The sequence below is a fragment of a genome, unplaced genomic scaffold, assembly GCF_019419815.1.
Source record: "Pyrus x bretschneideri cultivar Hongxiangsu unplaced genomic scaffold, Pyrus_bretschneideri_v1 Contig47, whole genome shotgun sequence".
In the NCBI taxonomy this organism is placed as follows: domain Eukaryota; kingdom Viridiplantae; phylum Streptophyta; class Magnoliopsida; order Rosales; family Rosaceae; genus Pyrus; species Pyrus x bretschneideri.
Genome location: NW_025999784.1, coordinates 584,306 through 718,158, shown reverse-complemented (window position 1 = coordinate 718,158; position 133,853 = coordinate 584,306). Strand labels below are relative to the sequence as shown.

The 133,853-nt window shown below is 35.0% G+C and overlaps 9 protein-coding genes, 1 long non-coding RNA gene, 2 other non-coding genes and 2 pseudogenes across 18 annotated transcripts; 8 read left to right on the top strand and 6 right to left on the bottom strand.

Moving 5' to 3' along the window:
• Nucleotides 1–7,647: 7,647 nt before the first annotated feature.
• LOC125469936 lies at nucleotides 7,648–7,750 on the bottom strand. Its single transcript, XR_007252275.1, has one exon. It is a non-coding gene; the product is annotated as a small nucleolar RNA Z266 (small nucleolar RNA).
• Nucleotides 7,751–7,993: 243 nt separating this feature from the next.
• Nucleotides 7,994–8,098, bottom strand: LOC125469935. The gene has a single exon (XR_007252274.1). It is a non-coding gene; the product is annotated as a small nucleolar RNA Z266 (small nucleolar RNA).
• Nucleotides 8,099–21,685: 13,587 nt separating this feature from the next.
• Nucleotides 21,686–23,980, top strand: LOC103961673 (annotated as a pseudogene).
• A 24,802-nt stretch (nucleotides 23,981–48,782) lies between these two features.
• On the top strand, nucleotides 48,783–51,431 carry LOC125469873 (NAC domain-containing protein 90-like). Its single transcript, XM_048567924.1, has 3 exons — nucleotides 48,783–49,076; nucleotides 49,601–49,941; nucleotides 50,780–51,431. The coding sequence occupies exons 1-3, from the start codon at nucleotides 48,911–48,913 to the stop codon at nucleotides 51,116–51,118; spliced, it is 846 nt and encodes a 281-aa protein (XP_048423881.1). The 5' UTR covers nucleotides 48,783–48,910; the 3' UTR covers nucleotides 51,119–51,431.
• Nucleotides 51,432–66,576: 15,145 nt separating this feature from the next.
• LOC103961675 (vacuolar protein sorting-associated protein 55 homolog) lies at nucleotides 66,577–69,881 on the bottom strand. 4 transcript variants are annotated; one of them, XM_048568176.1, is made up of 6 exons: nucleotides 69,763–69,881; nucleotides 69,694–69,709; nucleotides 68,892–68,943; nucleotides 67,997–68,036; nucleotides 67,818–67,902; nucleotides 66,577–66,975 (listed from the first exon to the last, which is right to left on the bottom strand). In XM_048568176.1, exons 3-6 carry the CDS (start codon nucleotides 68,922–68,924, stop codon nucleotides 66,792–66,794), a joined length of 342 nt encoding a protein of 113 aa, XP_048424133.1. In that variant the 5' UTR covers nucleotides 68,925–68,943; nucleotides 69,694–69,709; nucleotides 69,763–69,881; the 3' UTR covers nucleotides 66,577–66,791. The 4 variants fall into 4 exon arrangements, with proteins under 4 accessions (XP_048424133.1, XP_048424134.1, XP_009372527.2 ...); XM_048568177.1 differs by adding an exon at nucleotides 69,028–69,121 and having other exon boundaries at nucleotides 69,694–69,832; XM_009374252.3 differs by having other exon boundaries at nucleotides 69,694–69,833.
• A 4,519-nt stretch (nucleotides 69,882–74,400) lies between these two features.
• Nucleotides 74,401–77,675, bottom strand: LOC103961674 (WD repeat-containing protein LWD2-like). Its single transcript, XM_048568085.1, has 3 exons — nucleotides 77,571–77,675; nucleotides 75,249–75,879; nucleotides 74,401–74,987 (listed from the first exon to the last, which is right to left on the bottom strand). The coding sequence occupies exons 2-3, from the start codon at nucleotides 75,842–75,844 to the stop codon at nucleotides 74,573–74,575; spliced, it is 1,011 nt and encodes a 336-aa protein (XP_048424042.1). The 5' UTR covers nucleotides 75,845–75,879; nucleotides 77,571–77,675; the 3' UTR covers nucleotides 74,401–74,572.
• Nucleotides 77,676–84,557: 6,882 nt separating this feature from the next.
• LOC108866308 lies at nucleotides 84,558–89,186 on the top strand. 4 transcript variants are annotated; one of them, XR_007252220.1, is made up of 9 exons: nucleotides 84,558–84,976; nucleotides 85,054–85,104; nucleotides 85,199–85,615; nucleotides 85,685–85,982; nucleotides 86,224–86,383; nucleotides 86,526–86,588; nucleotides 86,702–86,780; nucleotides 87,776–88,275; nucleotides 89,071–89,186. It is a non-coding gene; the product is annotated as an uncharacterized LOC108866308 (long non-coding RNA). The 4 variants fall into 4 exon arrangements; XR_007252218.1 differs by having other exon boundaries at nucleotides 86,224–86,588; XR_007252221.1 differs by having other exon boundaries at nucleotides 85,685–86,104; nucleotides 86,224–86,588.
• A 2,049-nt stretch (nucleotides 89,187–91,235) lies between these two features.
• LOC103961676 (probable UDP-N-acetylglucosamine--peptide N-acetylglucosaminyltransferase SPINDLY) lies at nucleotides 91,236–101,013 on the top strand. Its single transcript, XM_009374254.3, has 18 exons — nucleotides 91,236–91,488; nucleotides 91,949–92,403; nucleotides 92,563–92,724; nucleotides 92,819–92,994; nucleotides 93,138–93,213; nucleotides 94,227–94,355; nucleotides 94,456–94,575; nucleotides 94,675–94,743; nucleotides 94,828–94,909; nucleotides 95,312–95,406; nucleotides 96,049–96,113; nucleotides 96,473–96,671; nucleotides 97,145–97,339; nucleotides 97,750–97,844; nucleotides 97,969–98,104; nucleotides 98,267–98,484; nucleotides 98,979–99,106; nucleotides 100,072–101,013. Exons 2-18 carry the CDS (start codon nucleotides 91,993–91,995, stop codon nucleotides 100,464–100,466), a joined length of 2,751 nt encoding a protein of 916 aa, XP_009372529.2. The 5' UTR covers nucleotides 91,236–91,488; nucleotides 91,949–91,992; the 3' UTR covers nucleotides 100,467–101,013.
• A 390-nt stretch (nucleotides 101,014–101,403) lies between these two features.
• Nucleotides 101,404–104,240, bottom strand: LOC103961677 (peptidyl-prolyl cis-trans isomerase CYP18-2). The gene is made up of 6 exons (XM_009374255.3): nucleotides 104,079–104,240; nucleotides 103,853–103,948; nucleotides 103,719–103,780; nucleotides 103,436–103,569; nucleotides 102,691–102,775; nucleotides 101,404–101,772 (listed from the first exon to the last, which is right to left on the bottom strand). The coding sequence occupies exons 1-6, from the start codon at nucleotides 104,148–104,150 to the stop codon at nucleotides 101,727–101,729; spliced, it is 495 nt and encodes a 164-aa protein (XP_009372530.1). The 5' UTR covers nucleotides 104,151–104,240; the 3' UTR covers nucleotides 101,404–101,726.
• A 479-nt stretch (nucleotides 104,241–104,719) lies between these two features.
• LOC103961720 lies at nucleotides 104,720–106,410 on the top strand (annotated as a pseudogene).
• Nucleotides 106,411–107,656: 1,246 nt separating this feature from the next.
• Nucleotides 107,657–108,698, top strand: LOC103961678 (casparian strip membrane protein 1-like). Its single transcript, XM_009374256.2, has 3 exons — nucleotides 107,657–107,925; nucleotides 108,245–108,368; nucleotides 108,480–108,698. The coding sequence occupies exons 1-3, from the start codon at nucleotides 107,657–107,659 to the stop codon at nucleotides 108,696–108,698; spliced, it is 612 nt and encodes a 203-aa protein (XP_009372531.2).
• A 4,572-nt stretch (nucleotides 108,699–113,270) lies between these two features.
• LOC103961679 (casparian strip membrane protein 2-like) lies at nucleotides 113,271–114,352 on the top strand. The gene is made up of 3 exons (XM_009374257.2): nucleotides 113,271–113,545; nucleotides 113,822–113,945; nucleotides 114,134–114,352. Exons 1-3 carry the CDS (start codon nucleotides 113,271–113,273, stop codon nucleotides 114,350–114,352), a joined length of 618 nt encoding a protein of 205 aa, XP_009372532.2.
• Nucleotides 114,353–115,873: 1,521 nt separating this feature from the next.
• LOC103961681 (mRNA-decapping enzyme-like protein) lies at nucleotides 115,874–120,723 on the top strand. Its single transcript, XM_009374258.3, is given in 10 exon segments — nucleotides 115,874–116,183; nucleotides 116,316–116,356; nucleotides 116,444–116,493; nucleotides 117,288–117,394; nucleotides 117,396–117,433; nucleotides 117,900–117,956; nucleotides 118,347–118,374; nucleotides 118,376–118,468; nucleotides 119,376–119,858; nucleotides 120,242–120,723. Coding segments are annotated over 10 exon segments (1,113 nt in total). The 5' UTR covers nucleotides 115,874–116,024; the 3' UTR covers nucleotides 120,299–120,723.
• Nucleotides 120,724–126,722: 5,999 nt separating this feature from the next.
• LOC103961682 (probable F-box protein At2g36090) lies at nucleotides 126,723–128,129 on the bottom strand. The gene has a single exon (XM_009374259.3). It carries the CDS (start codon nucleotides 127,973–127,975, stop codon nucleotides 126,914–126,916), a length of 1,062 nt encoding a protein of 353 aa, XP_009372534.2. The 5' UTR covers nucleotides 127,976–128,129; the 3' UTR covers nucleotides 126,723–126,913.
• Between the last annotated feature and the right edge of the window lie 5,724 nt (nucleotides 128,130–133,853).

Here is a 133,853-nt window from a genome sequence, read left to right as displayed (position 1 = left end):
AATAGGTAGTTTTTGAAATGATTTGTAGCAAAAATGATTTTACATTGAAACTATTTTAGATATCGAAGATAGGTTCTCGTACGTAAAAATAATTACCCACATACAAACATGTATACATATAACAATTTTTTTTTAAATACGGGGTATTACAATGTATCATATGCTAATAAATTAGATATGTGGACAAGTTTAGGTAATAAAGAACATAAGAAATTTGACTGGAAAAATCGACCTCAGGGTTAAAAAATTGGGGACTCCATGAAGTCTAATCCACTGGTGCAAATAAGATTCATACAAGGTACCACATCAAGTAGCTCATTTCCTAGATCTAATCTACAAAGTGGCTTTACCTTTGTGCAACCTTACTCTGCATGAGATGGAGATATCATCAGTCTTCACAAGAAGGCATCTTCATCCCTTGAGCTCATCTTCCTATGGCGCACATTCTATGCATAATGGTGTAATAATGAAAATGATATGTAATATGGATTCAAATGACAAGTCAGTTTCTCCAATCAAATGATTGAAGAAAGAAACTAACATAATAAAAAAAAAACTAGGCTAAATGAAGATTTGAAACCTGAAGCTAGACCATGAAAACAATACAAACCTATTTCTCAATGATCGGGAGCTTAATACATGAAGAAAGGTTTGGCAACTAGGGTTTCATAAATGAGGAAGAGAGGAAGCTCACGGCTTTGAGTGCACTCTAACTCTTAAGTTTTTCCAAACTAAATAACCAGAGAACAAATGAGACATAACTAGGGTTTTAACAAAAAAAAAAAAAAAAAACACTTGTTTGTTTTCAGCTAGCAAGGACAAGGACACTTGTCAAGCCAAAAAACGATATGAGCAAATCAAGGGCTAAAAGCTGGCTCTTGCAAAAATGTGTCAGTCAGCACATAATTCACCCTTATAAATAGAAGAGGTTCTGTAACATTGAAAAAACATTCAACTTAAAACACAAAAATGTTATGCGCAAATCTCGCTCTATGCGAACCTCTCATACTCTGAGAAAAGACTAACTTCCATTACTTCATCAACACATCTTTAGTTTGGATTAAGAACATTGTGTTGACAACTGATGACATCTTCAGTTTGGATTAACAACACTGGAGCCGTAGAAACAGGCGACCGATAAGCATCTTCAGTTTGGAGTAATAACGCTGCTTCAAGTTCGGCTGATTACCTATCCAAGTCTCTGTCAGTGAGGAGTCTTTAGTCTTCTTCTTGAAAAAGGTCATCTTATTAGCCTTCTTGGCAAAGTGAGGTGTTACTAGGTTAATCAATGTTCAACACATTGAAAGTATTATTTGAACTTTGAAGTGACTAGTAAACTTGTCTTCAAGCTCTAGAACCCAAAGGTTGAGGTGTCTTTCTTTCTCAGCCATGATCGCTTGCACACAAAAGTCAGCAGCATGTTCGAGACGATTGCCACATCCATCTTACTTAAACCGAGCTAGGTGGAAAGTTGGCACGCCCGCATTCACCAGAAGAATGTAGTTAGCTCATTAGTGACTCGGTCTCCACGCCATATAGGCTGAGTAGTTTTTAGGGTCAACAATATGTTCTTTCAGTATTAGATAGGTCAGTGTGTGAGATGAAAAATATAATTGTTTTTCTTATTTTTAAACGATTAGAGAGTTGTTATTAGCACTCTAAAATAGCGTTTTTGCCCTTGTTAAATTGCAACTTCTTATAAGTTTAGAATATTTTTTTTAAATGCTATTAAAAAGTTTCTTCTACGTATTGTCCCTAAAAGAGATTATGCATGTGAAGTTTTTGTATGTTGAGGATGTTAACTGCAATTTTTAAATGTGAACATGGCGTTGATTGTTGATACCTATAATTTATTTTCGTTGATATGTAGTCGATATTTGAGATTATGCATGTTCAGTTTTTGTATGTTGAGGAGGTTAAGTGCGATTTTTAAATGTGAACGTGTCGTTGATTGTTGATACCTATAATCTATTTTTGTCAATATGTAGTCGATATTTTATTTAAAAGTAAAACCCTAATATAGAATGAATGTATGCATGTTTATCAATTATAAGATTAGTTAAGGATAATGCTTGTGTTCCTCTCTTTGTGATTGAAGGGAAATTTTTCAATGTAAGTAAATAATTGGTTGCATTTTGACATTAGCCACAAACTTTAACAACTGTGTTCCTCTCTTTGTGATTGAAGGGAAATTTTTCAATGTGATCGGGACACGAATGATACATTACGTATTTTGATATAAATGGTAAAAAATGTTAATATTTAAGTTATTAATTTTTTAATACACATATCCCACCATTTATATAATAACACATAATGTACCATCCTGTATTCCGGTCACATTAAAAAATATCTCCTGATTGAAGTAGCAATCTGACAATAATCATGAGCCCTCCTAGGACAAATTGATCGAAATCCAACACTCTACAAACAACAGATGAAAATTCAACAACTGCACGAATCGAGGAACACAGAAAATGGTTGTTCCCACTTCAAAGTTTAAGCCAAAAGAAACAATGACACACTCCGACCCAGAAAGTCCACTTAGACCCTGAATCGAGTTGTGCTGGCTGACACCTGGAAGCTGACGAAGCCATAAAATGTGATAGAGTGTAGAAAAATGTGAATAATTTGAACCTAAAAATTTTTAATACCAGAGTGCGTTGCGAGTAGGAGCGAACCCATTTCACGCACGATGTCAGAGCATAAGTAAGGTACAGAGGTGTGGGTAAGAATCATATCCTTAAAAGTAGCCACCAAAACTAAGATTAGTTATATATATCCTCGTCGATACGAACTCATCAGTTAAAACTTGAAGGGGTACAAAACAGAAAGTGTGAGTAAGCTGTAAAACAAAGTTTCCCAAAACTATTACCTTTCAAACAGTAATAACCCCTCACTGTAATTCCCTTATCGTTTTCTATAGGACAATACAACATATATACATATATCCAAACCATACTCAGAAATGACCAAAACCACGGCTTACCATCAACTCCACCATGCATTAATAAGTAGGCCAAATGAACTTAATCAATACAAAATGATATGTCGGTCGAAGTCATCTAAAATGACATGTACAACTTATCCATATCTCATCAATCATGACTAGCATATAAGTCAGAGTCACCTATAGTGACCTGTACGACTTATCCATATCTCATCATATAAGTCGAAGTCACCTAGAGTGACCTATACAACTTATCCATATCTCGTCAATCATGACTAACATATAAGTCAGAGTCACCTATAGTGACATGTACGACTTATCCATATCTCATCATATAAGTCGAAGTCACCTAGAGTGACCTATACAACTTATCCATATCTCGTCAATCATGGCTAACATATAAGTCAGAGTCACCTATAGTGACCTGTACGACTTATCCATATCTCATCAATCATGGCTAGCATATAAGTCGGAGTCACCTATAGTGACCTGTACGACTTATCCATATCTCATCAATCATGGCTAACCAATAGCTCAATAAGTATACCTGCACACGAATCGGAACCCCCTAAAGTGGTTTGTACGACAGGACTGGGTGTAAATAAATACGCTCAAGTGCTACGATCACGTGAAGACTGTGCGAATAATCGCGGGTCACCTACGAGTCAGAACCACCTAAAGTGGTCTGTATAACAGGACTGTGCACCTACCTTTAATCCAAGGTAAGCGTAAGGTGCGGGAAGTGAACATCACGTGAAGGATTGTGCCCTGGCCACGGGCGGGAGCACTAACACCGAGATGCAGGTTTATGAGCTATACTATATCTCAACACAATCGTACTCACTTCTATCATTAACATCAACATGTACTCACCTGAAGCTTACCTGGGTATCCTGCATTCACCTTTGCACTTGAAAGTATTCCCAATAATTATATGCAAGTAATATATATATGGATATACCATGATGCAATCTAATACTCAGCCATGTTGTAGCATTTTCAATTATAGATAATACGATGTGAAATGTACAATCCATAACGCACTACTCCCGAACTACTTATTTTCAGGGATAATTATCCATGACAACCCAATTAACACTAATTAACTAACTAATTTACAAAACTAAACTTGCCTTTACTAATTTCCTTCGCATTACTCAATTTCCCAAATAAGGCTTTTGTCTCAAATATATTATGGCTGCATCTAACGTCTCGTTAGACTGCCTACGTACCCTAAACAAGGATCAAGCCATTCGTAGTTCATATAGTACTTCAAGCATTCACAATAATTATATATGAAAGTAATATACTTAATCAATTTAAAAGTGTTGATAGAACTCTCAATAATATGTATGATAAAAAGGAAAAGATGCACTCACTTGGAGTTCACGCTATGATTCTCTAGCGCACGCATCGAGGCGTCCTGAATGATTGGTCACTGTGACCAATTATCAAATTACATCTCAGAATTCTTATCCGTAGAATGCGTAATTCACATAAAACACAACCTCAAGAGCATTCTAAAATAGTTTGAGATCCATTGACCACATGTCAACAGTCGATCAAAGATCGACGGTAGGGTCTACAACCTTGTATAACTCGACCCAGAAAATCCGCATATCAGATTTCCAATCCATATCTCCCAACGATCCACAATATGTTTCTAGAACAACATATTACAATTTCATTACGATCCAACGGTTGGATCTCCACCATTTGTCCAAAACCAAGTGGACGTGAACATTTATTTTTCTAACTTACAAATTCAATTCAGGAAGATCCGTACATCGGATTCCCGATCCATAAATTCCTATGATCTTTAAATATTACGTATTATAATGTATCCAAGTTTGGCAACGATCCAACGGTCGGATCGTCGATTCACATTTTCATCAAGCAATGTATCGTAACGAATTTAGGTTCCAACGATCAACCTATGTCATTCAAATAACAAAACTGAATTCAAAACATTCGACATAGCCTAAAAATAGCATTGGGCTCACTGGCCATACACCGCCGCACGCGCCGCCCCGACTTGTCGGAAAATCCAACTATTTCCAAAAATTCTCAAACTTCACAGAAATGAAGATCTCAGTGAGTGGAGGAATTTTCATACCTGCCACGAAGTCTAAAAGTGGACGGAAGATGGTCAATTTTGCCACAAAGCCGGCGGGTGCCTAAAACTTCTCGACGTCGATTCGTCGTCTACGGTGGTCCAACGGGGACAAAGTTAGTTGGGTTTTTCTCCTGGGATGATGGGCTACAAAGCCCAAGTGATGGCATCGGCCATCGCTTTGCCGATTTGCCGGAAAATCGAAAAGGGTGGCTGGAGTACCATTGATTTTCGTGAACTTTCGTGGCCTCAAACCTCCACATCCCATGGTTAATCAAGGTGGTTTTTGGGTGGGTTTTGTAGAGGGGAATGAGAGCTTCAAGATGGTGGCGGTGGCATCGAAAAACTCCACCGGAGTTGGCCGGAATCGGCCTTGAAAAATGGGTGGTCGCGAGTTGGAAAAACCCACGGGAAAGCTGGGATTTTTTTTTTTCTTCTTTCTATTTCTGATTGGGTCTCACCCTCTCCCTCTAATTTAATTGGTTCCTTCTTATTTGTGCCAAAAATCAGATTGGCCACTTTCCCACAAGGTGGGAGTTCAAATAATTTATAACTAAACTTTAAATAGCCATTTTCAAACGTCCATAACTATATCATTATAATCCGAACTCGCAAACGGCTTTCGCCTATGCGTTCACATCCACGAGTACTATGAGAATATGTTAAAAGAATAAGTCATACGTCTCTCTAGACGATGGTCAACATAAGTTAAAATCTTTGCCTCTATGGCATTTTCGTAAATTTACGCTTTTAAAATAAAATAAAAACGTAAAATTTGGAACGGGTTGTCACAAACAATTAATTTAGACAAACAATGCAAATTTTATAGGGGTGTATTTAATGAGGAATTTGAGATATTTTAATGAATTTATAAATCCATGAATTTTTATGGAATTTAATTGATTTGTAGAGATTCCATGTAAAATTTTTGTTCAATTTCCTTGAAATCTCATAGGAAGATGTGAGATTTGTGGATACTTAAAATACATTACGAAATCTCTCCATTTCCCTCTAATTCCTTAACTTTTCCAAATTCTTTAAATTAAAATTTGAATTGAATACACTTGGAATGTTATAAATTTCTTTAAAATTCTAATTGAATACACATGGATTTCTAAGGATTTTAATAAACTATCTTAAAATCCTGATGGCGTACAGATTGAATTTCAGATAATCACTTAAAATCCTGATTGAATACATATTGAATTTTAGAAAATCAGTTAAAATCCTGATTTAATACCTTTGAATACATTAAAAGAATTAAAATCTCTCAAAATCCCAATGAAATACACCCCTTTAGTGGAGAAAAACTTGTGCGAGGCTTTACTTGCCACTGGACTTTGTTGAGTGGTACTACAACACACTCAACACATGCCACATGGCCAATCTTATATATTTTTTTATATTTAAAACTCCCATGATTATTTTTTTTTACTAATTATTATACACTATAAGATTAATCTAATAGTTAATTTTTTTCCCCTCTTAGATATGCATTTGAGTGTTTAAATTGGAATGCCTTTTAACGCTCTGCTAAGTAACTGACTTTTTGTCATAATTCAAGTATCTTTTGGAGCAATCAATTATGAAGAAGCACCATAGTTAGGCAGTCTCCCACAACATCAAGAAGAGGCAAAATACTGTTTCCACGATTCTGGAGTTAAATTAGATGCTTGCTTTACAATGAAAAAAAAAACAAAATGGTTGGGAAACAATATTTTGTGTAAAATATGGATATGTAATCGTGTTTTTTTTTTTTTTTTTTTTTTTTTTGTAGCATCGATCATTTTTACCAAAGGGCTTTTCAACGAGACATTTGGAAATTGATAGCTCGTCTTCGTTATGTTCCTTAAATTAGCTACTGTCATAATACTTGATTCAAATATTGTTATTCAAGTATAAATGCTTTCGTAGTAAATCGAATTATTACATTTATAGCAAGAAATGAAATCCCACATCCGTTGTGCTATGATTCAAGCATAAACATCTGCCTCCATTTTGTTGCCCTTGTGACCATATTTTTACGAAGAAAGAAAAAACACAGAGTAGGAAAGAAGACGATAGAGAAAGTTTGGGAAGAAATTAAAAGGAGAGAGAGAAGAGGGAAAAAAAAATAAAATGAAACACTAATGGTGTATATTATTTGACCAAAAAAAAAATGGTGTATATTAATTAGTAGGAAAAATAATTACAACAGTTTTTAAATATAAAAGATTATATTTAAGATTTGTTATGTGACGAGTTTTGATTTGATTGTAATGTCACTTAGTAACGTCCAATGACAAGCAAAATCCCACACAAGTTTTTCTCAGTGAGGAACTAGATAGATAGTGATGCGAGGCTAGTCAGACAAATCCAATTGCCTCAAATAATTGAGTTCATAAAAAAAAAAAAAAAAAAAAAAAAAAGATTTATCCTCTTTTTTTTTAATTTTTTTAATTTAATTTTATTATTATTATTTTTTAATCCTCCTTTCACACATCAAATTGAATCATCACTCTCGCCAAACCCCACTTCCAAATTAAATTGTTAATTTGAAGGTTTAGTGAACTAATTACAGCAATAAACAAGATATATAAATGATGCAAAACAAGTCAGACAAATCCAAATGCCTCAAATAATTGAGTTCATGAAGAAAGATCTCTCCTTTATGCACACATCTAATTCAATCATCAGTCTTGCCAAATGCCACTTCCAAATTAAATTCCTTTTGTTAAAAACTAGTAAAAAAATACCCAACTGGGACTGAAGCCTCCTATCATTGCAACATTGTAAATTTAATTTATAAATTAAACTTCTTAATCCAACCATAGAAACCCTAAAAGCTCAAAATTGCAAACAATTAAGTAAAAGAACTCACAAACAAGTGGGTTATGCTAATTTGAAGGTTTGGTGAACTAATTTCAGCAACAAACGAGATATATAATGATGGAAAACAAGTCAGACAAATCCAAATGCCTCAAATAATTGAGTTCATGAAAAAAGATTTCTCCTTTTTTCACACATCTAATTGAATCATCACTCTTGCCAAATCCCACTTCAAACTCAAACAAATTCATCAAAAACGTTGCAAAAAAAAAGTCAAAAAGGATCCAAATTTAAAATGTTACCCACCCAAGATCGAGACATTTACAAATTAACAGTTTACCAAATGGGTCAGAAGCACCCCAATTGACTGAAACACCCAGAATCAAATTGCATGGAAACTGTCTGCCTTAGGGTTTGAAGAAAAATGGGGAAAAAGAGCTCCAAAATCCAAAAAGAAAACAGAGCAATGCCTCAGACAATCCAGGTGGGAGGAGAGGAGGGTTTCAGAAGGAAAACCCTAAAGAGACCATCCCCGATGGAGTTTTTCACTATTGCGTAGCTATGACTCAAAACGCTTCCATGGCTAAAAAGGAAGGCGATCTTAAGGGCCACGCTTAACAAGAACAAACAAATATTGCAGAACAAGCATTTAGATTAAAAGTTGCAGAATTTGAATGGAAGAAAACCAGAAAACCCAAATGCCCTAAGAGGCAGAGGAGGCGGATGAGGAGCAGAAGGTGGGAATATACAGGGGATGCGGCCTCTGCTCATTTTCTTGTGTGTTGGTTGGGCTTTTTGGTTGTGAGTAGCAGAAGACCCAAAGACTTGCAATTTGCGTGAGGCCCAAAATGTTATAATTTCAACTTTTGTTGGAATGAGATGTTAGTGATTTTGGGCCAAACAAGTTTAGCATTTCATTTGAAGACGGTGGTGACAGCCCAATTATCATCTATAGCTTAAAGAATAATATGAATGTTAGCACTTCAACGAGAAATTTATTAACGTGTCTGAAACATGACCTAGTACATCAAGTCTTAAAATAAGTGGTTGAATATTTGAAAAAAAAAATTCAACTGCTTGTACTATGACACTGTTGTACTGAACTGTGTTTCCGCCACACTGAAAAATCTTTCCACTTCAACATACTAAAGTATACGGCCAAGGAGATTGTCAATAACGGTTTCCTAATTTTATTTTAAGCAAAACTCTTAACAAAGTAAAGAATCCGCCACTTAGTAATACGGTCTAATGGTATTCCTCTTCACTTGTAAATGAGATGTCTTAGGTTCGATTCTCGCTAAAGGTAAAATTGAACCACATTATTGTTAGCACATTATGAGACTAAACTGATCACTTCTCTCTTAGTGCAAATAATATTGTTTGTAAAAAAATAAAATAAAATCAAGTTCTTTGACTAACGTAGCATTTTTTTTTTGTCTGATTAAATGCTAGCTAGTTTAAACTCGTAAATTTTTTTCCCGACAATAGCTTAGTTGTTTGGCTTGAAATTATCTGACTGAGATGTTCAATTCCGCACTTGTTTTACTAATTGTTATATATGACTAATTAACCTAATTAGAAATATTATTTTTGAGTTGATTAAGGATATGGGTGAATGTCCTCGAAATTTCACAAGTAATTAACAAATTAAAATAGAACGAATTAAATTAAGGTCAACATTCTGTTATGTAGAGGTCAGTCGTGCAATTGATTATTCATTTCCCGTGTCGTATAGGACCTAATGATGATAGTCCTCACATCAATTTAGTCAGAAGCAAACAATGACCAATTTTTTTAGCAGCAAAAACTGATCACAACGTCCTTTTCATTTTTTTTTTTTTTTTTTTTTTTTTTTTGGGAACAAGAAGACATAACTGATGACCAAGTCTTGAAAATAAAGAAAAAGAAAAAAAATTCGAAATAAAACAAAAGTGTATGTAGTATTACCAACATATTCATTTTAATTTTTTACGTATATTTTTAATTTTTAACCGTCAAATTAAATGAATTGAACAAGATTAATAATATAAAATAATAATAAAAACGTGTAGAAAGTAAAAATGAGTGTCAACACTATTTAAACAGAAATGCATGCGTGCATGCATTATCCTATATGAATTTTCCGGGTTGGGAATGTTGATATTTGACGTCAGGGCATTCACATAACTTGAATTTCTATATTTTCAAATATCAACATGTTCTTGACATGTTTGGATGACTGGGTCTTTTCACACATAAAATAAGCTAGTCCCTCAAGGGAGAGTATGTTATTCAAAACTGATAAATAATAATAAGTGAGGTTTATAATGTCATATATTGTGTGATACAGTAAAAATGCCACCCTAAATTATACAGTTGAAATCAAACCAATTTTATAACTTTATAGCTCGTTCGGAAATGTTTTTAAAACAAGTGAATAATCACTTTTAGAGAAAATGTTTTTAAGTTGGAAAAGCATTTAAATGCTTATTACATCACTAAAAACGTTTTGGTCATTTTAAAAGCATTTCCAAACGAGCCCTTAGACAATCTCCAACCCTTGGCCTAAAATTTAGGTTTTAACTCAGAAACAACTTTTCTGCTCCAACTCTTCTGGCCTAAAATTTTAGCCCCAGATTATTAAACAATGAATTTAGGCTAAATTTTTTTTATAAAAAAAAAAATTATGTAGACTATCCTAAATTAATTTTATGAACATTAACCTAAAAATATTTAAATTCCGATAAACATTGAAAAATTACTAAACCGACACATAAAACTCATGAAACACTATAAAAGAATATGAAACAGATGATAGAGATGTATAAACACAAGACACATGAGCAAACACATGGTTTTGGAAGATGGTAGAAAGAAAAATTGGAAGAATTGTAGGAGAAAAGTTAGTTTTGTGTGGATGTTTCAATAAATATATAGGTATTTATAGAGTTTTTGGGTGGATTTTGAGTTAAATAATTTTTTATAATTATTTTAACCGTTGAATTTAAATTTTGGGCCATTAGATTTTTTTTTTTTACCGTTAAATTTGATCATATTCAATCTCAATCGTGGATTCAATAAATTTATAAATATAAAACAAAAATATTAACTAAATTAAATGTGGACTGTTGTATAACCAACAACCTATTCAAATGTGAGTCGTTGATCAACCAGACAAGAGGAAGCCACATTCATGTGGGTGGGGGCTCCACCACTAATCATGGCCTAGATTTAGCTTTTTTTTCAATTTTTAAGTTGGGTTGGAATGGGTTTGGGTGGTTGGGGGGGAAGAAGGGGAAAAATAGGTTTTGACACTTGGGTTGGAGTTGGTCTTAGGGATGTTATTACTTAATAAATGTGTAGTTAAAAATATTATTCCTTGACCTATTTATCCATAAGAATATTGTTCCTAAATACGAAATATTTTATTTCTTGCATATTTTTGTACTCATTGAGAAATCATAAATATGTGGAGACGTATTTCTTTAAGATGAGATCAAGAAAAATTATAACTTATTACAATATGGAGTTTATTTCAATATATAACTGACCCCCGAGTTGAGACCGAAATTTTTTATTACATGGAAATTATTCCATTATACAGTAATACTTTAGAGACGTTTTACTATACAACTAATTAGTGAATTAATCATGCATGGCCTCGTGCTATTAGTAAAGAAATTATTTATTTTTAGGTAGTAATTTATTTTGTCAAATTCACGAAAGCTTTTAACATTCTTTAACAATTTACTAGTTCTTGCAATTCAAGGAAAATATGTAAATTTTGTCAAATTTTCAAGAAAACGAACACATTTGTAACATGTTGGGAAAATTACAAGAAAATTGTAATATTCTTCTAAGAAGTACGTAGACAATTAGGCTGAGGTGCAGGTATCTCGCTCTCTTTAAGGAGATTCAGGGCCACTGCAGTTTGACAAAAGTTCATAAACCGATGCAGCAGTATATCTCTTGACTTGTCCCATCCATAATACAACAGCCCAACTAAATTGTGTTTGACTTAAACCTTTCTGCACAAATAAAGAAGAATCCAAAGCTCCACCACAAGAACACCCTTCTTTGGCCAATAAGTAAAAGATAGAAAGTATGGAGGAATAAAGACTGTAGTTGTGAGTAGTGGCAGATGCAGGATTTCAACCTCAGGTGATCCTAGTATAAAAGATGTAAAGATTTTGTAAACAGAAATAGTGTGTAGAGGGTAAACTTTTTTCTCTATTTTTTAAATGAACACTGGTGCGAAATATATTAAGCACACAAATTAAACCCTCTTCTGACAATTGTAGCAAAGTATGTAAGTAGGGATCGTTCAAAACCGGGGATTAGGAGGGATTGCTAAACTCTTGAAAACTGACCTAAGAACTCCAAAACAAAGTTAAAAACACTAATTTGGACTCAAAGAATGAAAAACCAAAGTTAAAACACTAAAACAAAACAAAAACTCAAAACAGCAACTAGAAGACTCAAAACTGCCTAAAAACCACTTTCTGGCCAGTTTTGAGCACCTACACTAATTTGGACGAAATTGGTTGAAAACTTGACTCAAAACACTTAAAAACATGAACCAAAACAATTTCTAACTAAATTGAGACTTCAAAGTAAAGGGGGAGTTGATTTGGACGAAATTAAAGTTGAGAAAACAGATTGCAAAGTAAAACTGATTTTGAAACGTTTTTGGGGTTTTTAATGGATGATGGACTAGTTAGGGGTTCTTTCTCCACACATGACAAGTATGCAAATGACTCGATTTCCAGTTATTCCTTCATAGAATTATGAATGACAATGCCCCAAATTAACCGTGACATCACTAGTTAATTCTCAAGTTTTCCTTGTGTTATTGAATTGGATGACATCATACGACAACCCAAAGCATTCTTCAAAAGTTCCTTACATGACATCATAATAAAGATACAATCAAAGATCATTACGTTCAATGAAAACTATAAGCATTGACAAAGCACTTGTGACTATGACATCATGACATTTATGCTAGGAATTGAACTTAACGCGATTGTGACTAGCAACCTTCACTACTTGTGAATATAAGTGTGTGACAATTATGTGAAACAAACTTATATTCTAGCATCATATTCATGCAAGCCAATTAAGTGTCGACCCCTAATTAACAAACACAAATACGTTATTACTCGCACAGTTAAGCCAATTGCATTCACGATTCAAGAACTCATAACTGGAATTAATCAAATCAACTTGCACACATAGTTATGGCTTCGAAATCACCCCTAACCAATAGGGGTTTAGCCACTCATGTTCATAGCAAAATGAAAGGAAAATAAATTAAACATTGAAATCATAAAACGAATTACACCTAGAATGCACCAACGACGAAGCTTGAGCATCCAAGAGTCCTTCCTTCTTTCTCCTTGCTACGGCACAAAGGTGGATGGGATGGTTGGGATGTGTTTTAGGATCAGGGATTATGGAATTGGATGGAGGATAGGCACGGCAAGGTGTAGTGTTTGGCTGGAATTGTGTTTCTAGGATTTTAGGATGTGTAGAGTGGTGTGGCTAGATGAATGGACGAAAATTGGGTGAATGAGTGATCCCCCTAGTGCCTTGCTGCAAAGCCTTATTTATAGGGCTAGGAAAGGTTTAGAACTTAGTTGAAACCAAAAGGTTTTATACCAGAAATTCTATACATGAAACACTTAAAGGATATATGTGTGTAGCTTGGACAAGGTAGGAGACAAGATAGGACGGCTAGGAGACAAGATAGGACGGCTAGGAGACAAGCTAGGACGGCTAGTGACAAGCTAGGACGGCTAGTGACAAGCTAGGACGGCTTGTTCTTCCAATACAGAAATTAGGCACCATGTGTGAATAGATAAAGCCTTCTAGAAATAAGGTTTTTAGGCCCCCTTGCAGCTCCCTAACTGAATTCAAGCCTTCAAATTCGTCCATCCTCATGCCTCCATGCTTGCACTATCCAATCTTGGCCCAAAAATGCTCTAGAATGCTCCAAATTGCTTCTTTTTGCATACTTTGACACTAAAACCTGAAATTGCACGAAAATGACTTTAAACACTAAACTAACTAAGGAAAAACAACATAAATGCATGAGAACAAGCCAATAAAGTCGCATAAAAATGCTCCTATCAAACACTTCGTTGAGCACTTTGTGTATACATGGGCATCCCTATTTTGTCTTTTAAAGATTAAAAGCCTTACCGCAATATTTAGTGTCAATTTTCTTGAGAACTAGTAAATTGAATTTTTATTTTGAGAGATTATATTCACACACCCCAAATTACTTATCCCACACCCTTTTAATTTTTCAATATTTTCTACACACCACTAACACTTGATAGAAAAATATTAAAAAATTAAAAATGTGTGGGAGAAGTCATTTGGGGTGTGTAAATATAATCTCCTTTTATTTTTTTTTAATTTTAAGAATACTAGTAAATTAAAAGGTTTTCTTTCTTATGAGATATTAATAATTATTAGGTGAAGGCTATTAATTTAAAAGGTCAAAATTATGTTTAGCTTTCAATATATTGCAGGGATATAAAAAAGGGCCAAACGGCAAAATGGGATAAAAAAAAAATTATTTAGAGAGAAGATAGTGGGTCCAACTGGAAAAAAGAGATAAGAAGGGAAAAAAAAAAAAGAAGCAAAAACGGCACCATTTCCATACAAGACAGAAGTACGGACACAATCAATCCTCTTTATTCACTTTACCCAGCCGGTTCTGCAACTACATATTCAAACTCCGGCGAAGAAAACCCAGTTCAGTTGTGGATCTTATGCCTAATTTTTATTTTTTATAATGATTTATCCCATCCAGTCTTTCATAGAGCTCCATCTAAAGTTTAGGGTGGTCCTTCATGGTACTTCTCAAGCGTTTCTCCAGATCTTCAAAGGGTCTCGGGACCACCCCGGTCCTTATATAGATTCGCCCCTGGTTGTGAGGAAATTCGTAGTGGGATCATAAATAAAAAGATAATTGGAAAAATGCTAATAATTATATGTTTATAATTAATTTAACAAAGAAAAAAAGTTACAAGAGTTACAAAATATGAAAGGCTAAAGATTTCATCTTAATTTCCCACTAACCACAAATAATGACAAATAAACTTATTTTTCCACTAACAACCAAACAATGACAATTATAATTAATTTAATATTAAAAATGAACCAACATAATTCTTATAAAACATAAATCTAATTTATGCACACACACATCATCCATACGCTAATTTTCTCCGCAAATTAACGAAAGTAAGTCATTGTCCTTGAATTGCAGAAGTTCATAAAATAGCACATATCCAAAATCGAAAATTGAAACATATTGATATCAAGTCATGTGAAAGCTAAACAAAATCAATTTGCAGATTTACAGCATAATTGCATAACTCGCCTAAACGTGCAATCATATGGGGCCACGAGTGTTTAAAATTGGCATTTTCTTTAGTTCATGCGTGGCTTCTCTTAGAGATACTTTTTAGTGTGCCATCGGAACATGGGCACATAATTTATTATCGTTATACAAGTGGATGAAAATTTGAATAAAAGAATTTTTTTTCACTTGTAGAATGACGTATCACATTGTATACCGGACACAATGAAAATTCTCTCTTTCTCTTGCTTATAAATATAAAATGTCTCATTGAGAAGTCAAGAAAAAGAGAAGTTTGTACACATGCATATGTCAAAAACTAATTTGTATTACATATGTTTTATTGAGAGCAATAATAGAGTGATTTTATTGATAAAAATATAACAATACAAGAGGTGTCATTTTGAATACATATTCATATATTCTCTAGTGATCAAATCTTTGATATGGAGAAAAATTTGCACAACTAATTAGATAAACCCCCACATGGCTACTACCACCAACTACTAGAAACACAAACAACAAATAATACAAATTTGATGCAAAAACGATAGAAACGACAAATACAACACTGAATGCCCATACAAAGCTAGGCTTGAAACAGGTGAGGCCACATCAACTATTGCTAAAACAAGTCAACAACAATTTTCCGTAACAATCACAAGACAATAAAACTAACTAATCCGTGAATGAACCAGTAATTAGCTTGTCTTCATAGTGAGGGCTACATCGCTTACAACTGTTGGAGTTGTTTTTTTTTTTCTTCTTTTTCTTTTTATTTCATTTGCACAGAATGAGAGAGCACTATGTACAATATTCTACAATAAATATTGCAATGGTTTTTATGTTTGATGTCATTTTGAAGAAAAAATATTGATGAAAGTACCTTGAACTTCTACAAAGAGGTTGGATTTGACACCCTTAAGTCCCTACGATGTCGCAAAAATTTTGGATTTTTCCTTTGGATTGAAACTGTTGAAAGTTACATTTTTCTCCGCTACCTACAATCGCATCGAAGAATTTGACAGGTGTTGGTGAAGGTTGCATTCATGAGTAAGAAACGAATTAAGGGCTTGTTTGGAGCTGTTTTGTAAGAAGTACTATACTCATTACATGGAATAGCGTGGTCAATGGATTTCACAATCGAGTCAACCTTCTTTAATATGATAAAAGAACTTGAGGTTCTACTCCAAAACCAATTGGTAATACGAGAGTTGCTCAACTCCTTACAAACCTTCACAAGGTTCTTATTTTTTTATATGGGACATTTCTTCGCATCGTCACACATCCAATCCCCTATGGTTGTTAGCTTACACACGTAGGCCATACCATAATGAAAGAATTAAGTTGAGAGTCCACCCAAAGCTATTAACAATAAGAGGAGTGAGTAACCCAACCAACTCCTTATGGCCTTATTTGTTTGTCTTCACTAAGCTTTACTGGACTGGACTACACTAAGAGATAGTGTAGTCATGTGTTTGTTATCCGCGTGGACTAGCTTAATGAGATAACGAATGACTTGCCTAAACTAGCACCCTCGTTAAACGATTTTAGCGAGACCCCCCAAAAAGCAGAGGATTGCTAAGACTTGCTTCGCTTCATAAAATGAGAGCCCAATTCCATCAATCGCTGGAAATGGGTCCGATCCTCATGGAAAAAAAAGCTCGATGACTCAAACCTTTGACCTTCGTCGCCATTTGTTGCACATCCACCAAAAAGGCTTTGAATTCCACACTCTCTGTTACTGATTTGACCACGCTGTAGAGATCACTCACTTTCATAGCTGCCAACAAGATGAAAAAGGCATTGGATCTCAAATCGCCGAGCTCCGACCCAAGAAGAGTCTTGGGTCGGCCGGGTCCAATCTTCGGAAGCCCAAAGGGGCTATCATGATGGTGGGTGAGCTAATAAGGATCCAAATGGGGATTTCACTGGTCAGCTTAATTTCTTCACTTTTTTTTTCTCATTTGCAATTTTTGTTTATATGACTTAGAAGGGTTTAATTTTGTTTTGATTTATTTTTAGTAGGTAATGTTTGGTTTTTGATAATTCTAATGATATGATGAGATTGTTTAGCTCAAATCTGAGAGTGATTTGGTCATTTTGGTTCGCAAAATTGTTTCTTTGCTTAATGTAGTTTGATATGATGAAATTTTATGTGTTAATTAATCACAATCTTCGTTTCAAGCTCGTATGTTGCACTGACCAACAAGAATACGATCTTGCCATTGCACTCTCCCCTCTCCTTTTTCTCAATAGAAAAATATTATAATCGGTGACTTTAGTAGTCTGATACTGCAACAGCATTGCACCAAACACTTTATTATAAACCACTTTATGTGGCATGTCACGTTATCATTGCTGCACTTATCAATTCATGTGAGGTCGTTATATATTAAACTTAATCTGCCTAGCTAGCCACATTTTTAATATTAGGCAGAATTATACATCTTCACGTATTTGCATGTCATGACTAAAATTTGTTGCCCGATGTCGGCAGAGGAAGGAGTGGGGACCTGATGTCGCCACTTGCCACTGTAAGGAAAGCAGCCCTTAGTATCTTTTGCCAGTTCGAAGCTTCGTATCTTCCAAACATTTCTATATGCGCGTTTCTTTATTTTCTTCCGAGGTCAAATTTTGAAAAGCTTCTGCGTTGCTGCGGTTTTAATTTTTAATTTTTATGAGATTTCGATTGTTTGAATGACTGAAATACAATATTGGAGAAGCAAACTAACAAAGGGTTCAAGGAAAACATTTTTCTTCCTTTTCCCTCTTTTGGTAAAGGAGGAAAAAGGTTAGTTCGGTTGTTTAAACACAGAGGAATTAAAAATGTTGGGTTCCACATTGGATATATAACAAAGTAACATACAATTAATACATGAGATTTTACTCTTAATATCATCGAAACACTTTGTGATATAAATCCAACAACTGGTAATAAGTGGTTAAGTTGGAAAAATGCTGGTAATATTAGTGGTGGATCCTACTAGACCTAAAATGTTTATAAAGAAATTGGCAGAAGTTAGTGGGTGTTTTGTTTATCATTAACTTAATTATATAGAATTAGAATTACTTGGAGACTCGGAGACTAAGCTTCCCAATTTATGCCACTAAAGAACTGAACTAAGTAGCAAGTGGCTCTTTATTACAGTGGTGGAAAAGTGTTGAGCCCTTGCATGACGGCGTGGTTTCAAATCCGGATAGTGGCTAATCTAACATCTACTATGACAAAATCTATCTCTTGACAAAAAAAAAAAAGAAAAAAAAGAGCTGAACTAAGTAAGATATTACATAATAATCCTAAGAGGACAACCACTTGATTAATATTAATATTTGTAAAGGATCAAGGAAGAAGCTACAGTACTAGTTGTTATGTTTTGTTGGAATGTAAACAGAAGAAGATTTGCTCCATGCCATGCGTGAACCATTGGACACTTAAGTTTTGTCCATGTTCTGAAGACATTTCAGCGTGGACTTTGGAAAACAGTAAAGTTTTATCTCATTGCGCGTGAAATCGGGGAAGAGATCTTTTCAATCTCTTCTATCAAAATCATCGAATTAAGTGATTTGAATTTTTGAAATTTTTATATAATCTCTTTAACCTTCTTATCCTTCTTTTAAGATTGAAAATTCAAATTCAGACTCGGTCAAATATTCCTCTCACATTCTCTTATTTTGTCTTTCTTTTGTTATAAAAAATTAATATAAGATATTGACGTGGCTTAACCGTAACCATTGAAATAAAAGAGAGGAAAGATGAGGAAAAAAAAAAGTGGAGAGAATCCTACTTCAATTGGTATCATCTTAAGCATGCGCCTGAATCTTTACGGCAGATTTGTAATGTCGGTGAGGTAGCTGAATATCATTTTATTCATTATGTTTGTTTATTTGCCTTCAAATCAAGATACCATTAATGTTACCGAATAAAATATAAGGAATTTTAATGAAACATAAGAAATTTTAATGAAACATTTCCGGTACTGTTTATTTTTAATGAAAATGATATTTTAACTTCAAAAAAATCACTTATGGTACTATTCACTTACAACACATTTTTGTCCCTTTGATTAAAACTCAAAGTTTTCAAATAATTTTCATTAGTTTTCCTTAATAAAGAAGTTTACACTTCGTGTTGATTAAGTGGTAAAGGCTTCAGAGCTGGTATTGATCGATCGTTGATGTAGGATTAATTGTTTTCTTTCTTTTATACAGCACAAACCAAGAAACGGTCTCTCCAATGTAGAAATGGTTACTAGGGGTTAGGCGAAAATGATAATGGATCTCATTGTTTTGTACAAGAATTAGAGAGTTAAACGAAAATAGCACACATATGGTAAGATATAACTCGGTACGTAATTTCCACGACTTACCCAAGAGCTAGGCCATCCAGTGCCACTAGACCACCACCGCCAGGTCAAATTGCTGCTTGTTGCACCACCAGGGGCCATTGCGTTGGGTTCTTTGCATCGATCACACAACAAAAGACCTCTTTAGCAAGGAACGTGTTAGCAATAAAAGTAGGAAATTTGTTGAATAAGAATTTTGCCGACGAAATTCCTTTCTCGCTAGGTTGTTGATGACTCGATATATGACCAATGTGAAGTCTAGGCTGAGGTACTTTTTCACCAAAAATTCTACGCCGAAAAAAATATTTTTATCAGAAAGTAATCAGTAGTGACGAGACAAATATTTCTCGCGCGTAGTATTTTTTGTCAGATCTTTAGGAAATATGTTGTGTCTTGCATGACAAAATCGATATTAAGCATGGAAAATGACACTTGGAAAACAAATTCAAATTTGTGCTTTAGAATTTGGAAGACAACAAAAGTCGTATTCCTCTCACTTAATTACGTGAAATTTGTAGCAAGCAACTATAGATTTTTGAAGAAAAAAGAAAATTTATAATTTATAAGCTTCACACAGTCAGCTTTACACATTGTGCCTTCACATTTCAACTTTCCATCTCTCTACTCTCTCCATTCTTTTTCAGGTACCCTGGCGTTTATCAGTTGATTGGATAAATTGTTGTACTATCCTCTTTTCCATATATGTTCAGTTTTCTCACATTTATCACGAAAAAAACAGGCAACAAATTTTTTGGCAAACTATGATGTTGATCATATGTTGGGATTCATTGGTGGTATTCATGTCCCAGTTGTGGCTTTTGCTCATAATCTTTCGAAGCTCCCAAATTTTCATTTCTCTTAGAAGTTCTCTTAATTGAATTTTTTTTTGTTTTGGTAATAATTTTCTACTTCTAGTTAGGGTTTGACTTCATATCCCCTCTAACTTATTGTATCTTTACTTCTCTTTTTTTTCTTGAATATATATTTACAATAATGCATTTTTCTCTGATAGTAATGCTAAAATGAATGTGACATCATTGTTTTAATTATAAAAATAAAAAAATAAACTGGAGAAGATGTGAATTATTAGGAAGAGATGCTAGTCGAGTAAAAAGGTTGACTATCATATTCATGCATGTAAATTCTGCCAAACTCTGTTGCCCTAGACGAGTGATTGATTGGAACATTGGAAATTTCATACTTAGCCGTATTTGGGTAGATTTTCCCTCCCTCTCCAACCAATTAAATCTCTCCCAGCTCAACTAATCAAGAGGGCTCTTGAAATGTTGCTATAATTACTTTATATTAATATGCAGTAATTTTCTCGTACAATTAAACAGATAATTTAAAATGCAATGTTAAGTATTATGCAAATCCAAAAATACAATATTGTATTGATCCAATAGCTAAAAAGTTATACTATAGTTTTGATGAGTAAAACAAAAAGCATGCTCATCTTATCCTTTGTACGAGTAAATTTCTCTTTCGTATGTATGAGCCACATATATGTTATTTAATTCGATTTAAATGTGAGCTCATAATATATAAATTAAAACAGCATAATGTACAAGTGATGAATTGTCTCGTGGTTAGGTTCTTTTTCTTCAACTCACTGCATTTTGGGTTACACTATCCCTCTCCCATGTATAGACGGAATTCATAGCGGTTCAAATCAACTAAATTGTGATGGTACGAGAGCATCATGTTTTGACACCGTGTAAGTTTTCAACCCATCCTTTTCTCTGATGCTTTCTTCCATGCCTTATCCGAGTACACGATTTAAAAAATGGTCAAACGATTAATATATGCTAATCGTCTTGAGAAGAATTAAAAAGGATAAACGCAAATAGTATAACAGCGGCTGCAGTGTAAAAACCCCAAAGACAGTCGCACAGGGACATGCCATATACACGTATATTGACTGATTCCAAGAAGTGAAGATGAGGGACAAGGGTTTTCTTCGTCCACAAGCGCGTGGAAATTTCCAAGCAACTAAAAAATTTGTCTTTCCTTTCTCCTTTCACTCGGCCTCCTTTTTGCTCGATCATTTGGCTAACACAGGCCATTCCATAAATCATCTGCTATATATATATATATATAACGTTTGAAACCTACGTCACTGAAAAACATCAAATTAGTACCACATAGAAACTTGAACTGGCTAGTAGCTATTCCTATTTATTTGGTTAGCTGGTAGTAGCTAGTGTTATTAGGGTTAGAGGGAGGGAGATCGAGAGACAGATGCAATGGAGGATTTACCACCTGGATTTAGATTCTCTCCAACAGAGGAAGAGCTGATTTCGTTTTACCTGCAGAAAAAACTTGATGGAGGAGTGAGGACTTGAACCGAGTCGTGGATCGAATCATACCCGTTGTCTACATTTACGAGTTTAATCCATGGGAACTCCCACGTAATTCAACCTCTCTCTCTCTCTCTCTCTCTCTCTCTCTCTCTCTCTCTCTCCCCTTCCATCCCTACCTCCCTCCCTTTCCCTCCCTCCCTCCCTCACCCTCCCTCCCTCTTTAATTGTTGGATTTATGCTAGCTTCTGGCTTGCTTAACTCTAGGAAAATGTTGGTTTTAGTGTACTGAATATACATTTGATAACTTTAACATGAAAAATCCATATGATGCATACTTAACATTATGTGCCAATATGCAAGTCTCAATCAGCTTTTCCCTTATTTGGGACAATAGATAGACCAAGAAAAACGTGATATATGAAGCTAGCTAAGCTTAAGATGCAATTTTATGAAGGCACTTATTTATACACGCATATGCAGTGCTTCAACTATTATATTTTTAAGTTGGGAATATACTTTACATGTACTTTAATTAATTATGGTTACTAATTAAACAGAGGCTGCCGGAGAGGCGATCCATGGAGATCCAGAGCAGTGGTTCTTTTTCATCCCAAGACAAGAAAGTGAAGCTCGAGGAGGGAGACAGAGACGACTCACAACAACTGGGTATTGGAAAGCAACAGGATCTCCAAGCACTGTTTACTCTTCCAATTCCAATAATTATCGTGCCATCGGCCTCAAAAGAACCATGGTTTTCTATACTGGCAGAGCTCCCCATGGAAAGAAAACGGAGTGGAAGATGAATGAATACAAAGCCATTGAAATTCATGCAGATGACAATAATCAACCATCAATGGCCGCTTCCTCATCAAACCCTAGTACTCCTACTCCCTCGGTACGTACATACTAAATAATCTCTTAGCTCAAACTTAACAACGTTTTTTTTTAAATTCACAAATTCAATTATTTGCAACACAATGATCTAGGTTTTCTGACGACATAGTTTGACGAAGATCTCCATTTATTGTCTGACGTTTATGTGTTTGTGTATATGTATAATATTCGAGAGATTACAATTGAATGATTTTGTCCATCAGCTGCAAGTTGCACCGTATACATTCAAAATATGTATATGTTCTAGATTGGGCACACAAGAGGACATTTAGTTAGTTTGTAGAACGACACCAACAAGGACTGAGCATGTTAGTGGCACCACAAGGCCACACAGTTTTTAAGCGACTTCCTTGATGGCTTACGGCATTGAGTTTTCAGTGCTGTTAATTAGCATCTAAACCAATTTAATTAACAATACTTCATAATTCATGTTAATTATTATGTTGATATATGTTGGCATGTATGCATGCAGTTAAGGCAAGAATTCGGCTTATGCCGAGTATACAAGAAATCAAAATGCCTTAGGGCATTCGACAGGCGACCTCCAGGGATTGAGATCACAAGAAAACCTAACTTAAACATTCAAGCAGCTCCTGCTCAGGCTGCAGATCTTCTGGATCAGGGTTTGACAACGTCGAATAGGAACCCTCAGAATATGGAAGGGAGAACAAACTCAAGCTCATCGGAGAGTTCATCCTCAGGAGGCTATGGCTCCCAATCGTCTCAACCAGAACAAAGTTGGACACTGCCAAGGGCCGTTGATAATGAAGCTATTTGGGATTTGGATCAATTGATAAAATTTTTGCTTTAAGGGGTGGATAGGAAGAAATACCAAGTAGTACGGTATTACTACGTTATCCAAAATCCTTTAATAGAATGTCTAGCTACTAAGAAAATAAACTAGTGCGCGTGGAATCATAATCACTCATATGTACTTATGTAGGGTTTAATCGCTCTAAGGTAGGGTTTAATCGCTCTAAGGTAGAGTTAATTTTTACTAGAATTGGGGAAGAAAAGTCAAATTCAAAGGCTATTGTGCTAGACATGTCCTGATCACAAGCTTAACCTATCTTGATCCGTTTTGCTTCCTTTGTAACAAACAATTGGGTTCTTTATCTGTTGTTCTTTCATATGTATGTAAATTTCTTGGACTACTATTCTGTATAACCTTGAAAGTTTGCAGAAGTGATATTAGAATTGATCACTTGTTATTGTTATGTGTAGGTAATTACAATTTTGAGAATTGTTGTCATTGAAGGCCAATTGATGCAAGTAATTCACTATTAACTAATTTATATATCAACTGCACAAAACTGATATTTTTCAACTAAAAGTTTGGTTCAAATTTTTTTTGGTTCGATCATTTTTGCATTCCTCCATTTTTGCTAACCTTTTAATTGATTAATTTAAAAGTGATTCAAAGGACAAAAACAAGAGGCGAAGTGCAAAGAAAGAGAAAACGAGAGTGTAAAAATCACTACTTTTTTGTCTACTGAGCAATGTGTCAAACTCTTTCAAAATGGTACTAGGCGGAATATCCTGCGATTATAAATAAATGTATGCTAGATTGACTAGTCAAACTCACCAATCAACTAAGTACAGATTCATTAGTTAAGCAAACACAAATCTAGCAACCAAACTTAGTTTACTACAGGTTATCCTAGTCTGTAACTGCTCAGTTCGTTATTCATACTCATGTAGTGTAAACTTAAGCACAAACACACATCAAATAACAAGCCATAGAATGCATGTATCATTAGATATGTGGACAAGTTTTGGTAATAAAGAACATAAGAAATTTGACCAGAAAACCCACCTCTGGGTTAGAAAACTGGGGACTCCATGGAGTCTAATCTAATGGTGCAAACAAGATTCATACAAGGTACCATATCAAGCAGCTCATTTCCTAGATCTAATATACGAAGCGGTTTTACCTTTGTCCAACCTTACTCTGCATGAGATGGAGATATCATCAGTCTTCACAAGAAGGCAGCTTCATCCCTTGAGCTCATCTTTGTATGGCACACATTCTATGCATAATGGTGCAATGATGAATTGCACCATCTCGTGCAATGATGAATGGCACACATTTTGTTGACTAATTTGTGACTCCTGCATTGACTAATTGCAAATATAAAGAGTCTGTCGTTTCTCAAAAACCAAACTATGTATCTATCGCCTAAACATGCAATCATATGGGGCCATGAGTGTTTAAAATTGGCATTTTCTTCAGATCCCATGTTGCTACTCTTAGAGAGACGTTTTAGTGTGCCACAGAACATGGGCACGTAATTTATATATCGTTATAGAAGTGGATGAACACTCAAATAAAAGAATTTTTCTCCACTCGTATAATGAAGTATCACACTATGTACCAGACACAATGAAAAATCTCTTTTTCTCTTGCTTATAAATATAAAATGTCTCATTGAGAAGTCAAGTAATAGAAAAATTTGTACACATGCATATGTCAAAAATAATTTGTATTACATCTGTTTTATTGAGAGCAATAATAGGGTGATTTTATTGATAAAAACAAAACAATACAAGAGGTGTCATTCTGAATACATATATATTTAGATATTCTCTAGTGATCAAATCTTTGATCTAGAGAAAAATTTGCACAACTAATTAGATAAGCCCCCACATGGCTACTACCACCAACTACTGGAAACATGAACAACAAACAATACAAATTTGATGCAAAAACGATAGAAACGACAAATACATCAATGAATGCCCACATAAAGCGAGGCTGAAACAAGTGAGGCCACATCAACTATTGCTAAAACAGCAAGTCAACAACAATTTGCCGTAACAATCACAAGACAATAAAACTAACTAATCCGTGAATGAACCACCAATTAGCTTGTCTTCATAGTGAGGGTTACACCGCTTACAACTGTTAGAGTTCTTTTTTTTTCTTTTTCTTTTTTTTTTCTTTTGTACAAGATGAGGGAGCACTATGTACAATATTCTGCAATAAATATTGCAATAGTTTTTATGTTTGATGTCCTTTTGAAAAAAGAATATTGATGAAAGTACCCTGAACTTCCACAAAGAAGTTGGATTTGACACCTTTAAGTCCCTACGATATCGTAGAAATTTCGGATTTTTCCTTTGGATTAAAAATGTTGAAAGTTACGGTTTTATCCAGTACCTACAATCTCATCAAAGAATTTGACAAATGTTGATGAGGGTTGCATTCATAAGCAAGAAATGAATTAAGGGCTTGTTTGGAACTATTTTGTAAATAGTACTTATACTCATTACATGAAATAGTGTGGTCAATGGATTTCATAGTTAAGTCAACCGACTCTAATACGATAAAAGAACTTGAGATCTACTTCAAAATCAATTGGCAATACGGGAGTTGCCCAACTCCTAATAAATCCTTACACGGTTCTTTTTTTTTTTTTTATATGAGACATTTCTTTTCATCCTCACACATCAACTCCCCTGCGATTGTTGGCTTACACACGTAGGTCGTAACACAATGAAGGAATTAAGTTAAGAGTCCACCCAAAGCTATTAGCAATATGAGGAGTGAGTAACCCAACTCCTTATGGCCCCGTTTGTTTGTATTCACAAAGCTTCACTGGACTGGACTATAATAAGAGTTAGTGTAGGTTTGTATTTGTTATCTGCAAGGACTAGCTTAATAGAATTACGAGCGACTCACCTCGACTAGCACTCTCATTAAAAGATTTTAGTGAGACCCCCCGAAAAGCAACGGACTACTAAGACCTACTTCGCTTTGCCAAGCGAGAGCCCAATCTAGCAAACACTAGAAACGGGTCCAATCTTCCTAGAAAGGGAAGCTCGATGACTCGAAGCTCCGACTCACAAGTCAGCTCTATTTCCTCACTTTTTTTTTCTCGCTTGTGATTTTTTGTTGATCTAACTTAGAAGGGTTTAACTTTGTTTTGATTTATTTTTAGTGGGTAATGTTTGGTTTTTGATATTTCTAATGATAAGATGAGATTGTTTAGCTCAAAACTGATAGTGGTTTGGTCATTTTGGATTGCAAAAATTGTTTCTTGACTAAATGTAGTTTGATATGGTGAAATTTACAGTGTTAATTAATCAAAATCTTCGTTTCGAGCAAGTATGATGCACCGAATGCTTAGTTTATAGTCCATATTTTCAAGCTTTTGTTTAAAGGTGATTGCATTAGAGTTGCTTCAGTAGCTTAAGTCCTCAGCTTTCACTGACCAACAAGAATATGATCTTGCCGTCGCATACTCCCCACCCCTTTTTCTCAATAGAAAAATATTATAATCGGTGCCTTTAGTTGTTCAGCACTGCACCAAACACTTATTATTCTTATCTTGTTTAGTCCAAGCCAAGTCAGTCCAACTTAGTTCCTCACATCCTATAGGTCATTGTAGGGTTTCTCAATTTTTTGATATAGGACAATATTTCCTCACATCCTCACAACACTCCTCCCTTAAGGTTTTTATCTTATGCACTCCTCCCCTTATTTGCCTTCTCTATTAGTTTATCAATCTAAAGAAAACATGGGACAGAGAGAAAAGGAGATTGTGAAAATGACTTCATATTAATTAGGGTTGAGTTAATCAACGTTTTATGCTTCTAAGGATATGCAAACAAAGATCCTAACAGAAAAGAAGATGTTAATAAAGAGAAAGATTAGAAAGGGGTACTGACTTTAGTTGGAGATAAAATCTGTTTTTATTACTTTAGTTGTAGAGAATAATTGTTTTAGTTTACTTACACTAGAAAGTGGAAGACTATCAATTTATACTACTGAAATTTGAATTTATTTATTGATCAAGCTAAACCAAATTCCTTCTCTTTTACTTTATAGAAGGTCGCTAGTTAATTAGCATTGCCCATAGATATAACATGATAGAAGAACATCTTTAAAATACATATAGATGATTTATTCGTAATTTCCTACGTATATAATGGATATAAAATGCTGAAAATCATCTGTTTAAATCACAATTATACACCATTTTATGTGGCTTGTCACGTTATATATCATTGCTTCACTTATGAATTCATGTGAGGTCGTTATATATTAAACTTAATCTGCCTAGCTAGCCACATTTTTAATATTAGGCAGAAATATACATCTTCACGTATTTGCATGTCATGACTAAAACTTCTGTTGCCCAAGGCGGGTGAGGAAGGAGTGGGGACCTGATGTCGCCACTCGCCACTGTAGGGAAAGCAGCCCTTCATTTTTTTTGTCAGTTTGGTAGGGAAAGCGGGCAGCCCTACGTATCTCTTGCCAGTTCGAAGCTTCGTGTATTCCAAACATTTCTATATGCGCGTTTCTTTATTTTCTTCCGAGGTCAAATTTTGGAAAGCTTCTGCGTTGTTGCGGTTTTAATTTTTCTTTTTTATGAGATTTCGATGGTTTGAATGACTGAAAGACAATATTGGAGAAACATACTAACAAAGGGCTCATGGAAAATATTTTTCTTCCTTTTCCCTCATTTGGTAAAGGAGAAAAAAGGGTTAGTTCGGTTGTTTAACACAGAAGAATGAAAAATGTTGGATTCCACATTGGGTATATAACAAAGGTAACATACAATTAATACATGAAAGATCTTACTCCTAATATTATCAAGATATTTTGTGATATAAACCTAACATTTGGTAATAGGTGATTAAGTTTGAAAAATATCGATAATATTAGTAGTGGATCATGCTGGACCTAAAAAGTTTATCAAGAAATTGGAAGAAATGAGTGTGTATTTTCTTTCTCATTAACTGAATTATATAGAATTAGAGTTGCAGACTTGAAGACTAATATTTACAAATTAATGTAAAGAATCAAGGAAGAAGCTACAGTACTAGTAAAACCATGCCATGCATGGACTATTGGACTGTTAAGTTTTGTCCATGTTCTGAAGACATTTCAGCGTGGTCTCCAGGAAACAGTCAAGTTTTGTCTCATTGCGCGTGAAATCGTATGATTGTCCCTGTAGTCTGCAACCTAAACTGTTCTGACTAATTGACTTTAGTCTTTCTCAGAAACCAAACAGACTTTTATATAATCTCTCTAACCTTCTTTTGCGATTGAAATTTCACACTCAGATTCAATCAAATATTTGGGGGGCCATGAGTCAATTGGTATTATCTTAAGCATGCGCCCGAAAGATTTGTAATGTCGGTGTGGTAGTTGAATAGTGGTTTACTCATTATGTTTGTTTAATTTCCTTCAAATCAAAATACGTTTATGTCATCGAATAAAATAAAGTCATGTTGCTCTCATTAGAATGAGCGGTTTACTCATTATGTTTGTTTAATTATCTTCAAATTAAGATATGTATATGTCACCAAATAAAATATACTCATATTGCACGCATTGATCAATAAAATATATTTGTCACTTTTTGGTAAGAAAAAATTCCGCGTTGCTTTTGTTGCCTAAATAATTCACTTATTACAATTTACTTGTTACGAATTAATGAATGAGGATCCTATCCGGATTCTCTTTATGAGAATGTCGGTGAGGTTTTAATTGTGTCCGTTTATCGTATATAATGCAGTCTGAAATCATTTTAATTTTTTTTTATAAATTGAACATAAATAGTATTTGACAAAAATTGACCGCATAATAAACGATGAACGAATACAATTAAAAGATTTATAGGATCATCACAAAAAGGATCTAGAGAGAATCCTTATTCTTCTTGATATGCACTACTGTCAAGCAATTGATCAGCACAACTAGGCCTAGCTTTTTGAAGAAGTCCATATGTAACTTCCTTTACTTTATATGATAAATAATGCATGCAGATTGTAGATCGGGAATTTTTTTTTTCTTGTCAATGTTGTAGATCGGAAAATTGAAGTTTCATTAAAAAAATTATTTGGGTATAAAGAGAGTAATTTAACCCATTATTAGTTTTTATAAAATTTCTTAATTTTTTTTAAATGGGATAATTCTTTAAATCCTCACACACCGTCTTATATGTGATGACGCTCATGTTAAACTTGCATACAACATGTATTGGATAAAAATGAAGTGAAACACATGTGCTTATTGAACTTCACACGTGAACTAACATGTTATGTTGCCATCATTGATTTTATGTTACACAAACTAATTTGACAATGAAAAGGATAACTCAAATTCATGTTTCTTTTAACTTTTCAACGTGGCATCTTCTTCTTACAATGGTTGTGATCGCAAACATGTAATTAATTGCTTTAAGGTATTTGTATTACAGCTGTTAGAGTTGTTCAGTGGTTTGCTTTTGCTGTTTTGTTTTTGTTCCGAATGAACTATGAAGGAACACTGTGTCGAATATTCTTCAATAATGTGCCAATATATAATTTTTAGGTTTGGTGTACCTTTGGAATTTCGATGAAAGTCCCTGATCATCTACAAACATGTTGGATTTGACACATGATGAGCTGCAGACCACGATATTTATGTAGAGTTAATTTGTACTGGAATTGAGGAAGAAAAGCCAAAGTCGAAGGCTATTGTACTAGACATGTCCTGATCACAAGCTTAACCTATCTTGATCCGTTTTGCTTCCTTTGTAACAAACAATTGGGTTCTTTATCTGTTGTTCTTTCATATGTATGTGAATTTCTTGGACTACTATTCTGTATAACCTTGAAAGTTTGCAGAAGTGATATTAGAATTTATCACTTGTTATTGTTATGTGTAGGTAATTAAAATTTTGAGAATTGTTGTCATTGAAGGCCAATTGATACAAGTAATTCACTATTAACTAATTTATATATCAACTGCACAAAACTGATGTTTTTCAATTAAAAGTTTGGTTCAAATTTTTTTTTGTTCGATCATTTTTGCATTCCTCCATTTTTGCTAACCTTTTAATTGATTAATTTAAAAGAGATTTAAAGGACAAAAACAAGAGGTGAAGTGCAAAGAAAGAGAAAATGGGAGTGTAAAAATCACTACTTTTTTGTCTACTAAGCAATGTGTCAAACTCTTTCAAAATGATATCAGGTGGAATATCATGCGATTATAAGTAAATGTAATGTATGCTAGACTGACTAGTCAAACTCACCAGTCAACTAAATACATATTCGTTAGGTAAGCAAACACAAATCTAGCAACCAAACTTAGTTTACTACAGGTTATCCTAGTCAGTAACTGCTCAGTTCGTTATTCATATTCATGCAGTGTAAACTTAAGCACAGGCAAATCAAATAACAAGCCATAGAATGCATGTATCATATGCTAATAAATTAGATATGTGGACAATTTTAGGTAATAAAGAACATAAGATATTTAATCGAAAAACCCACTTTTGGGTTAAAAAACTGGCGACTCCACGGAGTCTAATCCAATGGTGCAAATAAGATTCATACAAGGTACCACATCAAGCAGCTCATTTGCTAGATCTAATCTATGAAGCGGTTTTACCTTTGTGCAACCTCACTCTACACGAGATGGAGGTATCATCAGTCTTCACAAGTGGGCATCTTCATCCCTTGAGCTCATCTTTGTATGGCACACATTCTATGCATAATGGTGTAATGATGAAGATGATATGTAATGTGGATTCAAATGACAAGTCAGTTTCTCCAATCAAATGATTGAAGGAAGAAACTAACGTAATAAAAAAAAAAACAAGGCTAAATGAAGATTTGAAACTTGAAGCTACACCATGAAAACAATACAAACATATTTCTCAAAGATTGGGTGTTTAATGCATGAAGAAAAGTTTGGCCGCTGGGGTTTCATAAATGAGGAAGGGGGGAAGCTCACAGCTTTGAGTGCACTCTAGCTCTTAACTTCTTACAAACTAAACAACCAATGAACAAATGAGACCTAGCTAGGGTTTTAACAAAAAAACACTTGTTTGCTTTCAGCTAGCAAGGACAAGGACACTTGTCGAGCCATAAAACGATATGAGCATATCAAGGGCTAAAAGCTGGCTCTCAGCAAAAAGGGTGTCAGTCAGCACGAAATTCACCTTTATAAATAGAAGTGGTTCTGCAATATTGAAAAGACTTTCAACTTAAAACACAAAAATGTTATGCACAAAACTTAACTGATGACCAAGACTTTTTTTTTTTTTGAACAAAAAACATAACTGATGACCAAGTCTTGAAAATAAAGAAAAAGAAAAAGATTCGAAATAAAACAAAAGTGTACGTAATATTATCGACACACTCATTTTTACTTTTCACGTAAATATTTAATTTTTGATCGTCAGATCGAATGAGTTGAAAAAGATTAATAACAAAAAATTAATAAGGACGTGTAGAAAGTAAAAATGAGTGTGAATGTAGCACTATTAACAAAGTGAATGCCTGCATTATCCTATATGAATTTTCCAGGGTTGGGAATATTGATATTTGACGTCAGGCCATTCACATAACTTGAATTTCTATATTTTCAAATATCAACATGTTCTTGACATGTTTGTATGACTGGGTCGTTTCACACATAAAATAAGCTAGTCCCTCAAGGGAGAGTATGTAATAATTCAAAACTCACTACTACAATATTAGTTTTAGGTGTCGGATGATGGTAGCAGTTTAATAAACCATTATGTCAGATAAAAGATATCCGACACATTATTCAGTTAGTGTCGGATAACAATGAAATCCTATCGGTTATATCCGACATAAATTCCTGGTGGATATTTAGTGTCAGATGCAACTGTCATAAAATTATTATAACCGCCAGTATTTTTGAATTTTTTAAAAATATTTTTAACATATTCCAGCGGTTTTTAAGTTAATGGTGACGGTTATAACTAGCGGAAATTGACTATTTTGTTATTTTAGTTTCTGGGGGTTATTATTTTAGTATTCTGACGGTTATAACTGACAGAAATTGACTATTTTATTATTTTAAAATGTTATATTGATTAAAAATAAGCAAATAAACACATGGTTTTAATCTATTTTTTTTTTTCACTCATGGCTATGTCGGATATAACCGACACGAACAAAGCAAAATTTTGGACACGAACAAAGCAAAATTTTGTTAACTTCATCAGTCAGTTTCTCATCTCTTTCATTTATATGTCGGATATAACTGACTGATGAAGTTAACTAATATTAATTCAAAAAGACTAAGAAAATGTCAGAACATGAGCTAGCTAGTGATTCAATTCTTATAAATAGGAAAGCAGGTTTTGAGCAGGTTTTACGTATGTGATCTCGGAGTGTGTACATACAACTTTGATGGTTAGATCATTGAAAAAAGTTTCGTAGAATGTGTATCGCATCAAAATGGTACATTAAATAAACACTTAAGAGTTAATGTTATACTTACATTAAGTATAAAATAAGATTTTGTGGTATCCACTAGTGTAAATATTTTAAATTGAAGATCAAATTTACTCATTGCATTCTTATAGGGTCGAGAAGTGTAGCTGTAAAAAAATCATTAAAATCAGAGCAAAAATAACGTTAAATTGTGATTTTTTAGTTATAACCGTCGAAAACTTTTGTTCCGTTACATAATCTTTAAATGTTTATTTTTTACGATTTTTTACGTATGCAATCTCGGAGTGTGTAAAAGTAAGTTTGACGGTTGGATTGTTGAAAAATATTTTGTAGAATGCATATCGCGTCAAAATGGTAGATTAAACAAACACTTAGAGTTAAAATTATACTTCCATTAAGTATAAAATAAGATTTTATGGTATCCACTAGTGTAAATATTTTAAATTGAAGATTGAGTTTGTTCAATGCATTTTAAAGGGTCGAGGATGTAATTGTAAAAAATCATCAAAATCGGAGCTAAAATAACCGTTAAATTGTGATTTTTCATTTATAACCGTCGAAAACTTTTGTTTTGTTACCTAATCTCTGAATGTTTGTTTTTTGTGATTTTTAACATATGAGATCTTGGAGTGTGAACAAACAAGTTTGACGGTTAGATCATTGAAAAAAGTTTCGTAGAATGTGTATTACGTCAAAACGGTAGATTAAATAAACACTTAAAGAGTTAATGTTATACTTCTATTAAATATAAAACTAGTGTAAATATATTAAATTGAAGATCAAATTCATTCATTGCATTTTTATAGGGTCGAGGAGTGTACTTGTAAAAATCATTAAAATCAGAGCTAAAATAACTGTTAAATTGTGATTTTTCGTTTATAATTGTCGAAAATTTTTGTTCCTTTATGTAATCTCTAAATGTTTGTTTTTTACGATTTTTTTATGTATACAATCTTGGAGTGTGTATAAATAAGTTTGACGGTTGGATCGTTGAAAAAAAATTCGTAGAATGCATATCGCGTCAAAACGGTAGATTAAACAAACACTTAGAGTTAATATTATACTTTCATTAAGTATAAAGTAAGATTTTGTGGTATCCACCAGTGTAAATATTTTAAATTGAAGATCGAATTCATTCATTGCATTCTTATAGGGTCGAGGAGTGTAGCTGTAAAAAAATCATCAAAACCGGAGCTAAAATAACCGTTAAATTGTGATTTTTCGTTTATAACCATCGAAGACTTTTGTTCCATTACGTAATCTCTAAATGTTTTTTTTTTTTTTTTGCGATTTTTTACATATGCAATCTTGTAGTATCTACAAACAAGTTCGACAATTAGATCATTGAAACTAGTTCGTAGAATGCATATCTCCGTTAAATTTGCCTAAATTTTGAAGTGGGAAAAGTAATTTGTGCTAAATTTTTATTATGTTTTTCAAGTATTGATTAGACAATATTTAGTTTGTGTGATGACATTTTCATTGTACAATTATCTTTTTGTTTCTTTATTGCATATTTTACATATGGGTTATTATCTATTAAACCAAACAATTATTTACTTTATTTTTAAAAACATATTCTATTTAAATAAATTTTATTTATTTATTTATTAAACCAAACAATTATTATTTTATTTTTTTTAAATAGTAACAAAATTTTGGGGGAAATTTAAATTTTTAGGAGGGAATTTTGCCGCCATTTTGTTTCTGTTAGTTATAACCGATAGTAAAGAAAATTTTCTGTTGGTTTATATTTTAAAAAATGTTACTGTTGGTTTTAACCGACAGTAATGAAAATTTTCCAAAATAAAACCCCTCCATCTCTTCCTTGGGCCGATGCCTTCTTCCCTTCCCCTTCCCCCTTCCTTCTCTCTTTTCTCCTCTCTTCATTTCCTTCTTCTTCTCTTCTCTCCTCATTTACTTTTAGTTCAACACTTGCACTCTCCACCCTACACTCTGCACTCTCCACCCTTTGTAGTTTCTGCGTCTCATTGCTCTAAAGTGTTCTCAACCTCGATTTGTCATCGCATAGAAGACTTCGTGTAATTTGATCGCATGAGAGCTCTGGAACTCAAGTGGGCAGCTCAGCAATTACTACATGTATTTTTCTAGGGTTTTGGATTACTTTCAATTTTGGGATTTTTTGTGCTTTACGTAGTTCAATTTTGTCCAATTAGTTGATGTGCAAGATTTAGGGTTTTAATTCAATTTTGTCCAATTTTTCACTTCTTGTATAAAAATTGAACACTGGAACTTACCCAGGAAGTTAGAAAAATACACTACGAAATTAAATTGGACAACGATCATCTTAGATGCTCCAGAATCATCAACTACAACTTCCAAGGCATTCAACTCCTCAACAAAATGTGTAATTGCATCCCCATAATACAGTGCATATATGGCAGGAACCTGGAGAGCAGTGAACAAAAAACCTTATTGGGAACCAGGAAGAGCCGTTTCTGAAGGGCTTTTAAAACCCAAATTTGTGTTCATCCAAGGTTGACATTTAATCTTCTTAATTATTAAGCCAGCTTAAGGGAAAGAAATGATTCAAAAAGTGGTTTATATTTTTTTTATTGTTAATATATTTTTTGTCGGTTTTATCCGCCAAGAATGTTTTTATTTATTCATTATTAATAAATTCTCTATCAATTATATCCGACACAAGTTCTGTCGGTTTTAGTATTTTCTGTCAGTTTTAGCCGACAGAGAATGCTTTTATTTATTCATTACTATTATATTTTTTGTCGGTTATATCCCACACAAGTTCTGTCAGTTTTAGTATTTTCTATCGGTTTTAGTCGACAAAGAATGCTCTTATTTATTCATTATTAATATATTCTTTGTCGGTTATGTCCAACATAAGTTCTGTCAATGTTAGAGTATTTTTTGTCGGAAAATTCATTTCCTGACACTGGCAATTCTGTCGCTTATTATATCCGCCACGGAAACCATTTTCTGTCAGATTTTGCTTAAAATTCAACAATAATATAGGTTTCTTGTCGGTTATCATAGCGACACTAATAAATGCTTTTGTAGTAGTGACTGATAAATAATGATAAGTGAGGCTTATAATGTCATATATTGTGTGATACAGTAAAAATGCCACCCTAAATTATACAGTTGAAATCAAACCAAGTTTTATACAGTTAAAATCAAACCAATTTTCTAACTTTATAGCTTGTTCAGAAGTGTTTTTAAAATAATTGAAATCACTTTTAGATAAAATGTTTTTGAGTTGTAAAAGCACTTAAAATGCTTATTACATCACCAAAAATGTTTTGGTCATTTTAAAAGTATTTCCAAACAATCCCTTAGGGATGTAATTACTTAATAAATGTGTAGTTAAAAAATGTTATTCCTTGACCTATTTATCCATAAGAATATTGTTCCTAAATACGATTTCTTGAGCACCAAATATTTTATTTCATGCATATTTTTGTACTCACTAACAATCAAAAATATGTGGAGGCATGTTTCCTTAAGATGAGATAAAAAAAAATTATAACTTATTACAATATGGAGTTTATTTCAATACATAACTGGTCCCGAGTTGAGACTGAAATTTTTTATGACTTGGAAATTATTCCATTATAGAGTATTACTTTAGAGAGGTTTTACTATACAACTAATTAGTGAATTAATCATGCATGGCCTCGTGCTATTAGTAACGAAATTATTTATTTATAGGTAGTAATTTATTTTGTCAAAATCATGTAAGCTTTTAACATTCTTTAACAATTTACTAGTTCTTGCAATTCAAGGAAAATATGTACATTTTGTCAAATTTTCAAGAAAACGAACACGTTTGTAAAATGTCGGGAAAATTACAAGAAAATTGTAATATTTTTCTAAGAAGCACGTAGACAATTAGGCTGAGGTGCGGTTATCTCACTCTCTTTAAAGAGATTCAAGCACATAGCGGTTTGACAAAAGTTCACGAACCGGTGCAACAGTATATCTCTTAACTTGTCACGTTTAGGATACAACAGCCCAACTGAATTGTATTTGACTCAAAATTTTCTGCACAAATAAAGAAGAGTCCAAAGCTCCACCACAAGAACACCCTTCTTTGGCCAATTAGTAAAAGATAGAAAGCATAGAGGAATAAAGATTGTAGTTGTGAGGAAATTGGTAGTGGGATCATAAATAAAAAGATAAGGAAAAAATGCTAATAATTATATGTTTATTATTAATTTAACAAAGAAAAAAGGTTACAAGAGTTACAAAAGATGAAGGGCTAAAGATCCCATCTTAATTTCCCACTAACCACGAATAATGACAAATAAACTTACTTTTCCACTAACAACCAAACAATGACAATTTAATATGAAAAATGAACCAACATAACGCTTATAAAACATAAATCTAATTTATGCACACACACATCATGCATGCGCTAATTTTCTCCGCAAATTAAGGAAATTAAGTTAGTGTCCTTGAATTGCAGAAGTTCATAAAATAGCACATATCAAAAATTGAAAATTGAAAGATATCAATATCAAGTCATGTGACAGCTAAACAAAATCAGTTTGCAGATTTACATCATAATTACATAACTCTCTTTTTCAAGACATTTGAGCGTGGTCTATGTTCAGTACAAATCGAATCTAATCTGATCCCTTTGAATTTTTCAATTTTTTATTTTCACACTTCGCTCTTTCCTACATTACTTTCCGAGGCCCGTTTAAGAGATATGATTGGTACAAAGGCCTATCAATCAGGTAAACTCGGAACAATTAATTCCCTTCTTCGATTATGTCATTGTGCGTGAACTGATATCTGCATTTTACAGCCTTAAATTGCAGACAAGGAAAGTAGATAAATATGACGTCATAAGTTCTTGTTGACTAATTTGTGACTCGTGCATTGACTAATTGAAAATATAAAGAGTTTGTCATTTCTCAAAAACCAAACTACATATCTATCGCCTAAACATACAATCATATGGGGCCACGAGTGTTTAAAATTGGCATTTTCTTCAGATCTCGCGTTGCTTCTCTTAGAGAGACTTTTCAATGTGCCACGAAACATGGGCACGTAATTTATTTATCGTTAAACAAGTGGATGAACACTTAAATAAAAGAATTTTTCTCCACTTGTATAATGAAGTATCTCACTATGTACCAAACACAATGTAAAATCTCTCTTTCTCTTGCTTATAAATATAAAATGTCTCATTGAGAATTCAGGTAATAGAAAAGTTTGTACACATGCATATGTTAAAAACTAATTTGTATTACATCTATTTTATTAAGAGCAATAATAGGGTGATTTTATTGATAAAAATAGAACAATAGAAGAGGTGTCATTCTGAATACATATATATTCAGATATTCTCTAGTGATCAAATCTTTGATCTAAAGAAACATTTGCACAACTAATTAGATAAGCCCCCACGTGGATACTACCACCAACTACTGGAAACATGAACAACAAACAATACAAATTTGACACAAAAACGATAGAAACAACAAATACAGCAATGAATGGCCACGTAAAACGAGGCTGAAACAAGCGAGGCCACATCAACTATTGCTAAAACAGCAAGTCAACAACAATTTGCCGTAACAATCACAAGACAATAAAACTAACTAATCCGTGAATGAACCACCAATTAGCTCGTCTTCATAGTGAGGGTTACATCGCTTACAACTGTTAGAGTTTTTTTTTTTTTCTTTTACGCAGGATGAGGGAGCACTATGTACAATATTCTGCAATAAATATTACAATAGTTTTTATGTTTGATGTCCTTTTGAAGAAAGAATATTGATGAAAGTACCCTGAACTTCTACAAAGACATTGGATTTGACACCTTTAAGTCCCTACGATATCGCAGAAATTTCGGATTTTTCCTTTGGATTAAAAATGTTGAAAGTTACGGTTTTCTCCGCTATCTACAATCTCATCAAAGAATTTGACAAATGTTGATGAGGGTTGCATTCATGAGTAAGAAATGTCAATGGATTTCACAGTTGAGTCAGCCCACTCTAATACGATAAAAGAACTTGACATTCTACTTCAAAATCAATTGGCAATACGGGAGTTGCTCAACTCCTAATAAATCCTTACAAGGTTCTTTTTCTATATATATGAGACATTTCTTCGCATCCTCACACATCTACTGCCCTACTGTTGTTGGCTTATACACATAGGTCATAACACCATGAAAGAATTAAGTTGAGAGTCCACCCAAAGCTATTACCAATATGAGGAGTGAGTAACCCAACTCCTTATGGCCCCGTTTGTTTGTCTTCACTAAGCTTCACTAGAATAAACTATACTAAGAGTTAGTGCATATTTGTATTTGTTATCTACAAAGACTACCTTAATGGAATTACGAGACCTTGACTAGCACCCTCATTAAAAGACTTTAGAGAGACCCCCCGAAGAGCAAAGGACTACTAAGACCTGCTTTGCTTCGCCAAGCGAGAGCCCAATCTAGCAAACACTGGAAACGGGTCTGATCCTCCTAGAAAGAGAAGCTCGATGACTCGAAGCTCCGACTCACAGGGTCAGCTCAATTTCCTCATTTTTTTTTCTCGTTTATGATTTTTTGTTGATCTAACTTAGAAGGGTTTAACTTTGTTTTGATTTATTTTTAGTGGGTAATGTTTGGTTTTTGATATTTCTAATGATAAGATGAGATTGTTTAGCTCCAATCTGACAGTGGTTTGGTCATTTTGGATTGCAAAAATTGTTTCTTTGCTAAATGTAGTTTGATATGATGAAATTTACAGTGTTAATTAATCAAAATCTTCGTTTCAAGCTGGTATGCTGCACCAAATGCTTGGTTTATAGTCCATATTTTCAAGTTTTTGTTTAAGGGTCATTTGCATTAGAGTTGCTTCAGTAGCTTAAGTCTTCAGCTTTCACTGACCAACAAGAATACGATCTTGCCGTTGCACACTCCCCACCCCTTTTTCTTAGTAGAAAAATATTATAATCGGTGGCTTTAGTAGTCCGACACTGCACCAGTATTGCACCAAACACTTATTATTCTTATCTTGCTCAATCTACGCCAAGTCAATCCACCTTAGTTTCTGAAACTAGTCCAGTTCGAGATAATATGATGTAACAAATGCACCCTATAAGTCATTTTAGGGTTTCTCAATTTTTTGATATAGGACAATATTCCCTCACATCCTCACAACACTCCTCCCTTAAGGTTTTTATCTTATGCACTCCTCCCCTTATTTGCCTTCTCTATTAGTTTATCAATCTAAAGAAAACATGGGACAGAGAGAAAAGGAGATTGTGAAAATGACGTCATATTAATTAGGGTTGAGTTAATCAACGTTTTATGCTTTTAAGGATATGTAAATAAAGATCCTAACAGAAAAGAAGATGTTAATAAGGAGAAAGATTAGAAAGGGGTACTGACTTTAGTTGGAGATAAAATCTGTTTTTATTACTTTAGTTGAAGAGAATAATTGTTTCAGTTGATTTACACTAGAAAGTGGAAGACTATCAATTTTTACTACTGAAATTTGAAATTATTTATTGATCAAGCTAAACCAAATTCCTTCTCTTTTACTTTATAGAAGGTCGCTAGTTAATTAGCATTGCCCATAGATATAACATGATAGAAGAACATCTTTAAAATACATATAGATTATTTATTCGTAATTTCCTATGTATATAATAAATATAAAATCCTAAAAATCATCTGTTTAAATCACAATTATACACCATTTTATGTGGCATGTCACGTTATATATCATTGCTTCACCTATGAATTCATGTGAGGTCGTTATATATTAAACTTAATCAGCCTCGCTAGCCACATTTTTAATATTAGGTAGAAATATACATCTTCACGTATTTGCACGTCATGACTAAAGCTTTTGTTGCCCTAGTCGGGTGAGGAAAGAGTGGGGACTTGATGTCGCCACTCGCCACTGTAGGAAAAGCAGCCCTCCGTTTCTTTTGTCAGTTTGGTAGGGAAAGCGGGCAGCCCTACGTATCTTTTGCCAGTTCGAAGCTTCGTATATTCCAAACATTTCTATATGCGCGTTTCTTTATTTTCTTCCGAGGTCAAATTTTGAAAAGCTTCTGCGTTGTTGCGGTTTTAATTTTTCTTTTTTATGAGATTTCGATTGTTTGAATGACTGAAAGACAATATTGGAGAAACATACCAACAAAGGGCTCATGGAAAATATTTTTCTTCCTTTTCCCTCATTTGGTAAAGGAGAAAAAAAGGTTAGTTCGGTTGTTTAACAGAGGAATGAAAAATGTTGGATTCCACATTGGGTATATAACAAAGTAACGTACAATTAATATATGAATGATCTTACTCCTAATATCATCAAGACATTTTGTGATATAAACCTAATATTTGGTAATAGATGGTTAAGTTTGAAATATACCAATAATATTAGTAGTGGATCATGCTAGACCTAAAAAGTTTATCAAGAAATTAGAAGAAGTGAGTGTGTATTTCTTTCTCATTAACTGAATTATATGGAATTAGAGTTACTTTTAGACTCAAAGACTAATATTTACAAATTAATGTGAAGAATCAAGGAAGAAGCTACAGTACTAGTAAAACCATGCCATGCATGGACTATTGGACGGTTAAGTTTTGTCCATGTTCTGAAGACATTTCAAAGTGGTTTCCAGGAAACAGTAGAGTTTTGTCTCATTGCGCGTGAAATCGCATGATTGGCATTGTAGTCTGCAACCCTAAACTGTTTTGACTAATTGACTTTAGTCTTTCTAAGAAACCAAACAGACTTTTATATAATCTCTCTAACCTTCTTTTACGATTGAAATTCAAACTCAGATTCAATCAAATATTTGGGGGGCCATGAGTCAATTGGTATTATCTTAAGCATGCACCCGAATCTTTGCGACAGATTTGTAATGTCGGTGTGGTAGTTGAATAGTGGTTTACTCATTATGTTTGTTTAATTTCCTTCAAATCAAAATACGTTTGTGTCATCGAATAAAATAAAGTCATGTTGCACTCATTAGAAAGAGCAGTTTACTCATTATGTTTGTTTAATTATCTTCAAATTAAGATATGTATATGTCACCAAATAAAATATACTCATATTGCACTCATTGATCAATAAAATATATTTGTCACTTTGCGGTAAGAAAAAATTCCGCGTGCTTTTGTTGCCTAAATAATTCACTTATTACAATTTATTTGTTAAGAATTAATGAAAGATGATCCTATTCAGATTCTCTTTGTGAGAATTTCAATGATGTTTTAATTGTGTCTGTTTATCATACATAATACAGTTTGAAATCATTTATTTATTTTTTTAAATTGAACATAAATAGTACCTGACGAAAATTGACCGCACAATGTACGATGAACGAACACAATTAAAAAATTTATGGAATTATCACAAAAAGAATCCGGAGAGGATCCTCATTCTTCTTGATATGCACTACTGTCAAGCAATTGATCAGCACAACTAGGCCTAGCTTTTTGAAGCAGTCCATATGTAACTTGCTTTACTTTATATGATAAATAATGCATGCAGATTGTAAATCGGGATTTTTTTTTTTTTTTTTTGGGATCAATGTTGTAGATCAGGAAATTGAAGTTTCATTAAAAAACTATTTGGGTATAAAGAGAGTAATTTAACACTTTATTAGTTTTCATAAAGTTTCAAAATTCATTTTAAATGGGATAATTCTTTATATCTTTACAGGTCATCTTATATGTGATGATGCTCATGCCAAACTTACATACAATATATATTGGATAAAAGTGAAGTGAAACACATGTGCTTATTGAACTTCGTACGTGAACTAACATGTTATGTTACCATCATTGATTTTATGTTGCACAAACTAATTTGACAATGGAAAGAATAACTCAAATTCATGTTTCTTTTAGCTTTTCAACGTGACATCTTCTTACAATGGTTGTGATCGCAAACATGTAATTAATTGCTATAAGGTATTTGTAGTACAGCTGTTGGAGTTGTACAGTGGTTTGCTTTTGCTGTTTTGTTTTTGTTCGGAATGAACTGTGAAGGAACACCCTGTCGAATATTCTTCAGTACTGTGGCAATAAATAATTTTTAGGTTTGGTGTACTTTTGGAAAATGAATGTCGATGAAAGTCCCTGATCATCCACGAACAAGTTGGATTTGACACATGCTGGGCTGCAGGCCACCATATTTATGCAAAAGAAATACTCAGTAGGAAACGCTGCAATGACCCCAAAAAAAAAAAAAAAAAAAAAAAATGGTAGGCAAGCAGCATCCTGCGTGCAAACCTATTTCTTGTTTTCTCTTTAACGAATTTTAACTTTTAAAAACAAATGGAACGCAATTACTCATCTAACACCTGCAATAATTAGTTAGTCTACGTATCGAAGAAACCCTAAAGAGAATGATAAAGGTAGCTACGTAATTAAATTGTTATACTTATATACATATAACGGAATATTGTTGCTACCTAATGTATTTAGTTAATTATAGGTCAGTTAGTTGTTGACTTTGTTGAAATATGATTATGATAACATGATTTTCATAATATATGTAATTATGTGCTAAGATACACGTACTAATATATATATGATTGTAATGAAATAAATTAATTAATTAATAAAAATATATATATTTATTTAATTATTTCTAAAAGGATATGAACTGTTGTATTTCAACCTGAAAAGTTAGAACTTTTCCTGAAAAATACAACTCTTCAAAAAGATTATTTCCATCTTTATATATTTGTCATATCCTTTTATATCGTATTCAATTCAATTCAATTCAATACTCCCACGCACCTTATGTTCATAATCTTTCACACCATATAATTTATAGTCTAAACGATATCCGTTTCGGATTCTGTGAATTACCTATTTCTATCATTGGGCTCAGAGCCAGGTTTTCCTGAATCAAAACAATTTGCCCAGTGAGGACTTCTCGACCTACATTTGAGAGACTTCCTCTTCGTCAAGTAACGAATCCAACAACGTTGTTACTGAGTTTCAACTTGAGAAGAAATTAGGGAAGAGGACGTTGGTGGACAAGGAAAATATTGAACTGATTGTGATCGAAAGTTCGAAATCGGCATCTGAGAATTTTCCTGCAGAATCCAAAACTCACAAAAATACCCAATCGTTCGAAATCCCATCCTACAACCCGTTTGAACCCAGGCCTGAATTAAACCAACAATTCGAACTAATTTCACCCACACCATTTCATTCAGCAGAGAACAAAACTTAATCTGCCATTGAACCATTTCAGTGTTCAAATTCAGTAAGTTCACTCCCCGAATAGAATTATCATTATCAGAATTTGAATGAATTACATCCAGAAGGTTCATTGAGTCCTATTAGAACCTCAGAAAACCCATTGCAGTCGGCATTGCTGGCTGCAAAAACCGAATCTGCACAAGAAATTGAAACTACAAGTGCTGATCGATTTCCTACATATTGGTCACCAAGCCCAAGGAATTTACCTGCACCATCAAGTCTGATTCGAAGTTGCTCTCAGATTACTGCAAATCCGAATTTGAACTCGCAACTTTCGGCTCGAAAAATAAGCCCTTCACGCCCTCTGCCTCCACCGTGGTCTCGCCTTCCACCGTGGACTCGCCGTAGCATCCCACCGACACATAACACTCAGCAGCGTGGACGTGTTCTCCCACAGTGGTCACGTCCTCCAGCCGCGGTCTCATGCTCTCGTGGTAATAAACCACGCCGACAACACCGCTATCCTCCAAGAAGAATTGTCTCTGCCGTTCGAGATTATCCGCGGGGCTGCGGAACGATGTTTCTCCACAGACGGCAGAGAAAGCGCCTGTCTTTTCCCAGAGGAAAGTACTTCGAAAATAAAGAAGAAGGAAATTACTTCGAAAATAAAAAAGGAAGTTGCTTTTGGGGAGACTTGTGGGAAACAAATAAAATATAAGGGATTTTGTCGTTCTGAGCAATTTGACAGTGCATTCAAGGGAGAACTTGCTATTGCGGAGGCTTCACGTGGGGACCAAATTAAACTCAACAGATTATTGCGGAGGCTTCACGTGGGCACCAAATTAAACTCAACAGATTATTGCGGAGGCTTCACGTGGGCACCAATTTAAACTCAACAGATTTTTTGGTTCATTGCACTCTCAAAGTGCATGTGATAAAATAAGAAATTTTTAATTATAACAGGAACACAAGTAATATATCACGTGTTTTAATAGAAATAGTAAAAAATTTATTTTTTGAAATTATTAACTTTTTAGTACATATATTCTACCATTTGTATAATAATACTAATTATACTATTCCGTATACCAATCATAATGAAAAATCTCTCGTAAAAAAGCAAGGGTTTCACGTGGGAACAACAATGCAAACAAGCTGGCTAGCTACTTAATCGTGCTGTATAATATCACCACGCATCTTGCTAGATCTACAAACTAAATATAGCACACTTTTTTGTTCTGAAAAGTGCAATACTAGAGATTTGTGTCCATCATCTGAAAAGTGCAATAACATCATAAAAGGGATATAGAGAGGATCCTCATCCTTCTTGACATGCATTACTGTCGAGCAATTGATCAGCACAACTAGGCCTAGCATTTTGAAGCAGTCCACAGGTAACTTCCTTTACTTTATATGATAAATAATGCATGCAGATTGTAGATCGGGATTTTTTTTTTTTCTTGGTCAATGTTGTAGATCGGGAAATTGAAGTTTCATTAAAAAACTACTTGGGTATAAAGAGAGTAATTTAACTCATTATTAGTTTTTAGTTAATTATAGGTCAGTTAGTTGTTGACTTAGCATCTCCAAGAGATAAAACAAATGATAACAAAACTCTGTTTGCCTTTACATAAACTTTTCCTACACATTCTTCTGTGAATGAGGCTTTGACGTGAGATAAATACTTAAAAAAAAAACTAGACAGGAAATACTATTAGAACGACCTAATACGTTAATAACTATTGAGAAAAGTGAGAACATCAACCTTCTCCACTTAAGAGATTTGTTCAAGTACCGAGTATATATTCAAGTAGTACTTCACATATCATAATATAAGGGAAGGAAGTGATACATCTTTTCGTAATCCCTCTACTTATTTTATGACACATAAAATACATGCTTGAATATCGGGCACTTAAAAAAAAAAAATTCCATCATCAGGTCCTACTCCTTCCCTACTCGCCTTTGGGCTACAGATCATTGGCACGCAAAATATAAGAACAGTCCGCTGCAATGATAGGGTGACCGTTGTGCAAATGGATAAGCACATGAAAGAACCAAGGAAGTTGCTAATGAAATTTCAAAGAACTAGCTAGCAAATGATCATCACAGTCCAAAAACTTTTGTGTTCCTGTGATTTTAAATTTTTTTTGTTCTCCTCCTTTTTTGAGTAAAGGAGGAAAAAGAAGGTGAGGTTCGATTTTTCTTAAAGGAAAAAGGAAAAGTAATATGTCATATTAGAGAAATTAGGGTTCGTGGTTGGTATTTGCAGATGTTTTTATTTTATAAGACTAACGCGGACTCAAAAGTATTGTAAAACACGGAGAATGAAAAGAAACTCAGTTCAAATTTGTGCTTGAGTTTAGAGAGTGTCTTATTCCTCGATTGTGTTTATTAATAAAGAACTTTACACTTCGTGTTGATTAAGTGGTAAAGGCTTCAGAGTTGGTACTGATCGATCGTTGATGTAGGATTAATTGTTTTCTTCCTTTTGTCGGCACAAACCAAGAAACGGTCTCTCCAATGCAGAAATGGTCGCTACGGGTCAGGCGAAAACTGATAATAGATCTCATTGTTTTGTATAAGAATTAGAGAGTTAAACGAAAAATAAACATACACATATGGTAAGAGATAACTTCGTACATAATTTCCACGACTTACCCAAGAGTTAAGCCATCCACTGCCACTAGACCACCACCGCCAGGTCGAATTGTTGCTTGTTGCACCACCAGGGGCGATTGCGTTGGGTTCTTTGCATCGATCACAAAACAAATGACCTCTTTAGCGAGGAACGTGTTAGTAGTAAAAGTAGAAAATTCATCGGATAAATTTTGCCGACGAAATTCATCGAGAAAAATATTTTTACCATAAAGTACAGTATTGACGAGACAAATCTTTCTTAGCATAGAATTTTTTTTGTCAGATTTTTGAGAATTATGTTGTGTTTTGTATGACTAAATCGTAATTAAACATGGAAAATGACACATAGAAAACAAATTCAAGTTTGTGCTTTAGAATTTAGAAGACAACAAAAAGTCGTATTCCTTACTTAATTAAGTAAATTTGAAGCACGCAACGATAGATTATTTAAGAAAAAAGAAAATTTCTAATTTCTATGCTTCACATGGTCAGCTTTACACACTGTGCCTTCACATTTCAACTTTCCGTCTCTCTACTCTCTCCATTAGGGTGCCCTGGCATATATTGGTTGATTGGATAAATTATTGCACTATTCTCTCTTCCATATATGTTGGGTTTTCTCACATTAATCACACAAAAATTAGGTGACAAATTGTTTGGCATACTGTATGTTGATCATATGTTAGGATTGATGTCTCAGTTGTGGCTTTTGCTCATAATCTTTCAAATCTCCCACATTTTCATTTCTCTTAGAAGTTCTCTTAATTGATTTTTTTTTATTTAACAATTTTCTACTTCTTGTTAGGATTTGGCATCATATCCCTCTAACTTATTGTATCCTTACTTTGTTTTTTTCAATATATATTCACAAAAATGTATTTTTCTCTAATAGCAACGCTAAAATGAATGTGACATCATTGTTTTATTTATAAAAATAAAAAAATAAACTAAAGAACATGTGAATTATTAGGAAGAGACTGCTAGTCGAGGAAAAAGGTTGACTATCATATTCATGCATGTAAATAAAAAAATCATTCTGCCACACTCTGTTACCCTAGACGAGTGATTGGCTGGAACATTGTAAATTTCATACTTAGCCGTATTTGTGTAGATTTTCCCTCCCTTTCCAACCAATTAAATCTCTCCCAGCTCAACTAATCAAAAGGGCTCTTGAAATGTTGCTATAATTACTTTATATTAATATGCAGTAATTTTCTCGTACAATTAAACAGATAATTTAAAATGCAATGTTAAGTATTATGCAAATCCAAAAATACAATATTGTATTGATCCAATAGCTAAAAAGTTATACTACAGTTTTGATGAGTAAAACAGAAAGCATGCTCATCTTTTCCTACGTACGAGTAAATTTCTCTTACGTATGTATGAACCACATATATGTTACTTAATTTGTTTTAAATGTGAGTTCATAATATATAATTTAAAATAGCATAATGTACAAGTGATGAATTGCCTCGTGGTTAGGTTCTTTTTCTTTAACTCACTGCATTTTGGGTTAAACTATCCCTCTCCCATATATAGACGGAATTCATAGTGGTTCAAATCAACTAAATTGTGATGGTACGAGAGTATCATGTTTTGACACCATGTAAGTTTTCTCCACATCCTTATCTCTGATGCTTTCTTCCATGCCTTATCTGAGTACACGATTTAAAAAATGGTCTAACGATTAATATATGCTAATCGTCTTGAGAAGAATTAAAAAGGATAAACGCAAATAGTATAACAGCGGGTGTAGTGTAAAAACCCCAGAGACAGTCGCACAGGGACATGCCATATACACGCATGTTGACTTATTCCAAGGGACAAGGGTTTTCTTCGTCCACAAGCGCGTGGAAATTTCCAAGCAACTAAAAAATTTGTCTTTCCTTTCTCCTTTTACTCGGCCTCCTTTTTGCTCGATCATTTGGCTAACACAGGCCATTCCATAATCATCTGCTATATATATATATAACGTTTGAAACCTACGTCACTGAAAAACATCAAATTAGTACCACATAGAAACTTGAACTAGCTACTAGCTTTGAGCTATTCCTATTTATTTGGGTAGCTGGTAGTAGCTAGTATTATTAGGGTTAGGGTAGAGGGAGGGAGATCGAGAGACAGATGCAATGGAGGATTTACCACCTGGATTTAAATTCTCTCCAACAGAGGAAGAGCTGATTTCGTTTTACCTGCAGAACAAACTTGATGGGATGAGTGAGGACTTGAACCGAGTTGTGGATCGAATCATACCCGTTGTCTACATTTACGAGTTTAATCCATGGGAACTCCCACGTAATTTAACATCTCTATCTCTCTCTCTCCCTCTCTCTCTCCTCTCTCTCTCTCTCTCTCTCCTCTCCTCTCCCCTCCCCCTCCCTCCCTCCTCCCTCCCTCCCTCCCTCCCTTCCTCCTCCCCTCCCCCCCTCCCTCTCCCTCCCTCCCTCCCTCCCGCCCCCCCCCCCTCCCTCTTTAATTGTTGGGATTTATGCTAGCTTCTGGCTTGCTTAACTGCTTAACTCAAGGAAAATGTTGGCTTTAGTGTACTGAATATACATTTGATAATTTTAACATGAAAAATCCATATGATGCATGCTTAACATTACGAGGCCAATATGCAAGTCTCAATCAGATTTTCCCTCTTTTGGGACAATTGATAGACCAAGAAAAACGTGATATATGAACCTAGCTAAGCTTAAGATGCAATTTTATGAAAGCATTTATTTATACATGCATATGCAGTGCTTCAGCTATTGTATTTTATAGTTGGGAATATACTTTACATGTACTTTAATTAATTATGGTTACTAATTAAACAGAGGCTGCCGGAGAGGCGATCCATGGAGATCCAGAGCAGTGGTTCTTTTTCATCCCAAGACAAGAAAGTGAAGCTCGAGGAGGGAGACCGAGACGACTCACAACAACTGGGTATTGGAAAGCAACAGGATCTCCAGGCACTGTTTACTCTTCCAATTCCAATCACTATCGTGCCATCGGCCTCAAAAGAACCATGGTTTTCTATACTGGCAGAGCTCCCCATGGAAAGAAAACGGAGTGGAAGATGAATGAATACAAAGCCATTGAAATTCATGCAGATGATAATAATCAACCATCAATGGCCGCCTCCTCATCAAACCCTAGTACTCCTTCTACTCCCACGGTACGTACGTACTAATTAATTCTAGCTCTAATTAATTTCCTAGCTCAAACTTAACATCGTTTTTTTTTTCAATTCACAAATTCAATTATTTGCAACACAATGATCTAGGTGTTGAGAGTTGTCCCACATCGGTAAGGGACAAGGTTTGCTATGTGCTTATATGGTATTGGGTTACTCCTCATATTGCCAATTGGTTTTATGGTGGAACCTCAATTTCATCATTGTATCAGGTTGTCCTCGTGTGAAGCCAAACGGCCACACGCGCTCCACGTCACCCAGTTGTTGTCCACGTATAGGCTTGAAAATCCGTCACACACGCGGAGGCGTGTTGAGAGTTGTCCCACATAGGTGAGGGACAAGGCTTGCTATGTGCTTATATGGTCTTGGTTTAACCCCTATATTGCCAATTGGTTTTATGGTAGAACCTCAATCTCGTCACTAGGTTTTCTGACGACATGTTTGATGAAGATCTACATTTATTGTCTGACGTTTATGTGTTCGTGTATATGTATAATATTCGAGAAATGATTTTGCCCATCAGCTGCAAGTTGCACCATAAATATTCAAAAAGCATATATATATATATATATATATATATATATATATGTTCTAGATTGGGCACACAAGAGGACATTTAGTTAGTTATTAGAACGACACCAACAAGGATTGAACATGTTAGTGGTACCACAAGGCCACACAGTTTTTAAGCGACTTCTTTGATGGCTTACGGCATTGAGTTTTCAGTGCAGTTAGTTAGCATCTAAACCAATTTAATTAACAATACTTCATAATTCATATTAATTATTATGTTGATTTATGTTGGCATGTATGCATGCAGTTAAGGCAAGAATTCAGCTTATGCCGAGTATACAAGAAATCGAAATGCCTTAGGGCATTTGACAGGCGACCTCCAGGGATTGAGATCACAAGAAACCCTAACTTAAACATTCAAGCAGCTCCAGCTCAGACTGCAGATCATCTGGATCAGGGTTTGACAACGTCGAATAGGAAGCCTCAGAAAATGGAAGGGAGAACAAACTCAAGCTCACCGGAGAGTTCACCCTCAGGAGGCCATGGCTCTCAATCCTCTCAACCAGAACAAAGTGGGACTTTGCCAATGGCCGTTGATAATGAAGCTATTTGGGATTTGGATCAATTGATAAATCTTTTGCTTTAAGGGGTGGATAGGAAGAAATACTAAGTAGTACGGTATTACCACGTTATCCAAAATCCTTAAATAGAATGTCTAGCTACTAAGAAAATAAACTGGTGCGCGTGGGATCATAATCACTCATATGAATCGCTCTAAGGTAGAGTTAATTTGTACTGGAATTGGGGAAGAAAAGCCAAATTCAAAGGCTATTGTACTAGACATGTCCTGATCACAAGCTTAACCTATCTTGATCCGTTTTGCTTCCTTTGTAATAAATAATTGGGTTCTTTATCTGTTGTGCTTTCATATGTATGTATGTTAATTTCTTGGACTACTATTCTGTATAACCTTGAAAGTTTGCAGAAGTGATATCAGAATTTAGGGTAAAGTATAAAAAACTACCTCAACTATGGGTCAAACGACATTATCATACCTCATCTTTTTAAAATGACAACGTCATACCTTATCTTACGAATTTGTGACAATGTCATATCTTTCGTCAATTTGTCTGTTAATTATTCCGTTAAATAGTGACGTGGCTTAAAAAATTAATTAAATATTAAAAACTAAAATTATAAAATCATTTAACAATTTTTTTTTTACATGGGGACCCACCCCTTATCACCCTCACCTTTCTTCTCTCCTCCCGTCTTCCCCCACCCCAAACCCAAATCCCACCCGCTCTGGTCTTCCCCTAACCCACCCCCCAAACTCATCACCCTCAACCTTCTTTGTTAGAACCTGCTCTACATCTTCCACAATTGCACAGAGAGAGAGAGTAACAGAAGAACAATACAATACAATTTCATTAACTGCTAACTGTCACCATAAGATGATGCCATCTGGCATCCTAACAATACCCCCCCCCTTAAAAGCAATCTTACAAGTAAGATTTACAATTTCAAACTAAGTACATTCGGAAAGCAGCAATAAAACCAGAAACAACAAAATCACAAGAATGTGTTAAAGGTTCACAATTTTTGGAAACTTAAGCTTCAGTTCATGGTATAGTTCTCATGTAGCATCAATTTTGGAATGGTTTTGCCATTGAACTAAGGCTTCCGTAGCTGCAGCACTTTCTTGATCATTCTTCTGTCCAAGATTGCAACTGGTACATCTTTGCAAAACCCCATCATCTGTGATAACTGGCAGTGGTACTGTGGTTGGTACTTGTGGTCCCAAATGCTTTTTCAAGCAAGAAACATGGAACATGGAAAAGAGTATGAACTGAAACACTACACTCATATCTAATTGAGTACCCTCCACACTCAAAGCTTGATTATATCTGCAAATTTTTATGTTATCACCGAGAGCAACAACGGTCTGCTTCACTAGGTCTTTTACCAAAAGATTATCATCTTTAATGAAAGGTTGCTCGAAAAGAGCCAGCTCGCCAAGCCTCTTTGAGATCCACCCTTCCACAATTCTCTCCCTAATGTTCTTGGATTTGGACAAAAGGTCCTCCCTCTGCCTTTCAAGCTCTTTTTCCTTGTGTACAATGCTCTCTGGAATGGCTTCGATGAATACATATTGTACCTGAAGGACAGGCCGCGACTTGCATTGTCTGATCATCAACCAAGTTCTGATGGAGAAAATCCACATGCATTTTCGTTAGTTTCCATATAGGCTTCCTTATGCTGCTTATTTTCCTAGACTCCAATCTGAGATCAATATCATGACTTATCCAAGCCCCATCTACTACCTCCGTATACTCTGATATGATTGAGAACTTTGAATTACTGTTGTAAATCATTTGTTTTGGCATGTGTTTTGCACTAGTGAAGGCAACATCCACTTTCCTGTGCTCATCATATTCGCAACTATGGTCTCTTGTTGTCGTCATTCTTCGACCAGTTAATATACCATCCTTAAGTATATGACTAATATCTGGCAAGCCAAAAGAGCCATGAACAGAACTTCCAAATGGAAACTTCTTCTGCCTGTGAAAGCTAAGAACCAGATATTCCTCCTTAACAATTGGGACTATCATCGTCCTTACCCTGAATTTTAAGCCACCACCCTTATCCCCGAATGCCCTTGCAGGAGTCATGATTGAGAACAACATAGCAAATAACACAGCAACCAGTTTCAAATCTTGAGAGAGTAAACTTGCTTTCATTTTTTCTGTTCTTGTCCATACAAGCTTCTAAATGATGCACTCTCAATTTACCAGCATACTCTCCATCAATGATCATGGAATAATCATAACTCACCTTACATTTGACCACTTTGGAACAATCAAAACCCAGCGCACAATCTGTATTCTTGGACTTCGAATGAAAGAGCCTCTGATTAATTGTCCCACCCTTGTCACGAATTAACTCATGGAAACCAAGCTTCAAATGCACAATAGTACCATTTTTCATGACTTCACCATTACAAACAAGAAATTTAGAACTATGAGCATCTTTGCTTTGAACATTCAAAGTAAAGAACCTACAAAGTGTACCTCCGGTGTCAGAAATCGGCATATGATAGCCCAACTGAAAATCACAACATGCTGAGTGTGACCTTTCATCAAACACTTGGAGAGCAATACAAGTTTGGTCAGCAGGTACAATTAAGAGGTCGATTTCTTCTGAAAAATTCCTGGATATTCTTGAGTGGTCCTTCCAAATCTTGTTTTTTGGTAAACCTCCACCTTTGTCACAAATGAATTCATGGAAGCCATGCTTCAAAGAAGCAATATCAGTAGTTTGCTGCCATCCAACAAACACATGGTGGACATCATTTTCACCAGATTTTGCAACCGAAATTAAAACCACTTCAGGGAAAGTACCCACTTTAGGAAAAGAAAAAAGACCCACATCACAGAGCAAAGAGTATTTGCCTTTCTTGGCCAACAATTTTGAAGCAGCAACTTTTTCTCCATTCCTATAAATTCACAATCAGAAACAGGGAACCCATAAACCAAATCGTTTATGGTACCTGTATTGCAATCAGAATCAAGAAATGGAGGACATTTCACTGAATCTTTAGCTTCCTTGCCAAACAAATCGAAAACCTTCTCGTTCTCCCCAGCTAGAGCTTTCAAAGAAAACCCAAAACTTACTTGAAATCTGGGGTTGGAACGAATTGTCGCAGAATCATCGTCGTGGTGTTTGCCGTAGTCGCGAACCTTCTTGAATCTCTTTAATATAGGTCGCAGACAAGGAAGACTTTTGGGCTTGTATTTTGGACGGTACTGAGACAAGAATTCATCCACTTTTTCTCGGGCACGAACCTTTTCCTTGTGGAAGGATTAAAGCTTGAGAACAATTTGATTTGATTTCTCAAGAGAGAGATGAAATGTTGATTTGATGAACGACTGATGTGTCGGTGTAGCTGCAGAAGATCCACACCCAATTTTACCGTAAGCAACTTCAATTGACGAACAATTAAATCCTGGGTAGTCCTGAATTCGTCCTGAAATTTGGCCTGAGAAATTTTGAATTCCTCAAACTAGGTTTTCCAATTGGAACCCCTCGATTCCATGGTTTTACAAAACATTTACCGCGACAATGGAGAAGGATTGAGAGGAACAACGCTGGCTATGATACCAATGTTAGAACCTACTCTACATCTTCCACAATTGCACAGAGAGAGAAAGTAATAGAAGAACAATACAATACAATTTCATTAACTGCCCTTTCTTCTCTTACAATGTACTATTTATACTAATACTCAACTTTAACTATCACCATAAGATGATGCCATCTGGCATCCTAACATTCTTCCCCACCTGTCTCCCCCGAACTCATCACCATCATCCTCCTTCCCCATTTCAGTCCCCACCCTAATTTCCCCACTTCGCTCTCCCTCGTCGTGCCCAGAACCACCATCTTTCCCCCCCTCTCTCTCCCTTTCCTCCCGTATTCTCTCTCATTTTCTCCCTTTTACCCTTTCACGCCGCAACAGCAGCCTCGTCAGCTCCGCTATGATCCGCAAGCTCCAAGTCCTAGACTTCGTGAACCTCGTCCTTCGTACCCACGCCAAGAGCCTTTTGTCTCCGAGAATCTGATCGATTCGATCGTCGAAATGAGCCTCGACAAGCTCGCCTTTGCACCTATAGCTATGCCAGTAAATCTGCGTCTTCCGACGAGGAGTACCTCCAACTATCCCAAGCCTTCAATGATTTCTCCGCCTACAGCAGCAACATATCAGGAGAATTAAAATGGCTTGCAGGCTTGCTGCCACCTAAAAACATGCTGACCTCTGAATTATCCAAGGCTATGCCAGAACCGGAACCATGCTAGAGGTTTTTGCTAATAGAGAACATCTCGACCTAGATCATCGAGAGCATTTCGCCAAAGGATCTTCAGCCGACGATCAAGATCTGCATCGACGACCTCCGATAGTCGTCGCTTGCCATGAAGCAATCTGCAGCGGCCAAGCTCTGGCTTTTAGCGAAGAATCGGGTTGATAATCGTGCCTTGATCGGTGAGTCCGGCGTCTTTCCCACTCTAATTCCTCTACTGCGGTGCAGCTCCATGGACACAGGAGCACGCTGTCACGGCACACACGCAGTTTGCGAAATTCCAATTGGGATTTGAACAGGGGAGAAAGAAAAGAATGGATGCACGAGGCATATGTGTCAAAAGGGTAGCAATAGAGCACACCCAATTTGCGAAATTCCAATTGGGATTTGAATTGTTCGAGTAAATTAAAAATTGGGGACTGAAATGGGGAAGAAAGGTGAGGGTGATGAGTTCGGGGAAGACGGGTAGGGAAGAAGGTTGATGGTGATGAGTTTAGGGGGTGGGTTAGGGGTAGACGAGAGCGGGTGGGATCTAGGTTTGGGGTGGGGGAAGACGGGAGGAGTGAAGAAATGTGAGGGGGATAATGGGTGGGTCCCCATGTAAAAAAAATTGTTAAATGATTTTATAATTTTAGTTTTTAATATTTAATTAATTCTTTTAAGCCACGTCACTATTTAACGGAGTAATTAACAGAAAAACTGACGGAAGATATAACATTGTCACAAATTCGTAAGATGAAGTATGACAATGTCATTTTAAAAAGATAAGGTATGATAGTGTCGTTCGACCCATAATTGAAGTAGTTTTTTGTACTTTATCCCAGAATTTATCACTTGTTTTTGTTATGTGTAGGTAATTAAGGTTTTGTGAATTGTTGTCATTTGAAGGCCAATTGATACAAGTAATTGACTATTAATTTTGTATATCACTGCACAAAACTGATATTTTTCAATTAAAAGTTTGGTTCAAATTTTTTTTTGGTTCGATCATTTTTGCATTTCTATCTTTTTTCCCATACATTCCTTCATTTTTCTAACCTTTGAATTGATTAATTTAAAAGAGATTCAAGGGACAAAAACAAGAGGCGAAGTGCAAAGAAAGAGAAAACGAGAGTGTAAAAATCACTACTCTTTTGTCTACTGAGCAATGTGTTAAACTCTTTCAAAATGGTACCAGGCGGAATATCCTGCGATTATAAATAAATGTATTCTAGATTGACTAGTCAAACTCACCAGTCAACTAAGTACAGATTCATTAGTTAAGCAAACACAAATCTAGCAACCAAACTTAGTTTACTACAGGTTATCCTAATCAGCAACTGCTCAGTTCGTTATTCATACTCATGCAGTGTAAACTTATGCACAGACACACATCAAATAACAAGCCATAGAATGCATGTATCATATGCTAATAAATTAGATATGTGGACAAGTTTAGGTAATAAAGAACATAAGAAATTTGGCCTGAAAACCCCACTTATGGGCTAAAAAACTAGGGACTTTTCGGAGTCTAATCCACTGGTGCAAATAAGATTCATACAAGATAACACATCAAGCAGCTCATTTCCCAGATCTAATCTACAAAGCAGCTTTACTTTTGTACAACCTTACTCTGCATGAGATGGAGATATCATCAATCTTCATAAGAGGGCAGCTTCATCCCTTAAGCTCATCTTCTTATGGCACACATTCTATGCATAATGGTGTAATGATGAAGATGATATGTAAAGTGGATTCAAATGACAAGTCAGTTTCTCCAATCAAATGATTGAAGGAAGAAACTAACGTAATAAAAAAAAACTAAGCTAAATGAAGATTTGAAACTTGAAGCTAGACCATGAAAAAATTACAAACCTATTTCTCAATGATTGGGTGCTTAATGCATGAAGAAAAGTTTGGCAGCTAAGGTTTCATAAATGAGGAAGAGGGGAAGCTCATGGCTTTTATTGCACTCTAAATCTTAAGTTTTTACAAGCTCAACAACCAAAGAACAAATGAGACCTAGCTAGGGTTTTAACAAAAAAACACTTGTTTGTTTTCAGCTAGTAAGGACAAGGACACTTGTCGAGCCAAAAAATGATATGAGCAGATCAAAGGCTAAAAGTTGGTTATCAGCAAAAAGGTGTCAGTCAGCACGGAATTCACCATTATAAATAGAAGTGGTTATGCAACATTGAAAAGACCTTCAACTTAAAACACAAAAACGTTATGGATAAATCTCGCTCTACGCGAACCTCTCATACTCTGAGAAAACACTAGCTTCCATTACTTCATCAACACACCTTCAATTTGGATTAAGAACATTATGTTGACAACGGGTGACATCTTCAGTTTGGATTAACAGCACTGGAGTCATAGAAATAGGCGACCGATGAGCATCTTTAGTTTGGAGTAACAACGCTACTTCAAGTTCGGCTGGTTACCTATCCAAATCTCTGTCGATGGGGAGTCTTCAGTCTTCTTCTTGAAAAAGGTCATCTTATTAGCCTTCTTGGCAAAGTTAGGTGTTACTAGGTTAATCAGTGTTCGGCACATTGAAAGTCAAACCTTATTTGAACTTCACAATGACTAGTAGGCTTGTCTTCATACACAAAAGTCAGCAGCGAGTTCGACACGACTACCACATCCATCTTACTCGAACTAAGCAAGTTGGCACGCCAACATTCACTAGAAAAATGTAGTTAGCTCATTAGTGACTCGGTCTGCATGCCATTTAGGCTAAGTAGTTTTTAGGATCAACAATATGTTCTTTTCAATATTGGATAAGTCTGTGTGTGAGATGAAAAATATAATTGTTTTTCTTATTTTTAAACAATTATAAAGTTGTTATTAGCACTCTAAAATAGCGATTTTACCCTTCTTAAATTACAACTTCTTATAAGTTTAGAATGTTTTTTTAAAATGCTATTAAAAAATTTCTTCTACGTATTGTCCCTAAAAGAGATTATGCATGTGAAGTTTTTGTATGTTAGAGGAGGTTAACTGCAATTTTTAAATGTGAACATAGCGTTGATTGTTGATACCTAGAATCTATTTTTGTCAATATTTGAGATTATGCATGTTAAGTTTTTGTATGTTGAGGAGGTTAAGTGCGATTTTTAAATGTGAACATGTTGTTGATTGTTGATACCTATAATCTATTTTTGTCAATATGTAGTCGATATTTTATTTAAAAGTAAAACCCTAATATAGAATGAATGTAAGCTTGTGTTTTCGTCATGAAAAAACTTACTTGTTCATTTACTTACGATTAACGAATTTTTACCATTCGAACATAATTATCGAAACCGGTCATTCTCTTTATCTCCTAAAGATGCAAAAAATCATTCAATTTGGAGATCGTTAGTCATCCATACGTGTTAAGCCAGCCAACAATTTTGGTAACAAGTAGCATTTTTATGATGAATCGTCCAATTGTTATATGCATATGAATGGATATATGATCTCCACATTGAATAATTTTTTTCATGTACGACCTTTAGATTATGATTAAAAAAAATGAACGATTCTGATTATAATATTCAAATGGTAAAGATATTCATTAATCGTAAGTGAGAGACAAGATTTTATTGGAAACACAAGCATTACCATCAATTAATATGAATGGTTGACATGAATTGAATGGATAATCCTCCATAAACCACCTAACAGTACCACCAAAGATATGTACATCATATAATTGGTTGCGGTTGTCACCTAGTATGACAACAAATGAAGCATTATTTCTTTCTTGTTTCTCGTTGACTAGAATGAAATACATTTGAGTTATCGAATAAGTGTCAATTTTTTTTATTTGTTCCTTATTTCATATAACACACTGTTGAGAGTATGAATTCTATATCGGGAAAAAATAACATTACATATGTTTATAAATAATTAACTACTCCACATATTTTCGTGATTTTATGGTGGAACCTCAATATTTTTCATGGTATCAGAGCAGGTTGACTCATGTATGAAATCCAACGGCCACACATATTTCATGTCACTCAATTTGTATTGTCCACATGTTAGGCTTAAAAATTCGCACATGTGAGGAGTGTGTTGAGAGTGAATTACATGGTGGGAAAAGAAGGGAAAAAAAAAAGAAAAAAAAATACCTTACATGTGCTTATAAATAATTGGATTATTTCCCATATTACCAATTACTAATTACTTTTTAAAAATAAAAAAAAAAACAAACGATAATATCTACACTAATGGGGAGGGGGTGGGCTTAGCCTCACAATGGGCTAGCAATAATGTGGTTCAAACTTGCCTTTGTCGAGAATTGAACCTAAGACCTTTCACTTACAAGTGAAAATGAATACCTCTAGACCGTAGTACTAAGTTACACCAATTAGCAACTACTTTTATAGAAAATTTGCTTTTAACCCAATTCTAATAGCATGTTTCAGTGAATTTTGAAACTGACTACGATATTTACAGGTGTTTAATGCAATCATCTAACAGTCAAATATAATTCATGTCAATATATGTATTTTATACAATCATTACTGACCATGAAATAATAAATATATTACATACATGATAATATTGTAGTCAAATTCTGAATTTCAATTTCTTTGTTTTTAATGGTTTGTGTACGTTTTTCTTCCACATTTTTGTATGTAACAGTTTACATCATTTAACCCCCTTGTAAGAAATGCACAACAACGACGTTCATTTGTCATTATTGTAGACATTATTTCCATTTTGGATTGTTTGGTTTAAATTTTAAATCTGTTTTTTGTCAAACACATGGAAAGATCGAGATCTTTCATGCCATGATTCATCTGTAATTTGTAGAGAAATTCAACCGGAATTAGTATATACGGGTAAATGAAAAATGATAGTTTCTCATCATTTCTGGTGCCTAAAGATTGTCCTAAAACATTCACCTAAAAATATCACCCATCAATCTGACAATCTTGAACATGTGTTAACCTGCCATATTGTATCTCTCCGACAGGTGGATTATTTCCTCTCCAAGGGTGAGCTCAAAAATTAGCAACCGACATGATTGTCTAGTTTAGGTATCGTACATTTTACACCTAGAGAAATTAGCATAGCTAAATAATAGGTAAATTTTCACTTTGTACTGCGGTTTAGTCGTATTCCTTTTCATTGTGAAAGGTCTTAGGTTCGATTCTTGTCAATGGAAAATTTAAACAACATTATTGCTAGCTCATTATAAGGCTAAGCTCACCCTCTTCCCCTTAGTTTAAACAATATTTTTTGTTTAAAAAAAAAAAGAGTTAAATTACATGAATGTCCTTGCATATGGTGCTATTTTATTTTTCCTCTCTTTTTCATTCTAAATGAAGGGTAGATTTCAAAACCAAATTAACTAGAGCCTTTTAATACTACGGTCTAGTGGTATTCCTTTTCATTTGTAAGTGGGAGGTCTTAGGTTCAGTTCTCACCAAATGCAAATTTGAACCACATTATTGCTAACCCATTATGAGGCTTAACCCACTCTCCCAACTTGTTAGTGTAGATAATATCGTTTGTTAAAAATTAAAAAAAAAAAACTAAATTACCTAGAAATATTAGCATAAGATGACTTTCATTGCTGTGATTACAACAACCCTACATAATACAAAATGCAAAATTTTTATTCAACCCATATCAACTCTCTACATCCAACTTAAACTTTTTATGTGAATTGTCTTTTTTACCTATTGCATAATTACGATCAAGTACAGGATGAAATTTAACAATAAAATTAAAATTTATCAATAAACCCACCCAATAATCAAACCCTATCATCACATCATACCCCACCATCATGCAATCTTTAGCCTACATTCATTTTAGCTAAAATCCTAAAACGCTCTCATAGAAAGAAAAAAATCTCTTTTTGACCGATGGATGGTGAATTTGAAGTTTAAAATCCTCCAACTAAGGTATGTCGATTTATGCAAGTTATTTTTCACTTGATTTCAATTTTTTTTAGGGTTTAGAAACAAAATCATTTGGTCAAGAATTCAGTGATGCCTATTTTCTGAAGAATGCATATTTTCTGCCTATGTATCGTTTGCCATTGAATATAATTATGTCTTTAATTTGTCTTTATTTATTTATTTGTAGGACAAGAATTCGGCGATGCTTTTGATCGAGGCAATAAGGTTAGGCAAGAATGTGTAATGGATTATACTGATCAAATTAAATTTACGAGGTAATCATTTATTTATAGTGTTATTGACGTATTAGTTCATTTTGGAACTTTAATTCTAAATAAAATAGGTGTTACGTGAAGATATTCAAAGGAAAATATGCGTTGATTGGTTGGATCCTTGAAGAAGGAAAGCTGAATAATGTAGTAATTGATTTTGAGTTTTTTCTTTTCTAAATGAGTGTAAAGATCAAATTTATATATTGAATTGGGGGGTAACTTAGGTAGCAAATTTGAGTTTAAAAGATATTGACAGGTTAATAAAAAATAATATTGTAGACAGTAAGTTAGATGTAAAAGACGTTATATGAATTCAAATAAAATCTTCCATAAAAAAATAACACTAAAATGTTTAGAATGTTGTTTAGTTTCTATTAAAGGGTGTCTATGCAATTTTCTAGAAAAATATAGGCCTAGTTTTGCTTACATGGCCTCCAAATGCTAATGACTAATTCTAGTGTAGATAGGTGGGTTTTTCCCACATTTTGTATCGGTGTAAATTAAAGAATCTTTAATTTTACGGTATAGAATCTCAATTTTTTACACACACTTGCAAGATGATGTTACGAAGATCAAATTTTAAACTAAATTTGTAAACCAAATGAAATGTCATCAATAAAAAAATAAACACGTTAATTAATACTTAATTAATAATCTAATCATCAACATACATATTATTTAGTTTACAAAATTTTATTTAAAAATTTAATCTCTCCGTATTTTAAAAGAGAAGACTTGCAAGTCAAACAACCGCGTTAGTAGTCTTTGTGGCAATAATCTTTGTCCTTTCTTTGTTTACCATAAAAGACGTGTCGAACAGAAATGTAATCGTAGTTCATTGAGCATGTTTTCAACATTAAAAGTAGAGGTAGTTAAAATGAAGTTTGTGATCAAAGAAAGGTCAAGGAAATAGTGTGAACATGCATGTAATTATTGGTGCCAAGGTCAGAAGCACGCATTTGCAACCGCAGAAACGCATGAACACCATCTATCTAACATCCACCGCCCCTTGAAGAAATTTGTATAGCATGAGTAAACTCTACTTTTTTTTTATATTATTGACACAAAACGTACGGCTATAAATTTTCAAAACAACTAACAACATTAGAGTATGTAATAAATGTCAACAAGAAGTTTCTTCTCAATAAACACGTCAAATTCTTTGAACATGGACAGTTACAAGGTCTTAAAAGGCTAGTTGAGCGGTAAACAAGAGTCTAGCGCCTAGGCATTTTTTTTTTTAATTATGGTTAAGTTTATTATATAACATCTAAATTCATGTTTGCTTATTCTTAAAAAAAAATATAATCGTATACAAAAGTTGCAAAATATAATTATTTATAAATTTTTAAGTACTAGAAAATATGAGGAACATGTATGTAATGAGTATTTATCCAACAAATCTCTTATTATTTATTAAGAAAATAAAAAACAAAAAATAAAAGTTATATATTTTCTATTTAAGTTAAAGTCACGACCTTGGGGACGTCTAGATAGGTCAGGCCTGCCTAGGCAGGTTCAAGCATCCTTTTCTTTTAAGCGTCTAAAAATTAATTATAAAGGTGATCAACCGTCTAGCGGTAAACAAAATTTTTTTAAAACATTAGACAGTTACAAAATAGAAATAAACATATGTCACGACAGTCAAATCAGATCATACCAAACCACATCATGTAGGTAGGAAATTAAGTACTAGCTATGATTTTTCTTGTTTATGCTTTTTCTGTCTAAACTTTTACTTGGTTTTTCCAGTCGGTCATGGAATTGACAAAAGAGGCATTAAGCAGCGGAAAAGTGATTAAGGCGTATGACTTTAAACTTTAAAGCATGATTCTGTCATCCACATTAGGGTTTTGTCGCTTCGCAATAATCAAGAAAGATTAAGCACGAAACGCAAACAATGTTGATGGAATGAAGGGTTTTAAACTTTTGAAGTGATAAACCCTAAAAGGAATCCCATGATACTCCACTTTTTGAAAAAGAAAAAAAAAATTGAAGCAATCCCCATGATATTTCTACTTTTTGAAAAGGAAAGGAAAAAAAAAAAAAAAAGTGGTATTCTAGGAAAAAGAAATGTTAAGGAACTTTTTTAAAAGTGAGATTTTTTATAGACTATTTAACACATTAGAGTTTAACATCAATTACCGTACTAACATTATATAATATTATGCAAAAAAACATGATACAAAGAGTTCATAAAGAGTTCCATCTTTTTTAGTCTCCTTAGCATTTCTCTTGAGAGAATGCTAAATGAGACACAACTTTTGTGTACCTAGATGAATGCCCTTAATAATTTCAATTGCAAACTGCAAATCTATACAATTATAACTACTTTCAAAGTATTTTCAATTCGGAGATGCAAAAACTATATTTACATCGCGTATTACGTTTTTGGTAGATGTAAATGAGAATTTTACTTCAATGTGAGAGATAAATTTGAAATTCTATTTAATTCTCTCTATGATTGGCGGGACCTACCTACCACCAAAAGATGTAAAAAATTGCAAAACTTTCAGTTTTCATTTACCATTTTTCGGCCAGCAAAAAAATAAAATACACTGAAGGCATTTTGCATCTCCTATTAGATATGCTCTAAGTAATCTATTTTAAGTGAAGGACTTGCATATATAGAAGGAGCAAAAAATTGGACATTGTTCGAGTCTCATAGTAACTCATGGGATTCAATTGTACAAAAGAATAGTGAATAAACTACTGAAACACATAGACCATTACACCCTAATTTAATCCCATAGTAAAAAGTTGATGTTAGAAACATGAAAGAAAATTGGAAAATGATGAATTCAGGGCTTTCCAGCGACTAGATCAAAAGTTTCAAACAGAGAAACCTTTTTTTTCTTGTTGCCAATGAAAAAGGGAGAGAAAGTGACGGGTGGGAAAATTGCGGAGAAACACACCGTGTTAAGGATAAGACCGAAAAAGATGGATTAGAAGGAGAGAGAGAGAGAGATTTGATTAAAGTTTACTTTCTTCAAAAAAAGAGTTCGAGGAGAGAGAAAATTTGATTTCTTTCGACTTTCAAAATTACAAATCCGTTCTATGTACATATCAATAGCATTCCAAGTCGATAATATACAACGTCATGTATTTTGATTTTGTCTAGAAAAATGCTTTACGGTATTGATCCTAGCCGTCCCGAATATGTATTCAATTGGGATTTTCAATAATTTTAATTATTTTAATGAATTTAGGAGTATTCAATCAAAATTTAAATGATTCTCTAAAATTCAAAGTGTATTCAATTAGAGTTTTAAATAGTTTATTAAAATCCTTATAAATCTGGACGTATTCAATTATGATTTTAAAGAAGTTTATAACATTCCAGGTGTATTCAATTATAAATTGATTTTAAAGTATTTGATAGAGTTGAGGAATTAGAGGGAATTGGAAAGATTTCGTAGTATATTTTAAGTATTCACAAATCTCATCTCTCTCCTTAAGATTTCGAGGGAATTGAATCAAATTTTTATATGGAATCTCTACAAATCAATTAAACTCCATAAAAAACCCATGGATTTATAAATTCATTAAAGTCTCTCAAATCACCCCTGGATGGTGTATTCAATTGAGATTTTAAGGGATTTTAATTCTTTTAATGAATCCAGAGGTATTTAATCAGGATTTTAATTGATTATCTAAAATTCAATGTGTATTCAAACTTTAAGATAATATATTAAAATCCTTAGAAATCCGGATGTATTCACTTAGAATTTGAATTTAAAGAATATCGAAAAGTCGAGGAATTAGAGGGAATTGGAGAGATTTTGTAGTGTATTTTAAGCATCCACAAATCTCACATCTTCCTATGAAATTTTGAGGGAATTAAATTAAAATTTTACATGAAATCTCTACAAATTAGTTAAACTCCATAAAAATCCATGAATTTATAAGTCTATTAAAATCTCTCAAATTCTCAATTGAATATACCCCCATTTTGAAATCTATACCAAATAAGAAGAAATTAAATTGACACCTTGGAAAACTTTCTTAGGAAAGGTCCCCGCACATGCGCCCGACCTTACCTCGAATGATTAGTGCTGGGATTTGCCTAAGAACACCTTGGGAAACCCAAAAAAAAAAAAATTAAGTTAAATTAAATTGACAAAGTAGCAGAAAAAACAAAAAAGAAAAGTCTGAAATTTTTGTTTTTATTTTTGTTTTTCTGCGGCCATGTGCCCATGAATCAATCTTTACTCTAGTCAAGACTCAAAACGTGCAATAAATCACGTTGGTGGCAGAGACACGAGGACTTTGGTCTTCTCGGTCCCTTGCAAGTGGGAAGACCAACAAAAGGGCCCATGATGTCAACCTACTAACGCCCCAATAGACGTCAGCCCAAAGACTTAAATGAAAAGTCAAATTATGAAATGGTCCTTCCATTTTTGTTTCTTTTGGCAATTGAAGTGGAACATTCTTCCCAATTCATTTGAAAGTACTCTTAAAATAGTTGAAAGCACTTTGGTGAAAATATTTGTGGAATCAATCTTTAATAAAATGACACGTGAATTATGGAAAAACACCTTATTGCTTCATGCAAGAAGCACATACTGAGTGCTTCTTGCAAAATACACTTTTAAGTGTTTTTGGAACGCAAAAACCTTTTCTCTAAAAGCAGTTTTAGTTATTTTACAAATAGTTCCGGACAAGACCTAATTGGTTTCACATCTATTGCTCGATTTGTTTTCAACCTTTTTATACAACGATACGTGTGAAAATGGAGCTACGCTTCAAAATGACCTAGTAATAACTTGATACCAAACTCGTCCTTCATAAAGATACCTCTCACTTACCAAAACAGAGAAATACCATCAAATTGTGGTGTTTGTGGCCTCGTTTCTCGACTTCAGAATTGTATAAATCAAAGAAGAACCAAATGACACAAACAAGAGGTAAGAGTGCAAAAGGAGAAACGAGCGTGAAATCACTTGCTAAAGATCAAGATCACAAGTAAATAATATTGAATAGCAAATGCAATTTCCAAGATTAGACGATCACATACACAAACAATCCCACATTAACAAAGAAACTAACGTCCTTGCCAAATCAAGTAAAAGGCAAAACCGATCAAGATACCTTCGAACAACGTATACAAATTGATTGAAGAAAGGGTCTTTGAAGTTTGAACATACATATATATAGAGATCACATCTACAAAGTGGGAAAGGCTACGTTCCTTTCCCGTTCGCATGCATTATCAAACTTGCAATTATTAACTTATATTACATCAATGGTGGCCGCAACAATTACCAGTCAGTAGATAAGAACCTAGGCTTTTTGAGCGCTAATCACCACGCATCTTCGAGACTAGCACGGTGGAAACACATGACAGTACAGATAAATATGAAGAATGAAAAGAATTCAATCCACATTGCAGGTGTCTCAATCATATGAGCGTGCCTAAGAATGATGGGAATGGCTATGCTCCCAACAGTTGATGCCCCAGTCAGGAATTTAGCAGCATTTATCCACCTGCAATACAAAGAATACAAGAAACAAACAAATATGATAAGTCACTTAAGATTATCACCCAAAAATAAAGAGAAAAACAAGGAGGGTAGAGATTCTTCATAAGAGCAGTTCACCAGTGACACAAGTTCCATGGGCTATTGGTTATAGCTTACTCGGAGGGTAAACATCACTACTTACATAAATAATTACTTACTGCTGTGTTAAAAGGATTGTTAAGGTGGTGGCACCCCCCGGCGCCCCCCCGAGGGGGGCGGGGTGGTTTGGGGTTGGGTGCAGGTAAAGGAAGACCTAGGAAAACATGGATAGACTTTAAGAAAAAGACATAGAGTACTTGGAGCTAACGGGAGACTTGGCGCAAAACTAAGCGCAACGGCGTTCTAGGACTCATGCAGCCAACCCCACTTAATGAAATAAGCCTTTGTTGTTGTGGTGGTGGTGTGTTAAAAGGATTGATCTTTTTAAATTGGCCCTCCCTTTCAGCAATATTTCAATGTGTACTTTTATGCTTTGTTCTACTCTATCTATAAACCCGATTTCAAGAATGAACTATATTTCCCTCAGATTTCTAGAATGAGCTATCCTTGCCCTTATCTTCATGAATCATCCACACATGGCAATGAGCGAAAAAAACCTGGTTCGATCTAGTTGTGAGTTCCACCACACAGGCAGACAAATAAATTGGTCCACGACACACTAGTGTCATGGCACACCAGTATCATGGCATTATAAAAATACTATGCACTATCTATAAGCTAAACAATGTTATAAGTACAGGGTATATTAGATATGAGGGTTACATTAAGGAAGAAACTTTTATTACGTAAGATCTCAAAAAGACTCACCCATCACTTTCCCTCGTAAGCAAAAACTGAGTAGAACCGCCACCAAAGAATAAGCAAGGCATGGGTACCACGACGTACATCAGAGCTACAAAAATAATCAAAATTCACATCACTTGATACTCAAAGAAACATAACTACCAAGTAGAATAAACAACTTACATTACTTATATTACTCTCACCAGATAACATCGGCCACCAATTGTTGTACAATGCACAAGCCTGCCACACATTAAAGGAAATAATCATAATAACATACAGTAAATGAGTAAGCATATAAGTCTATAAGACACTTGAGATCCAATTGGCAGTTAAGTTCAAAACCTTTCCCTCCCTTAATCTGGTGACATATCACCAAGCATTATTGTCAGTAGAGCAAGCGATACAATAGCCCTTTTCAGAAGGAAAGGCAACTTCAACAACACTGTGCCACTAGGGTTCTATAACTTTGTCATGGTAACAAGCTACATGGCCATCTATATCAAAAAAAGAAGAGAAAAAAAATCTAATCCACACAAGAATTATTGATTGCTGTAATAAAACTTCAATGCACAAATGGCCTCTTACTACTTTGACATCATTAAACAAACCGAGGAACAAATCTACAAAATCCTTCCAACTCCAATGTGAGCAGGTAACAAGGAGAATACTCATCAATCTGCTTCTTGTTCCTAACTTTCTTCCAGGGAATTATCCCAGATTCTAGCTTAACTTTTCTCGAAAGAGGGTTACTAAAAAATGTGAACAGCGATATGCCAACTGCTTAATGACCCACATTAGAAGAGAAGTTGAGCTAAGAAAAAGCACACCGCTTCTGAATTCAAAAAGTAGGATCATTCATGAAGATAAAAGCGTGTGTGTGTGAGCATGGGCCTTATTCTTGATGCAAACAGCATATTTTTAAGGAAGAGTATGCATGACATAATAGAATACTAGGTTATAACTGCAATTGGACAGACACATATACCTGTAGGCCTTGGAGTACAAGGCAAACACCTCTCAAAATAATTTAGAGCATTTAACAACCACAAGCTCACAACCAGTCAAGCCATTAAAATATAAATAAAAGAAAAATACCAGGATTTGTAACAAGATGCTTGCTGAAAACATAAATGCAAGTCCTGCAAGCCTGTACACCAAGAAATTTACTTCAGAAATGTGTTTACTAGCTTCATTAACATAGATAAATTCACATAACTAGATTCCTACTTACACTGCAAAGAACACGAACCATCAGCAATACGGGGAGGAACAATGCCAAAACAGAAAAGTGTTAGGACTCAATCCCATCAAAGCATGACTGAAAACTGAACCAAAAACACAATTGCATGACATATATACTCGAAGGACATCACGCTCGTAGCATATGAGAAGTCGAGCAACGCACTGCTTCAAATTTTGTGAACTAAATCCCCTAATTTTCATATGGTGATCATGATCGAAATCCAAGCTCCCCATTTACGCTTCCACATTAATAAGTTAAAGCTAAATTCTAATCGATACTAGTAACCACTTCTGATAGGATATCAAATATTCAAGTGAGAAAAATTCTGAGAATTGGAAGAATCTTAACAATCATAAAACTTCTAATGAAAAAGAGAGGAACTCAAATTTTGGTGTTTTCGGATCATAAAAGTGATCAAATATATGAAACCCTAATTAATTCGAGCACAATTCCAGAATGCTCAGCTCCAGCCCACTCGCTTACAGTTCTCCAAATTTTAGGGGGAAATGGATTGGACCAAAAAACAGAAATAAAGAAGTAAAATTTCAGCAGTTATTCAACGAAATTGTGCATAATTTTCGTCGTCCAGCCAAAAACAAAATTATTGTAAATAATCGAGGAAAACAAATTAACAGAGTGGGCTAAGAACTGTACCCTCAATGGTCATCGCCATCGAAGAGAAGAGGGGTTAGTGACGGAAGAAGCTTCGTGTTCGTGAATCGCGACCAAAGAAGCAAAACGATGAGCTCGAAAATTTGCAGAGTTGAAGGCTCGGTCTTCAATTGGTCTTCGGTTTCAGGCCCAAAATTACAATAAAAGTTAAATAACTGGAATCTTTGTACCTTTTGCCGGGTAAAGTTTGACGGCAGTAAGATACTTTGACAATGTAGATAGCACAAGGGGATGGATAGTTATTCAAATGCCAAACGTAAATATCTAAAGATTAAAATTACAGGAAACTAATGAAAATTACTTAAAAATTTTGAGTTTTAATAATAAAGACAAAATAAAGGGTAAAATGAATAGTATCAAAATTGACTTTTTAATATAAAAATGTGATTTTTCGTTAAAGTGAACATTACCGCGGGTTTTTTTTTAAAATTCCTAAAATTACTTCTTAATTAAAAATATATTGTTTGATTAAATATTACAAGGCTTAAAACAAAATGTCTTATAAATATCATTTATTTTATTTACAACTTGGTTAATAACTTTAATATCAATGGATGATATGAATTGTGAAATTTTGCCATTTGTTTTTTGTTTTATTTCTTCCTAGGATCTCACTTTTGAATAGTTTTCACTTTTATTTCAATTTTTTTTTTCAATCGTTCATCTCATTACAAATCTTTCAATTCTTTACTCAATTTTTTAAATTTTAACACATAAAGAGCATGTGACATCATTCTAGTTTATATATAGTTTAAGAAGTGCATTTTAATTCAAAATACTTCAAGCATCATTTTGTTGCATACATCTAGAACATTCATTGAGGATCAACAATATCATCCAGTGATTGGCTATGGTGTCCATTAATTTCCTGATTGGGTTACTGCACTCAAGTGTTCCTACATATAAATGTTACTACTGTCATGTATTGCAATTGCACTTATATATCTCCATAAAAATTTATTATAATTGTAAACTCTTAACACTTTTATATCATAATACATACTACATATTTTAACACATTAAATAATTTGTCAACAATATTAAATTTTGATAAATAATAATCAAAGGTCACACACGAGAGTTACACTTATAAATTACTATTGCATATAATGCAATACCATTCAATTTTGTTTCCTAAATACCATTCAGTTTATTTTTTTATAACTATTTTGGGGGATTTGAGTCTTGTAATTATTACTTTTTTTAAGTGTTGAACATAGTATATATATGCAAAGTATGTATGAGATGATAAATTCAATAATAGGTGTTAGTAGTCTTTGTTTTGATCAAAGTACAACTTTATGATGATTTTGTCTTTATAAGCTCAAGTGATTATTTGGGACGGTTGTATTTTAAGTTGAATCTATAAACCTCAAAACTTACAAAAAATTAATACAAAGTTTGTGCTCATATGTTGTCTATTTGACATCAATGAAGGTTTATAAGTTATTAAACTAAAAATTGTTTACCAATCCCAAGCTGACCCAAAGTCCAAGTGAATACTGCTTATTGCCTTGAGTTTTCTTTTAAATACCCGATGAATTAATAATCTCAATTAATTAATATTTTTGGGAAATGTAATTAGCATTCCCAAAATCTCATTATGCACTCTTCATAAGTGTATTTTTATTTCTAATTATAGAAAGTTTGAATTGCAAAACAATATTTTTGGAGTGCCAATAACAATTCCAATATTTTTTATCAGTCCTGATTTGGAAATAACATTTAAAATTAACAATTCATAAAATTATAAGATAATACATTATAAAAATTCATATAAATCTTACATAATATATAAATTAATAATTTTGACACACCCCGACCGAAATCAGGGCATGCTGGCCGTCACGTGGAAGTGACGTAGCCAAGTGCACAGTGCGGAAGCTAAAGGAAGTAATAAAAAAAAAGTACGAATAATTTAAAAACTAGCATACATAATGTGATAAGATAAGTGCTAGCGTAAGTGAGACTGAATTCAGAGCATAAAGACTACAGCAGTCCAAAGAAAATGATACGACAATAGTACACCCGAAGGTGACCCTACACTGGTGAATGTCTGTCAGAAATGCCGTGACGCCCTCTGGGAAAACCACCGAACCCGCTACTACTAGAACCTGGAGGGGCGCAAAACAAAAGCGTGAGTGGGCAAAAATAAAGCTTTTCAAAATCATTTAGCAAAGTAAGTTCTAACCCCTCGCCGTAAAACCTGTATATCTCCCAGAAAATAAACATATATACGTATGTATAAATATGCCAATCATGCTCAAGAATATGCCAATCATGCTCAAAGGTATGCCATGTCAAAGCCTCATAATGATATGCAAGTGCTCAGGTATAAATCACATCAATATCATAACATCTGACAGCCGGAGTCCCCTAAGTGACCTGTATGGCTGAATGAATCTAGAGCTCAAATCTCAATCTCAATCACTAAACCTGCCCACGAGTCGGAACCACATATAGTGGTCTGTACGACAGGCATGGGTGTAATACATATAAACGCTCTAGTGCTACGATCACGTGAAGGTTGTGCGAATAATCGCGGGTCACCTACGAGTCGGAACCACCTATAGTGGTCTGTACGACAGGACTGTGCACCTAACTTGGATCCAAGCTGAGCGTATGGTGCGGGAGGTGAACAACACGTGAAGGACTGTGCCCTACTCTGGGCGGGAGCACTAACACCGGGGGTGCAGGTTATGAGCTCTCTAAGCACCTCAAATCACTATTTAATGCAAATGTTAAACAACGCTTACCTGGCACTTACCTATGCCTCCACAGCACCAACATATATATATATGACATTGAATGAATATATAAATCAACGGATATGCCACTAATCATGCATATCAACCAATAATATAAAGGAAATGGCATAACTAATAAACATTTCTATAAAGTTCTGGGAATTATAAGTATATAGGTATATACGGAAAACAAAAGCCCACTCACTGGTATGTGGAAGGGTCGTAGCCCCCCTGCCTCGCGTGAGCACGCTCGTCCTCGGGATACGTGTCACCTATATGCGAAAATACTATAAAAACGTTAATTTTAAAGCACATAACCTTCCGTTCAAAATAACTTCTCATACATTGCTCAAAATGGACAATTGAATATACCAACGTGCTTTACACAACCTCAGGATCACAACCATATTTTTAGAAAAAATTTTCCCCGCCGCACGCGCCACCACGCGCCGGCCAAGGCACGGCCACACGCACCGGCCACGCGCAGGCACGTGTGGTGCACACGGACGGCGTCAACTGACGCCGTTAGGAATATTCCGTCAAAACTGACAGATTTCGTTAACGGCGTCAGGAATATTCCGTCAGAATCCTGACGGAATATTCCGTCACCTTCTCCGGCGAGACTCCGGCGCGGTCGCCAACACCGTCGCCGGAAAACCTGTAACTTGGGTTTTCTCGCTCATTTTTCCACCATTTTTCACGTTTCTTGCACCAAATTAAACCTTAGAACGAGTAGAACACGTCCAAACAAGTTTTAAGGCCTAAAAACTTCTAAATCATACCTGTCACTAACCTCCAAAACCGGCCAAGTTTGAACAGGGCAATCCCGACGTCCAAAATCGTCCAACGAAGCACTCCGAGGCTCCTTGGGACCTCACTAAGACATCTATGTGCTTCAAAAGTCCAAAAACATGCTAAAATAAGTTTGCATGAATAGTGCTCAAATCGGAGTTCGTGAAATCAACGTGAAAACGACTGGTTTCTCACCTGAAAATGATATGATCGTGCTCCCCTCGACCTCACGATCACGACTGTGCCCTTGGTTTCCTCGATCTGTGGTGATTTAGTGTAGTTGTGTGTGCGTCCGTACAAGTTTGAAGGAAGAAGAAGAAAGATAGAGAACTCGGGAGAGAGAGAGAGAGAGACAGGGAAAGAGACTGAGAGAGGGACAGGAACAATGAGAGTGTGTGTGGGTGGCCCAGCACCTGCCAACACCACACCAAGTAACCAAAAACATAACAAAACAAACTAGGGGTAAAAGGGTCATTTCACCTATGCGTTTCGATAGTTTCGGGACAGGATGTCACAAATTTCCTATTACTATGGCTTTTTTTTATTTAGATAGCGTGTTTGCTTGATTAAATGATAGTGCATTCAACAATGAACAATCTATTTTTGGAAGAAAAAAAATAAGTGGATTCATAAATTTTACTAAGTTAAACAGATACATGAAATTGCAAGTTCGTAAAACGAAAAATTAAATACAATGTACAATGTTAAGAAAATACAGATACCATGATAAATTAAGGGAATTGTTATTAGCACTTCAAAAATCTCATTCTACACTCCAAATTTTTTATAATAAGAAAGAAAAATACACTAGTGAGGAGTGTAGAATGAGATTTTTGGAATGTCAATAACACTTTCCTAAATTAATCATAAATTAATAATTGTTAATAAATTATTAATTTATCTACTATTTAATATTCACTAAATTAATTTTTCTTGTCTCAATGCTATTAATTTATAGAGGTTCAATTGTATGTCATACGCAGTACTATGGTCTAGTGATATTCTTCTTCACTGATAAGTGAGAGGTCTTAGGTTCGATTCTCGCCAAAGGCGAATTTGAACGACATTATTGTTAACCAATTGTGAGACTTAACCTACTTCCCTCACCTTTTAGTGTAGATAATATCATTTGTTAAAAAAAAAATGTATGTCATACAATATAAGAAAATATATTTTTGTTCCTACAACACTCATCTCATAATGACATGATGATGTATATACCCCAATAACACGACAAATAGTAGTCATGACACTTGCATTTGGGATTCATCTCCCAGTCAACTCCCTAATCCCTTTTCTCTTAATTTCCATTAATATTCTAATTAAACCTTCAAGAGCTGCAACTTGTTCAAAAAGCCAATACCAATCCAATTCAACTCCACAGCAGACCAACGCACTTGATTAATCTGAGCCGTCGTTCCATACCACATCTCCGGCTCCATATCGCCGCCACTCTCCGACTGAAATCCAGGCCTCACCACATCCCAAATCATAGCCCTTGAATCATCACTCACTGAACAAATCTGGTGTCCCTTACCTTGAGACCATGAAATTGCATTCACACTGGCATCATGTTTTTTGAGCTCCATTAGAGGTGAAGTGGGAAATCTGATGTCCAATATTACCACTTTGTTGCTGTCCATTCCAACTGTGGCAATGAATCTTTGGTCATGCTTGTTCCATTCTACCCTCAACAAAGATCTGTCTTGAGTAGGGTTTTCATAAACTATGGTAGACCTGTTGAAAAATTTGTGATCTATATTAATGTTTAAAAAATAATTAATACAACTAAGTTTAATGCAAATATAAATTAAGAAAATAGGCTTGGGTCACAAGACACATGAAGCACAAGTACGTTACCAAATTAATGCTAGAGGATTGTATGATGGCTAGCTAGTAATTATGGATGATTGCATGGTTACGCTTTTGAAGTGTCAATAGTAGCTCTGATAAGTAGTTGCGTTAAAAAAAGAAATTAAAAAGTGAAGTAATCCATACCTCTCTTTGTTTCTCAAATCAAACACCCTAACAGTGCCATCACCAGAAGCTGAAGCAAACACATTGAAGCCACCCCAAGAGATGTCATACACTTCTTTATCATGAGCCACCAGTTGAGTATCCACAACTTCCCTCTCAATGTCCCAAATTGTGCAGGTAGTGTCCACACTAGACATAGCCACACGCCTAGTGTCACACTCTGCCCAATCAAAAGACGTTATAGCCGAATTAAACTCACTACTCATGTTGCTATTCAGCAAAGACTTGAGCTCAATCCTATCATCATGGATCTCCCACAACCTTAAGTAGTCGCCGGACGTGGCAATTAGGTCAGGATTCGTGGTGTCCTCAGAGGGGAAGAACATGAGGTTGGTTGGTGCGTAAGGGTGGTCGAAAATGAGGCGGTTATCGGTGGTGAAATCGGATGTGTCTTGGTTGAACTGGACTAATTCAACCTTGTTGCTGTAGTCCTCAATGAAGCTGCCTATGGCTAGGCGTGAAGGCTTGTCATGGCGGACTGACCATGCTAAGGAGTAGATTGGCCATTGGCTTATGTAGGTGTGGACACCTGCTTTTTTCTCTGCTGGTCTTTGCATGCTTGGAATTGAAATTTGTTTTTTATTCTCTATAGCTGCATGGGAAGTAAATGTAAATTTTAGAGGGTCAATTAAAGTCGAATATTGAACAACCTTTTAATTTATTTGAAGCCTCAATGCATTTTAAAGTTTTGGATTATTGTCACGCTCTTGCTTGACAAAGCCAAGAAAGCTGCCAATTTGCCTATGTCTAGTTTTACTTCTAAATGATCCAACTTTAACCTACTATAGTACAAGTAGACTAAATTAATATTCTCAATGCTACTTTCTGTTAAAGTGTTATTATGCTCACCCTATAGTCTTATTTCTTCACACACTTTATATTTTCACCCACATAAAAAGTTAAAAAAATCAAACACTCTCTTTCCCATCCACTTATATTCCTAAAATATCCTTAACAACTTCAAGTTCTAACTAAAATAAATATAAAGAATGATTGAATCTTGGAATTTAGGAAAATGGAATAGCAACGTCCCCGCCCAACCCAGCTGAAAGCAACCACAACTAGACACCACCTATGACGGAGGCATCTCCTTTTCTCTGTTGCTGAAAGGGTTACCTTCCTTTCTTTTTCTTCTCCTTTCTCTGTTCCTCTTTGTCTCCTTCTTTCTCCCCTACTAGATTTGAATTTAAGATTCATACTCATATTTATTCCCGAATTTAAATTTAGAATTAAGGATTGAAAAGTAGAGAGAAAAGAAGAGAGAGAATTTGGGGTGGACGGAAGAGATAGAAAATGGAGGAGAACGAAAGAGTTAGAAAGGAGTGAGGGATAAAGAGACAAAATGGGAGGTATTATTCGTTTCTCATTTTAAGTTTTTTAATATTTTTTCTTTGACTACAAAGAATATATAAAATGATTAAATTTTAACAGTGATTTTGAAGTTATTTTATATAATGTTAAATTTAGTATTAAAATTTTTATTAAAAATCGGGTGAAAAAAATATTTAATCTAATTTTTTTTTGATAAACATCAAAACTTTTATTTTGATAGGCGTCAAACTTAATATTTAATCTAATTTTTCCCTAGCTAAGATAAATCTTAAAAATTTTTTATCGAGAACCAAAGAGTTAATACTACTTACTAAAGTTTGACATGATGCGGGGCGTATGGACTTCTAAAGAGTTCTTCCTTTGCTACAATAATTTTTTATTTGTTATACCGTAATGTATTTAATACTCTACATATTACATCTAACTATATATATATATGCTCGCTCATGAGTGAGTCTGAATTTATGTTGAATAACTAATATTACTTGTAGATACATGAACTAGTCATAAATAAATAAATTCACATACATATTGGTATACATAAACTAGCAAAAAAAAATGAACTGTTGCTAAGTCTTATGTCTAGTATAACCAGGGGGTGGGCTTCTCTCCCTAAAACAAAAATGGAAGGGTAGGCATAAATCAACATATTCTCTCTACCTAATCAACAAGTTGAGTATAAAAATCTCTAAATCCTAAATTATATATTAAGCTAATTTGCTGGGTTCAACGAACCTTTCTTTTCTGGGTAGCTTAATGTATTTACTGGATGAACTAATTAATCATTAACTACAACACTTAGCAACAATATTGTACCAAAACATGCGGAGTCGTATAATTACTCTTTGACTCCAAATGAAATCCCCTACGTACCATGCATGAGAATTAATTCTTCCTCTTCATAATATTTTTGGTGGAGAGAGAGAGAGAGAGAGAGAGAGAGAGACTTACATTGCTCGATCGAGACAAGTTTCAGTGGCAGTTATGGGGAGCTGCTTAATGTCCAAGCAAGATATGTACATAAGAGAGGAAGTTAGGGAGACGGGGAATAGAGCTGTATGGGGTTTTTATATATATTTACAAATATGGGAAACAGTTCCTTAAGTCGTGGGAGATAGACAGATAGCATGCAGTAAACAAAACAGAAGAAGGGAAGGTAAGAGCGTGAAGGTAAAGCTAATAGTCAATCAATCTGCACGACTACTTAAGCATAGAATTAAGGTTGGTTTTCATTTACTCTTTCTAATTAACCTTTTTATATAGCATTTGTATAATATATATATATATATATATGTATGTGTGTGTGTACTGCTACAACTACTTAATTCTGACTCTTTCAATCACGTTTGTCATATCTGTTCTATATTCATTTAAAACTTGTTACTGTTTAGCTCTTTATCTAACGATATAATATCATTTTATTGCTCAAAACATTGACATAATCTAAAATGTATATTGTCTTTTTCACCTTCTAAATATCATCTCTAGAAAACTTTATTCAATATGACAACCATTTCGTCATTCATATAAATCAAACAAGTTTGTGGTTGGTACCATAATTGTTCATTTGTTTGAGACATATGTAAGACTAAACATTCTCCCAGTTAAAATTAATTTTTTTAGAAATTATCATTAGATGATGAAAAAGAGAATGAGCAATTTGAACTATGATATTTATATGGTAAAATGATGATATCACGTCTTCATATAAGAAGTAATAACTGTTTATATGTGATCCTTTAAAATTTAGCTTGTAATAATAAAAGACTATGGTTGCTTTACCCTCATTGCCTATTAATACAATAAATTTCACTTTTGTTAGGTGCATAGAACGACGATAGTCATATGCTGCAGGAAAAGGTCATATAAAAATTTTGAAGAACACTTTTAGGTTGCCCTAATTGTTTTTATATGCTTAGATTTTTTTGAGAGCCACGTTGTTTGAAGCTAGTGTTTTGTGTTTCACTAAGGGTTGTTTTTTGGGAATTTTAATGAAAAACTCTCGGTATTGTTTATTTTAACGAAAAATCACATTTTTACACTAAAAAAGTCAATCATGGTACTATTCTTTTTACCTTTTATTTTGTCTTTATTGTTAAAACTCAAAATTATAATTGTTTCTTCTCACAATACAGCATAAACAGTTTTTTTTTTTTTTTTTAAAGTAGAACAATACTAAACTGGCTAGTCCTTAATTGTGCCAAAATCCCAACCCAGGTAACGCCAGCAGCCACCCACCAAAGTCAACGGCAACTCTTCTTCTTGTCCTCACTGCCAACACCACTTCTCATATCTTCTCTCTCACTTCTTTTCTTCCATTTCTTCATCCATGCTTTCTTCAACCTTCCGTTCCATATCAGAGGCTCTGGCAGGTAAGAATATTCATTCTTAATTCGTTTTATTACGGAAAACAAGGAAAGTGCGAAAGTAACAGCCTTCTTGTTTGAATTATAGGAAGGGCGGAGCATAATTAAGAATGGGAAATGAATCAAATGATAGTGAAACCATCTATTTATACCAAATTTTATAGATCATTAGATACGATTGTTGATGATTAGATTATTATTTTAAGTATTTATTAACGTGTTTATTTCTTATCGATGACGCATTACATGGATTAAAAAATGAGAAATTTTATTTAAATTCATATAACATCTTTATACACCAAACTTAAATTTTAAATATGAAATGTCAATATTATCCTATTGCATAATTACTACTAAGTACAAGATACAATTAACAATAAAAATAGGATTTATCAATAAAACTACATCTAATAAGCAAACCCTAATAGAAAATGACACCACACAGTACAAATCATGTTATTAAAAAATTGATCAGCAATACAATTTTTATGTTTATGTTCATGCTTCTTTCTCTTTCACCAAAATTGACAATACCTAAATGAACAATAAGTTTTCTCACCAAATAGAGTTGTTCTTAACTAGATTTTCTATCTTCCTTCGAAGTGCTTGTCATGTATTTTTGTTACTTATGAGTTTTTTTATTTCAAACAAGTACAATTTGTTTAACTTAGTGTATCAATTCCACTAAGGTACATATCATTCAATCTTTCATAGTTTTAGTCCGAATTGCATTTAATTTTTATGATTTCAAAACCTTTCACAGCATAATGGAAGAAGAACAATCTTTGCAGCTTACTTCTCCAAAACTCATGATTCAAGACCAGAATGCTAGAAATGCTGCTTCTTTCCTACCTCTTATTATTTTGTTTCATGCTACTGCAAATTACTTCATGCCATCAAATGTCAACTATACGTTTTCCCATAAATAAATTATTTGATTGCCTGCAGTTATTTCTTAATGGAAAGTGCAAATACACACACACACACACTTGGCGCAAAGCAACCTGGAATTTATCGAGAGCAATGCTGTAGAGGATGATGGAAACTCTATCAAAAACAACTGTTGCAAGGAGGTAACGTCTGAGGAGAGTAGGGATCCCAAACTGAAAATGGGATCCCAAATTCCAAACCGATTTTTTTCAGGACAAAGTTTCAGAAATCAAAACCGATCCGAAATTTCGATATTCCTAAATTTCGGGATTCACGAAATTTTTTCGGAATTTCGGTATGGTTCGGGATTCATCGACCTCCCACCTTCCTTGCCAGCCTACACGGCCCACACCTCATCCCAGATTTGTCGATCTCCCCACCCTATCTCCATCCCCCTCATTCTTGGGCTTGACTTTGTTGCCTTCAAGAGTTGGAGGGCTTTGAGAAGTGCATCGAACAAAATCGGCTATCGATCTTCATCGATGTGGGTGTGGCTGCTTTTGAAGATCGAGAAAACATTTAGAGGTCTTGGGCTTGCTTCTGCATTTGAGGGAGTCAGTGAGGGGAAAGAGAGAAGGTGGTTGTCTGTGCCTCTGTGGGAGTGCTAATGTCATCAAGAAATAAAAAATAAAGAAATGAATGGTTAGTGAAATCTGTGAAGATGGCAGACAAAGAAAGAATAAACAATGGAAAAGGTGGTCAAGAAAGATGGTTATTGGCCAGAGGAACGGCTTGGCTGATTAAATTATATATATATATATATATATATATCGGTTTGGGATTGGTATCAGGATTTTTTCGGTTTGGATTCGGGATTTTTTCGATATGGTTCAGGATTTTTGGGATTTGTTTCCAACCCTAGAGGAGAGAATGCTTTGTTTTTTGGTTTTTTATTTTCAAATGGGTGTAAAGATAAATTACATATTGAATTGGGTTTGTGAGGGTAGTTTAGGTAATAAATTTAGATTTAAAGAGATATTAATAGTTTAATTAAAAATAACATAGTTGCAAAGAGTAAGCTGGATGTGGAAAGTGGTTAAATGTATTCAAATAAAATTTCTCTTAAAAATTAGTCTAAAAAGTTAATCTACCTAATATTATTCATTAAGAATTAATTAATTGTCAATCAGCAAGCTGACGTGCCTTGAGTGATATTAGGGCGGTGCAAGGTCTTTTCCATCCCTAATTAGCATTTGTGACGCAATTTGAAGGGGCAAAAATATCATCCGCCCCTCATTCTTTTAGAGGTGCTTGTAACTAATTTTCCACCACTAATTGAAGTTTTTGGGGCAAATTTGATTGCCACTAATGCTTCTTATCTTAGTAGTGTGTTCATGTAATATGAATAGTATACTCATGTAATCATTCGTTATTGAACAATCTGATAAATTCACTGCAAAAAAAAATTCTTTACAGCACCGATTAGATTGTAAAAGTGGTTAAGTTGGGAAAGTGAATTTCTTTAGATGTTTGAATAAATACATAGGCATTTATAGAGTTTTTGAGTAAAATTTGATTCAAATAATTTTTTTTTTTAAATTGTTTAGTTGTTAGACTTAGTTTTGGACCGTCAAGTCTAATTTTGCCGTTAAATTTGATTCCATTTGATCATAACTTTGAATTATAAATAAAAATAAAAAAATATTTAAATCATGATCATTGGATCAACCAACAGTCATATTATTTCGACGGTCGTATAAATCCCCCAACCCCAGCTCACAAAGAGCCGTTGGCATGTGGTCGACGAGCCTGTTTGCATAGGACCCGCTATGCTTCTATCTGGCTTGTGGTGAATTGTTTGGGACCTTAGGCTTTAGTCGCGTAGCCCACACGCATTACGGATGGTTTGGTGTGTTCCATAATTAACCCACTTAATTCTTGAGAGAATCTAGCCCAAAGAATTATTTTCAATCCAAGGTTTATTTTAGCCCAATTATTAGAGATGGTTTAGGGATGTCTAGAGCTTAATTTTAAGCTTTATCCCAACCACTAGTGATGGTCTTAGACAATATTTACAAGGATAATGCTTGTATCCACCCTGGTCCCTCCACTCACGATTAACGAACTTTTACCATCTGAACATCATAATTTGAACCGTTCATTCTCTTTATTATCATCTGAATATCATTATGCAAAAAATTATTCAACTTGGAGATTTTTTAGCCATTCATATGCATCAAACAAATAGACGGTTCATCATGAGATGTTATTTGTTATCAATTGGTTAATTTGGTTTAACACATATAGATGACTAAACAATCACCAAATTGAATTATTTTTTGCGTACATGATTTATTGTTCATGATAAAGAAAATAAACAATTCCTTATTCAGACAATAAAGATTTGTTAATTGTAAATGGATAGACAAGTAAGTTTCCCAAAAGAACACATGCACCATCCTATACACATTTTTGTTTTTGCTCATGCAAAGTATCCAAAGAACATAGGATGCAAGGTTACATAACGTAACGGTTGGACCCATTTTGGTAGTCTATTTGTTTGGGCCTTGACAACTAACCCACCACCCACCCCCCCCCCCCCCCCTCCCCTCTCACCCATTTTTCAGTGTCTTATTCTGTACATAATGTGAGCCTATTGGTTCTTCTATGAATCCACAACTTTCAAATGCTTGGAACATATGGAGAAGTACACTTATTTGTAATTGTTTTGAAAATGACTGAAAGGGTTTTTAAAAAAAATATTTTTAGGTTCTAAAAGCATTTAACGTTCATTTTGGAAGAAACACCACTTATTCATTTGAAAGTGCTATTTATTTAACAATGTGCTTCTTGCTGGAAACACTTCATATTTTTCCAAGATTCACTTTCATTTTCATTAACGATTAATTCCAAAAGTACTTTTGTCATTTAAAGACACTTCCAAACTAGTATTTCTAAGTAACCCTTTCATTTTTTTTTTTTTTATAACTTAGCTAGTGAATAGACTTTGAAAATTATTTTGGTTAATGAGTTTAATTTAGTATCTCCAAGAACATTGACTATTTTAATAAATTTTGAATATTTTATTAATTTTGAGGAAAGAATTATAAAGAGTTCGATAATAGTAAGAGCTATCTTTTTGTGTTTTATATTAAATTCTCTCCCCTCTGTGCTGGATTAGCTAGTGACTATTCACCAAGTTAGTTTGCTACTCATGAAGAAACCTTTTTGTTCTGTATCGGGTTAAAATAGCTATCAATAACATTTGAAGGTGCTCTTAGAAAATATTTTTATAAGAGAAGCGATTTCTACACATGTGTTTTCACCTCATGCAGAACTAGTCACCAAGTTAGTTCGCTAATCATGAAGAATCTCTTTGTTCCGTATCTGGCTAAAATAGCTATCAATAACATTTGAAGGTGCTCTTAGAAAATATTTTTATAAGAGAAGCGATTTCTACATATGTTTTTTCACCTCATGCACACCTTTTTTTTTTTTTTTTTCCAGTCATTTGATTAATCAAATTAAAGGAGAATCAAAGAATAAAACTGAAAGCAAAAGTGCCGGAAATGAAAAATTAATGTGCATAAAAAAAAATTTCTTTAAAAAAGAGAACAATGGTGGCATGCCACGGTTATCCACTCATTCCAGAGAGACTTACAGAGACATTTTAGCCTCCCCCTGGCCACAAGTCTGGCTTCCAAACCAGCAGCGGGTTTCGAACCCGAGACCTTCAATTTTTTAGTTTTAAGAAAGCCTTGTAATGTGCATAAATCATTCTTCTTTTTTTAACTCAAAAGAATAAACAGTCTGTTTGCAAAATGATGCCCCATTTTTTTTTAGGGTGGTGTTATTCACACACCACTTTTTACGTTCCACGCACACCTCACAAATTTTGACTGTTGGATCAAACAAATTGAAAATGATCAAAAGGCAAATATAAACAAGGGGTGGGAGTTGTCATAATTTAGTGAACGATGAAAGTTAGAAAAAATAATAGAATAATTCAAATCACACTTGCATCGTTGGCTAGGAGTTGCCCACTATTTTGAGAAATGATAAAAAATAATCTCTTTTGAGCGACTAATACAAACACAACTCTTATTATTTAATCTCTCAACTTCCCATTGAATGGCATCCTTTTCTTCTCTCTCTTCTTTTTGGGGTGTGTCTCTATTATATCATTTTCCTACTCCTCAAATCAAATGGTTCCATACAACATGCCCAATAATGTGAAATCACATTGGTGAAGAGAACCTGGTGGCACTACAAGAAAAATGAGCTATGGGTACAAAATAAAGAACACCATTGAGAATTTTGTGCCTGTTTGACCATTAAAAGATTGAAACAGTTCCCATTTCATAGAGGGCACCATTGATTGTGCCTATTGTAAAACAAAATAGGCACAAATACATTTTCTGACAGCTTTATTGAAAAAAATGGACTCTAATATATTATTTGTGCCCATAATTAATTATATATACTAAAACCCAGTTGATGAGCACTGTTCAGCAATACTGATTTGACGGATTTGCCCTCCAAATTGCTCTTGGTTTCCCGGTTTTCCACTTTTTGGCCAGTGAAATGGCGACATTGCCCTCGGTGGCCACGCGTCTATCATCGCTGATCCTTCTCCTTCGATTTCTTCGTTGTTTTTTCCGTTCGCTTCTTTCTCTCCATTATCTTTGTTTTTCTACTTTACCTTTCCTCTTTGTTTTTCACCTTCCTTGCTGTGCGATTTTCTCCCTCTTCATCGTTCCCTCTTTTGCTGCCAAATCTTTGCTCTTTCTTCGCAGAATAGTCGTTAGAAGAGATCCTGACTTTAATTTTATTTTGGATTTGGTTTCGGGTCTTCTCCGGTGTGCAACCCTTTGTTTGATTTTATTGGGTGTTTTGTTTCCGGTCTTCTCCGGTGACGAACCCTTTGTTGGCCAGCGTTTTGTTCTCATCAGGTGCTTTGGCCGACGGACTCACTTGCCCAGTGGCGAAAGGGAGTTGTAGCTGGTGCTGAAATTAGAGATTCCGGTGCCGGGTCGTCGACAAGTTCGATCATCGCTGCCACCAGTTCACGCAGGCCTCATCTCTAAGCTTTGGGATCTGTAGACTGCTACAACTGCAGAGGTAAGCTCTGTGACAAATCTTTTAATTCACTCTATATTTCTTTTTTTCATCTGGGTAATTAACTAATTTCAGGCCAGGTCAAACGCCGCAGCAGCCTCGCTCCGTTTTCCAAAATCCTCTTCACTTAGGTAAGCAATTCAGACATTGGTTTAGTTTTCATTATGCCCAATTTTGTGTTTATACCTAAAATATTTTAAAACTGATTTGGGGTTATTGAAATAGGCACTATGAGTATAAACTAATGAACAAAGGTGAAGGCGATATCTATTTATACGGTTGGAGTTCAGAGTGAAAGTTTACTTTGATGCTAATAGGTTGGATCACCAGGTGAAATTTTCATTTTGAGATGTAGATATACGTTCGCTGCTTGCATATAAATTACTTTGTTTACCTGCAACCACTTGCTTGATTGCCCTGTTGTTTTGGCTGCTTACTCAACCTTTTTATACGTAGGAGAGATTTGAGTTTTATCATTACAACTAAATGTCCATAGACACATGATACAGATTGAAGCAAATGTCAAATTTAAAATGGTATGAATCAGGACAGCTGCAAACTGTGATTTGCGGACCTAAAACGGAAAAGTAACTTCGCGCTTCACTTCGGCAGCATAATCCAGCTTTCGAGTTCAGTTTTCAGGTATTGGGTTGTGTACGTATACTTCTTGGGTATATTTCTGTTTTATGGACTTATTTGTTTCTGTATCAGTTGCTGACAGAATGGATAGGATGCCAAAAAGAAAGGTGGCATGAGGAATAATGGCTTTTTTGAGAGAATTAGAGTTTGATCTCTTCATTTGGGTTGTGCATATTTCCTTTGAATTAATTTGGGTTGTGAGGAAGTGAATAATTATTTGAATTAATTAATTTCTCTTGAGTTGTGCAAATTTCCTTTGAATTAATTTGGGTTGTGTTTGAGCATTGTATAGGCATGAACGTGGGTAAAGAGTACGTGGATAAAGGGAAGAGAAAATGCTGTGATCATCCACCTCAATCAATTTATTGAGGTATTTTTTGTACCTTTTTTCTGTTTAAAATTATATGTTTTTAATCTTTTAGGAGTATATCATCGAGGATTTGCCACAAATTTATGAGAATTTCATTTCATCCAAACAATGGGCGTTGAAATGTTAGTGCCTCTTTATTCAAAATTTTCTTTATTTGAATATTATATGTTTAGAAGTGTAAATTTGTACTATTGAATCTTCACTCCAATTTTATATTTCATTTTTTTGTGACTTTCTGCAGAACTTGGAATCAGCTTTTCACATAACATGGATGATAAATATAAGAAACTCATACACATAATTACTCCACCAAGGTATATTGTACAGATTTATACCACCTGGCAATCAACGACTAATTTTACTTCCAAGAAGGCAAGACAAACATATGGCATGTCACAGTGGTATATTTTTCACTAACATATGGTAAAATTGTACACATCACATTAGGCAAGTTTCAATCTTTTTTGCTTCCATTGTAACACATTTCTAATTAACATTTCGTACTAAATTTTGATTAAACTTTATTTAAATGTTTGATTTCAGAATTTCACAAGTCGTACCACCTCAATAATAAGAAAAAAAATACATTTGATCTCCGGTTATAAGGTCACTTCACCTCTCTCACTCTCTCTCTCTCCACTCTCTCCCAAAACTCAATTTTGAACTTCTTATGCATTTTTTTTTTTTGAATCATTGGCTATCTTTATTATCTTTTGCAGTTGTATTCACAACTGTCCAAGAGAGTGCAGCAAAAGGTCAATTTTTCCTTGGAAGCACCTCAAGCTGGGAGCAAATCTGGTATCCAATTACATTCATGGCATTTAACACTTGAAAAGGCTAATGATGTTTTTCAACATTGTTTAGCATGTAGCAAGATTTGTTTGACTGATATACTCTCAATACTGCATTTGTAATTTTATCATTGGTCCAACTTTTTGAATAAACAATTTCTCTTCTTTGCACATTGAAAAAATAGATTTTTAATTTTTCTTTTGGTATCTTAATTTGTTCCGTTCATTATAAGGTTTAGCAAAATATCTCATATGATTTTCAATCCCGTAGCATCGCACGGGTGCAAATTTCTAGTATATACTAAAACTCAAACTCCCCTGGTACTGTTCTAGAGCAGTAAAATGGCGAAACAGCCCCTCAAAATTTTTCGTCCTCTCCATTTTGGTGTTGCCTTTCTACAGTAACAAGACCGTTTTGCCCTTATGTTTCTACGTGTCTTTCATCACTGGGTGCTTTGGCTTCGGTTGTTCTAGATATTTCTTTCCGTTTTCCTCTCTTGCATACCTCGAGTTAGTTCGTTTGTCGCCGCCTATTTCTCTTCGCCTGGGATTCTATTTTCTGTCGTTGTGCTGCTTCGTTGATTTTGTTGTTCTTCGATTACTTATCAGAATTGTTAATTTCGGCCTTTTTATGGTTCGATTGGAATTATTTTTTGGCTGATTTGATCACTGTTTACTTTCTGTGTGCACGTCACTGTTTACTCACTTGGAGACTCGCTCCTATCGTACACAATTTTCATGTACCTCCCTGTCTCTCTTCTATCAATTTTTGTAGTTCTACATTTGTGTGTTCTGTTTGTTGATCAAATTTAATGAATTAGATCGATGGTTTTAATTTTTTAATACTAGTCATGACTTTGGCAATGAGAGGTCCAAATGTTGCATATATCATCCAGATTAGTTCGTCTGTGGAGCTAATGGAAAGATAATGTCATAACAATGTTGTATTGTTTTCTTGGATGGAGAGTTGATTGCCCTGTTTTTATGTGTTTGGTAATGCAGATATGAGAATGTAATTGTGGTGGAGAATATAGAGAAGATGGTAGGATCTTATTTTCCAACAGATAAGGGCAGTTTTTGGTTTTGGCATTTAAGATATTTAATTAGGGTTTCTCTTGCAATTGTAGAATTTGTTAATTTTGGAAGCATGAATTAAATGTTTGGGATTAACTTACAATGCTTCCTATCAAAACCAATCAAAACCATTTTCTGAATCTAATGTTACAATGTTGTGCACTCTCATTGATAAGCAGATTTTCATTATGATGAATTTTCAGTCTTTCTCAAAATCTCCATAACTAAAATTCATGTGGCATTCGGTGTGAATTTTGTCGGATTTGTCTCATTGCATTGTATTGATTTCTTGTATTGTTACCATGCCCATCAATTTTTCCTTTTTATTCCTAACTGTTTTCACTTTCAAGGAAAAGAGGTTTCTTGTTTGATGCCTTGCAGGAAAGCTGTGGTTTTGACAATTAGGGCAAATAAACGTCACTTATGAAGTATGTTTGTTACTTGTTTCATTATTAGCAAATGAACATAAATTTAATTTGTTATCTTCATTTAACTTCTTGATGATCACATTATGTTGATAATAAAAGGTCAAGATCGGATTTGAGTTTTCACTCCCTAAAACACTACGATGTCTAATAAGGAGTACATTTCTTACTGGATGATTTTATTGTTAGAAATGAACATATGCTATTGTTATGTTGTAGCTTCTTAACTGTTTATACACAACTAATAGTGGGGAAGGATTTTAGAGGGATGGACTATATATTACATTGGTACAGCCTACAAGTACCCACTTGAGGGCTTTGTTGCAAGTTTTTAGTTGTAGTTAAGTGTTTAGGTTGCTCTTAGGAGAGACCGAACAGTGAGGAAACATACAGTCTTAAGAAACTAAACAGCTCCATGAATCTTATCTTTCCGTATGGAAACATGGAAGACTTCACTAAAGCTAAAAATTAGATTTGAAAATACTTATTTATTAGCTTGTGCGTTGTAGAGCCTATAAGGTTCTTAGCAGTTTCTATCTTTCTTAGAAATTAATGTCATAACAATGATTGTCCAAACTTTTATTGTTTTGTACATCTTGTTTGCTGGTAATGATGGTTTAGCTGCTTAATTTAGTTGCATATTTTGTTCACTGTAATTTGGTATAACAAAGTAGCAATGCATCACTGCTATTGAGTTCTTAATGCCGATTGAAAGTTTTGGTCCTTGAACATGACTGGAAATAGGTCCTTTCTTTGTTTATTTTTTTAATTTCATTTTCACTTTCATTTGGATTTCAGGAGGATGATTGCACCATCCACCAAGTTGGAAAAGGAGGTGAATCTTTGATATGGCAGATCTGGAACTTTTACGTATTGATTTTAACCAACTCCTTTTTAGGTGTAATTTTGGACTTATTTTGTTTTAGCTTCTGATGAGGTGCAAGGCTTGCTAGGGAAGATGCATTTGTCCAAAAATGTCTGCTTTCAAGTTCTTTTTGCATTAGAGATGAAATATGTAACATTACAATATATGTTTCTGAGATTGAGAATGTGTTGTAGGCTTTCTACATTTTATGAAAATTAAAAAATAATAATAATAATTACCTCAATTCAGTTTCAGTTTTTTCAATTTTGATTTTTTTTTAATATTTAATTCTTGTTGGCACAATTATAATATAAGTGTCAATATGGCTGGAAAAGGTCTTTTGATAAAGTTGTCAGAAACAGGCACAAATAATGGTCCATTTGTGTCTGCCTCTTTGAGCACCAAACAGTGAATTGTGCCCTTTTAGCAATGGTGACGCCCATAGAGGGCACAGATACAAACTTAGTAGCTGCACTGTTGCTATTGGTCTATGGGCACATGTCTTGGTGCTCTTTGGCCTCAAAGGGCACATATAATTTATTGTGCGCAGTGCCCATATTTTTTGTAGTGTGGGTCGGGAGACGCACATTGATGCATGTTTTCTTTTCCTCAGGACCCAACTTTCAACATTAAGATTGATTGAATTTGCTTGCTGACCGCTTTTTGATATTGAGACACATTGATTTTGCATGACCCTACAACATATTCGCATCATCCACCTTGATCTGATTCTCGATGTTTTATATTCCGAAGCGCCTGTAAAATATCTAATAACGACCTAACAATTCAATGTCTTTGACTAAGTTTTAAATGTGAGATCAAACATATACACAACGAATTAGGCACATGCTTATATAAAATGGCAAAGTTTTGAAAAGTCGTACCAGCGATAGCTGCCAACACACGTTTAACATTTCTAAACCCGTAATGGTCACGATCCATCGAGATGACAGTATCGATATATTAGGCTTGAGTCTAGTCGAAGGGTATGCAATTTGTAGTAACATCATCACATGATTCCCATTTTACCGAAGGTCACTTACTCCGCTATCAATTCTATCACCGCAGAGGACATTGATTAGGAGAAAAATAGCGACTGAACAGTATAGTTGCATGTGAAACATTTAGAAGATTTGTTTCTTTCATTTTTTTTTTCTTCCAATAATACCATTCAACATTTACTCGTACGTCACATTATGAATCACGTTCCTAACATGCACGCATACCACACTTCTGTTACAATGATTTAATGTCTCGTACACAAACGTGATATGCATATGTTACTGTTTCATTTCATCTGATTTCGTTTTTTTAAAAATAAATATGTGTTTGACAATCTACGTCACTTATCGTTTTTTTCATGCACATGTAATGTTTGTTTTCTTTATTCACTAAGATTTCTTTTTTTCTTTATTTATGATAATATTTGGTGGAGTAAAGGGGAAAATACCAATTGGCAATTATACCCCTACACCCGGAGCACATTGCCCACAGTGGACAAGAGTAGTCAAGCTCACCCAATCTACCTTAACAAGATTTTGAAGAATTTTTCAATTTTTTTTTTCAAACAAAACCATTATGATCCTAATTTGTGCGTTACATTACTAATCACATTGCTAACACAAGCGAGTGTTGATTGTTTGATACATTGTTTCAATGAATTTTACTTATTTTTAAGACAAATATATCTTGTAACGTAACTTTCTTTTACTTTCTTTATCCGCTCATGTTTCATTTTTCTTTAAAAATACTTTATCAGAATTAATATGTAAAACACCAAATATGCCCTGTGGAGCCAGATCACATTGGCCACAATGGAAGAAAGCCAAAGATCTCATTCCGTCCAGGGCTTTTTGGGGCTTGCCGACTATGACACTGCCGTAATTCACACGCCGAGTCGCCGAGTCGCCGAGTCGCCGAGTCGCTTGCGTTTTGCGCGGTCTGAAGACTCACTTTTAGCGCAGTGGCATAAATGAAAATACCGATCAAAAACAGGGTTAAATGCAAAGACACTCACAAACGTTGTTATTAACGGTACACACACTCTCTCTCTCCCCCCTCTCCCTCCTCCTCCTCCTGGGTTTTCTGAGACAGTCAATTCGACCTCTGTGTCTGAAGAGAGCCCGAGAGGCCGACGCAGGGTTTCTCTACTTTTTACCGTAAAACGGTAAAACCCCACTCTCTTTCTCTCTCTCTCCTCTCTCTCTCTCTCTCTAGCTACAAGTGGCCATTTACCATGGAGCTCTGAGTTGGCTTCGGCGGACGCCATAGCCGTGGCCTAATCTCAGCCGTTGATCCCTGTCATTTCTCGCTCTGTTTCGGCACAGCAGGGAGCTCCTCCGGCTCCAACTGTACGCTTCAAATTTCCCAGCTTTCCATTTATTTATTTTTCCCTCTCGTTTTACTTCTTCCTTAATCCCGTGTTTTCAGTTTAATATCGTGTTTATGTTGTAAAAAATCATGTCTTTTTATCGGTACGTGATCTCGGTGTGTTGGGGTTTGGTTGATTACTCAATGATCGGGTGGTTTCAGTGGAGTGGCTGACTGTGATCGACCTAATTTAACTAGGGTTTGGAATTGTGATTAATGGGGGTGTTTAGAATAGGTAATTAGGTTTTGCAGGGACTTGTTTTGATGGTAATGCTGCTACATGGCTATCTAACTTAGTTGTGAGAGTCAATTTCTCGAGCCTTTGTCCAAGTCAGAATTGTACTGAATTTTCAATGTTTTGGGTTTTGGATTGGCTTATGTGAAATTTTGAATTTCAAGTTTGCTGTTAGAACTGAATGTTTATGTCGAATTTGTTTGTAGGTTGGTTTTGTTCCAAAAAAGAGGGAGCTTTTATCGATACGCAAATGGCATGGACGGAGAAAGATGTTGATAATGTGACAAATGGAGAGCCGGCTCGAGAGAATGGATTCTTGGATAGTTCGCAGCCTCCTCCTAGTACCAGTGGTTCTATGGTTGTTGGAGTTCCGGCAGGGAAAGTGTTTGAAGTGAAAGATGCTCATTCTTATGCCAACATTCTTCGTTCGAGGAACAAGTTTTCTGATGCTCTAAGTCTTTACGAGACTGTGTTGGAGAAAGATCCCGGAAACGTGGAGGCTCATATTGGAAAAGGAATATGCTTGCAGATGAAGAATATGGGAAGGCTTGCTTTTGACAGTTTCGCAGAAGCCATCAGGTTGGACCCGCAGAATGCATGCGCTCACACACATTGTGGAATTTTGTACAAAGACGAGGGCCGTCTAAGGGAAGCTGCCGAGGCATGATCCTGTTACTTAACTTTCTATTTTTATGGAAAAGAAAAGAAACAGTATTTCTCTTGATCTGTTTTCTACTACTTTTTTGTGCTTAGATGAATGATTATTTATGATTGAAGTTATGAAATTTTACCAGTTACTATTCAATTTTTCTTGGAACAGTCTTATCAAAAAGCTCTAAAAGCAGATCAGTCCTACAAACCCGCAGCGGAATGCCTAGCCATTGTATTGACCGATCTTGGAACAAGCTTAAAGCTTGCCGGAAATACTCAAGAGGGACTGCAGAAGTATTATGAAGCTTTGAAGACAGATCCGCACTATGCTGTAATTTAATATTCTCCTTCCCCCTTTTTAACCTTTATTTTTCTTGTTTACTGTTCTTACAAATTTGTATTCTTACCTCACTCTGGAAATGCAGCCTGCATATTATAACCTTGGTGTTGTCTACTCCGAAATGATGCAATTTGACATGGCCCTTACTTGCTATGAGAAGGCTGCATTGGAGAGGCCGATGTATGCTGAAGCATATTGCAACATGGGTGTTATTTACAAGAATCGTGGTGACTTGGAGTCTGCTATTGCTTGCTACGAGAGGTAGTCTACTGTTTGCATTCTTCTTGTCAGTCTAAGTTGGGGCTTGCATATATAACTAAGTTGGGGCTTGCATATATATAACTGTAAATCTGTTTGATGATCTATGCTGATGCGTTTCTTGGTTGGTTGCTATGCTTTACCAGGTGTCTTGCTGTTTCGCCAAACTTTGAGATTGCAAAGAATAATATGGCAATAGCATTGACAGATTTAGGAACAAAGGTGATATTTCGTTCTTTTTTTTCATTTTGGATTCTTCCCTTATTGATATGTTGGTTTGTTGTAATCGATTACATTACTCTTACATGTTTTCCTATAAAACTTCCATTTTGGTTTTGCTACCTAATTTTTACTCTCTGTTCATCATTGTTTTGTCGGGTTTGTCGGGGTGGTTTGGTTAAGAAGTGGATGATTTTGTTTATTGTGCTTTGGTCCGAAGAAAATTTGTGTCCTAGAGGCAGTGTCGAATTCGTTGGACTTTCCTTGTCACTAGGTGCTCCCTGACATTTTTGTGCTATGATTACACCAAAAGAAATGTGCACCGAAATGAATTTAATCAATCCTCAATGATAAATCCGTTCGGTAAGACAAATTAGGTTTGCCAATCCCAAGATATACTCACACCATGGACATAGGTTGTAAACTTTTAACTATGCATATTATTTTCTCGATGAGCACTAATTATCCGTATCTGACATAGATAAAAGAGATATTAAATGGTGAAAATCATTGAAGCATTTTTGCAACAGAGTGTATAGAAGTCCTAACCTTTTAGTGTTTCTATTTAAAGAGAATACTGTTTAAAATGCAGAAATGCTTTATTTGTTGCCCATAAATTTCATTTATCCATATTTGTGGTTGCTTAAATTTCCACGACTGAAAAGGGTGTCTAGACTCTGGTGATCTCGTCATATATTTCCTTAAACACTTTTAATTGACTCTCTTTTTACTAAATTAACTTAATCAGTAACATCCATGAAGAAATATTTGTGGTCAAACCTGAGTTGGATTTACTTTGTGTGAGATAAACATGATGTGCTAAGTATTAGCTGCAATGAGCCCAAATGTTTTTGTTCTCTAGAATCTTTTGTCATCTGTTCGGTCTATCTATTTTTGTTTTGTGAAGATGATAACACCACTAGCTTATTTTCTTGAAATTTTTATATTTCTATTTTCTCATTATGAATTTCCAATTTTCTACATCTGATTTTGGATTCAGCAACATGTCTATTTAGGTTAAATTGGAAGGAGACATTGATCAAGGCATATCCTATTACAAGAAGGCTTTGTATTATAACTGGCATTATGCTGATGCTATGTACAATCTTGGGGTTGCTTATGGTGAAATGCTTAAGTTTGACATGGTGAGTGTTTTTCTGTAAGGGGGAACTCGTATTTGGATGTGTTTTCTTTATGGTTTAGTCAGTTCTACATCGTTTGGGTAATCAATTTTTATTTATGCAGGCAATTGTGTTCTATGAACTTGCTTTCCACTTCAATCCCCATTGTGCAGAAGCATGCAATAATTTGGGAGTGATATACAAAGATCGAGACAACCTTGATAAAGCAGTAGAGTGTTATCAGGCAATTTTTGATACTTGTACAAAAACATTCTTTCTTTTATCCCTCCTAAAATACTGATTGAATGACATTACCATCATTCCATTTATTATCAATTTGCAGATGGCTTTGTCAATCAAACCAAACTTCTCACAATCGTTGAACAATCTTGGTGTTGTCTACACTGTTCAGGTTGAATTTCAAACCCTTTAATGTGTCAGACTCTAGAATGTCTATACATCAAGCAGTTGCTGACTGCCCTCTTTGCTTTGGCAGGGTAAAATGGATGCTGCTGCAAACATGATTGACAAAGCTATAATTGCAAATCCCACATATGCAGAAGCATACAACAACTTAGGTCGCTCTCTTTTTCTCTCTTACTATAGTCTTTGGACCTTATGTTTTGAAGTGATTGATGGAATTCAAGTACATCTTAATATAAAATTCGAATAAATACTATATGTATTTATTTTGTTAAAGAGCACAAGATCTTTCAAAAGGTGCAGTCTATGAAAGTAAGAATTCTTATACTTAAGAGATAATGCCAAATTCCTATTTTGAGAGAGCCCATATTGAAATCCATGTTTCCTACTCATCTAATTTAAGGAAATGGGGAAAGGTCCTGTGACTGCAAGTGATATTTCATAAACAGAATCTAGAACTACTTGTTCCGTTGTGGTGGATTATGTTTCATTTTGCTATAATTATTTTTTGTTTGAATTTTTTTCTATATTCATTTTTCTTTATCATTTAAGTACAGGGGTACTATACCGAGATGCTGGAAATATTACGCTCGCTATTGATGCATATGAGGAATGCCTCAAAATAGATCCTGATTCCCGAAATGCAGGCCAGGTATTAATACTCTAGACTCTCATGGGATTTACTCACAAGAGTGCAAAGTTTTTTTTTTTTTTTATATTTTTATATTTTTATTTTTTTTCATGCTGTTGTGGGTTATACCTGTAACATCTAGCATGTTGATTTTTTATTCTTTATAACGACTGGTGGTGCCTAAACTTGATAGCTTGGCTAATATATTTCTTGTAGCTAAGTAGGGTTTGTATTTGTTAGAGCTGCTAGTTGGTGAATTTGAAACCTTAGCTCTTGTTCATCACTTGATATTTGACATATCTTTTATGATTATTAATTTATTAGAACTTGCATGAGTACCACGTGTGGAAAGTTGTTCTTATCTTAAGATTTTCATGAACATGTCACTTTTTCTTGCCAATTCCTTGAAGGTTATGGTATATTGATTTTCCCCTGAGCTCCTGCACCTTCATTTCTTCTTCCATGGTTTCTTACAAGAACTTTCTTTTTAAAGCGATCATCAATGAAATTCTGTAACATATAAAGATATCTTGGTTGTAGTTTGAGGAAGCAGCTAAATGAGTGTTTACTTTTTAATTGTAGCTCCTTCCTGATGTCTCCTACTAAAGAAAGTCTTTGGAAGTATTTGTTTTAATCTCTACATGCCTGACCATTTTCTTGCAGAATCGATTGCTTGCGATGAACTACATAAATGAAGGACATGATGATAAACTTTTTATCGCTCACAGGTCTCAACTAATTCCTCTTTAACTTTACATGATTACTTTGCCTCCTCTCTTATTCAGTGAATGTAATAAGCTTCATATAAAAAGAAAAGTAATTGACTATAAATAAAAACATTGATACATTTTGAAGCTATAGCCTAGTCTCATAGTTATATAGCTATTTTTTTTTTTTAAATTAACATTACCTTTATAATAAAGATACTTTATAAATGTTTTGTCTAGTGTTAGTGACCATTGTAGTCTTCTTATTGGTGTTTATATATTCTTTTTTATGTTCTTCTTGCCAATTTCACAGCAGTGTTTAACCTTGAAATCGGGAGTTATAGATTTGTTGATGCTCAGTTGAATTTATTTACATGCAGGGACTGGGGTAGGCGCTTTATGAGGTTATATCCACAGTACACTTCATGGGACAATCCAAAAGATCCAGAACGACCCCTCGTGATTGGATATGTGTCTCCTGATTATTTTACTCATTCTGTTTCATATTTCATAGAAGCTCCGCTTGCCCACCATGAATACACAAAGTACAAGGTGGTTGTGTATTCTGCAGTAGTGAAGGTATTGATTTTCTTCATTTTATTTTTACTTTCATCCATGTTCGTTGTCCATTTTACGTTTACAGTTGTGCTTCCTGTAGACCGTGTCTTAACCTTTTCATTTGCAGCTTTAGCCAGAATTATACTCTGTGCTTTCAGTTCTCGTTATAACACATTTTCTAAAACCATATGTTTAATGAGAACTTGTCATCGTAACATATACTTATTTTTGTTTTCCTTGTCTCCTGTCTTCATTTCTTCCCTGTCTGGCTGTCCCCTAACCAAATAGACCCACTATCCTAGGATTTGTCAAAAATTGCTTAGTTAATTCTCAGTTGGTTGCAAGTCACATGTTCTCTCGAAAGTATTTTTTTTATATATTTAATTTCATGCTGTTATAAAGTTAATAACTTGTAGTTGTCTTTAAGATCAAATACTGTATGAGATATTTTATCCCACACACAATTTGGAATTGACTTTTATATAATGTCACAGGCAGATGCCAAGACTATTAGGTTTCGGGAGAAAGTCTTGAAAAAGGGTGGGATTTGGAGAGATATATATGGGATTGATGAAAAGAAGGTTGCAAGCATTATTAGAGAAGATAAGGTTGATATCTTGGTGGAACTTACTGGCCATACAGCAAACAATAAATTGGGAACAATGGCATGCAGGCCCTCACCTGTTCAGGTATGTTGAAAGGTTTTCTATCTTTTCTCAGGCAGTTGGCTTTAAACGTGTTCTTGTTTTCTGTGTATCTTTCTTTGTTGACTTTTAATCTTATAGACTTACAGTATAATATACAATATATTTTATAATATTTTGCAAATCTAGATTTTTTTTCCTTTTGGCTTCAGCAAATCTGAAAGTTGAGGAAGTTCAAGATAAATCTTTATCCTAGAACAGGCATTTGTGATTTTCCTGTTTATTGGACAACTTTCAAAGCATTGTGAGATGCTTTATATATTGAAGCCTAATTCCTTTTCAGTCTGAAAATGACGCCTCCCGTTAAATTTGTTCCTTTCATTTTCATGTGCCTCACTCACTGTTTACGGTATTGTTTTTTTTAAGTAGCTAACCTTCTATTGCTGGATTTACAGGTGACCTGGATTGGCTACCCAAACACAACTGGTTTGCCGGCAATTGATTATAGAATCACAGATTCTCTGGCCGATCCTCCTGATTCAAAGCAGAAGTAAGTCTAGTACTATTTACTCCTATGATAATTGCTCTTTTTTCTTCTGGATTCAAGGATGAGTATCTGATAGAGAGTAGGTAGTACTGGGACATTTTTAGTAACTGTGTTTTTTTTTGGTCAGGCATGTTGAGGAGTTGGTTCGATTACCCGATTGCTTTCTTTGTTACACACCTTCCCCTGAGGCAGGGCCTGTTATGCCCACTCCTGCTCTTTCCAATGGCTTTGTTACTTTTGGTAGCTTTAATAATCTGGCGAAGGTATTATTTCGGTTTCTTTTTTTCTCTTGGTAATCAAGCATATAGCTTCAGCTATAAGCAATCTTATCATGTATCATATTATAAAAATCTTGTTTCTTACTGGAAAAAGGATTACATTTGTATAATGTTTTTTCTCACTACTCTTTTCTCCTCTCTTATTAGATCACTCCAAAAGTGCTACAAGTTTGGGCAAGAATTCTTTCTGCAATTCCGAATTCTCGCCTAGTGGTGAAGTGTAAGCCTTTTAGTTGTGATAGTGTGAGAGAGAGATTTCTTTCAACATTGGAACAGCTGGGGTTGGAACCTCTACGTGTTGATCTGCTGCCTCTAATTTTACTCAACTACGATCATATGCAAGCCTATTCTCTCATGGACATTAGGTAAATTGGAGATATTTTTTCTTACATTTGGAAGGACAATAGTGTTACTACTGTCAAAGTTTGTTTATATTTCTTGTCTATTTATCTCGCTTGGATGATCAAGGGGAGCAATTTTCCCATGTGTGGGCTCGTTTCCTCTGGATTCTTGAATTATTGTGTAGTCAAACGAAAATGAGCATATGCAGTAATTTTACTTAGGCAAACAAGAAACTTGATCTTGACTAGTAAAGATCAATTAATCTATTTTTTTATAGTCACTCTGAAAATAAGTTAAAGAAAGAACAAAAAACAATTAAGTTGACCTGACCATAATGTGAATAGAGCAACTTGTGATGCTTTGTAGAAATTAGAGAATCATTCCAGAACTTCTAATATGCATGCAATAAAGTTTTACTGGATTCTGACCTGCTGGCAGCACATTTTAGGAAGGGTTCACTTGTTACTGTTAGATCTTGTTTGGAGGTTCTAACCGAATTTATATTCTCTATATGTAGTTTGGATACTTTTCCATATGCTGGAACAACCACAACATGTGAATCCTTATACATGGGAGTCCCGTGTGTTACTATGGCTGGTTCAGTACATGCACACAACGTTGGTGTTAGTATTCTCAGCAAAGTTGGTAAGTGTTTCTTTTCCTCCTTTTTTAATCAATGTCTTTCTGGTGTACCAAGTACCATGTATGGTTGCTCTGAAGAGACCTTTTTCTTTATTTGCCTTATTGTTGGTTGCGTATTTTGGTTTATATCTCCTATATGACTAAGAAGAGAGAATATGTGTCACAAGCTCTAGGACACCTGAGATCAATTCTCACTGTGACAGGCACAATCTTCGTAAACATTCTCCAAACTTGACTAGGTAGAGATGCACCAGTTTAAAAATAAATTCCTTCAATATTGGACTTTTGATGGATGTGCACAGGGGCGGATGCACCTTGGGGCAAGGTGGGTCAGCTGACCCCCACAAGCTCAGAAATCCTCCATGGAAGAGCTAGGCGCTGCCCTTTGAACCTTGAAAGCTGCCCTCCAACTGCACTTCGAATTGTCTTTATGGGCCTTGGGCAGGGTAGCTGCTACCATCATGCCTTTTGTATGCGTTGCCATGGGCATCTGTCGATAGGCTCACTTGGCATTTGTTGGCACTTGTTCGCATATGTCGGCATGCTCACTCAAAAGCTATTGACATCAGTTGACATGCTCTTGGCATTTGTTGGCATCTGTTGGCATCTGTCGGCATGCTCACTCAAAGCTATTGACATCAGTCGACATGCTCTTGGCATTTGTTGGCACTTGTTGGCATCTGTCGGCATGCTCGCTCAAAAGCTATTGACATCAGTGGACATGCTCGGAATTGCATGCAATATGACTTGGCAAATGACATCAGGCCTACTAAAGCTCGATGCAATGCCAATTTGCATGCTATTCAGTTCAAAAAAAAATTTGCATGCTGCGCGCTATTCTTGCTGACCCCCAATAATATTTCCTAGATGTGCACATCTTACTGTCATTCTGCATGTGTGTTCTTGTTAATGGTTGATCTTGTTTTACCGCTGATAGAACCTAACCTATTAAAGTGGACTAAATACAGGGTTGGGAAATCTGATTGCTAAAAGTGAGGATGAATATGTCCAGTTGGCAGTGCAGCTGGCCTCTGACATCACAGCGCTTTCGAATTTGAGAATGGGTCTCCGGGACCTTATGGCCAGGTCGCCTGTCTGTGACGGACCAAAGTTTACCTTTGGGCTGGAGTCGGCATACAGGAGCATGTGGCACAGTTACTGCAAAGGTGATGTGCCATCACAACGGCAAATGGAAATGCTACAAGAGGAAGTAATCGCTGAAGATCCAGCTGCTGGAGTCTGTGATCCAACAAGTATTACAACACCAAGAGAAGGCCCTCCTGAATCTATTAAGACTAATGGATTTGGTCCTCTTCCACCGCCTGTGCTTAACCCCTCCACTTGTGAAGAGAATGGAGTCTGATGGGTACATACCTGAGGCGTTGGTACGGAGTACAAAGCCATATTGCTGTTCTGGGTGATTTGATCTGCCTATAGTGGAATTGAGTCCGGTTGTAACGGTGGAAGCACTATGTTTACCTGCCCAGGATCACATTTTTTTGGGAAACAACTGCTTGGCAGCATTCGGAGTCGATATTATTCTGCGCAAGAAATACGTCTTTCTATGCTTGACCCCTGAAAGAAAGAGGTGATGCTATGAGCTTCTTAGTTAGCTGTCTGCAATTTTTCCCGACTATATAATTGTGGTTTGTAAATTGTAAGAGAACCTTTTTCCTAATTTTGTAGGTTTTGCTTGTATGATTTTTAAACAGCATAGTTGGCATGTCAGATTACCTAGTCATTTCCTGGTTTGGTTAACAGTTGAATCGTGCCTTCTCTCTCATAGTTCTACGATTTAATCAACCAGTTTATAGATGGATTTTGTGTGTAAAGTTTAGCATGTCTTGACGCTATGATTCGCAGAATGTTTGTTCTTCGTGTAATAAGATTTACCAGCTCTTCTGATACTAGTATAATCTTCTGAAAGACTCAAGAGTAAGGGAGTCTTGAGACAAAATACGTAGTTCTATTTGCATTGCTGCAAACACCGCACTACCTGTGTGTGTCACAAATGATGCATATTAACGCTTACACTTCTGCTTTCTCCTTCTCCATCTCCATTCATCCTCTTGTTTATGTTCCTTGATTCTCATTTATTATTCCGTTCGAAGGCTAGAAAAATGGACTGCGAGGCTGAAAAGGGAAGCGAAAAAATCACTTCTCTCAATCAATGCAATTACCGTAAGGATTGTTATTTATATTTCGAGCATGGGATTGGAAGAAAGTGAATAATTTCATCAATGGGGGAATCGAGGATACGAATTTTAGGACATCTTTCAACATTGAGAAGAGAAAAATGCTAGTTGGTAATGACGATGTTTATTTGAGCGCGCCCTCCTTGTACAAGTCGGGGGCGAGAATTCTTAAAAGAGTAGAACTACTAATCAAATTGTGTTAGGTGCCAAATATAAGGGTTCAGTCTAGTGAACAATCACTCCCCCTTTTCACCATTAGTATCCCTGCATGACTGAAATACACCGACCAGCCAACATTGTTATCCGTCGATACAAAATATCCAACTTGTTGAAGCTCTATGACTTTATCGTTAACAGAAGCTTTGCAATTTGATCACTCTGGTAGATCCAAGGCACGTCTTCATCAAGCTCTAGAACAAAGAAGATATCTAATCTTTGACTGATGTTCGTAGTATCTTCACATCATGCACCGGCCTGTATTACGAACAAAATCACGTCAGATCAAGTTTTGAACAAATCATGCAAACTTAAGTCTCCTAAAGAAGATTATTACAAGGGCAAAACGATTAGAAATAAAACTTACAGACCGGTGATCATAGGCGATTAATTGCAAGAGTTACAAATCTAAGTATGACAAGGTGCTATAATCACTTACAAAACTAAACCTAAAATCACTTAATATATTAGATCACATTCGGGAAGATAGTCGAAGTTCTAACTAATCACTTATTTATCACTTCTCCACAATATTTTTCCAAGTGAAAAAGACACTCTTACAATTGGTACTGTTAAAAATTGACAATACTCAATAATTTAGCATCATTTCCAAACTATCTGGAGAATTGAGGCAATCGATTTAAACTGTTCGACATATCTACCTATGATTGCCTATATCCAAAATCACAACCAGATTTACCACATGCTCCTATGACTGAAAACATAGTATAACAAATTTGAGTCCACATTTATATATCCAAAAAAGAAAATAGTCAACGGCTTAACTTGCTCAAACATAAGACATCATTGCTTAACATCTCTTTTTCTTCCTTCAGTTCTAAAAGAAGTTTAACTCATACCATAAGAGATTCCTCTTGCAGATTTTATGAGACATTGTAGCTTAGCTTACTATGTCACATGAGCCGGAAACATTTATTAAAAAAATATTGAAATTCACATCAGAAGATAATCTTAGGACGTCATCATGATAATTTGCTTCTCCAAGACCAAAATAGTTACCAAGTTACATTCTAAAGTTTCAAACTCAGAATCTTAATTTTTTCGGTTTGGTAGAGGATCCGGCAGTGTGACCAACCATTAGCAGGAAAACTGCAAACAGTAAAAGGCCATTTATCTGTGTCAAATATCAAGAAATACAACTGAGAGAAGGCATACCTATCAGTATTATCAGTTTGGACACTGCCAAGTCTTTTGATGAACTCCATTCCTGTGCAGATCCTTCCAAATATTGTGTGCTTTCCTGAATGAAAGCAGAAACATCAGGCAAATTACCATCAGTGGAAGGCAAATTTTCACTGCATGAAATTGTACTGATGAAAGAGAGCCTTCCCTGCTCTCACACTGGTCATTAAGTTTTGTTAAAGATAACTCAACGGGAACAAACAAATAAATCCAAGTAAACAGTATTTATACTAAAAGGATGGAATACTGTCATAAAGAGGTCAATTTATAGCTCAAACAGAATCCTAACAGTGATGGTATAGATTATCAAAGTCATCTGTAGCTTAAAGGTTCCTGTACACAAAAACAGCCCAATACACATAACTATCTCCAGATTGTGTGTGCATATCAGATCGCAAAATGCTCATAGAAATATCACAAAGAAATAATATTATGGCAAGAACTGTTTTTCAGTCTCCAGACATTTCCATAGGTCACAGAGCAATGAACTGAAGTCTTGTTTCTTATCCCACTTACATGTGCACCTAATGACATTGTATGCAAAGATATGTACCCATGAGAACGCCAAAAACGTTTACTGCTAAGGATCAGTTTTATGCAGATCAAGTAAAACGAAAGGTCAAATACTGCATAGATAGTACATAATAAGAAAAAAGGATTCCAACTAGTTTGATAAATCATAAAACAGTCCAAACATTATGAGTAAACATTATATTACCGTCCAGTGACGGGCACGGTGCCAACGTGATAAAGAACTGGCTTCCATTTGTATTTGGACCAGCATTCGCCATCGATAAGATGCCAGCTCCAGTATGCTTCAACTCTTGTTTTATCTCATCCTCAAACTTTCCCCTGAAATCCATTATACAAAACAAGTTCTTCACTATGTTTCTCAAATATAATTAAAATTGGGAGGTTAAAAAATAAAAAAAAATAAAAAAAAACAAAACAAAACAAAACTCAATACACAATGGATAAATTCAAGGGGAAATTTTTTTTACCCATAAATGGATTCTCCACCCCTTCCTGTCCCAGTGGGATCACCACCTTGCACTATGAAATCCTACACCAATTCCAATTCAATCATCACTAAAATCTATATATATATATAATACAAAAGCAGAAAATATGAAACCTTGATGATTCTGTGGAATTTGACATTGTCGTAATACCCCCTGCGAGCGAGCTCGATGAAGTTCCTGCAAGTCCTTGGCGCGTGCTTGTAGTAAAGCTACGATTTTTAACGATTAGAAAACACAATTAATGTCAAAGATCCAAACTTTATGGATTGAATTTTCTGTTTGGTTACTGAGAAAGTGAAAGAAAGTTGAAGAGAAAGCTTGGGAAGAAAGAGAATTTACCTCGACGGTGAAGTTGCCAATGGTGGTTTCTAGAGTGACCTCCGGCGGCCCTCCTTCTTTGCTTGCCCACATCTTTCTGACTCGAAGATTCTCAGAGACTCAGAGCGGAAGGCTTCAAACAAATGCCCTTTGGGAAATCAAGCGGATTAGATCCTCTGCCAGATATTTCCTATGCAAAACTTTTGATCGACACCGTTCAAACAAATCAATGGTTCAGATTCTGCCACATTTCTACATTAAATTTCCCATTTTGCCCTTTTACATATACGGCGTTGTACTTTTCGAATTTGTGGCTTAAGCCTTGGGTTTCTGTTCTTGTTTAATTTTAATCAAAGTTTCAATCTTTTTGTGAAAATTTGAAAAATCTGTTGATATTGGTACTGGGTTTCTATTCTTGTTTAATTTTAATCTGGTTTTGAGCATATTAATTGAGGATTTTTTGGTTGGTTTTTAACTTTAAGGGTTGATTAATGATGATTATGCAGCGTGTTAGTCGACCAAAAGGAGGAATTAACGAGTGGCTTTCATGTAAGTTGAGGATTTCATTTCCACTGTCATTTCTGTCATGCATGTTGGGGTCCTAGTGGATTTCAAGTAAGCCCCACGTGCATTGATCAGTTGAAGGAAAAATAGTTGAACTGATGGCTGTTTCTGCTGAAAATGGTGCTAGCTCAGGCCTCTCATCTGATATGCCGGAAGCTGATGCAAAGCAGATTGCAGAAATGGCTCGTCGAACATTCGACAAGTATGTGTGTGGCTACTTCTTTTCCGGGGTTTCGTAATTGAATCTAAAAATTTGAACCTTTTGTCAAGTTCTATTAGTTGCCAATGGTGGTACGTTGCTTGCGCTTCATCATCCTCACAAGCTCATACAACATGTATGATATTATTTCAAATGTAGGGTAATTTTTATTTTTGTTCAGTAATTTCTTTTTTAGTAAAAGATTTATATGCATACTTTCTTGTCTGTCTAGAGATGGCCCGTTGCTGGTGGTTGCATCTCGTCGGGATACCATTCCTGATTTTGCTGCACTTATGAGTGCTGCTTCTGTCTGGCATGCTGAATTGGCACCACTTCCCAAACCTTTGCTTGTGGTTAATACCGGAGGCCCTTAAGGTAAGTTTATGCAGCTAAAAAACCGTTATGATTTAATATTGTCGTTTTTATGATGAAATGCTTTTGATGGATTTCTGTCATTTTCATTATTGTTGATGCAGGAATCGATAATCATAAATCCTGACATTGCAGACTTATAAGGTGCTGGTTTTGCTATGTCATTATCTTTTACTGTGTTCTATTACATGCCAGAGTTAATTTGTTTGTTGGAATTACATATTGGTCCCCTCTTCTTTTGCATTGTTCAAAGTTGTTTCTCCCTTCTAGTTTTGCACTGAGGAGATAATCAAATAGTCCTGCATCCATATTCTTTTCATAGGAAACTGTTCATATGATGCAGATCTTGAGAATGTTCTTTGGAGCTGTGGAAGTGTGAGAATATCTTTATCTGGGAGAACTACCGAACAGGTGTCCAGAGTTTTGAGGAAAGAATTCAGTACTAATCCCAAAGTCTACATTTGGGATGGTGAAGGTACTTAGTTATCATATTCTTAGGATATTATGCACCTATAAATGCTCGAAAGTGAAATGTTATGTTATATGTAATACTGCTAGGTCGCAATCCACACATGGGCCATCTAGCCTGCGCCGATGCTTTTGTCATTACCGCTGATTCAGTCAGTATGTTGAGTGAGGCTTGTAGTACCGGTATGTTCTAAGTGTGATGAATGACGAGGGCCAACTTAATTATTCATAGCTGTGTAATAAATAATTCCTGTGGTCAATTCATGCGTTCCAAGAGTTTGTCACGTTCGCTTCAGCAAACCTGTTTATGTGATTGGTGGGGAACACTGTACATGGAAGTTCGCAGACTTCCAGAACTCTCTGCGGGAACGAGGAGCTGTTCGACCATTCACCCGTAAAGAAGATTTAAGTCACCAAACATCAGTTCCTTACCTTTTTCAGTTAGTAAATGAGAAAAGAAGGGATCTAAGCAGCTCTCTAATATGAGGTTTTCGAAATTCCTCTTTTTTTTTTTTTTTTTGAGTAGATGTCCCAGCGTTGGAGATATACACCACTCAATGACACTGCCGAGGCTGCTAGGCGGGTGAACAAGACACTTGCTGAGCGTGGGTGGACTATACAACTTACCTAAATGAGCTTTGCCAAGTCACTTAATACTATGGTCCAATGGTATTCTTCTTCATTTATAAGTGAGCGGTCTTAAATACGATTTTCGTCAAAGACGAATTCAAGATTTAGCTCACTCCCCCACTCCTTAGTGTAGATAACATTGAATGTATTAAAATAAAAAAGAGCTTTGCCAAATGTCAAACCCATTGAAGTAGAGTAGTTTAGTTTTCAGTTACAACATATAGCAGCGTGTGATTGACTTAGTCTACTACCAGATTTCCATGTTTATGGAAATTTTTCGTCCGCAGTCTATCCAATTTTGCGTAATTTATCTTTACCAACAAAAGAATTGTACATATTTCTTATTTATATTTGGCTGTTTCGTTCCCTAGTGACACCCGAGTTGTTAAGGGAAGGCACGTCCTTTTGTATCGCTTCATCTCCTTCAATGTAAAATGAAAAAATTGAAAGAGGAAAGATCATGGACACTTGCATTACCAAGATATTAAAGTTTGATATGGTTATTTCAACATTATTCGTGTCAACGTGACAATTTATTAATAACTTACTCTATATGCCAAACTACGTATCACCTTTACAGAAGTTTTTCTTGATTACCCTAGCCATTAAAGTGGACAACCTTAAAGTGATGCAAATAATAATGTGGTTTTACACTGAACAATTGCAGAAACCGTACATTACATTGTTGGTTAGGGAGGGCTAGCTGTGGTTTAATTGAGTGATTAAAGAGAATAAAACTTGCTTAGTTAGTTGATTGCCCTTTTGACTATAATTATACTAATCTTAAATAAAATCATTCTAATCTTAAATAAAATCCAACTTCCTTCTTCTGCATAATATTCATCAAAGGATAAAAGTGCCTAAAGTCTCCTACCCACTCCTCCTGAACAACGTATTATTTATATAATATTATATTCTTTGAAGTGGTTACGCCTTGATCCATTTGCCAGGTAAAATCTCTTCACCTGCTCTTATATCAACAAAAAATAAATAAATAAAGGGTGTGATATCCACATACCTTTTTTTACTTCTCACACACCTTTTTAATTTTCGGCCGTCGGATCGAATGAATTGAAGAAGATCAACGGATAGAAATTAACAAAAAGTGTGTGAGAAGTAAAAAGGGGTGTGTGGATAGCACACCCCTAAATAAATTATAATTTGTAATTGAAAATTGAAATTGACTAATTTTAATTAATAAACTAATTAAACTCTTATTATTTGGTGCACTACATAAAGCTTCTCATGTGTGAACCATTTTCATCACAAGCTTTTGAGTCTCTTCTCCTCAACAATTCCCATTTCCAAAGCTTCAGTGTTCTGTTTTATCATCTCTCTCTCTCTCTCTCTCTCTCTCTCTCTGAAAATGAAGAGCGGCGGCGACTCGACCACCATTGATGTTGAGGCAAGAAGTGCATCCAAAGGAAAAGGGCCTGTTCTGGCAGTTCATCATGTGAAGGACGAAAAGGGAGGAATGAAGAGAGGGATGGCCATAATCGACTTGGTTTTGAGGATTGGTGCTATAGTGGCTGCTCTTGCTGCTGCTGCCACCATGGGAACCAGTGATCAAAACCTTCCTTTCTTCACCCAGTTCTTCCAGTTTGAAGCTAGCTATGATGACATGCCTAGCTTTCAGTATGTTCTCATTTTCCTTCCCCTTCTTTTTCCGTTTGGTGATAATCTCACAAAAGAAAATGTTTTACAATATTCTGATATTTTGGTATGTTATGTTGTCAAATCGTTAATCTAGATTATCGGACAAATGAACTATTATGTGTTGTTTTTGGTTAACAGTTTAGCATGTTACATTGTCAGACTGTCAATCTGAATCGTTAATCAGATGACGGTAGCAGAATGACAATTTAACAACGTAACATTTTGGATGTTTTAAAAAGACAACATCACCCTTGCGTACTGTACGGTACATTGATCTAATATCTATGCATGCATGCAGGTTTTTCCTAATAGCAATGTCAATTGTAGCTGGCTACTTGGTGCTCTCACTTCCCTTCTCCATCGTCTCCATCGTTCGCCCCCATGCAAGTGGACCAAGGCTCTTGCTCCTCATCCTTGACCTTGTAATTACATTCCTAACCTCTCTATGATTTTCATGATTAGCTCGTAATAGTCATACATTGTTAATCTGATTATAATTAACTTAATTGAAATTGTGATATATATCATGACAGGTGGCACTGACTCTAGTCACTTCTGCTGCTGGGGCTGCAACATCCATAGTCTACCTAGCCCACAATGGCAATGCAAGCTCCAACTGGCTAGCCATCTGCAACCAGTTTGGTGATTTCTGCCGGAACGTGAGTGGGGCTGTGGTGGCTTCCTTCGTTACTGTCGTCACCTTCATGTTCTTGATTCTGCTCTCTGCTTTGGCTCTCCGAAAGCATCACTGACAAGAAGAAGAAGATGGAAGGGATTAATTAAAGATCTCTTCAAATTTGTTATTGTTGTAACGCTGTTTGTGATTTTGTTTTGGTGTTTTCTGCAAAACTACTCCTTTAATTGTTGCAAGAATTTGGTTATAGTTCATGTAACCCATGGAAGACTTCGTAATGAAATTTATTGCTATTATAATTTCTTACTCAAGTTTACCTTAACCTTCCTCTCCTCGGAATAGATGTATGCAGAACGATTTTTTTTGAAGAGTGTCGATAATAATTTTCAAAGTTTTTACTTTTTTGGATGACAATCTTTACACAACATGAAATAAAACTCGAACTTAACATGAACGAGTGGATTAGGTAAGTTGATTAGATACGGTACTTAGACTCATACCCATAAGTAACATGACCTACTAAATACTAATACAAGAATTATTCGATTTTGACACGATGACCCATTTAACCACCTTTTTTATTATGACTGTTAATTTGATTTAGAAATATAATGACAACTTGTCATAAGTTCTTAATTAACTAAACATGCTACAGGAAACATAAGCTTATAGCTCAAGTGACAAAGGCCTGTTTCCAAATGTTTTATTAAAAACAACTTAGGCTTAGAAGCATTTTTATTCCTCTATAAGAAACATATAAAAAATAAAATCACTTTTAAGTTTTTGTCACCAAACATGATCGGAAGCGTTTTTAGTTATTGTAAACGTAGTTTTAAAAAGGGCCAAAGAGCACTCGTGCATTTGAAGAACATTTATTTTTTTACTTAAGCTTAATTGTATCAATGATCTCTGAACTTATCCTAATTTTTAGTTTAGTTCATGAACTTCTATATTAGTTGTTTCAGTCCTCCAAATTAACCATGTATTGTTCCATTAGTTATTTTCACTAACACAGTCTATTTTTCCATAAATCTAGAGTTCAATTAGGAATTTCAACTTAAGAGTTAAAAAAAATAAATAAAACAATATAAAAGTAACAGTCCCATTTCGTTGAGGGATCTCTCAAATAAGGTTATTTGAGAGATCATGGGTAGGGCCCACCCCATATCTTCCCTCATAGATAATTTCAACAAAATCATTCGAATCTGAAACCATTTTACTGTTAGATTAAATGGTAGTCATATTAGGGTTTCTTTAAACAACTGTATTCGTTTATTTTTTTTTCACGAAAACTAAATGTATTAATGGTTTTGAATTGTCTATTTTTTCAAGGATTATATTTGAATGATGTATAAAATACAAATAATCTGAATTGTTGAATAAAATTACGAAACGAGGACCGCAAAATGTCGCTCAAATAAATATTATTTGAGGATCCCTCAACGGAAGAGGAATCTAGAACATTAACAAACAAAATGAAAATTAAAACAATATGAAAATGGACCATAAGAAAACAAAATGAAAATGGTTGGACTTTTGCAACATTAAAATACTATGCAACGAACTTTGAAGTTGGTATGAGATCGAATTGTGGTTAGACTTTAGCAACTAACAAACCACAATTTTAATCTTTAGTGTTTAGGGTTTAGCAACTAACAAACTCCTAGATTAACAACATAATATGTTTATTTCATGGTTTATAGATATTTTTTGGAGAGACTTGATATAAGTCCAATTTTTTGAGCTAATAGTAGGAATAGTCCAGTTTATTAAAATAAGTCCAATTTGTTATATTTAATTATTTAATTATCAATAGTTATCTGTTTAATGATAAGATTTATTATAAAAATCAAATTTCTTCCCAATTATCTCTTTGCTTATTTCTTTTTATTTATCTTTTTGTTATTTCTCGTTCTTCCTCCTACTTTAAACCCCATTTATAGATTTTATTTTTAATTTTTATAATTAATCAACCTATATCACAGGTTAATTATATTTATCTACCTATATGACAGATTCTTTTTTTATAATCAACCTGTCACAGATTAATGTGTCTTGCTTGTAGGTATGTTATGTTTTTTCTACCTTTTAATTAGGTTTCATATCTCACGTATAGGTATTATATACATTCATATATTTGTTATTTGAGTTAGGGTAGAATGTTTTGCAGATAAATTTATGTTAGTATATTAGTTTTTTTGTTATAAGATATTAAATATATTCTTTTGGAGTTGGAAGATGCACAATATTAGAAGATTTTAATTGATTTTTAATATTTTTAGAAAATTTAAAATGAGTATAAAAGAAATAAAAACATATAATTAGATAACTGAACTCACTCCTAAAAACACTCTACATTTTTGGACCTGGATCTAAAAGCCCCATATTTTTTTTCGTTGTGTTTTGTCCAACAATATGATTTTTTTTTTTTTTTTTTTTTTGCATAAAATATAAGTTTGTGAAAGATGATCTGTACACATTTTGTAGGGGTTGAGATGAAATTCTAATTTTTATACAGGTAGACCTGGCATTCGTGTCATATTTTTCATGTTCGTGTTGTTTTCGTGATATATCTGATATCTTAACGGGTCGTGTCGTGTAACACCCGTTAAAGTAAACGGGTAATATGACCCGACTTGAAATCGACCCGTTAACATTATTAGGTAATATGACTCAACCCATTATGTGACATCCCACATCGCCTAAGGGAGTGATCCTTAAATGTATATTCTCATCCCTACCTAGTGCGAGGCCTTTTGGGAGCTCACTGGCTTCAGGTTCCATAGGAACTCCGAAGTTAAGCGAGAAGGGGGCTAGAGCAATTCCATGATGGGTGACCTACTGGGAAGTTGCTCGTGAGTTCCCAAAAACAAAACCGTGAGGGCGTAGTGGGCCCAAAGCGGACAATATTGTGCTACGGTGGTGGAGCGGGCCCGGGAAGTGATCCACCCCAGGCCGGGATGTGACACATTACCCATTAAAGAAAATACATTTAAAATCAATAAATAATGAAAATGAAAAACATAATTTGACAAAAAAAAATAGAAAAGATAATACTAAATTAGTATATGCACACCACATTGTCACATAAATATTATTTCAAAACATATAAAAAATAAAAATAAATAAATTTAAAAAAAAACATTTATCTGTCAAGTATTACGTACTCCAAAATACGAGTCTAATGAAAAAATATTAGTTCATTACTACAAAATACCAAATGTTAAGGATATACAAAATGAAGAGAGTTGCGTTTTAAGGTTGAGGAACCTTGCGCGTTTATATATGCTTTCATATTAATTTTCACACTTGTACATTAATAATTATGAATTTTATTTATTTTGAACTCCCTTAAAAACACTATTCATGAGCATTTGCATATCTTTTCACATTTTTTGCACTTGTAAATTAATTATTATAATTTTTAATGTGTTTTGTATTTTTAAATTACTTGATATTTTTATTTTTAATGTGTTTTATAATTTTTTAATCTCACTCTTTGCTTATAGCATACTATAAAAATAAATAAACAAAACTTAAATTTTTTAAATTTGTATAGAATAATAATACAACAATACATATAGTAAGGTTTTTAAGTAGTTTAAAAATTTAAAACAATCAAAATAATTTTTTTCATATAGTGTCGAAAAGGGTTTCCATGTGTCACCTTCGTGTAAACTTGTTAAAGATCCGTTATTAACTAGTTCTTATCATGTGACCCGATAACGACCAGATTAGTTATCATGTTGACCCGAAACCGGTTATTTTTGTATCGTTTATATGTCGTGTTAACGGATCGCGTAAGAAATTACCAAGTCTACATACAAAATTAAATATATACTTAATTTCGGCCTTTTACGTTTTATCATACATTTTTCAGGCTTTGTATATTGGTCCACCCACAGGTGAGATCTTGGTTCCGACCCTGAGTATAAGACAGAATTAAATTAAGTAATAAAGCAATTAATATTACACTCGAAGTAGAATTCAAAGATCATTGGTGCAAGAGGGATACATCACGTGTTTTTATGCAAGTGATAAGAAACTTTATTTTTTAAGTTATTAACTTTTTAACACATATATCTCACCATTTGTATTATGACACGTTGTGTATCATCCTGTGTTTTGATCACACTGAAAAATCTGGTCATGCAATTAAACCTTTGACCTGAATTATAATACTCTTTGATAAAATCCAACTTCCCTCTTCTGCATTTTATCTTGAAAAGCTAAAGTGCCCTATGATATAATAAAAACGACCAAATAAACCACTCCATTACACCCATTTGATCTTTCATGGAATGCCACAAAGTTTCCTATAATCCGTCCTCCTTAATTAAAATCATATTATTTAGGACTTTGCGTACGTAGTTTGCATATAATATTGAAGTGGTTACTACTTGATCCATTTGCCAGATAAAACCTCGTCATTTGCTCTATAGAAAAAGTCTAACATTAGCAACTCTTCTTGCTTCCCATTAACTGACTAATTTAAAATTAAAATTTGTTCTATGACAAGTTTAAATAAACTATCTTCTTATTTGCTGCACTATATAAAGGTTCTCATATTTAACCATTTTCATCACAAGCCTTTGAATCTCTTCTCTTCAGCAATTTCTTCTCATCTAGCTACAAAGCTTTAGTTTTCTTCCTCATTCCTCATTAATTCTCTCTCTCTCTGTGTACGAAAATGAAGAGCGGCCCCGACTCGACCAGCATTGATGTTGTTGCTCACGAGGGAAGTGGTACATCCAAAGGAAAAGGGCCCATTCTGACGGTTCCTGTAAAGGAAGGAAAAGGAGGAATGAAGAGAGGGATGGCCATAATTGACTTGGTTTTGAGGAGTGGTGCTATAGTGTCTGCTCTTGCTGCTGCTGCGACCATGGGAACCAGTGATCAAAACCTTCCCTTCTTCACCCAGTTCTTCCAGTTTGAAGCTAGCTATGATGACATGCCTAGTTTTCAGTATGTTTCAATCTTCCTTCTCTTTCTTTTTTTTTTTTCGATATTTGGTATGTTACATTGTTAGAATGTTTCTAGATCATCGAATAAATGAACTATTGTATATGGTGTAAGACTGGAAATTTGACATATTTTATTGTCAAATTGTCAATTTGAATAATTGATCAGAAGACGAAGTCAGATTAACAATTTAACTACGTAACATTCTAAATATCTGAGAAAGACGACACTACCCTTGTATATTGTACGAAACGTTGATACAAATATCCATGCATGCAGGTTTTTCCTGATAGCAATGTCACTTGTAGCGGGATACTTGGTGCTCTCAGTTCCCTTCTCCATAGTCTCCATTGTTCGCCCCCATGCAAGTGGACCAAGGCTCTTGCTCCTCATCCTTGACCTTGTAATCATAATTCTACCCTCTCTAACTTCATTAATTTAAAGCTTATACGCTAACCATTTCATTTTATTATTATTATTATTATTATTTTTTTTTTTTTGAAAACTGATTTCAAAATCAAGTCAAAATTTGAAAACTCACAAAAGTGGCTTTCCTAATTTGCGCATAATACTTGTATATGATCACGACAGGTGGCACTGACTCTAGCCACTTCTGCTGCTGGGGCTGCAACATCCATAGTCTACCTAGCCCACAATGGCAATGCAAGCTCCAACTGGCTAGCCATCTGCAACCAGTTTGGTGATTTCTGCCGGAACGTGAGTGGGGCTGTGGTGGCTTCCTTCGTTACTGTCGTCACCTTCATGTTCTTGATTCTGCTCTCTGCTTTGGCTCTACGAAAGCATCACTGACAAGAAGAAGAAGAAGATGGAAGAGACTAATTAAAGCTCTTCAAACAATTAATTGTAAACGTTGTTGTGATTCTGTTTTGGTGTTTTTTTCTACAAAACTGTACTTGTTAATTGTCGTGTGAATTTGGTTTTAGTTCATGTAATTTACTTTGTCCAATGGAGAAATATCGTAATTGAAGTTATTGTTATTCTCTATGTGCACTATTCAGTCATCTCTTACTCTAGTTTTGGGATTACTAGGATTCTGAAATAGTCGCCTTTTGAGTTTGACGTAATCTCTCTCTCTCTTAGTTTTTCTTACCATCGATCACGGATGTGTGCATCATGACATCTTTGAATTGTCAATAACAATTCCAGAGTTTCTTCACCTTTTTAGATGACAAGATTTAAGACAGCACCAAAATAAAACTCAACCAAAACTTGATTTAATTAATAGATTAGGTAAGTTGATAACCATATGTACTTGACTCATACGTACCCATAAGTTACATGAACTACCAAGTACTTAGATTATGTATTACTGTAATACGGAGATTTTAATAAATGGTTATTACTTACTTCAGACTTGTATGTATGCATGCAGTGATGTTGATGACTATGCTTATGTCTATGGCCGTCGACAGTCAGCTGAAGAAGATACAGCCTTCTTGAATATGTTAGAGGTTTCTTTACTTACTTAAGACTTCTTCAATATGTTGTCGAGAGTTAAAAACTCACATACCCCTCTCCTCCCCGTGCATGGAAAGGCATTTTCAGTTTTTTAATTTCTTCGATAATTAAGAAATTATGCAACTTCTTCCCCTCTTTACCCTATAATATCTCAAGTTGAAAGCAATAATCTTAACCTCAATTACTCACAACTCACAAGAAGAAACCAGTAAACATCGGATCGATGCATTGCTTAGTACCGGAAGACAATCACGTGGTACTTGTGTTTAAGCAACGAATGGTAAATAGAGAATCAAAAAGTTTCATAAATGTAAACAACCAGTGAACATAAAATAAAATCACTAGAAATTTATCAAGAAAAAAGTTGCAGATTTCCATTGCTCTCGTTCATTTCATTCTTTCTTGTAACTTTGAATTATACAAGGCAGCCTGTTTCTTTGGTATCAAGGAGTAAGCCTTTTTCTTCCAGAATCAAAACAAATATCCAAATGTATAAGAGTTTATAGCTCAAGTAATTAAGAGTGTTTATCTTTGCATCTGAGATCTCGTATTAGAATCTTCTATCTCCAATATCATTTATACCAAGAATAAATCTTGCGAAAATTGACTGAACACCTAAAACGAACAAAAACTAACACGACACAAACACGACAAATTCGTCGTCACCCTACAACACTAGATTTATTTTTATTTTTTACTTTTCTTCAGTTAATTTTTCTTTGTTTTTGAGGAACTAGACTATGATCCGCATGAACTTGACAAAATGGGCCAAGAGCCCATAGGACAACCAAAGAAGGCGAGGGCATAATTGTAAATTCAGAGAATTAAGTAAGCAAAGCTAAACCTGTGCAACTAACAGTGGTCTTCCATCACACGCTTACCTCCTCTCTCTCCCCTCTCCCTCCGCTCTCCTAGCTGCTGTAACTTTCCCGGGAAAATAAACGAAAAATTCAAAGGAAAATCACCGGAGCTAGGGTTTAAGTTTCTCCGGAGCCAATCAGAAATGTCTCAGACGGGGAAATTGATGCCGAATCTCGATCAGCAGAGCACCAAAATGCTCAATCTCACGGTGCTGCAGAGAATCGACCCCTTCATCGAAGAGATTCTGATTACGGCCGCCCACGTTACCTTCTATGAATTCAACATCGAGAGCAATCAATGGGTTCGTTCCCAAATCTTATTTTCCACTTCAGTGTTTGGTTGCCCAGAAAATTATATGAAGATTCAAGGGTTTTTAGAATTAATCCAAATTAATGTTGACTTTTTTAATTAATTACGGTCTGGGTTTTTGCAGAGTCGCAAGGATGTTGAAGGGTCTCTCTTTGTTGTTAAAAGGTAAATTTTTTTTACTTTTTACTTTTTTTTTGGGTTAGTTATACTGATAGTTGGGTTTCCTAATCTTATTACTGTTGTATTGTTAAGGAATACTCAACCGCGGTTCCAGTTCATCGTTATGAATCGGCGCAATACAGGTACAAATCCTTTATTGTCGATGTAATTTTATGCTGAAAGACATGCTCTTTTAATGCTGATTAGAGCAGTTGGTTTCCATTTGGTATGATGGTATAGATTGTTGCTCGATTTACCACTAAAGTAAATTCTTGTTTTTTGACTTAATGGTTTGCTACTGTTTGTATCAATCTACATTACCATCTATCTGCAGTGTTTAAATAATTGTTTGGACAGCTTGTAAGCAAAGATAAACATAAATGATTTACTGGTCTTCCACAAAAATAAATAAGGCATCTAAACTTAATCATTCAAGCATGCCACTGATCTGCAAATTATTCTCAAGATTTGCTTATATCTATTGATGAGAAGCTTGGAATATTCGATCCTTTCAGATTGACATAATATTCATGTTCGTGCAAAGTTGAGAAATAGATAAATCTAAAGTCTAAACTCTAAAGTGTTATAAAGTTGATCAAAATGGAACTTGTTTCCCCAATGACACATAAAATTTGTGCGACCCACATGATTTGAGAACACAATGTAAAATTTGTTTCCTTTCTCAGGAAAAGAGGATCTTGGAATTATAAAAGTGTGTTATTTTGTTATACTTTTGTATAAGGTCATTCTTTTTTGCATAGAATTCTTATTAGGAAGTTATGTACACAGTCTTCCTAGAATATCTGATTTGATCATCTATAAAAATGAACTCCTCTAATTATGTGGTAATATATGTTGTACATATGTTTACATACAACTATGCATATGTCCCTCTAGGTTTTTCTTATATTTTTAATTTTATGCTTTTATAATACAGATAACCTAGTGGAGAATCTCTTGGGAGATTTTGAGTATGAAGTTCAAGTTCCATATTTATTGTATAGAAATGCTGCCCAAGAAGTTAATGGCATTTGGTTTTATAACTGCTCGTGAATGTGAGGAAGTTGCGAATCTCTTTACTAGGTACAATATTTTTCTTATAATTCTTATGCTTCCCATTTGTGCACAAATTGTTTGTTAGTTTCTAATAAAGAGTTATAGACATTTAATTGCATAGCACATATTTGCAGGATGGTAATATCACATTACAGATTTTTTTAGGGGTGTATAGTTGCACAATAGATTTTCACTTAGAAGAGTTTGACTTTAGAAAATTTTATGAGTTATGCAAATGCAATACATATATGTGTAACACAAAAGGAAAGTATATGATGTTAAATGTTGAAGTTATCAATAACAGTGTGACCCAGATCCATGCATAAGATACATATGGATACGCATGCAAACAGAGAGCATAGCATGGGATCTAAAGCAGTAAAATGGTGATTTGGAATTACTGGATACCTTAGTTTCATGTCCACATTAAGCTATGTGGATGTAGATATGCTACATTTACGCATTTGTATTCTAATGCCTTTCCTTTTTACAGGATCCTGAATGCATACTCAAAGGCTCCTCCCAAGTCGAAAATATCTTCAACCAAAAGGTTTTTACCCCCTTTCTCCGTTGTTGCTCCAATTGTGTTATATTATATTACTTTCTGTATTCAGATTTAGAATTTGTTCTTCAATCTTAGCCACATAAAATTAACTTCATCATGGATTGGTGCAATGTTAGATAACTTATATAATATATTTCTGCAAAAAAGAAATAATTGGTGGCAAGGGCCTCTTAAGTTTGACTACTATCATTGGTATGATTTGTCTTCTCAAGTTCAAGTAATTTCTAATATTTCTATATTTCATCTTCTCTTATATCAATATAATACCATTTTTTTCTGCATATCATGAGTCGCATCATTATCTTGGGTTTATTTATTGAGTAAATTGTGTCTTCATTATTGCATCTAGTTTACTTTCTGCTTATTAAATTGTAGTGAGTTTGAAGAACTTGAAGCAGTCCCAGTCCATGTTGGTCATGGAAGGGCCGTTGGAGCCATCATTGAATGCCCCTGCTGTCACTGATGCACCTGAAGATTCTTCCTTTATAAACTACCTGGTATGATTTCATGCATGGTGGTTTTCTGATCTGCTTACTTTGTCGTGTAGGAAATGTTCCCTATGGATGAGGGATTTGAAAGTACCAAGTGATGTAGGATAAATTAGTTAGGTATGAACTACATAACATTAGATAAAGGATCTAGAAATGAATCCTTTCAAGTTGTCATTTGTAAATCCCTCTCAATGTATTGCATCCAATCATTTTAAATCCCTCCCTCTAATCTTTTGTGGTGCAAATTCTTTAAGTCATAGGCATACTTGAAGAACTCACTGTTTGGGTTGTTTGAATGAATTGCACCCGGTTCCTAAGCGTTTTCCTCTCTAAAGTATTTGGAGGTGCCGAAGTTGAGTGGACTTTATTTCAATCCTATTCCTCAGAGAAGTTAGTTGAGGAAATTTTGGGATAACAAAGGCAGTTGTTTTTGTCCGTCGGATTCCTGAATAACGAAAATCTGATTCAGACGCTATACTGATGATAGAAAGAGTTTGAGTGTGAGATTAAGTACTCGAACGACATTGAAATCGTAAGGGATGTTTCATAGTGAATGCCCATGTGAAATGAATAAAAGCTTATTTCTTTAAAATTAAGAAACTGTCTTTACTGAAGTAGAGTTTACGGTTCATGATGATGATCTAATTATTACAAATCATATTGTTTCAGCCAAATTGGTCGAAAGAAACTTTTCTTTTTTTATTTTTTTATTTTTTTTTTATTTTTATTTTTTGGGATATAAGCATTCTGAAAAACTTGAATGACGTATTTGCTTAGACCCCAAGAGAATGATGTATCTGGATGTTAGCATGTCATTCTCTTCTGGCGTGTTGTCTTTACTCCTTATCTCCTTACTCATTGTAGCTTGTCTCCACTGATGGCTAATCATATTGTCCTCTCATCTTTACTGCAGGCAGCAATGAATATTGGAAATAATGCTTCAGACGCAACAAATTCAAGACTGCCCTATCAGTCTACTGGAACTGTTCCTGCACCTTCTTATGCACCCAGTGCTGTTTCACCTCCTGCACCAACTCCACAAATACCACCACTTTCCCATTCAGTCCCATCTACGCCAACCCCCCTACATGGCTCCTCTGACCAAACCACCAGCAACAATCGGGTCGCTAATCTTATAAAGCCCTCTTCTTTCTTCCCTCTCCCTGCTTCCTCGCCTCCTTTGGTCGTACCACCTACCTCTTCATCTGTACCATCTGCTGCTGCACTTCATCCACCCCTGAACCTGCAACGCCCTTATGGCACCCCAATGCTTCAACCCTTTCCACCACCAACGCCCCCACCATCTTTAACACCCAATTCTGTTCCTCCTGCTCCCAGTGATGGGCCTCTTGTTAGCAGAGAAAAAGTGCGAGAAGCACTTGTAATGCTTGTTCAGGTATTTTCATGTTTTGTGTCTTTTTCATACTTGGATTTACCTCCTGTATTTCATTAAATAATTACACAACATACAGTGAGCAGAGTTAACCTATTTTTGGGTCCAAAGCACGGCTACTTCATAAAAATCATTTTTTTTTTTAAATTGTATTTACATTTTTATGAATTTGTGTACATATGTTAGCGGCATTAGTCTGGTTATGTATGTATTGATATGTAGAAAGAAAAGAAGCCAGGTGTATCAACTATAGATGCATCTTACTATGTTTTCCGTGGAGTGTACCTCTCTCTTGGTTGTTGACAGTAGAGCATTTGCCCTCTGATGTTTTAAGCATCCTCAATCTAAAGTTCTCATGACTGACTCAGTGTATTGTTATTCTCTAGGACGATCAATTCATCGACATGATATGCCAAGCATTGCTGAAAGTGCACCATACATGATAACATAGTGGAACCAGTGCGGTCATCCTCTGCTAATTCAATCGAGTACAAAATCGTGTAGAATAAGTTGTGTATATAGTTATTCTACTTTGCTCCTCAAGAATAATGGCAGCACAGCAGCATAAGGTGTAACATCCGTTTAAAACTTCTCTCCGCTCCGAGCTGGTCAACGTTCATGAGGAATTTACAGACTCGGGGGGGTTGCAAGGGTGGCACTCACTGGGCCGGTTTGTTAATCCGTATGTATCTCCCCCTGGACTTTGATGTTTGTAACACTTATTTGAGGTTTATTTCTTCAATTAATTACATTTCCAATGTTTAATTTGGATGATTAATTTTGGTTCGTTAGGTGGTTTGGTTGTATTAGTAGTATTCAAACTTGTGTAAGACACCTCTGATATACTCCAACTTAAACTTTTTTGGTTTGTTTTGTTTTCATGCGCCCTACCTTAAACCGGGAGAGAGACCTTCCATGCGATGTTCTCTCGCATATACTGACATATGCAAAGTTCTTTGGTATGGCAATGTTCAATGTTCTTGGTACATTGTAAAATTTCTCGTAAACCTCGTCTAATAAAGTGGAGGCCCAGTGAACCAGACATTCAAGTGTCATTTTCGTTGAGACAACCGATTTAAATGTTGGGTGTATTGATCAAATTGGCCCCCATGGGCCCCTATTTGAGGTCTATGGCTCAACTTCTACTACACGGTGGGTTTGATACGAACAGTATTGACTCATTATGCGGCTTAGCTCAACCTTGAACCCTAGTATCGTTGGATCGAGGGAAGATAAGACCCTTGATTTCATATTCTTTTTCACTTGGGTCCAGCCTACCTATTATACACCTTGTTTGGCGTGTGATTTATGCAGATCTCTCCATTAGTGGCGACGATGCCCGTTTATCATTCGTTGTGATGAATCTGATGATGGAGCTGATTAGTGGTTTCATTCTTTCTCGGACTAGATTTGTATAGTTATTTTTGTTGTCGGTTGATCAATGAAATATCTCTATCGTTTTTGGAAAAGAAAAAAAGAAAAAAAAAACATGCAACAACCAATGGTGTTGGAGATGTTCTAAAACGATATCACTATCACTACTCCAATGTTTAAAATATCGGTATTGGTGGAAATTTCGATATGAAAATTAATGAAAATATGGACGGATACATCGAACATCGATATTGGTTGCTTTCGATGAAAATAATGGAAATTTAGAATTAAACTTCAGAGGTTATCAAATATTTGTTTATGAAATATAAGAGTTTCTCTGATATTTAAAATGTGTAAGAAATATCGACGATATATGCCAATTTCAGCCTAAATTTAAGAATTTCTCCGATATAAGATGAAGTTTAGACTTTACCCCCTATATTTCTCTAATTTTTTGAATATTTTCATGAAAATATCCGAAAATTTTTTAAACATTGCACTATTCTAACTAATTAATAGAAAAATAATTTGGAGTGTCGTTGAAAATATAAGACAAATGAAAGAGAAATATTGGAAAGTGGCTCCATAGGGAAAGGGATCCGGACAGAAATATTAAACATTGCGCCATTCTAACTAATTAATAGAAAAATAATTTGGAGTGTCGTTGAAAATATAAGACAAATGAAAGAGAAATATTGAAAAGTGGCTCCATAGGGAAAGGGATCCGGACAGAAATATTAAACATTGCGCCATTCTAACTAATTAATAGAAAAATAATTTGACGTGTCGTTGAATACATAGGACAAATGAAAAGGACCACTGCAAAGTGGCTCCATACGGAAATGTATCATCTTCATATCTCTTTCATTAAATTCTTCTCATAAAATAATTCGGGTTCTTGAAATTTGATTCAACGGCTAAAGTTATTATAATTTTTAAAGTGAGCCCCTATTTTTAATCGTTGGATCAAATTTCAAGTGCCCAGATTGTTTGATGAGGAGGATTAGGTGGAAGGGATCCGAAGATGATCCATTTTCGCTCCACACCCTCTCAGAAAGCAAAACACATCACCCTTCCTTTTTTTTTTTTTAATCCGAATTTCGGGGATCCATGAATCATGTTCGTTCATCGTACATCGTGCGGTCAGAAATCATTTTAATTTTTTTTTTTAAATTGAACATAAACAGTACCTGACAAAAACTAATTACACAATATACGATGAACATACACGATTCACGAATTTTCGGAATCCTATAAAGAGAATCAGGAGAGGATGTTGTTGGCTATTTGTAAATGGCTTTCGTTGCAAGTTAAATGATGGGTGCATATTTTCATATATTATTATCATAGATTCCCTTTGGATTTGTCTATATGAATGGTTTAAATGCACTAATTTATATTGTTTTAATTTATAGGTATTCAATATGGCAGTTATGTGAAAAAGAAGTGAAAATTGGAGATTTCAGGTGTCTCCAGTAATTTCAGTGGAACAAGAGGCTAACTAGCTGTGCAAAGACATGTGCATTACAACAAGAAGATGAAACCGAGCAGTTTTGGAATCAAATAAAGATGGGAATGCTATTCAATGGAATTTAGGAGAGAAATTTATCTCTAGTTTTTATTATTTCCATTTATTTTTCATCTTCTTTAGTAAGGACTTCAAGTCCATTAGTGATAGGATTTTAGTGGGGTTTTAAATGGATTTCAATTAGCCTTTAATACCCTTGTCGTGGGTTTTATATTAAGGAGATCCATTCTCCTTGTGAAAAGTCAGCCACAAAAACAAAACCAAAAATCATCTATTCTACATAGGGGGCTGCGGCAAGGAAGGCCAAGAGGAAGAGCTACTTTGGAGTCTTTCTTTGCTAGGGCTACGATTTTGCCTAATCATGAATACTTAATTGTCTTGTGGCATTGTTATTATCAAGTTTTTCATCTTTATTGAGTATCTTTTGTTATTCGTAATGCACTTGATTTTTATTTAGATGTTTGATCACCATCTAGGTTTAAATTAGGTTGATTTGATGCAAGTTAGAGTAGATGCCATACTTAACTTGGGTTTAGCTTCTTGCAATTGATACCATAACCACCTATTTGTAGATGCCATACAATTAGGGTTTGTGTGATTTTCCAACGATTTCCATAGAGCTTAATGGGTTCTTACTAGTTTAAATTCATCTAGATGTCATATATATAGGGTTAACATATAAGGATACTTTTGACGCAACCAAATGCCATGACCGTTGAATAATTTAGGGAAAATCGATCAACAATATTGGAGAACTACTTGAGCATAACATATTAAGTGAATTAAGTAGAATTGGTTACGGTGAATTCGGATGCCCTAGGTTTTATTTTCTTATATTTATAATTTTATTATTTCATGTATTTTATTTTAAAGTCATATTTCATTTTTAGTTTAATTCAAATCTTCTATCTTTTCCGTTAAAGCTTCCCAATTATAATTTGTTCAAATTTAGTTAGTAAGACTTTTAGAATCAATACGATCTTTGTGGAACGATATCTGTGCTTATATGCTATACAATCATCCGATTCGTATACTTGCGAGCACTTAAATTCAAGACTTAATAAGGTTAACTTTTGTTATCTAATTTACGCAACAAGTTTCTGGTGCCGTTGCCAGGGATCGAATTTGATTGTATTCTTTACTTAATTGGATTGTTACATTTTTTTTTAGTTGGTTTAGCTCTAGTGTTTATTTTTAGTTTTTTGTCAATAAAAAAATTATTCTCCTAAGTCTCTTGTTAGCTTACCCGTTGTTTTATTGTTTTTGCAGAAAAATAGAGCCTCTTGACCTTTTTGCCAATACAAAATTCAAGTTTGGGGTTAGATTGCCTTTTACATCTTCGCTTGCATGTCTCCTCTAAACCCGGAAAGTTTATTTGTCCAAGAGCTTTGTTGATTAATTTTTCTTTATGTACCTTTGTTGTCTATTTTCTTTACTCTTCTCTTCATTTTTTTTAGTCTTCTTCATTTTAGTTGTAGAAAAATAAAATAAATAAATACATATAAAAAATATAAATTTCTGAAAAATCCAAAAACATTTTCTTTTTCTTTGAGTCTTGATTTTACTGGCTACTTTCCAATTCAATTATGAGATTTGGTCTTTATTTTCTCATAACTTTCAAGAAATTTAAGCTTGGCATTAGTTCTTTACATTATTTTTGTTTTAACCATATTTTTTTTATGATCATGACTTGAAAAAACAAATGCACATAGCCTTGTTGATGTGAAACTAGAGCATGATTTAAAGCTTCATATGTAATCCTTGTGAGCTTTTTTGAGCCTATTTTATGATTGAACCATTATGCATCAATCTCATTATTCTTGTGCGTATGATCTCACATTATATGTATCTCTAGAACTTGCTTTATATCTCTCGTTACATTCACCAATTCACGTACGTAACAAACTTGGAAGTGATTTAGGCTTTTTTTTTTCTTTCGTTTGAGCCTTTCTAGCCAACCCTTGTTATTATTTTCCCTAGTTGGCCCCGTTAAGCCTTTATATAAGCCTTTTTGTTCTTAAACCTAAATATTCCTTACCTAGTCTCATGTAAAATTTTCTTACCCTTTTCTAACGATTTTGTACACCAATTTTATAAAGAAAGGGAGTTCAACATTGTTCATTGTTATTGGTTAATGAAGCAAAAATAGTGAAGTGAAAAGTAAAAAAAAAAAAAAAGAAGTTGAAAAAGAAAGTAGTGCTGTAAAAAAAAAGAAGCTATATGCGGCAAGAAGAAAAAAAAATTGTAAAGTTGTGCTTTAGTTCTAATTGCTTTCAAGTTATTTGAATTTCTCTCTAAAAGGAAAATTTGGAGCGCTCTACAAGTTCCTTAGATCTTTGTTTTTCCATAACCTTTCTTTCATTAGCCTATCATCCTTGTACCCCATTCCAACCTGATAAAAGTCCTTTTGATCCAATAAGTTACTCGATATTGATACCGAGTTAGGTGGACAAGCAAGTATATGACAACATATTTTGTGAGATCATTTAAGTGAAACACGTTAACCCACATATATGAGTGAATGAGTGTATGCCTTGTGAGAAGTTTACTTGTTTGCATATGATGACTTTAAGAAGCTTGAAAGTGTATTGGCATGGCTATTACACACACACACTACACTCCAAGTTGGTTCGATTTAAATTTGGTTAACTCTTAGATAATGTCTTGAACTACTGTTGCTTATTTCTTGAAAGTTATCACATGGTTGGTGTTTTCTCTAAAATTAAAATTTGGAAATTTAACTAAAAATTTGTTACGTTTTACTTTCTTTTGTTTTGCTCGAGGACAAGCAAAATCCAAGTTTAACGCCGCCTCACAGCCCACCAGCTTTGTTGGCGATTCATTCTCTGTCAAGTCAATAAAAGGGCAAATCAAGGCCCTCGATCGACAGTCCAACCATTCCCTCAATTCTTAATTGCAGGCTGAATTAGGTGAAGTAATGACTCTTATTTTTGCCTTTTTATGTTTGATTAAGATGCCTTTCTTCATAACTCAGCTCCTTGAATTCATCCCCTACAATCTACATTTAGTCACAAAAATATCGGTTTTGCGGGGAAATATTGGTGTTGATAGATATTTAAAATGATTAAAGCAGCCACTTAGTACTACGGTCTAGTAATATTCCTCCTCACTTGTAAATGAGATGTGTTAGGTTCGATTCTCACCAAACGCAAGTTTGAATCATATTATTGTTAGTCCATTGTGAGGCTAAATCATTCATCTTCCTTAATGTAGATAATATCGTTTGTTCAAAAAAAAACAAATTAATAATAATTAAAGCATTCATAAATTAACCATACATGTTTGGTAGAGTTGCATATCCATGTCAAACTTATAAATGGGACATTTTGTGTCACTCACACGATTGCATGCATGTTCTTGAAATTTTAATCGTAATGTGAACCGTCTCATGTAGCTGTACTTGGGCTGCATGGGAAGTGAATTAGTTTGTCAATATTGGTGATTTTAAAAACAGATATTTTCATGGAAATATTGGTGTAATGACGGATTTTTCTTATGCATCTTATTTTCTTCTAATTTCTTATGGGTGATGCTATCTATATAATCTTTTTCACTTTTTATACACACCTTTTAATTTTCAAATGTTAGATCGAATGAATTAAATAAGATCAAATAATAAAAATTAACAAGGAGTGTGTGAGATGTAAAAAGAAGTGTGTGGATAACACTTTCCCTTGTTACTTGTAAGAAGATTGAGCTATTGTTATAATTTGGACTTTTTTTTTTGGACAAGTATAATTTGGACTAATTTGGACAAAATGCGCATGGCATCTACAAAGCCATAGAGTCGTCGGCTATCATATAGGGGAATGGGATAAGATTTGAATCTTAATTTTTCTCATCTAACCCAACCTAAGAGACAATTGGTTGAATAACTCATTTTGCTAACCCGACCCTAATGTGTTTATACTTGAAGAAAGATGGTTACCAAAAAGATATTTTCGTTTCGTGCAAGTTTCTCGTTTAAGTTAAGACAGTTACATTATTTATTGCGATTAAAAAAAAAAAACATAATTTAGTACGTGTTTCTTTTGAGATTAATTTACGTTTCGATATAACAAAACCGTTTTTCGGTTTCTCTATTTTTTTTCCTAACTTGTTGGAAGAAAATAGCTGAAAAGAGAAAAAACAATGATCATCTGCACAAAATAAATGACCAAAAAATGAAAAATCCAAATACCCCAAAAGCCACACACAAAGTATCTAATGTCCCTTCAGTCCTCAGCTTCCTTTCCTTCCTTTCCTTCGTCCTCTGCAAATACTCTTCGTACCTCTTCTTTCCTTCCCCCACCCTCCTCCTGCCCTTTCTTCCCTTTCTGCCCTCCAACGCCCTATCCAGAATTACCAAACCCTCCCTCCCATTCAGATGCATTCCATCCATGTCCTCCACCTGCAAGCTCACCTCCCTCACCTGCATCTCCCCTCCCTCCGAACCCCCGCACGTGACAAATATCCCGCACTGCACGTCCTCCGACGCCGTCCCCTTCTCCCCGGCCAGAATCGACGCGAACTGTGCGTGCAACTCACCGCTCAGCCAGTGCCGCTGCACCGACACCGGCGCGTGACTCGAGAGGTTCAACGCCCGACGTCCGGTAGGGTCGATAAGGATCCAGCTCAGCGTGAGATCGTCTCCGAGTTCGCGACACGTGTCGGCTTCCTGCCCTTCCGGGTACTTGATATGGGTGGGGACCACGTCCTTGGGGCCCAGCAGGTCAATCCGGAACGGCGAGCACCGGAACCACCCGGTCACGGTCTCCGTCTCGATGACCTTGCTCAGGATCAGCTTCCCGCGGTGGTAGATATCGACCGCAGAGATTAATTCGTACGGACGGTCCTGATGGTGTTTTGGCGCGAGACCAGAGGAGGTTGCGGTTGTGGTGGTGGGGTTCAGATCGCCGAGGAGCGGGAAGGAGTCGGAGAAGAAGGAGATGGGCCCGTCGGGGAACGTGGAGATGACCTGGTGGACACGTGGCGTGGTGGTGGAGGGCCATGTGGAGTGGCAGATGTTGGCCCAGAGGAGCTGTTGCGAGGCCAGAGCGTGGAGTTCGGAGGAGGTGCAGGCGGCGGAGGCTAGCGTGGGGGCGTCGAGGCGGGTGAGGATGTGGGTTTGGATTATGTCCGGATGGACGGCGGAGATTGAGGCGGAGCTGGCATCGTCGGCGGCAGTGAACGGCGGTAGGTGGGAGGAGCAAGCCATTTGGGGACTGACAGCTTTTTCCGATTAGTTTTGGGGTACACTCAAGACTGAAGAAAAGAGGTTTGTATTTTGGGGTTTATATAGGAACGCAATGAAGACACAAGTTCTGAAGTGAAGCTCGTTGGTTATTGCCCTTCATTTTGGGAGTTAATAACGAGAATGCCATTTCCTTTTTCTCTCTGGGTTGCCTGATGTTTGACTTGACCGCTCGGTCGGAATTAATCGACTTATTGACACATTATGCTACACTTAGCTTTGCCTTGTAAAATGCAAAACCTGTATTTGATCCAAATTAATCGCTTCCACGCCCTTGCTCGGTCGGAATTATAGTCCCTGACCCATTCTGTTTTTTTTTTTTTCTTTCTTCTTCTTGCTACTGTAACACATCCATGGACAGGGCCAATGAAGGCTCACTGGGGGCAGATGCCACCACTTAAGTAATTTGTTTGTTTAGTCGTAGACTATAATTATATAATATATACGGATTATCTTTAAAGAAAATATATGTATCTAATATCCAACATACATTCATTTTACTTATACTCCATATCAAATATTATATGAGCAATAGTGCTCTTGTTATGTCTTTTAAACCGAAAAAACTCTCTCCCGCCTATCATATACTTATATTTTTCTCATCACTTTGCCACTTTCCACTACTATATTGAAATTTTTGTAACATTGGAATTGTGATACATCATCATCTGAAACCATCCTTAATATCATATTGCGTATAACCATACTATAATAAGGTTTTCTTAGTTGTTTTCGGATGCCCCCACTAGGAGAAATTTCTAACTCCGTCCCTGAACATATCGATCTAATATATTTAAAATTTAAGTGTGTTCTCAGTTTAAACTTTATTCGTTCCAAGCGAGCCTCATTTTTTTCTCTTCATCTCTCTTATTGAGGTGCAATCTTCACTTCTCCTCATTATTCTGTCAACTTTTCTTTGGTTTTAACTTATACTTTAAAAAATTTCTTGCTTACTTTTTACCTCATATTCGGACTTCTGACTTTATGCAATGTTTTTAGTTCTTCTTGTTGAATTTAGTGTTTTTCAATTTTTATGCAAGTCCATTTTCTCATGTTCTGAGCTCAAAGTACTTACGTATTTGAGGGGCCTTCCCACACACACAAAAAAAAAAAAAAAAAAAATCTTAGCTTTATCACTTATATAATGACACGTGATATACTACTAATGTTCAGAGCACAATAAAAATTTTCTCCCCAACTAGATTCCTTCCAAGTTCCAACTAACATGAAAAAAGTATACATGAAATCCTATAGAGCATCTAATGGTAGGGTGAACATTTCATGGTTGGAACCTTAATGAATACAAAAGAATTTGAATCGGGCGTACTCACAAGTTCCAAGTGGAATCTTAGATGGAAAATCCTCACCCAAACTGAAAAGGTTTAGGGTAGCTTTCAGAGGGTCGAGGGTCCAAGCCAATGAGATCGAGATGATGACACATACTTAGCTTATTTTAATCAAATAAATCATCCCTTACGTCACCGATAACCCCACCAATCTTTTTTATTATACACTAATTTTTTTTTATCAATGTCATAAATCATAAATCATAATCTTTTTTTTTATTTTTATTTTATTATTATTATTTTTTTTTTTTAAGAACCAACTAGTGGCTCTACCACAGTAGTCCATATTTTTTTTAGGACCGTGAAGATTTACAGAGACATTTCAACTTTTTCTGGCCACTATCGTATGATTCTCAACATCAAAAATCAAACTCATGATGTGTCGTGTGTAATACATGCCTAGAATTTGTTCCCAACAATTAGGGCACCTTGCGGTGGTTATGCCATAATGGCAATTCAAAATGAAAATTTTAAAGCCTTAATAGCAATTCCCTAATTTAATCCTTCTAATAAGTGGATAGGTTGAGGAGCATTTAAGATTGATTTTTAATTCCCGAGGTTGATTGATTTGTATATTCAATTATATTGAATAATACAATATAATAATTTGATAATTGTAGGCAGGCTGGCTACATCACCCTATCATCATATTATATTGAATATATTCAATTATATTAAAAAAAACACTTCTTACTTCCACATTTTCTATCATTCCCTTTCTTTCTCCTTCTATTTAAAAAACAAAGATAAAAAAATTTCTCACAAACTTTGTGTGTGCCTATATGTTAGTGTAAATTAAATAAAGCGAGTTTTATAACAATTGAAATTCTCATAAAGAATTCTACATTTGTACCATACGTATGTGGATTACTAAACAATATTTTAATTAACTTTTTGCTCAAATTATTTTTAAAAGATGATTAAGAAATGAATAAATGGTTTTGCTTGCGACATGTGCACGTTTTAATATGTGAACGACACTTGGGGAAACAAAGGGATGCAACCATAGGGTGAACACAAATATTGTAGTTAATTTATTTGTTTGTAATAATAATAATAAAAAAAAAAGGATTTTATTGACATTTCAAAATGATCAATTTGCATTTTTTTGTGTTCGTTTTCTTCTTTGTATTTTTACTAAATAAGAGTTAATAACATTTTTTTTAGATTGTCAGTAACACGTCTTTATTTTTATAAGTAATCGTTCCATTTTGGTGGCAACTTTTTTATATTTATACTTAATTGACAATAGGTAAGAAGCACGCTTTCGGAGAGTTGTCGAACAGAGGCAGCAGAACGTTCAAACTTGATCATTCATTCTGCATTAAAATATATGAACAAGTCATTTTCCGCGGCAGTGTAGTGGTGGATCCAAATTTCAAGATCAGGGGGGGGGTCCCAAGATAAAAGTTAAAAAAAAAAAAATAGACTAGTTTGGTTTCATATCAAAAATTTTTATTGAATTTATTTCATTGAATAATCAAAATTAATCAACTACATCAAGTGACCCAGTGGTAAGGGCGCGGATTTCGGCTCTCAAAATACAAAAAACAGGGAGGTCCCAGATTCGAGGCGCCAAACTTGTGAGCTGCTTGATTGTGGCCAGGAGAAAGCTGAAATGCCTCTGTGAGTCTTCCAGTCCCTTAGAAGGGGTGGATAACCGTGGCTTGCCGCTAATTGTCCTGCTTTAAAAAAATAATAATAATCAAGATTAATCTCAAAGGTAATAAAACCAACAAATTCTCCTTGGCAACATAACGTATCAATTAATGAATCTACAAAGATGAAATTTGTTAATGTAACATATATATTACAATTGGGAGTTGAGACTAGAGTCTAGTATTAAAAAACTTAAATGAATTTGGAAGAAATAAAATTAGGCATCTAGAGGTGGTGAAACGGCAAATGGTGCTAGGGGATGGGGTAACTTGAGTTTAAAGTTGGGAGGTTGCGACGATTTGGAGGATTAAAACAAAAATTAGAAACCTCTTCTTCTTCGTTATAAGCACTGCTGCATGCACGTCTATGGAGGCAACAAGCCTCTCTGCTACACCTGCCTAAATTGTTGGAGGGTCTTGAAGGTCGATCACAAGTATTTCTTCGGACTTCCGGAGGGTCCCGGGACCTCCTAGATCCCTATATGGATCTGCCCATGAATGTAGGGTTAGAGATTGTTTGATAAAGTGGACTTTAAAACCAAATTTTTTGTTTAATTTTCAAATTTTATCGGTCGTCATGCATTAGTTGGTTAATACATCGAGTGCCTGCTAAAGCCAGACTATTCCGTAGTCAACAACTCTTAATATAAATGAAGAGACATATTGGCTGTGGAAATATGTTTCCGAGTGAGTTGATCATGACCACACTTTACTGCTATGGAGATGGCGTTAGTCACACCCTGAGTGTTAACCCTACTTGTTGGTCACATGCTAGCTCAATTTACATTAGGTTTCAAGAAATTTTCGGCTTTATTATTTAGTACTACGGTTTAACGATATTTTTTTTTTGTAAGTGAGATGTCTTTAGTTTGATTCTTACCAAAAGCGAAGTTGAACTACATTAGTATGACAAACTCAATTTACATTAGGTTTCAAGAACTTTCTGACTTTATTCAGGTTATTTTGTTTAAGGATTGTATGCAAAGTATAATTTTCTTACGTCTTAATAACAAAGGTGGACATGGAAATTTCCATAAATAAATGTTTACTAATAAATTAAATTTTGGACTTGACAAAATTTATGTGGTGCACTTTATGAATTTCAAGAATTGCACACATAATATGTGACTCATCAAAACTGGATGAGTTATCAAGAATAATTTCAAGAATTGCACACATAACATGTGACTTATCAAAACTGGATGAGTTATCAAGAATGACACGTGTGAACATTTGCAACCAATTTGATCAAATTATATCAGGCCAAATCAAGTACAAAACGTGACAAATTAGTCCTAATTCGATCAAACTATATCAAGTAGTTTATTTCCTAAATTCTAATTGAGTGAAGAGCTAAATTAAATCAATTAGTCCAAATTAAATCAAATAAAAAAAAATCTAATTCTACAAATTATGGGATTGAAATTTGGTATTCCAAACTAAGCTCAATTATTTGCCTATAAATACTAGGCACTTATTCATAGGGGGGAGGAGAAACAAAGTAAGCTCAATAGAAACCATAAAGCTCCCTAGCCAAAACAAACACCAAACACACAAACACTATTTTGTTCTTCATCAAGCTCGTGGAGAATCAACAAGCGTAACAGATACAGGTTGATTCATCCACCACCAAAGCTGAAGATCACCCCCCACGCGACACTACTTGTCGTCCCAATTTGTTCAAGATCAAACCTCGATAACGCTTTACCAAATTATATCCTGGTTCAAGATCAAGTGCTCACCACTCTTAGATCAAACTCAATATTGGAGATCGAAATAAGAGGAATATTCGTATAAAAGAATAAACCAAAGATATTGTAACCCTCAATCCATCAATATAAATATTATTCTTATAAATGTATTTTTATGTTATTCATCGCATAAAATTTCTTGTTTACAATGACGCTTCATTTTCATTTTTTCAAAAGGAACGTTGCTTTTATAAATCAAGTGGTATTTGAGAAATGCTAAAGAGACTTCTAAAAGTGGGACACTTTAGGAACTCTCTGTGTCACATCTCGGCTCGGGCTCCCACCACATCCCGGGCTCGACTCCACCGTAGCATGATATTATCCGTTTTGGGCCCTAACCACACCATACGATTTTGTTTCTGGGTCACATCCCGACCCGGGCTCCCACCACATCCCGGGCTCGACTCTACCGTAGCACGATATTATCCGCTTTAGGGCCCCAACCACACCCTCACGATTTTGTTTCTGGGAACACACACGAGAACTTCCCAGTGGGTCACCCATCATGAGATTGCTCTCACACGAACTCGCTTAACTTTGGAATTCTGACAGAATCCGAAGCCAGTGAGCTAACAAAAGGCCTCGTGCTAGGTAGAGATGAGAATATACATATAAGGCTTACAAGATCCTCACCCCCCCTTAGGGGCCCAACGTACTCGTCGGCACACTCGCACCACACAGCAGAGTGGCTTTGATACCAAATTGTCACATTCCGGCCCGGGCCCCCACCACATCCCGGGCTTAACTCCACCGTAGCACGATATTGTCTGCTTTGGGCCCCGACCATGCCTTCACGGTTTTGTTTCCAGGAACTCACACGAGAACTTCCCAGTGGATCACCCATCATGGGATTGCTCTCGCACGAACTTGCTTAACTTCGGAGTTCCGACGGAACCTAAAGCCAATGAACTCCCAAAAGGCCTCGTGCTAGGTAGAGATGAGAATATACATATAAGGCTTACAGGATCCTCACCCCCTGGGCGATGTAGGATCTTACACTCTGTCACCTCATATTTTTGACACAAAATATAAGATGACGGAGAGTTAACGAAGAATACCACTTTGAGAGTCTTCTTAGCATTTCTCT

Bases quoted from the DNA above. Each gene is read 5' to 3' on its own strand.
- LOC103961677 (XM_009374255.3), bottom strand. From the start codon at position 104,150: ATGTGGGCAAGCAAAGAAGGAGGGCCGCCGGAGGTCACTCTAGAAACC. The intron at 103,949-104,078 runs GTAAATTCTCTT...TAAAAATCGTAG, and splicing joins TTGGCAACTTCACCGTCGAG to CTTTACTACAAGCACGCGCC. The intron at 101,773-102,690 runs GTATGCCTTCTC...TTCGTAATACAG, and splicing joins CAAACTGATAATACTGATAG to GCCGGTGCATGATGTGAAGA.
- LOC103961676 (XM_009374254.3), top strand. From the start codon at position 91,993: ATGGCATGGACGGAGAAAGATGTTGATAATGTGACAAATGGAGAGCCG. The intron at 93,214-94,226 runs GTGATATTTCGT...ATGTCTATTTAG, and splicing joins TGACAGATTTAGGAACAAAG to GTTAAATTGGAAGGAGACAT. The intron at 97,845-97,968 runs GTAAGTCTAGTA...TTTTTTGGTCAG, and splicing joins CCTCCTGATTCAAAGCAGAA to GCATGTTGAGGAGTTGGTTC.
- LOC103961679 (XM_009374257.2), top strand. From the start codon at position 113,271: ATGAAGAGCGGCCCCGACTCGACCAGCATTGATGTTGTTGCTCACGAG. The intron at 113,546-113,821 runs GTATGTTTCAAT...CCATGCATGCAG, and splicing joins GATGACATGCCTAGTTTTCA to GTTTTTCCTGATAGCAATGT. The intron at 113,946-114,133 runs GTAATCATAATT...TGATCACGACAG, and splicing joins TGCTCCTCATCCTTGACCTT to GTGGCACTGACTCTAGCCAC.
- LOC103961674 (XM_048568085.1), bottom strand. From the start codon at position 75,844: ATGCAAAGACCAGCAGAGAAAAAAGCAGGTGTCCACACCTACATAAGC. The intron at 74,988-75,248 runs GTATGGATTACT...ATTTTTCAACAG, and splicing joins GATTTGAGAAACAAAGAGAG to GTCTACCATAGTTTATGAAA.
- LOC125469873 (XM_048567924.1), top strand. From the start codon at position 48,911: ATGGAGGATTTACCACCTGGATTTAAATTCTCTCCAACAGAGGAAGAG. The intron at 49,077-49,600 runs GTAATTTAACAT...CTAATTAAACAG, and splicing joins TAATCCATGGGAACTCCCAC to AGGCTGCCGGAGAGGCGATC. The intron at 49,942-50,779 runs GTACGTACGTAC...GTATGCATGCAG, and splicing joins GTACTCCTTCTACTCCCACG to TTAAGGCAAGAATTCAGCTT.
- LOC103961682 (XM_009374259.3), bottom strand. From the start codon at position 127,975: ATGGCTTGCTCCTCCCACCTACCGCCGTTCACTGCCGCCGACGATGCC.
- LOC103961675 (XM_048568176.1), bottom strand. From the start codon at position 68,924: ATGTTTTCAGCAAGCATCTTGTTACAAATCCTG. The intron at 68,037-68,891 runs GTATTTTTCTTT...AATGTGTGGCAG, and splicing joins GCATCTTGTTACAAATCCTG to GCTTGTGCATTGTACAACAA. The intron at 66,976-67,817 runs GTGAGTCTTTTT...TTTGTATTGCAG, and splicing joins CTTACGAGGGAAAGTGATGG to GTGGATAAATGCTGCTAAAT.
- LOC103961678 (XM_009374256.2), top strand. From the start codon at position 107,657: ATGAAGAGCGGCGGCGACTCGACCACCATTGATGTTGAGGCAAGAAGT. The intron at 107,926-108,244 runs GTATGTTCTCAT...GCATGCATGCAG, and splicing joins GATGACATGCCTAGCTTTCA to GTTTTTCCTAATAGCAATGT. The intron at 108,369-108,479 runs GTAATTACATTC...ATATCATGACAG, and splicing joins TGCTCCTCATCCTTGACCTT to GTGGCACTGACTCTAGTCAC.